Here is a 144179-nt window from a genome sequence, read left to right on the forward strand (position 1 = left end):
CGGTATTATGTAAGCCACATTGAGCCTGCAAATAGGTGGGAAAATGTGGGATACAAATGTAATAAATAAAGCAACAACCCCAATATGGAGGCCCAGAGCATGAAGAAAGGTGCAACACAAGCATTGAAGGAAGACTTGTATCTGCATTCAAAGACACTGATTGCAGAGGATGTAAACTGACAGCATCTTTGATAAGATCAGAATGGTGGATCACATAGGTCAAATATCTCATCATGTGATACACTCTAGTGAATACAGAAGTAAAAGTTTCTATATTACTGGACCAGTTTATTGGAATAAACTTCCATTGCGAATATGGAATATTACAGACTTTAAGGGATTTAAAAGAGAGCTTAAAACACCATTGTTCATAAAAGCCTACAGCTGGGGTAATGTTTGACATGCTACTATTCACTTCAGGGCTTTGATTCGTTAAATATTTCAAGGTGTTTTCTGTTGTCGTTTTATTTGTTTTTAGATTGTGTAAGTAATTATGTAATCCACTGAGAACTATGGGTCAAGCGAAATAAAATGTTTTAAAATAAATATCTCTCTATATAAAAGGCACCACCAATGTTCTTTGAAGCCTCCAGCCGGAAGTGTGAAGGGGGAGAGATATCCGGTTTCCCCATGAGTGTCTGCCCTGCCCTTGCTCTCTCTGTAACACAAACAGTGAAGGAAAACACAGCAAAGCACGAAATCAAATCACTCTCTCTGTAACAGTGAAGGACTCAGAGGGGGGAGGGGAGAGAGGGCAGGGGGCAGGGACAGAGATATGCGGTTTCCCCATGAGTGTTTGCCCCGCCCTCGCTCTCTCTGTAACACAAACAGTGAAGGAAAACACAGCAAAGCACGAAATCAAATCGCTCTCTCTGTAACAGTGAAGGACTCAGAGGGGGGAGGGGAGAGAGGGCAGAGGGCAGGGACACACACACTCCCACATGCACACAGAAGAAAACCTTGCTAGCCCCAGTTTCATTTGCATCAGAAACGGGGCTTTTTTACTAGTAAGCAATATTAGCAAGAGGCAGTGATGTCAAAGAATGTAGAAGGGCACAGTAGAAGCGTTATGCCAAGAACATCCCTAGTAAATTTTTAAATGAGGCAGCATAACATCCTGTTCTCCAAGTAAAAGCCAAAGCATATCTAGAACCATTGGGAGGAGCTAGCTAAACAAAAGGTGAATAAAGTGATGAGGCCGAATGGAATACATCCGAGGGTACTGAAAGAACTTATGGAAGTTCTGACAGATCCACTGGCTGACCTTTTCAATGCTTCTCTAGAGTTTGGAGTGGTCTTGGAGGACTGGAGAAGGGCAGATGTGGTCTATCTCCACAAAAACAGAAGTAAGGAAGAGGTTGGGACCTACAGGCTGGGAAGTCTGACTTCCGTGGTAAGTAAATTAATAGAGATGCTTTTAAAACAGAGAATAGTAAATTATCTGGAATCAAATAGATTACAGGACCTGAGGCAACATGGTTTCACTGGAGGCAGGTGTTGTCAGTCAAATCTGATTAATTTCTTTGATGGACGCATTTACCAGATTCCTAGCAAGGTTTGGATAGAGGGGACACAAAAGTACTATGGACATGGGAGAGCTCCAATCAGAACATTGGGATAGGGTGGGGTGGGTTGGGTTGGAGTTATGGGAGGGGCTGTTATGACTCAGTTAAGCACCACTGGTTGTGTATGAATCTTTATTTTCATGATAACTCAATAAAAACGGTTTCTACATAATTTCTTTGATGGGTGACTAGAGATTTGGATCAAGGGAGATCACTAGATGTCGTGTACTTACATTTTAGCAAAGTCTTTGACACGATTCTGCATAGATGGATAATAATTAAATTGAGCGCCCTCAGTATGAACCCTAAAGTGACTGGTGAGAGTTAGGAACCGGTTGAGTAGAAGGCGACAGAGGGTAGTAGTAAATGGAACTCCCTCTAAGGGAAAGGATGTTACCAGTGATATGCCACAGAGTTTGGTTCTTGCACCTGTTCTCTTTAACAGTTTTGTAAGCGATATTGCTGAAGGGCTGTCTGGTAAAGTTTGCCTCTTTGCAGATGATACCAAATTCATGATAGACACCCCTGATGATGTGGATAACAAGAGGAAGGACCTAGCAAAGCTTGAAGAATGGTCTAGAATTTGGAAGCTAAGATTTAATGCTAAAAAAGCTGGGTCATGCATTTGGGTTGCAAAAGCTCAAGGGAACGGTACAGTTTAGGGGATGAAGAACTTTTGTGCATAAAAGAGTTGCTGGATTTGGATATGATCATATATGATGATTTTAAGGAGGTCAAGCAGGTAGAAAAGGTGATAGCAACAGCTAGAAGGATACTTGGGTGCATATGGAGAGGAATGGCAAGTAGGAAAAAGGAGGTGATGATGCCCCTGTATAAGGTTCTGGTGAGACCTCATTTAGAATATTGTGTACAGTTCTGGAGACTTCACCTTTTGAAGCAGCAGCAGCGACAAGCAGGTCAGCAGCAATTGGTGGGAAAGGGTGAGATTCTTTCCTACCCAGAGGGGTCCAGTACTGGACCACCAGGGTGCATTGAGGTGCATTCGAGGAGGGCCCTCCTACTCAGGGCGGGAGGGGAGATGGATGGATAGATGGAGTCATGTGGGTGGGTGGAGGGAAGGGCTGTAAGAAAAGGTGGATGGAGGGTGGGTGGGTGGAGGAAGGGGGCTATATAAAGGTGGATGGAGTGTGGGTACAGAGAGGGAGGGAGTGGTCTGGAAAAAGATTGTTAAGGGGATATACATGGGGGGAGGGAAAAGGGAGAAATACAGCATATGGATAGAAGGGGATGGAGAGGAGAGGGAGCTATGCTGCTCATGGATGGGTGGGGAAGGAAAGGGGGACATGTTGTTCATGGAGGTTTACTTTTTTGGAAATATACGTCTTTTCTAATTTTATATTTAGCAGTGTATGGAAGAAAATGCATTTCTTTTTCTTTTACCATTATTTTCATGTAAGTGATGCCATTTTGGACAGACCAAAGGTCTATCAAGCCCAGCATCTTATTTCCAACAGTGGCCAATCCAGGTTACAAGTACCTGGCAAGATCCCAAAACAATACAATACATTTTATGCTGCTTATCCTAGAAATAAGCCGTGGATTTTCCCCAAGTTCATCTTAACAATGGCTTATGGATTTTTCTTGTAGGAAGCTGTCCAAACCTTTTTAAAACCCCGCTAATCCAACTGCTTTTATACCACATTCTCTGGCAACGAATTCCAGAGTTTAATTACACATTGAGTGAAGAAATATTTTCTCTGATTTCTTTTAAATTTACTACTTTGTAGCTTCATTGCATGCCCCCTAGTCCTAGTATTTTTGGAAAGAGTAAACAAGCGATTCACGTTCACCTATTCCATTCCACTCATTATTTTATAGACCTCTGTCATATCTCCCCTCAGCCATCTTTTCTCCAAGCTGAAGAGCCCAAGCCACTTTCCTTCCCTCACAGGGAAGTCATCCCCTTTATCATTTTCATCACATTTCTATGTACGTTTTCTAATTCCACTATATCTTTTCTGAGATGTGATGACCAGAATTGCACACAGGATTCGAGATGCGGTTGCACCATGGAGCGATACCAGTGGCATACCAAGGGGGGGCGGGCCGCCCCCGGTGCATGCCGCTGGGGGGGGTGCCGCACCTCTGTCGGCTCTTCGCTTTCATGCTCCTTCTGCCCCGGAACAGGTTACTTCCTGTTCCGGGGCAGAGGGAGCATGGAAACGAAGAGCCGACAGGCGCGCGGGCCCCCCCCCCCCCCAGCGGCGTGCACCCAGGGGGGGGTTCTTTCGCCTGGGGGGTCGCGCTGCACCCGGAGGTTATTTCACTGGGGGGGGGGGGGGGTTGCACATCAGCGATCCGCCCTGGGTGTCAGCGCCCTTAGGAACGCCACTGAGTGATACAAAAGCACTATAACTTCCTCATTTTTGTTTTCCACTCCTTTTCTAATAATATCTGCCATCCTATTTGCTTTCCTAGCCGCCATCGCACACTGAGCAGAGGGTTTCAATCTATCATCAGTGATGACACCTAGATCCCTTTCCTGGGCGGTGACTCCTAAAGTGGAACCTTGCATCATGTAGCTATAGTTCAAGATCCTCTTTCCCACATGTATCACTTTGCACTTGCTCACATTAAACATCATCTGTCATTTGGGTGCCCTGTCGAACAAAGGACTCTCTTTAAGCTTCTGTCACTCACTTTCAAGGCTTTTCGGCTTAGTCTCCCCTGTTACCTGGCAGTGCTCACTATCCCCTACTCTCTGGCTCTCCCCGGTCCTAAACAGGCCAGCATGGAATCCACCCATCGCTCTGCCTTCTTCTTTGCAGCACCCCACCGCTGAAACTCACTCCCAAAGGAGATTCATAGTGAACATACCCAGGATAAATTCAAAATAGCTTTAAAAAGTTGGCTTTTCAAATTGGCCTTTAATTGTAACTAAATCTATTGTCTTGCACCCGCGCTCAATTTCAAGAGCACCTTTTCCTTTTCTTGTTTTCCCTTTCCTGTATCCATGATCCCACTCTGTATCTTGGCCCCCTGTCTATGATTGATGTTTTCTTTCTCTTTCCTGTATTATTATTGTAGTTCTTTTTCCTTTTCTTTGATTTTAATCTGTGTAAACCGCTTTGATCTGCTAAGTTAGCAAAGGCGGTATATCAAGTGCCAATAAACTAAACTAAACTAAGAGGGTGGAGGAAGTTTGGGGGGGGGGGGACAAAAGGAAAGAGCCTGGGAGAGACAGGGTGAGAAAGGGTATGAATAACATCTTGAGAGAGGAAGGAGGGAAGAGCATTAGAAGGGAGACGAAATAAAGAAAGGAAAAGTGATGAGAGTGAGAAGTGGGGTATACCCTGAGGAGCAGTGGTGTACCAAGGGGGGGCGGTCCGCCCCGGGTGCACGCCACTGGGGGGGGTGCTGCGCGCGCCTGTCCGTCGTTCGTTCCATGCTTCCTCTGCCCCGGAGCATGGAACGAACGATGAACAGGCGCGCGCGGCACCCCCCCCCCAGCGGCGTGCACCCAGGAGGGGTTCTTTCGCGGGGGGGGGGTTGTCCTTTCGCGCTTCCTTCCTTCTCGCCCCCCATCTCCGTACAGCAGCAGGTGGACGGTGAGCAGAACCTCTCCCTGCGAGGAGGCCAGTGGTAGCTTCCGGGCTGTGGGGATTGGCCGGTTTCAGCCCTTTCCCGCCCTCCGCCTGCTTTTCATTGAGCACAGCTGCAGCGGCGGGAGCAAGGAGTGCAGAGGTGCTGGGGGGCGGCTCGCCTGCGGCTGCAGAGACTGTTCCGCATGCAGAAGGGGGGCAGATCGCACTGCATCTGGGGGGGGGGGCGCTGCACCCGGGGGGGGGGGCACATCGGCGATCCGCCCCGGGTGTCAGCCCCCCTAGGAACGCCACTGCTGAGGAGGAAGGGCATGAGAAGGGGAAATGAGTGCCTGGAGGGAGAGGGTTAAAAGGCTATGAGGGAGAAAGAGTGGATGGAGGAAGAGTAAAGGAAGGGAGGAAGAAAGGGGTGCAAAGAAGAAAAGAAGGGATAGAAAATGGTATCGGAAGTGGGCAGTTTTGACGGAGAAAGAACCTCTAGAAATGGAGGGAGGGGATGTTGAGATGGTGCAAAGGATCTGGAGGGATTAGAAAGGGTCTGAGAGGGAAAGTACAGAGTCAGGGGTTTGTGGAAGACATGAAAATGTAGAAACAGAATGGAAAGCTTGATAGGGGGGCGACAGAAAGAAAGGGGCTGAAAGGCAGGAAGGACTGAGTGGAAGGGAAGGATATGGGGCTGGTGAGTGCATGAGAATCAGAGAACGGGGCTTTGGGAGAAAGTGAGTACTGAAGATGGAAATAAAGAATTAGGGACTGAATGAAAGACACAGGGGGAATAGGAAACTGGGAAAAGAGAGAGAGAGAGAGATGGGACAGTGGGAGTGCTGAGGAAGGGGTGACAGTCAGAGAAGGGAAGCATGATGGACAAAACCTAACTGAATGTAGAGACAGGAAAGAGAGAAATGGAAAAAAAAGTGAATTGGAAGATCTGTGTCAGCTAGATGTAGAGAAGGAAGGGAGGAAGGTGGGAGGAAAAAGAGGAAATGGGAAGGAGGCCCTGGAAAAGAACTTGGAAGACTGACACAAGGAAAATAGAAAAGAGGGACTGGGACCAATTCTATTAGAAACATAACATACACACACAACAGAAGTAGAAAAGAAAAAGATTAATTTAAGAATTGGAATGTGTCACTTTTGGGAAATTTGCATGTCTTCTATTTTTATATTTTGCTGAGTACAGGAAGAACAGCATTTCTGTTTCTATCGCACACTATTGCACTGCTCACAGGAGCCTTGCAAGCTGCAAACTTGCCCTGTGTGACACCCCTCCAAATGCTTCTGCCCATCCACTAGTAACATGTTGGCAAGGAAGCCAATGGATGAGGCACAAATTTAGCACCCCAGCTTCCCTTGCACCCTGTGTGGCCACACCAGCTGCACATAGGGGCCCTTTTACTAAAGGGTTGATGTGCAGCAATGGGCTTGCTGTGTGCCAATCTAGAACTACCACCAGGCTACCTCCAGTGTGCACCATTTCCAGCGCTACAAAAATATTTTCTATTTTTGTAACGCTGGTACTTACCCGGCAGAAATCAGGCAGCACCGTGCACCACCTGGTTACTGCCGGGTTAGTGTGGAAGTCCTTACCGCCACCTCAATGGCAGTAAGTGCTCCACCCAAAATGGCCGTGCAGTAAGTGCTCCACCCAAAATGGCCGTGCAGTAAGTGGTTCACTTACCGCGTGGCCATTTTTTTTTTAAAGAAAGAGACAGCCTTTTACCTTCTACAGTAAAAGGGGGCCTCAGCATGCATCAAAAACACACACTGACGCCAGTGCAAGCCCCCTTTTACAGCAATTTAGTAAAAGGACCCAATATTTAGCTACAGCCCTGACTACTCATAGAGTCTAGCGTCAGGGGCGTAGCCAGACCTTATGGTGGGAGGGGGCCAGAGCCCAAGGTTGGGGGCACATTTTGACTACCGCCCCACCTCACCGCCTCGCCTCGCTGTTTCCCCTCGCAAACAAATACCTTTGCAGGCGGGGGTCCTCAACCTCCGCCAGCTGAATCCTTCTTCAGCGCCAGTCTCCGGCGCAGCCGCATTCACTGCCCTGCTCTTCTTTCTTCTTGCTTCTCCTGTCCTGTAAACGCTGACACTCCTTCTCAGTTTCACGTAAAGGAGAGTCAGCGTGCACAGGAGGAACAAGAAGAAAGAAGAGCAGGGCAGTGAACGCGGCTGCGCCGGAGACCGGCGCTGAAGAAGGCTTCAGCAGGCGGGGGTTGGGGACCCCCACCAGCCAAACCAGGGGCCCAGACGAAATTTGCGGGGGCCCAGGCCCCCATGGCCCCCCATAGCTACACCTCTGGTCTAGCTTTTGCAGGAGTTTCCATTTCAGTTTTTATTTGTTTTTGATTTGTTGTCCCTTATTCTGGATTAGCTGGGGTTGGGGGGGGGGGGGGATCTCTCTGTGTCCTGCGAGTATGACTGGGGTGAATGTAACTCATCTGGAGCTACTACTGGGCAAAATCCAAATAAATACATCTGTAGTAGGCCTGCTTTAGTAGACAGAGTTGTTGCAGTTTGGGTCCTGGGAGCTATAGGTGTTATTGATCGTAAAATTGGTATATAGGTTGTGAGTGTCTTTTTGCAGGGTTTAGCAGGGGAAGTTATCAACATGGGCTACTAAAATTGGGTTATTTTATCACAGGGTCTCATTGCATAAAATGCGTTCCTGTGCTGAAATAACCCAACTTGTGGTAAAATAACCTGACTTAACAGTAGCTCATGTTGATAACTCCCCCCCTTGGAAGGAGAAACATGCTAGCTCCCTGGTTGAAGAAAATAATGTATGTGCTTAAGAAAAACGGAGGTGTAGCAGGTTTTATATTGAGATTCTGTCCAATCCTGTGTAGAATCCAGCCTTCACATTTATATAGAAGAATTTATTGAATAATGGTACTGGCTTGGGGGTTTCTTGATGCATAAAAGAGGCATAATCGAAAAGGACGCCCAAGTTTTGCTGAGGACGCCCTCGCAAAACATCCCAATGGAGGGGCAGGGAAACCCGTATGATCGAAACAAGATGGACGTCCATCTTTCGTTTCGATAATACGGTCAGGGACGCCCAAATCTTGAAATATAGGTCGTCCTTAGAGATGGTCGTCCCTAGACTTGGTCGTTTCTGATTTTCGGCGATAATGGAAACCAAGGACACCCATCTCAGAAACGACCAAATGCAAGCCCTTTGGTCATGGGAGGAGCCAGCATTCGTAGCGCACTGGTCCCCCTGACATGCCAGGACACCCACTGGGCACCCTAGGGGGCACTGCAGTGGACTTCATAAATTGCTCCCAGGTACATTTCTCCCTTACCTTGTGTGCTGAGCCCCCCAAACCCACTACCCCCAACTGTATACCACTACCATAGCCCTTACGGGTGAAGGGGGGCACCTAGATGTGGGTACAGTGGGTTTCTGGTGGGTTTTGGAGGGCTTACATTTACCACCACAAGTGTAACAGGTAGGGGGGGATGGGCCTGAGTCCGCCTGTCTGAAGTGTACTGCTCCCACTAAAACTGCTCCAGGGACCTGCATACTGCTGTGATGGACCTGAGTATGACATTTGAGGCTGGCATAGAGGCAGGCACAAAATATTTTGAAAGATGTTTTTTGAGGGTGGGAGGGGGTTAGTGACCACTGGGGGAGTAAGAGGAGGTCATTCCTGATTCTCTCCGGTGTTAATCTGGTCAGTTTGGGCAACTTTTTGTGCCTTGATCATAAGAAAAACAGGACCAGGTAAAATCATCCAAGTGCTCGTCAGGGACGCCCTTTTTTTCTATTATGGGTCAAGGACGTCCATGTGTTAGGCATGCCCAAGTCTCATCTTCCTTACGCCTCCAACACGCCCCCATGAACTTTGGTCGTCCCCGCGATGGAAAGCAGGTGGGGACACCCAAAATCGGCTTTCAATTATACCGATTTGGGTGACCCTGTGAGAAGGACGCCCATCTTCCGATTTGTGTCGAAAGATGGGCGTCCTTCTCTTTCGAAAATGAGCCTGATAGTGTCCTTTATAGCTCATTTTAAGGCAGAGGAGAGGGACTGTAATATGATAGTTGGTAAAATGTGCAAAAATGTCACTGTGACATAGTCCCTTCCATACCTTGTTTGCCCCTCCCCTGTTTTCCCACCGCCAGTTTTTTCTTTTTCTTCCTAGAAATGCCACTGGCCTGCTGGCTTGATCTGTCTTAACTGACAGATCATTCTGAGGAGATTCTGAGGAGAGCCAGCACTGCTACTCCACTTACCCACACCAAAACCACCCACCACCACCTGTGAGCTCAAATTTTAAAAAGAATGTGGGGTGGTATAAAAAGCTGGCCCCAGCTCTGAATGCCAGTTTTTTTCTTCTGTCATCCTTTACAAGCATGATAAACTTGTAAAGATTTACTCTGCAATAAAAGAATATTCAGCTTGAGGCTACATGTTTCCTGTAATGGTTATAAAACAAGATAGTCACTCACAGTCACACAGACATAAATATCAAACACTAGTCTATCTTTCACAGTCCATTTGCATAAGAAGTCAGATCCTACTGCCCTTGAAATCCCCTCATACTGGAGGAACTGAGGGGTCAATATTTAAAGCTAGTTATCCAGGTAAATAGAACCTCACATTCAGATAACTAGCATTCACCAGGACCAGACAGTGATATTCAGCAGCATTATCTAGTTAGAGCCACTAAATATCCTGCCTGATCGCCTTGGCGTTATCTGGGTAGTGCTGGGGCAGTTTGGGGGTGGAGCTGGTTAAAAGATAGAAAACAGAGAGTAGGGTTCAATGGTCAGTATTATCAATGGGTTCCCCAGGTGTTCTGTGCTTGGACCGCTGCTTTTTAACATATTTATAAATGATCTAGAGATGAATGGGAGTAACTAGTGAGGTAATTAAATTGGTCGACGACAAAAAGTTATTCAAAGTTGTTAAATCGCAAGAGGATTGTGAAAAATTACAAGAGGACCTTACGAGACTGGGAGACTGGGCGTCTAAATGGAAGATGACATTTAATGTGAGCAAGTGCAAAGCAGGGGCATAGCCAGATAGCCAATTTTGGGTGGGCCTGAGCCCAAAATGGATGGGCACAGAATTCAGCCCATCCTGCCCCCCCCCCCCCCCCCACTGTTCTCGCCACATTCTGCCTCTCTCCCTACCCTCAAACGCAAAATATTAAATACCTGAGCTGGTGGGGATCCGTAAACTGCACCAGCTGATCATTTTCTCCTCCTCGAGAAGCCGGTGCTCTTCCAAACAGCAGCTGGCAGCACTTGACTTGAGCTGACGCCACTGACAGTAGTCCGTACATGCTCAGTGCTTCCGCCTGGTGAAAACTGAGCATGTGCAGAGGGGCCTTTATGTGGTACCAGCTCCCGTTTGGAAAGGCATTGGCTGCCTGAGGAGGAAATCTTTAGCTGGTGGGGTTTGGAGATTCCCACCAACCACAGCAAGAGAGCCACAGTTTTGGGTGGGCCAGAGTACAAATTGGAGGCCCACCTGTAGCTACGCCACTGGTGCAAAGTGATGCATGTGGGAAAGAGGAACCCGAACTATAGCTATGTATTGCAAGGTTGCACATTGGGAGTCACAGACCAGGAAAGGGATCTAGGTGTCATCATTGATGATATATTGAAACCCTCTGGCTCAGTGTGCTGCTGCGGCTAAGAAACCAAATAGAATGTTAGGTATTATTAGGAAAGGAATGGAAAACAAAAACAAGAACATTATAATGTCTTTGTATCACTCCATGGTGCAACCGCACCTCGAATATTGTGTGGAATTCTGGTCACTACATCTCAAAAAAGATACGGTGGAATTAGAAAAGGTACAGAGAAGGGCGACGAAAATGATAAAGGGGATGGGACGACTTCCCTATGAGGAAAAGCTAAAGCGGCAAGGGCTCTTCAGCTTGGAGAAAAGACAACTGAGGGGAGATATGATAGAGGTCTATAAATAATGAGTGGAGTGGAACGGGTAGACATGAATCACTTGTTTATTCTTTCCAAAAGTACTAATTGCTATTGGATGTGCCTTCTTTTACGATTTTTAGACTAAATTCTTATCAGTCCTTAATTCTGTATGTAGGGGGTGCGATATTGTGGAATACACCGAAATATTAGCTGTGCTGTACAGTGTAGAAAGCAATTGACAGTTTTTCTTTTTGTTAAAGCTTTTGTAAATTTGATTTGAAAACCTATTTCTGCTATAGTTTTTGAAACATTGTGATTTTAATGTTTCAGCTAATTTTTGAAATATATATATATTATTACATTTGTACCCCACACTTTCCCACTCACGGCAGGCTCAATGCGGCTTACATGGGGCAATGGAGGATTAAGTGACTTGCCCAGAGTCACAAGGAGCTGCCTGTGCCTGAAGTGGGAATCACACTCAGTTCCTCAGGACCAAAGTCCACCAGCCTAACCACTAGGCCACTCCTCCACAATTGCATGGGTCTTTTTACCAAGCAGCGCTAAAGAGTGACCTGCGGTAGCCCTAATGTGGGTCTTTCCCATGCACTGAGGCCACTTTAATGCTGCTGGTAAAGGCAGATTTTTCTATTGTCCCACAGTAAAACCTTTTTTGCTGCAGCATAGTAAAAGGATCCCTAAGTGAAATGCTAATTGTTTTTGAAAATTGATCTAATATCATTTATATAATATTTTGATTAATTTGCTTTTGCTTTGTTAGTTCAGATGTTTAATATTGCCACATCTCAACTATTAATTCAGTAATCACTTGGAGCTTGCTAAGAGAATACAATTCAAAAAGCTAATAAAGCAAGCTAAACTCTCCTTACTGCAATTCTACTGCATTATAATTACAGAGGAAAAGACTTCAGAGCTCCGCCTTCACTTTTGATGTTATCGCTGTGAAGGTTTCACTGTCCAGAATTCACACCCTGAACATCCGTTTCTATAGTGCGAATTTCTGGGGGGCTTCTTCATAAGTCAAAAAACCTCTGATTTATTCTCATTTTTATTTTCTTAGATTTTCTTTTATATATATATTTCCATCAATTGCGTTGTAAATACTCTTCTATCAAATTCAAGATACATAATCCGGGGTACTTATCTTATTCAGTAGCGTGAGCTGTTGGGCACGCTCTACAGCGAGCTCCTGTTTCACTGTTGCTTCTTCAGGAGCTGTGCCCTTATTTTCCGTAAGTACCCTATAAGAAAGGTTTACAACAGAATGATCTTACTAAGAAGGAAGGAGAGATATAAAAGTCAGTGGAGTAGCTTTAGTTCTTCCACTCTTACCTTATGTTATATCCCATTAGATTTCTCAGAGTAATACTGTTGCCAAAACGGCGCTTTCCCAGTACGTAGACTGGTTCCTCCAACCACTGGTGCAAGAAAGTTCCACGTATCTGAGGGACAGCACTCATCTACTGAATATTTTGGAAACCATTAAATTCAATGAACAACCATTTTTGATGGCCAGGTTAGACATTACAGCGTTGTATACTTTGAGGCATATTTTCAAAGCACTTAGCCTTCCAAAGTTCCATAGAAACCTATGGAACTTTGGAAGGCTAAGTGCTTTGAAAATATGCCTCTTAGCTTCCTCAAAATGACTGTTTGTCAATCCTAGAAACTTGTTTAGTATCCAGATTGCGTCCTCATCAGATCCTTACGTGGTTCCTAATGAAACTAGCAGCAATTGCTCTGACCAAAATTTCTTTTTGTTCAATGATCAATTTTTTTCAGCAAAAAAAGGGAGTTGCGATGGGGGCCACATGTGCTCCGTCTTCAGCTTGCTTGTATATGATTCAACGTGGTTGTCGACTAACCCTTGGTCACAGTTTTTATTTAAATGGTATTGTTACATATACGATATTTGTTTGCAGCAATTTGTAGACTGGCTGAACACAAGAGATGCAAATTTAAATTTTACAATGCAACAATCATCACTACAGATTAACTTTCTGGATGTCTTAATAATACAACAGTATAAAACGTTTTGCACAGAAGTATACATCAAGCCGACAGATAGAAATACATTGTTACATTTTACCAGCAATCATCCAATTGCTACTAAAACAAGTTTGCTATTTTCTCAACTGTTACGGTTTCGAAGGATATGTAGTCATTTCCCTACTTTGAAAAAACAAGCCAGAGATCTGAATCGAAAATTTGAAGACCGAGGATATCCGGAATATGTCATAAAAACAGCGTACACTAGGGCAATGTACAACCATAGAAATCAACTGCTTCAACCAAACCCTTACTCTAATATAGATCCGCAAATGCAGACATGTGTATTGAAATACACACAAGGTATGGGCGATATAATAGCGGTGCTTAAAAAAACACTGAAAGATCATTCAAGCTCATCCCGTTTTTCATAACCATCAGTTAAGGATTGCATATACACAGGGCCACAATCTAAGAGAATTATTAAAATACAAAATACTGAAACTTGAAGAGGCAGTGCCCTTAGGACACAACCAGTGCGGTAATTGCAAATTTTGTCCATTGATGAATACCATTAACTGCTTTATTAATCCATTGGATAACAAAAAATACATGCTAAGATACAATACAGACTGCAATAGCACATCAGTGGTTTATGTTTTGATCTGTCCCTGTAAAAAATTGTATGTAGGAAAAACTACAAGAACATTAAAACAAAGATTGAGTGATCAAAAACTGGAAGCTCCATTGGTTGTACACAGTATTGAAACAGCACACACTTTTTGGGACTATAAATGTTTCATAATTGATCATGTTCCATCAGGCATACGAGGAGGAAATAGGGATTGTAGACTAGTCCAGCGTGAACAACGCTGGATTAATAGGCATGACACATTAATACCTAAAGGTTTAAATAGCCGAATAGAGTGGAAAGCCTTTCTATGAAGGGTAAAGGATTGGGAGTCAGTCCCTTTAAATTTTTGAGGCGGCTTGATTGGAGCAGCTTGAGGGCGTCCGTTTAAAAATGGAGCGCCATTTTGGAAACAGCATTACTCTGAGAAATCTGATGGGGTATAACATAAGGTAAGAGTGGAAGAACTAAAGCTACTCCATTGACTTTTATATCTCTCCTTCCTTCTTAGTAAGATCAAGGTCAGTGTTGGGCAGATTTTCTAGGTCTGTGTCTGTATATGGCAAGTCAGTAGCTGAAACTGAGGACAGTACTGGGCAGACATTTATGGTCTGGGACCCGCAAATGACAAGATAGATTTGGATAGGTTAGAGTGGGCTTTGACGGCAACTCCAGTCGATGGAACATAAGGACAGAGCATGGTGGACTTCTACGGTCTATTTCCCAGAAACACCAAAGAAAGACTCGTGATAAAATATATAGTATCACATTCACTGTTGATTTAATCATGAATTGATAATGAATGTGACTGAGCATACCTTTGTTGTCCAAAAGACAGCAGCAACAGCGATTCCCATAAGCTACCTTGCCACCGCCTCTTTTCTCTACTGTGTTCCGACTCTGAGGAAACAGGAAGTTATGTCAGAAGCGGGCCGCAGTAGAGGGAAGAGGCTAGTGCCGGCAGCAGGGCAGCCAACGAGAATCGCTGCCTCCGCCTTCTTTTAATAAAGAAAGGTAGGCTCAGGGAAGAGGATTGAAGAAGGAAGTGAGGAGATACCAGACGACGGCCTCTGTGGGGGATATGCTGCTTCCAGAAGACTGCCACCTGAGGCCCCCGCCTCAGGTGGCCTAATGGAAGGGCCACCATTGGGCACCAGACTTACCCCTACTGGAGGCCAAGTTATTTATTTATTTGTTGCATTTGTATCCCACATTTTCCCACCTATTTGCAGGCTCAATGTGGCTTACAATTTTCCATCATGACTTATGCCATTTCAGAGTACAGATACAATTGGTAATATATATAGAACATGGATGATATAATGAACAGTCAGGTAAAAAATGGAAAATATACAATTGGTATCACATATTGAACATGAATTACATACAACAAGTTAGGCATGCTGAGGCCATATTCTATAATTCTGTGTGCAACTTTTCAGAACACCCCTGACACGCCCATAGCCATGATACCTTTTGAGTTACACACTAGTACAGTTAGGTGCCCCACCTTATAGAATAGTGCGCAGCCAGATGTGCATGCAAATTTTAATGTGTGCCAATTATCAATAATTGCTTCTTAGTTGCCTAATTATTGATGTTATAATTGGCTCATTATTCATTTAGGGATCCTTTTACAAAGTGGTGGTAAGCCAATATGGAGCTACTGCCAGCCCAATGTGGTTGCCGGCAGTAGTTTATTTATTTATCACATTTATATCCCACATTTTCTCACATGCTTGCAGGCTCAGTGTGGCTTACAATAGACCAAAAAGGCTATCGCCAGTCCAGTAGTTATACAAATACAATAGATTATGGTAGTCAGAGTAGATAGAAAGAACAGGGTATAAAGGAAAGAGGGTAAAGTTAAGAGAGTCCAAAGTAGTCCATTTATATGCTGTTTTGAAGGACTTTGGGTTTTATGTTGGAGCCTGGGGGTAGGCCTTCCGGAATAGGCTGGTCTTGAGTAATTTCCTAAAGTTGAGATGGTTTTGAGTAGTTTTGACAGTTTTTGACAGTGCATTCCATAATTGGATGCTGATAAAGGAAAAGGATGAAGCGTAAGTGGATTTATATTTGAGGCCATTACAGGTAGGGTAATGGAGATTTAGGAATGAACGGGATGTGCTTGATGTATTCCTGGCTGGAAGATTGATTAGGGTGTTCATGTATCCTGGGGCTTCTCCATAAAGAATTTTGTGGACTAGGGTGCAGATTTTGAAGTTAATTCGTTCCTTTATTTATTTATTTAGTTAGTTAGTTAGTTAGTTCCAGCCATAGCATGCACCATTTCCCACACCAGGTGAAATTGGGCACTATTTTTAGTGCGGCAGTTACTCGGTGGTAATTGGAGAGTGCCGCGCTGTACCCAGTTTCCGCCAGGAGCCCAGTTATCATGGGAGCCCTTACCACCACCTCAGTGGGTGGTGGTAAGTGCTTTCCCTCACATGGCCATGTAGTAAGAGCAATCTTACTGCATGGTCATGGCTATTTTCTGCCTTTTTCTTTTACCCATTGCGGTAAAAAGGGCCACAGCGTGTGGCAAAAATGGCCCCCACTGCTTGTAAAAGGACCTCTTAATTCATGCACGCATCTTGAGCACATGCACAAGTTTGGGGATTGCAATTCTGGGCACCATATATAGAATCTGGGAGATTATTCTCTTAGGCAATTTTCAAAATGAAAGAATGCACCTACAACAGTTACAGCAATGCAAGCAATATGAAAAGTACCCTAAAAAAGGTTAGCATGCATGAAGAACGTATGTGGTGTGCAAGTGTGAATCCGTGAGGTACGACTAAAAAAGAGTAATATTGAATGGAAAACTGAGTTTACAGTACGATAAGAGAAGCGGTGGACATGCCTTGTATGATTATGAACATTTTAGGTAAATTAACAGGGTTTAGAATGCTCCATGGTCTCAGGAAAAGTAGCACTAGTTCTTTAAAATTCCCTTTATATAGAAAACTTCAGTCAGTAGTTAAAAATAGTTATGAGGTGTGAAAAAAAATTGTTGTTTTCTGATAGAGTGGAAGAAGCAGTTTTGTTTTTGGTAACATAAAAATATTTAAAATGTCATAATTGCTACCGAAGGAAACAAAGTAACTGTAAAGCAAGTGTCATGCTCCAAGTTAGAGCTACTTCTACCTGAGAGCACAGTAAATATATTAGTCCTTTTGATGTTCCCAAAGGTGAATAAGAATCACATTGGAATGTTAGAAGAATTCATTTTGTTGGCAGAACTGTGTGCACAATAAGGAGCATAATGGAGCATCTGTACTGGTTTCTTCTTTATACCTTGCTTATCCAATTTTTCCAGCTCTGGCAATAATTTCTTTTATATTTATTTTTATGTCTTTTTTTTCTCTTTACTTACAACCAACTCTGCCAATTACTACAATACCAGTTTGCTATGTTCACTTGTTCATTCCATTTTGTATGAGGAAAGGCTAAAGAGGCTAGGTCTCTTCGGCTTTGAGAAAAGACGGCTGAGGGGAGATACGATAGAGGTCTATAAAATAGTGAGTGGACTGGAATGAGTAGATGTAAATTGCATGTTTACTTTTTCAAAAAATGCAAGGACTAGAAGGCATGCAATGAAGCTACTAAGGGCCTGATGAACAAAGCTTACCGTGCTGTGAACGTTTGCTTGAGACTGGTTGTAGCCAGTCTAAAGCAAACGTTATTTAGCAAGTAATGCACAAAGTGGTTTTCTGTGGCTCTAACATGTGCCGTTAGCATCTACCAAAAACTCTATGCAAATGCATTGCAAGGAGCTCATTAGTATTAAAATGAGTATTCCAAGCAATGCACATATCTGTCTGCCTATCTTTACCATGCAAAATTTTATGACGGGTCTGGACCTGTTGTTATGGGGAACAGTCTGCTTTTATTGTATAGTGCAAGACGACTGCCATGGTATGCACTCAGGACCCCCTGACCCCCAGACCTAAAATCTTCCATGGTAGTCAGGTGGTCCAGTGGACCCCAACCCCCCTCCACACCCCCTCCCAGCCCCAACCCCCCCACACCCCCAAGCATCAAATCCCTGGTGGCCCCCGAACCCCTCCCTGCACCAGGCCCCCATGGAAAAATCCCCAGTACAGTGGACCCAGACCCCTCTCCACACCCCCTCCCAACCCTCCCAAGCAAGAATCACCCTAGTGGTCTAATGACCCCCTCCCCTTCTCCCCCCTTTTCCTGTACCTTCAAAGCAATGGAGGCAGGAGGGCAAAAGCAACATCTTCTCAAAATGGCAGTGTCCAGCCCCTTTCTGGTGCATTCTGGGCAGGGCTAAGCACCATATAAGGATGCACCGGGCAGGAGCTGGTCACCATCATTTTGCACCGGGCAGGCCGAAAGGCAGGATGGAGAAAGTGTTGCTCCTGTCCTCCTGCCTCCAATGTTTTTAAGATACGTGGAGGAGGAGGAGGGAATGGGGCCACTAGACCACCAGGGCGATTCTTGCTTGGGGGTGGTCAGGAGGGGGTCGATGATCCACTTGACAACTGGAGATTTTTAGTAGGGGGCATGAGGGGTGGAGGGATTTGGTGTCCACTGGACCACCAGGGATTTGTTGCTTTGGGGTGCGGGGGTTAGCAGGGGCTGGGAGGGGATGAATGAGAGTCTTCACGCTTCTAGAATCTATTGATGACTGAAGGGGATGCCTATCCAGTTCAACTTGAAGCACAAAATTACAGGAATGTGAACTCACCAGCCTGCATCAATAGCTTCTTCTTCCACTATGGGGCAATCTCTGGTAAAATGTTCTGTTTATCCACAATTGAAACAAGTGAGAAAGTCCAGTTCCCACTCTGGAGCTGGTTTTGGACATTAGCGAGGATGGCATTCACAAACACAGGCAACAGCAATGTAAAAGTAACCCAAAATGTTTTATTGGCTTGGTCAATTCAACATGTTCCTTCTCAGTCTTAACTTAATAATAATTTACACTACTATCACAAAAATTGAAGGTAGTGAGGTACTACAACACATCCACAAATCTCAGCTCTATATCTTCATAGCATCAGAGAAACCATTGAAATTCAAATGGAGGAAAATAACATGGTCAATTACGGGCTTAGATGCAATCAGTGGCATAAAAAACCTCTAAGAATCCTTTCAACAGTACTTTAATTTATCTACAATTGTTATTTTTAAGATTTATTATAACAGAAATAAACACTTAGCTTCTCTGGAAGTGCCTATATTCATAGCAGCATTAGTAACACAGGATCCGCTACCAACTGAGGCCAGTGTTTCGAAAAACTGCGTTAGGGATCAGCGGGATAAACATTACTGTTTATCAAGGACTGATTCAGCATTATTTAACCATGTTATTTTAGGTCTGGGTTTGCTGAGGCTTTTTCCTCCATTTGAATTTCAACAGTTTTTCTGATGTTATGAAGAATCGTGTGTTAATAGTAATTTAAACATAAATCGGCTTGCAACTTAACTTCCAGTATGTAAAAATAACTCATAGCGTGCACAGAGAAATAGCTTAAACTCACTAGTAACAAACAAGGCCTGGCTACTTGTTGGCCAACTACAAAGGTCCAGATGCACTAAACCTAACGAGCCCACAACTTGCGTTTTAAACTGGTTCCAGCCAGTTTAAAACGCAAGTAATTTACCGGGGGCATGCACTAAGGGCATTTTCCCTGTCACGGTAGCAGGCAACGAAAACGGAATGCAAATTATTCAAAAGCTATTATAATGAGCTGCACTACCGTTGCAGCCCATTATAATGAGATGCACTACCGTTTTTCCGATTCCCTTACCGTAGGAACCCTAACGGGAGGTCTGCACCTCTCGTTAGGGCTCCTGTGAGGGAATCAGAAAGGAAAAGGGCCCCCCAAAAAAGGTAAAAAAGAAAAAAAAAAGCAATAAGCGCATGTGAGGGGCGTCCTTTATGGACATACTCTCCCTGCGCTTGTGAGAGACGTCCTTTTTTTTCACCATTTTTCGCTCTGCCGGCGCTCGTGACTGAGGTGGTTTTTTTTGCCCCCTTCTATTTTGTCTTCGCCGCGCCACTTACCCCTCCACAGCAAAATTTTCCTATTTTCCTCGGTTGCCGGAGAATCAGGACATCCCTTTCGATTATGCACCTCTTCCTGGTCTCTTCAGCCAATCAGAGCGCGTTTAGCTGACACCAGCCAGCTAAACGCGCTTTGATTGGCTGAAGAGACCAGGAAGCGGTGCATAATCGAAAGGGATGTCCCGATTCTCCGACTGGCAACTGAGGAAAATAGCGAATGCAAGTGAGCTACAACGAGTAGCTCATTTGCATTCCCTATCGTTGATGCATTCCCGTTCCCTACCGATTTGCTATGGAATCGGTAGGGAACGGGAATTACCGACGACTTTAGTGCATCTGGCTCAGAGTTTCTAGTGTTCAAACAATACCCTTTCCCTATCTTGGACAACGTTCTGGTAGCTTTCATACAAGTGGTGACAGCACCCACTGGAGGTGCATTCCTTCCTTTTGTGAGCTTCTCTGGGCCTCCCTGGCTTATTTCTGGCTGGAGGTTTAACTGTCCTAGCTAAACCGTACCCTCCCTGGTGTATACTGTAGGATTGGCTTCTTAAGGTGGCCCTGAGAGGGAGTGTTGATAAGGGAAACTGGCAGCTTCCTACACACTTTCTCACAGATGTATAAATCTCCAAGTCCACAAGTATGAGAGTCGAAGAAAGTAAGACTAGGAAGGAAAAAAAACAAACAAAAAAAGTCTCACAGAGAGGTGTAACTCCATTTACAGACCCTGTTCTATGCGCATCCAAGAATTCATATTAACTGTATTAGTTCAAAGAAGACATACTGTATTGTATATTCTGGTACCTATAAACCATTTACAAGGAAGTTGCAATAAAAATGAAGCACCCGGGACCAAAGCTTCTTGACATATAGCAAAAATATTCTTTCTAGGCTCCTAAGAGGACCTGCAGAGATCAGGAAAAACCATTCAGCTGATATTTAAAACCATTTAACCAGCCAGGAATGGCACCTGTTCGGTTAAATAGTACTTAACCGGCTAGCTGGCGATAGTCAGTGAGAGATAGCTGTCTAACTCCTGCTGGATATCGTCAGTTAGTGCTTAGCGGATAACCGGTTATATTGTTCGATATAACCAGCTATCCGCCGATATTCATTACATTGCCAGCTAACCAAAATAGCAGTCTTATCTTTGACCAGTTTCAACGTAACTGGCCAGCGCTGAATATTGACGTGGCCAGTTAAATTGAATCCGGGCATAAAACAAGAAAGGGAAGGGTATGGGACTTGACATACCACCTTTCTGTGTTTTTTTTTTTTTTTTTTGCAACTACATTCAAAGCGGTTTATATAGTATATACAGGCATTTATTTGTACCTGGGGCAAAGGAGGATTAAGTGACTTGCCCAGAGTCACAAGGAGCTGCAATGGGAATTGAAGCCAGTTCCCCAGGATCAAAGTCTGCTGCATTAACCACTAGGCTACTCTTCCACAGCCAGATATTCAACGCCAGTCACTGGAAACAGCTCAGCATTGAATCTCTGAGCTTAGCGCTGACCGCGGGAGGCAGCCTGGCTACCTCCCGCAGTCTGAATATCGGGCTCGCATCTTTTGTCCAAGAAACAAAATATATTTTCTCCAAAAGTAAAGCCTAAAAATATGATCTCTATCTAATGGATGTATAAAACTCACAATGAGCATTGCTGTATTTAACCTTTCACTACCAGACTCTTCTAAATATTTAGAGAGGTTAGACTGGCCACAAAAACATCTCCCACTGGAATTATAGCCAAAGCAGTGGCGTTTCTAGCGTGGATGGCACCCGGGGCGGATCGCCAATGCGCCCTCCCCCCGGGTGCAGCGCCCCCCCCCCCCCCCCCCCCGCCTGCGAAATGACACCTTCCCCCTCCCCGGCGAAATGACACCCCCCCTTTCCTATTGAACATTGTAGTTCGCCCTCTCTTTCCCCTACAGTCTGTCATTACACTCTCTCACTTCCTCCCCTCTCATTTTAAGAATATACGCTGCCCAGATATTCATTTTGATGGATGGGGTAGAAACTCAAAATAAACTTGGAAAATTGTTTGTTGGCCTTGAAGATTATTAACTTTCCTAAGGTCCCATTGACACAACTATTGGATACTTTCAAAATGTATCTATGTGAGGCTTTGGCTCAGTGGCGTACCAAGGGGGGGGCGGTGGGGGTGGTCTGCCCCGGGTGCACGCCGCTGGGGGGGGTGCCGCGGCGCGTGCCTGTGGGCTCCGACTTCACGAACTTCGCTCGTTTGCTGCAGCTCCCTCTGCCCCGGAACAGGAAGTAACCTGTTCCGGGGCAGAGGGAGCTGCAGCGAACGAGTGAAGTTCGTGAAATCGGAGCCCACAGGCGTGCGCCACGGCACCCCCCAGCGGCGTGCACCCGGGGCAGACCACCCCCACCGCCCCCCCCTTGGTACGCCACTGAGCCAAAGCCTCACATAGATACATTTTGAAAGTATCCAATAGTTGTGTCAATGGGACCTTAGGAAAGTTAATAATCTTCAAGGCCTACAAACAATTTTCCAAGTTTATTTTGAGTTTCTACCCCATCCATCAAAATGAATATCTGGGCAGCGTATATTCTTAAAATGAGAGGGGAGGAAGTGAGAGAGTGTAATGACAGACTGTAGGGGAAAGAGAGGGCGAACTACAATGTTCAATAGGAAAGGGGGGTTGGAAAGCAAATAGAGAAGGATGCATAGCCCAGGCTATTGACCAGTGCCCTCAGGAGTGCAAAACTGGGCAGTCTTAGTTGTTGGAATCAGTGAAGAAGAAGGTCTTGAGATCCATTTTGAATTGTTGAAGAAAAGATGAAAGTCTGAGATGGGCTGGCAATTTATCCCAGTGCTCTGTGCCCTGGACTCAAAAAGTGGAGTGTTATGTGGTTTCATAGGTAATTTCATGAAAAGTAGGAAAGAAGAGCATAAGAACATAGAACTTAAAATATACGAGTAGCCAATGGTCCATCTAGCCCAGTATTCTGGTTTCCAAACAGTGGCTAAGCCAGGTCACAAGTACTTGGCAGAAACCCAAATTGTGGCAACATTCCATACTACAAATCCCAGGGCAAGCACGTGCTTCCCATGTCTGTCTCAATAGCTGACTATGAACTTTTCCTCCAGGAATTTGTCCAAACCTTTTTTAAACCCAGATACGCTAACTGCTGTTACCATATCCTCTGGCAGAGTTCCAGAGCTTAACTATTCATTGAGTGAAAAAATATTTCCTCCTATTTGTTTTAAAAGTATTTCCATGTAACTTCCTCAAGTGCCCCTAGTCTTTGTACTTTTGGAACGAGAAAAAATCGATTTACCTCTTCTCTTTCTATACCACTCAGGATTTTGTAGACCTCAATCATATCTCCCATCATCAATCTCTTTTCCAAGCTGAAGATCCCTAATCTCTTTAGCGTTTCCTTTATCATTTTGGTCGCTCTTCTTTGAACCTTTTCTGATTCTGCTATACCTTCTTTGAGATACGGTGACCAGAACTGAACGCAATACGCAAGGTGAAAATGCACCATGGAGTGATACAAAGCCATTATAGTATTTTTGGTCTTATTCACCATCCCTTTTCCTGTTGAGATGATCTAAATGTGCGAGAGGGACAGTAGGGGTGAAGAAGTGTGGCAAGCATGAAAGCATGGATTTTAAAATCGAGAAGTAGTATTTTATTTTATGAGTCAGTAGTAACTGGTGAGCTGCTTTAAGCGGGGGGAAACAAGATCAAATTTCTTGTGTCCTGTGATCAATTTAATGGCTGTGTTTTGTACCAGTTCTAAGCATCTTAGGTCTTTTGTACGAAGTCCTTTGTATAATGCATACAATAATCAAGTTGGCTAATTACTAATGAGTGTATTAGAATGTTGATGGCTGGAAGAAGTAGAAGGGTTCTTACAGAACAACTGATATGTAGTTTATAGAATGAACATTTAACTACAGCAGAAATCTGTAGTGTAAATGAATGAACAGAGTCGAAGATCACTTCTAGAATCTTAGTGTTGTACACCAGTGTTTTGCAAGTCCAGTCCTGGAATACCCCTTGCCAGTCAGGGTTTCAGGATATCCACAATGAATATTCATGGACTTGATTTGCATACACTGCCTCCATTACATGCAAATCTCTTTTATGCATATTCATTGTGGATATTCTGAAAACCTGACTGGCAAGGGGTACTACAGGACCAGAATTGGGAAACACTGTTGTACACTAAAGGAATGAGAGTAAGGATCGGTGTTGTATGTGTCACATTGGGTTGATATGTAAAGGGAATGATCTTAGATTTTGGGGGGTTTAGTACCAATTTGTTATTGTTTAATCAGTCTGTGATGTTATCTGGAGAGGGTCCATATGGGACTAAATTCTATAAATGGCACTGAAAAAAGCACTTAGTGCTAGTCTATAAACAGTGCTCAAATTTAGGTGCCGTTTGTAAAATAACGCTTATGGCCGGGAATCGAGACTACCTTTAGGCATAGCATTTACACCAACATAACCCGGGTGTAAATCCACATGCCTAAATTAGGCATTGATCCCCCTAGTTTTCTGTGTATATACTGTGGAAACACCCCCAATCTGCCTATGACCCTCCCATGGCTGCTCCTTTTTTTGGAGTCACACGGATAAGAAAGGCTGTGATGAAGAACTATTAAACTGTATGACCTGATAAATAGAATGAGAACCATAAAAGAGCAGTATCCTTTAGTCCAATTTGATAGAGCCTATCAAGTAGGATAGCACGATCAATTAGTTCAAATGCCGCTGGCATGTCAATGGAAAGCAGAGACACTGACTTGGCTTGATCAAGATATAGATGGGATGTCCAAGCACAGATATTTCAGTACTATGATGCTGTTTGAAGCCTGTTTGGTTTGGGTGAAGGCAAAAAGTTTGTCAAGATAGTCGAGTAATTGAGAGAGAACAATGGATTCTGCAATTTTAGCCATGAATGGAAGATTTGCAGTTGGGCAATAATTGTTAGTCATGAACTTATTGGGCATGACTGAACCAGGAATTCTTTAGGTTGGATAGTTGCATGTTTCCAGATCAGCAGAATATAGCTTTATGTAGGCTAGTAATGATCAGAATGTAAGGGTTTAATAGTAAATGACAGCAGATAAAGACCTGAACGGTCCATCCAGTCTGCCCAACAGTCACATTCATGATCAATTCATGATTAAATCAACAATGAATATGATATTATATACTTTATCACAAGTCTTTCTTTGGCATTTCTGGGACATAGACCATAGAAGTCAACTCGGTTCTTTTCTTATGTTCCAGCCACTGGAGTTGCTGTCAAAGCTCACTTCAGCCTATCAAATTTGTCTTGTCATTGTGGGACCCAGACTGTAAAAGTCTACTGAAGCTGCCATTGAAGCCCTTCCTGGATTGCCATATATAGACACAGACCTACAAAATCTGCCTGGCATTGGCCTTAGTTCTTCACGGCCGGAGGAGCCGTCCAAATGTCACTCGCACATCCAGCCCCCTACAGCCATTTAAAGTTTTTTTTTAAGATATATTTTTGTTTTCTACCATCTATTTTCTAAATAGAGCTCCTCTGTGTTCATCCCACACCTTTTTGAATTCTGTCCCTAGGGAGGGCATTCCAGGCATAGCCACCCTCTTTGTGAAAAAGAATTTCCTGACATTACGCCTAAGTCTACCACCCCACAACCTCAGCTCATGTCTAGTTTTACTATTTCCCCTTCTCTGGAAGAGATTTGTTTCTAGATTAATACTTTTCAAGTATTTAAATGTCTGCATCATATCCCCCCTGTCCTTTCTTTCCTCTAGGCTATACATATTCAGGTCTTCCAGTCTCTTCTCATATGCTTTCTGATGCAGGCCCCATATCATTTTTGTTGCCTTCCTCTGGACCACTTCTAGTCTTTTTATATCCTTAGCAAGATACGGCCTCCAAAACTGAACACAATACTCTAGATGGGGCCTCACCAACAACTTGTACACCTCCTTTCTTCTGTTGGTTACTCCTCTCTCAATGCAACCTAGTATCCTTCGAGCTACGGCCACCGCTTTGTCACACTGTTTTTTTGCTTTAAGGTCCTCGGACACTATCACCTCAAGGTCCCTCTTCCCATTCATGCATATCAGCCTCTCACCTCCTAGGACATACAGCTCACATGGGTTTCTACTCCCCAAATTCATCACTTTGCACATTTTTGCATTAAATTTTAATTACCAAACTTTAGACCATTCTTCTAACTTTTGCAGATCCCTTTTCATGTTCTCCACTCTCTCTGGGGTGTCCACTCTGTTACAAATCTTGGTTTCATCCGCAAAAAGGCACACCTTACCTTTTCATCCTTCGGCAATGTCACTCACAAATATAGTAAACAGAACTGGCCCCGGCACCAATCCCTGAGGCACTCCCACTCCCACTACTCACCTTTCCTTCTTCTGAGTGAATTTCATTGACCACCACCCTCTGGCATCTGTCCATCAACCAGTTTCTAATCCAGTTCACCACTCTGGATCCTAACTTCAGCCTTTCAAGTTTATTTAAGAGCCTTCTATGAGGGACTGTGTCAAATGCTTTGCTGAAATCCAAGTCTAGCACACGTCCTTTAACCAGTTCTCTGGTTGCCCAATCAAATTCATTTGGCATGATTTACCTTTGGTAAAACCATGTTGCCTCGTATCTTGTAACTTATTGGATTCCAGGAAATTCACTATCCTTTCCTTCAGCAACACTTCCATTACTTTTCCAATAACTGAAGTAAGGCTTACTGGCCTGTAGTTTCCCACTTCTTCTCTGTTGCCACTTTTGTGAAGAGTAACCACATATGCTGTTCTCCAATCCCTCAGAACCTCTCCCATCTCCAAGGATTTATTAAACAAATCTTTAAGAGGACCTGCCAGAATCTCTCAAAGCTCCCTTAGTAATCATGGTTTTGTCCACCTTCAATTCTTCAAGTTGTTTATAAACACATTCTTCTGTGAACAGTGTGATATCCACTTCATTCTTATATGTACCTTTACTAGCCGATTTTGGTCCTTATCCAGGATTTTCTTCTGGGAACACAGAACAGAAGTATTTGTTTAATACATTCGCTTTTTCATCATCACTCTCCACATAGCAGTGCACAGCATCTTTCAGTCTCACAATTCTAGCCTTCCTTCTTTCACTAATATATCTGAAAAACTTTTTGTCTCCCTTCCTAGCCATTTGCTCTTCCGCCTCTGCTTTCGCTAGACATATCTCCCTCTTGACTTCTTTCAGCTTCTCCCGGTATACTTTCCTGTGTTCCTCTCCTTGAGTTTTCCTGTATTTCATGAACGCCACCTATTTTGCTTTTATTTTCTCAGCCACTTGTTTGGAGAGCCATATTGATTTCCTTTTCTTCTTGCTTTTGTTTACTTTCCTCACGTAGAGGTCAATAGCCATTTAATAGCTCCTTTTCAGTCTTTCCACTTCTCGTATGTCTTCCCATCCCCTCAACTCTTTCTTCAGGTATGTCCCCATTTTGTTAAAGTCAGTATGTTTGAAATCTAGGACTTTGAGTTTTGAGTGGCTGCCCTCTCATCTAGCTGTTGTGTCAAACCAAACTGTTTGATGATCACAATTTCCCCATTTGTGAGCACCAGATCCAGCATTGCTTCTTTGAAAGGCATCCACTATCTCCCTACTTCTTTCCGATTCTGCAGATTGAACTTTCCAGTCCACATCCAGCAAGTTGAAATCACCCAGTAACATCACTTCCCCTTTCTTTCACAACTTTTGGACATCTGCAACCAGATCTTTCTCAAGCTGCTTCGATTGTGTCGGAGGTCTGTAGACAACACCCATGTGGATAGAGGTTCCGTCTTCTCTTTTCAAGGCAATCCATATTGCTTCTTCCTTTCCCCAGATTCCTTCATTTCAGTCACTTTAATATTGTTTGTGACATATAGAGCTACTCCTCCACCTTTTCGACCATCTCTAATGAGTCTTGGAAACTCTTTACCAAGGACAAGGGATAAGATCATGTCAGTTTCTGTTTGGGAGAAACTACTCATAAGTCAATCTCATCTACCCTTAAACCCTCCAAATTCCATTACTGACTCCCAATCTGCACTTCCTCTCTGGCAACCCCCTTTTCTTAGGTACTATTCAAGACAACGTTTCACCTTCCTCAGTGCCTGTTGCTCACTGGTCTTCCTTTTCTCCCGTCTCCTTCTCTCTGTTTCCTAAACTTGTACAGTGAACTAAGCCCAGCAATATTCCTTATACATTACTGAATGGTCACCTTAATTTCCTTTCTCCATTAATGCTATCCTTGATTAATGCTAGTCTTGAGTCAGGCTGTATTCCATCCTCATGAAAAGAGGCTATTGTGAAATACACTTTCAAAAAAGGCTATCACCAGTGGGTTTTATTGCAGTCCCCAGGGACCACCTGGCCAGTCAGGTTTTCAGGATATCCACAATGAATATATATGAGATAAATATGCATGTAGTGCCTTCTTAGTAAGGAAATCTATCTCATGGATATCCTGAAAACCCAGCCAGGTGGTCCGTAAGGAATGGGTTGAAAACCACTGATCTAAACCATTCTCTGGCAAAGAATTTTAGGCCCATTTCTGATCTTCCCTATATCTCTAAACATACGAGTAGGCTGTGTTATTTCAACCCAATAACTTTGTGGAATAAAAAGCTCTCTCACCCTCGTCAATTAGGCTTTAGGTCTCATCACAGCACAGGAGCCAACTTTGTTGCTAGGCATAGAGAGATTTATAGTGCTTTTGCTAGTGCACAAGTTTCATTGTGGTTTCACTCAGTCCCTCCACAGCATTTGATCTTGTTCATCATTGCCTTTTGCTATCCCAGTTGCAAGCTATGGAACTCCAAGGTACTGTCTGGCAGTTGTTCAGTTCCTGTGAATACTCCTTTCAGGTACTGTCTGAAGGAACTCATTCTTGCAGCTTCCCTCTTCCCTGCAAGTAACCCAGGGATCTGTGCTTTTTCCATGTTATTCAATTTGTTTCTTTCTCCTTTACCCCTTTTGAGTCAGTCCTTCAGTACCTACGGTTACTGTTACACTGATGATATTCAGCTTCTTGTTGTCCTTGACTCTTCCTCTCCCCAATTTAGTGGCCTTGAATTCCTGTCTTTCATCAGTTACTGATGGCTGTCTCAAAACCTCCTTAATTTAAATAGTCTAAGGCTATATGGTTTACAGATTATCTACTAGCTACTACTCAACCATGTCCTACCTCTGGACACAGGATCCTAAGGGAGGAGGATCCTAAGAGTTCTCTGGAATACTCATCTCTCTTTTGACCATCAAGCCTCATCAATAGTCCATTCTCATTTTGCTACTCTTCAATTTATTAGCGCCTTCTGTTCCTGTCTGTCAGCACTAACTGTCTTGGTGTTCATCTAAATCAATACTTTAGATTATTGTAATGCCCTTTACAATGGCCTTTTTGGGTTACTGCTTGATCAAATCCAGCTTGTCCAAATTACTACCCGCAACTTCGATCATATAACCCATTGGTTACCCATCACGCCCCCCCCTCGGGCACTCCGTTCTGTAGATAAATCTCTCTTGTCTGTCCCCTTCTCCTCTACTGCTAATTCCAGACTCAGTTCCTTTTATCTCGCTGCACCTCACGCCTGAAATAGACTTCCCGAGCCTGTACGTCTATCCCCATCTTTGGGCATTTTCAAGTCCAGGCTAAAAGCCCACCTCTTTGACGCTGCTTTTGACTCCTAACCACTACTCACTTGCCCTGTACCTTTTATCCCCTCCTCTTTATTCCCTACCTCTTAGTTGTTCTGTCTGTCTACCTGTCTTATTTAGATTGTGAGCTCTTTGAGCAGGGACTTTCTTTTCGTGTATGGTGTACAGCACTGCGTATGCCTTGTAGCGCTATAGAAGTGATAAGTAGTAGTAGTAAGATCCACTTCCACACAGTCTCTTTCTGACAGGAATAATCTTGTACACTAAACCTCCATTCCACCTCCTGAGTGGGGCTTCTCTGCCCTTGCTTCTGTCAGATTGAGGACCAAGCAGCTGCAGAAGGATGAGTAACACTACTAGCCTGTTACATTGACTGCACTATGAACACAAATTGAAAAGGTCAAGAGAGTCTTCACATAGACACTCAGCCACACCACACCAATCTAAGGGTTTCTGATTTATAAAGGACAGCCATCCCAGAAAGGCGGAATATATACACCACCTCTCTACTCTGACTTGGTATGGCCCTGGGGACAGGGACATATGGGACTAGTGAGAGTCCCTCCAGGATCCTCGCCTTACATTATTGTGACTTTCCATATGTAAATTTTCCCCACATCAGAACTTTACAGCCAGATATGTGATGAGTAACCATTTCCAGCTCTTCCTTACAGAATCTACATATGTCTGTTTTTATGAGTTTTTTCTAGGGATGGGCTGTTGTTTGCAATGACATAGAAAATGTCAACAACATATTCCATATTGTTGCATGATGTTAAATGAAAACAAGCAGAACATTTTGTGTTTTTCTTTTTTTGTTTGCTGACAATAGTGCACACTTTTTGCAAGGAGGGCACTGTCTTTCGGAAACAGTGTACACTCTTTCCTGATAGTGCACACATGCACAAACTGTTGCACATGCATGCAGTATCATTGTGCTCTCTTTGCAAGCAGCGCACACATCCGCACTGCCAGGGAACAAAATAAAGACTAATCATAACAAAACAAAATGAACAATGCAGCAAATGCACGGGAAATAACATGAAATGAAAATTTTGGGGCTGCCCATCTCTAGTTTTTTCTACACTTACTGTGAACCATCTTGTCTATAATCCTCTCTCCTAGATTTAAACTGTCAACTTCTCATCCTCACCTTTATCATGAATGCATGCGGGTTCAGTTCACTCTTTGTCCGGGTTTGATCGATATATGATTCATGGAGTGACACTTTGTATGTCCTAATGTATTTATGCATTTGTCGCTTGTTTTCCTTGTTTGCTGATCTAATTCTTTGAAAAGTTCTTGTCTCTTATTTTGCAAATTCTGTTGCTTTCTTCCCTAATGCGTATTACAGGATTCTCACTTATTCATTCCTTCTATTTGACAGAATGTTTGTCTAAGTTTGATTATGGAGTCAGATTCTGGATGTGTGGAGGGGCATTTTTGATATGATGTCTAACTCTGATTTGGGGTGTTTTCCTAAATATGTCCAGAAATCAAATGGTGAACATAGTTTCAAAAATGACCATTTGCTAGCTGTTTTTGTGTTCTCTGCATCTATCTTTTTGACCATATTAAAAAAACATAGCATCCAAGGGAATAAAGCATAAAAACAAGCCATTGGAGAGGCCAGCATTCTTAGTAGACTGGCCACACAGACATCCCTGCAGAGCAGTTGGGGTAACCTAGGGGGCGCTGCAGTGGACTTCACATAAGAGATCCCAGGGACACATCTCGCCATTACTCCCTTATTTTGTATGGGGAGCCCTCCAAAACCCTATGAAGAAAGACTAAGGAGGCTAGGGCTTTTCAGCTTGGAGAAGAGACGACTGAGGGGAGACATGATAGAGGTATATAAAATAATGAGTGGGGTGAACAGGTGGATGTGAAGCGTCTGCTCACGCTTTCCAAAAATACTAGGACTAGGGGGCATGCGATGAAACTACAGTGTAGTAAATTTAAAACAAATCGGAGAAAATGTTTCTTCAACCAACGCATAATTAAACTCTGGAATTCATTGCCGGAGAACATGGTGAAGGTGGTTAGCTTGGTAGAGTTTAAAAAGGGGTTAGACAGTTTCCTAAAGGGCAAGTCCATAAACCACTACTAAATGGACTTGGGAAAAATCCACAATTCCAGGAATAACATGTATAGAATGTTTGTATGTTTGGGAAGCTTGCCAGATGCCCTTGGCCTGGATTGGCCGCTGTCGTGGACAGGATGCTGGGCTCAATGGACCCTTGGTCTTTTCCCAGTGTGGCATTACTTATGTACTTATATTGTACCCAACTGTACATCACTACAATAGCCCTTACGGCTGCAAGTGTCACCTATATGTGGGTACAGTAGATTTTGGTGGGTTCTGAAGGGGTCACACTTTCCACCACAAGTGCAACAGTTGGAGTGGCCATTTCCGGTGACCAGCATTGAATATCTGGGTTTTTTTCTAGCAGTTTGACGATAACCGGCTATGTCAATATTCAGACAGCAGGTAATCTTTAAACCAGCCAAAGATATACCTGGGTTTGACGCGGCCAAATATGACTGGCAAACCTGGTTTAAAAATCATTTGGTAGCTGGTTATATCATGTGATATAACCGGTTATCTTCCAGCTGCTGACTTCGGATATTCAGTGGAAGATAACCAGTTATCCCCCGCTGAATATTGGCGTATAGCTGGTTAAGTGCTATTTAACCTGTCAGCATCCATTCTGACTGGGTAAGTATTTATTTATTTATTTATTGCATTTGTACCCCACATTTCCCCACCTATTTGCAGGCTCAATGTGGCTTACATAGTACCGTCAAAGGCGTTTGCCCAGTCAGTGGATAACAAATACAAAGTTGTATAGTGATCGGATGAAGATTGCGTGTTGTCCTGTGCAATTATAGTCATGCTGTGTTGGTAGGTGAAGAGGGTTACGTGGGGTCGTTGGGGTAGGCCTTTTTGAAGAGGTTGATTTTTAGTGATTTCCTGAAGTTCAAGTGGTCGTGGATTGTTTTCACGGCTTTTGGGAGCCCATTCCATAGTTGTGCGCTTATGTAAGAGAAGCCGGCTGCATAAGTTGTTTTGTATTTCAGTCCTTTGCAATTTGGGTAATGTAGGTTTAGGTAGGATCTTGATGATCCGACTTTGTTTCTTATTGGTAAGTCTATGAGGTCTGTCATGTAAGTAGCACTAAATATCAGGCGGGCAGTCTTTATAATACTAATAATAATTTCTATAGTGCCACTAGATGTATGCAGTGCTGTACATGTTATATGCAGGTACTTTCTCTGTCCCCAAAGGGCTCACAATCTAGGTTTTTGTACCTGGGGCAACAAATGACTTGCTGAAGGTCATGAGCTACAGTGGGAATTGAACCCAGGTTAGTAGGCTCAAAGACCACTTCACTAACAATAAGGCTACTCCTCTGCTGCCCTCATACACTATAGTGCTATGTTACTATGTTAAAAATAGATTACACATATACAAGCTAATTCTATAAAGTAGTGCTATTCTGTATATAGCTATATATTTTTTCATAGTGTGCATTTTTCAGATAGGCGCACAACGGAGCAGAGTCTGAGGAGAGCATATGTATCTCTGCCATTGAAGTGCAAGCACTTATGCCAGTTCTATAGCTGGTGTATGTGCTTGCGCCTATATTAGAGAGGAAAATGCCACCAAGAAGGTGGAGGTACGCTAGGATCCTACGCAAGGAAACTCACACTCCCTGCTCCTTGCGTCTATATTATACATGCATATCTAATTTTCCTTTATAGAATAGATGCCTTATAAGCACCTAAATATAGGTGTACTGTGATAGAATTAGCCCCACAGAGCTACTATTATAGTCCTTCAGCGCTGATTGCGAGAGACAGCCCGGCTATCTCCCTTGGTCTGAATTTCGGGGCCAGTATGATTAGTGTCGCTAGAGTTGTACTGGGCAAACTAGATAGAGCATATTGGTCTTTATTTGCTGTCATTTACTATGTTGCTATGATTCTGTGAGGCTTAGGAATAAGACTACAAACAGAGCTGTTCTTCTGTTATTTTGGATGTTGTCTTATGTATATATTAGTTTTATGTGTACTGTTTGTTTTATTTGTTATGTTCTATAAATTGTAAATGTAATTCTTGTGAACTGTCTAGAATTTTAGATAGTGGGTATAACCCAGAGTTGGTGTTTCACCTAGTCGGTCATCTACCCCTGAACTCTATATAAGTCATCCAAAGCTGGGCACGCAAATTTGGGCATTGGGCATGCAGGGCAAGAAAATTAATAAGTTAACAAGGTGTCAATAATCAATAATTGGAGTTAATTGGCATCAATTTGGATTTGTGCACCTAAACTTCATAGCGCATAACTCAAAAGTGGGCTTAGCCATGGGAGAGGCATGGGTGGGTCAGAGGTGTTCCCAGATAATAAGCACAATGTTATAGAATACTTGGATTTGTGCACCCAACTGCCATCATTTGGGCGTGAGGCTTTACACCAAGCTCCAGCAGTTGTAAGTCCCAGGGGTGTAGCCAGACTTCGGTGGGAGGGGGGTCCAGAGCCCGAGGTAAGGGGGCACATTTTAGCCCCCCCCCCCCCGGCGCCGCTGCCGCCACCACCAACAACAACTTTGACTCCCCCCTTCTGACGACCCTCTCGACCCCCCCTCCCACTGCCAACCCTCTCCCTCCGTCGCCTACCTTTGCTGGGGGAGGGACCCCAACCCCTGCCAGCCAAGGTCCTCTTCTTCCGGTGAAAGGCTTCATTCTGTTTCTGTGAGTCTGACGTCCTGCACGTTGTACATACAGGACATCAGACTCACAGAAACAGAACGAAGCCTTGCGCTGGAAGAAGAGGACCTCAGCTGGCGGGGGTTGGGTTCAACCGCCAGCAAAGGTAGGCGACGGCGGCGGCGGGGGAGGGTTGTCGGCAGGAGGGGGGGTCGACAGGGTTGTCGGCAGGGGGGTCCAGGGCCAAATCTACGGGAGCCCAGGTCCCCGTGGCCCCACATAGCTATGCCACTGGTAAGTCCTCATACCCAAAGTCAGGCACCGGAATCATCTCTGCTATTCTATAAAGGGGGCGCCCTTTATAGAATACTAGTTTAGCATGGATCTTTTCAGTGCCTACCTTTGGGTGCCATTTACAGAATCTGGCCCGTAGTGTGTACCTGGGTTGTGGATAACCCTTGTACATAAACAATATTTTTTTGTCAGGACCAGGTGAGGGACCAAAATCATCCTGGAGGCCGATAAGCAATTCCACTCCTCCACACTGTTCACTCTGTCACTAATACAAACAACTCCAAGGTTGTAATACAAACAACACCAACTGCTTATTCAAATAAAGTCACTTTAGACAAAATACATAGTGACAGTGGCAGGCAATAGGAGAAAGCAACAATAAAGCAATCTGTTGCTAGATACTCCTAACTCCCAGCCAAGAGAAAGTCCAAACTCCTTAATACTCCTTAATCCTACTACTGTGGGTAGCATGGAAGTCAAAACAGTTCCTTTCAGTAATCACTTACAGTTCTGATGTGAGCTGCAATGAGACTTAGGAACTCTAACACTCAACAGCAGTTGTTTTGAACAGCGGCATACCTACCTTTAATGGCACCTGGGGCAGAGCACCCCCCCCCCCCTCCAAGCGAGGTACGCAGAACTGGCTTGCAGCTGTCCGCTCTACCAGTTCCCTGCCTCCTCTGATGTCAACTTCCTGTTCCAGGGCATGGGACCAGCAGAGCCAACAGCTGCATACCTCCATGCTGCAGGCACCTGGGGCGGACTGCCCCGATCCTGGGGGGGGGGGGGGGGGGGGGGGGGAAGCACAAGCTGAAAACAACCTTTGAGAGGACTGTTGAGAGAACTGTGGTTGTGGTCAGCTCAGGCAGGTAAGAAAAACAGGGACATCCTTTTTTTGTTTTGTGAGTGAAGGACGTCCGTGTTAGGCACTTTAGAAGGACGTCCCTGACGAGCACTATTTGTTTTCCCCTTCCGATTCCCTCACAGCAGCCCCAACGAGAGGTGCAGACCTCCCATTAGGTTTTCCACAGTAAGGGGATCGGAAAACTATAGTGCATCTCATTACAATACGATTTCTACACATTATAATACTAATTTGCTCATCTGCATTCCGTTTTCGTTAGCTGCTACCGTGACCGGACAATGCCCTTTTGTGCATGTCCCGGTTTACTACTCGCACGTTAAACTGGCTAGAACCAGTTTAAAACTCACGTTGTTGGCTCGTTAACTTTAGTGCATCTAGCCCCAAATAAAAGTAGCTACCAGGGAGTCTCCCTGAAACATTCCTCATTGGGCCTTGATTATTTATTTTAAATCTTATATCCCACCTAAGCAGCTTACAATAAAAAAAAAACGCACATAAAGTAAAGCAACATAACAGTAATCACAAACATCATGGTGAAAACCACAGATTGTGTTTTTTGTCTATCAAAATATATTTTTTAAGTTCCCAGAAAAGCTTGCAAAAAGAGATGTGTTTTTATAGCTTTTGTAAATCATAAAAGGGAAGCACAAAATCGTAAAGGACTAGGAAGAGCATTCCATTACAATGGACCTGCAATGGAAAAAACATTCTTAAGGGTTTCAAATCTGGGACTACAAACTTATTTGTCAAATCTGATCTCAGTGGTCTAGTATCTTGATAAGGCTGAACCACATTCCTCAAATACACAAGAAAAGGGCTAAATAAACTCTGTGTATTCCAAAACCTTACAGGCGAAACATGTTCAAATCTTGAAATGTGACTGACCAAATGCACAGCAGCATTTTGAATGACTTGTAAGGCCTGAGTTCTAGAAGACTGAGGCAAACCCAGATAAAGAGTGTAACAGGAATCTGATCTCATTAAAACCAAAAACTGAACCACTATCCAAAAATCATATGCTTTTAGCATTGGTTTCAATCTCATAATTAGTTGCAAATAAAAGCACACTTGAACAACTTTACCAACTTGTTTTGTAAAGGGCAAATAAGAATCTAGCTGTACTCCTACATTTCTCATTGATAATTTAACCTTCACCTGTACATCATGTAAAGCCAAGCTAAAATTGGGTACAAGATTCATTTTGTTGCTAATCATCAAAATATCAGTTTTCATCAAATTCAACAATAACATTCTTCATCTTTGTGCTTCAGATGGAATGTGTTTTGCCACAATTTCGTGGTCAGCTGTAAGTATTTAATCCACCCAGTACTTATTTTGCACATTTCAATGCAATTTATTATCCAGGAATGTGTGAATCATATCAAAGACTTTCTTTAGTCAAGCATGCTATACTGAGATTTCTGCTTTTCTTAGCACTGGCCATTGTAACCAGGTACCTCTCTTGTGCAGCCAAGGATAGAACAATCTCCTTTAGCCACAGGCTGCCGGCACAATGAAGAAATAGATGTCCACCAGTAACTTCAATCTTAAGGACTTTTATTCCATGCAGGTTTCTAGTACACAGTTCCAACAGCAGCATAGCACATACCAGGATTCAATACAGGCTCCAGTCTGGGCTCTTTATCCAATGCACAATAAACAGTAATTCAATTCCCAAGACAAACAGTTCTTTCAGTTCATCATCACAGTTCAGTCACCAAGCAGCATTTTCTACCTTCTATCCTCTTTACCTACAGGAGAGTTCAATATTTTAGGGACTCCTTCTACCCAAGGGTTTTCCCCTGCACCAGCTTCACAGTGAATTCAATACTTTTGGGACTTCCTCTCACCCAAGGAATTTCAGCCTGCATATACTTTAGGGACCTCTCTGCCCAAGGGTTTTCAGCCTGCAACTACTTCTCTCCTTCAGCTCCTCTCTCCTGAACTGAACCGCACTCCTGGGACTCCTTCCCACCTGCCTAATCAATCCCTGGCTTCAGCTACCACCACCAATCATTCTCCTTCCATTAGCTTCCTCACACCCAAACCAGCTGAGTTAAGCATTAGACTAATGAGACCAATGATAAGCTCCTGAACACAGGGTTTCCTCTTTCCGCCTAGTGGCAGCCCTTCTACACAACCTGCCAGCTTACACCCAAGTCTTCCATGATTGCAGCTAGGAGTCCAGTCCGGGTTCTTCATCTCACCCTCTGGCTCTTTGCCTGCAATGCCTTCTGGGACTTGTATTTCAGACTGAAACTGCCTTAACCCAACTATCCTGGATGTGACTTTATCACATACATGTGACCTTATCACACCATGAAGACTTTATTCAGCAATAACTGGTCTTTTGTTCCACCTGCTCTCCTCTTTTTGCTTTTTCTGCTCTATTGTCATAATGTTATTGGAATTGCTATGATTATATGTTCTGTCTGCATTTATTGCAGTGAACATGTTATGACTCTGCTAAACAGACAGGGGAATGGCTGGAACCCTCTCTGCTAACAGGCAGGGGAATGGCTGGAACTCGCCTCTCATTGGCCTGTCAGGATTTGAGCTGACATCTGTAGCTGCAGACGGCAGAAGCCAAGATCTATTTAACCTTACCTTTCCCTACAGCCTTTGCTTTAGCGTTGATTGCTCATTTGAAGCCTGCTTGTGCTAGGGTACTTTGTGTATACTTGGAGTTTTGCTTCTCTCCTGGTTGTTTGTTGATTCTGTGTGTGTGTGTGCTGGGTATTCCCAACATGAGCTTGATTGCCTCACTCCACTACACCTGGTCTATTCCCTGCTTCTCTGGGGTTGTGTTTTCTGTGGTAAGCTTGTGCCTTGTATCATTCTTGTTTGTTTGATTTAGTTCCCTTTCTCTCTGTTCCTTTTTGTGCTAAGCTTAGGCTCTGCTCCCTGTGGTTCTGCCTCTGTTTGGTAGCCTCCCTGTCCTTGTATTTCCTCCTGTTTGTTTGTTTAAGTTTCCCTTTGTTTGCTGTGTCTGTCTCCTGATTCCAGTGAGCAGTGCTCCTTATCTGATCTGTGTATGTTAAGGCAAAGTTCTCTGTTTGCTTACTCTTCCCTATACCTTGAGTGCCGTGTGGCACAGCCGTGTATATTTCTATAGCAGTTCCCTTTAGCCTTGTGTGTTGTGGGGTCAGCCTTGTGCATTCTTGTGTGTGGATTCCCTTTACCTTGAGTGCCGTGTGGCACAGCCGTGTATATTCCTATAAGCAGTTCCCTTTATCCTTGTGTGTTGTGGGGCCAGCTTTGTGTATTCTTATAGGTGGTTTCCCTTTACCTTTGTGTGCTGTATGGTACAGCCTAGTGTGTTCCCTTGTGGGGCTTCCTGTATCCTTGTCTGCCCTGTGGCACAGCCTTGTGTGTTCCTTTAGAAGCTTCTGTCTCTTACCCTTTCCCTTGTGTCTCTTGCCAGCGCTGTGTGCACTGCTTGTGCTCCAGTCCCTTGGGGGACCCTCCGTTGTTCTTTTTCCCTTCCCAGTGTATGAGTGGGTTTGCGTTCGGCCATGAGGCCCGCACGCTTGGACTCTGTATGACTGGGTTCCCGATTAGCTGTGAGGCCCGCTTGAATGCTCTATCTCCCATTTTCTGGTGGTGCTAGTTGTTTGTCCTGAGTGTGCGGGGCTTGGTGGCTGGAGTTGTGCGTAGGGCCTGTTTGGTCTACCCTACGCCTTGGCCAAGATTTTATGCTAGGCCTCGGCCTGAGCTCAAGGGCTCATGACCAGACAAACATAAGTACATAAGTATTACCATACTGAGAAAGACCAAAGGTCCATCAAGCCCAGCATCCTGTTTCCAACAGTGGTCAATCCAGGTCACAAATACCCGGCAAGATCCCAAAAATGTACAAAACATTTTATACTGCTTATCCCAGAATTAGTGGATTTTCCCCAAGTCCATTTAATAACAGTCTATGGACTTTTCCTTTAGGAAGCCGTCCAAACCTTTTTTAAACTCCGCTAAGCTAACTGCCTTTACCACATTCTCTGGCAACGAATTCCAGAGTTTAATTACATGTTGAGTGAAGAAATATTTTCTCTGATTTGTTTTAAATTTACTACATTGTAGCTTCATCGCATGCCCCCTAGTCCTAGTATTTTTGGAAAGCGTAAACAGATGCTTCACGTCTACCCGTTCAACTCCACTCATTATTTTATAGACCTCTATCATATCTCCCCTCAGCTGCCGTTTCTCCAAGCTGAAGAGCCCTAGTCGCTTTAGCCTTTCCTCATAGGGAAGTCGTCCCATCCCCTTTCTCATTTTTGTCACCCTTCTTTGCACCTTTTCTAATTCCACTATATCTTTTTGAGATGCAGCGACCAGAATTGAACCCAATATTCGAGGGCCGGTCGCACCATGGAGCAATACAAAGGCATTATAATGTCCTCATTTTTGTTTTCCATTCCTTTCCTAATAATACCTAACATTCTAATACCTAGCAATGGGACCCAGGTATAAATCCCACCTTAATTCCTTTATATTTTATTGTGAGCCCTCCAGGAACAGATAAAACCTACTGTATCTAAATGTACACCACTACAATAGCTATAAATTCAGATACAATAGATATTTCTATGTTCCAGGAGGGCTCACAATAAAAGAGTTAAAGTGGGAGCTACACCTGGGTCCCGTTGCTCAAAGTCCATTGCACTGACCACTAGGCTACTCCTTACACTTGCTGCTAACTCGGAAACTTCCCCTTTGCTGCATTCAGCCCCTACTCAACCAAACTTCCTGTTTTTTTGCCTGGGCACTGGGTGGAACACTGCAGAGAGGAAGCTTCCGGATTAGCCACAGGCAGCGTGTTGCAATCGCTGCCACTGCCGATAACCCTTTGAGACAAACTTGGCATGGGGGTGGAGGGGAGGGAAGGAAAGAGTGATGTACATGGGGAAGGGAAGAGAGAAAGTTGATTGTTGGATATAGAGGGAGGGAGAGATGCTGCATGTGGTGTGGGGTTAAAGAGAGGCAGAATTGCTGGACATAGGGTGGGGTGGGAGGGAGAGATGCTGCACAGGGGGAGAGGGACAAGAGAGGAAGAAATATTGGATATGGGGTGGACGGGAGGAGAGATGCATCAGAAGAGAGAGGAAGAATTGCTGGACATGGGGCTGGTTAGGAGGAAGAGATGCTGCATGGGTTGTTGGATGTAAGATGGGGTGGGAGAGATGCTGCATAGGGGAAGAGGGGAGGGAGAGGGGTGGAGGGGAGGGGAGAGATGCTGCACGGGGGAGAGGGGCAAGAGAGGGACAAATGTTTGACATGGGGGTGAAGGGGAAGGATAGATACATGGGAAGGAAAAGGGAGAAGTGTTGGACTTGGAGGTGGGTGGGAGGGAGGGATGCACTGGGAGGGTGAGGACGAAAGATGTTGGACCCATGGCACAAGGAAGACAGAGAGAGAGATGTGGACAGTGGGAGAAATGAAGGAGGAAAGAGAGGTTGGACATGGGGGTGGAGAAGAGGAAGGGAGAAATATGCATAGAAGGGGGAAGGGAGAAAAAGGGAGATGGATCTAGGGACAGAAAGGAGTTAGGGAAAGATGCTGGACAATTGGAGGGAGAGAAGAGAAATAGGGAAATGCTGGGTCATGGGGGAGGGTAGGAGGGAAAAGAGAAGGGACAGGGAGATAATGGGGAAAGGAATGGAAAGGACAGTGAGATGTCAGGCTATAAGGATGGCGAGGGAAGAAAGAGGGAGCAGATGCTGGGCTAGAGGGGTGGAGTGAGGAAGACACTGGAAATTGTGAAACTATATGGGAGAGGCCCAGTGGCATTCCAAGGGTGGCTGACACCCGGGGCGGATTAACGATGTGCCCCCCCCCAGGTGCAGCATGACCCCCCGGCAAAAGGACCCCCCCCCCCGGGTGCATTTTTACCTGCTGGGGGGTTGCCGCGCGCCTGTCGGCTTCGTTCGTTCCATGCTCCCTCTGCCCCAGAACAGGAAACTGTTCCGGGGCAGAGGGAGCATGGAACGAGTGGAGCTGACAGGCACGCGGCACACCCCCCAGCGGTGTGCACCCGGGGCGGACCGCCCCCACCGCCCCCCCCCCCCTTGGTACGCCACTGGAAAGGCCAAATGGGGGGTGGCAAAGAAATGAATGAGAGGAGGGTAGTGATTATAGGGGGTACAAATATGGTAATGAGGAGTTCATTAAAGATGGAAGGCTAGGGAAAGGAGTGAGATGGGGAATGGGAGAGCTAGTGGGTGAGAGAAGGAGATGGAAGTTGATAGGTAGCTGAAAAGTGAAAAGTAAAAAGAAGGTGAGAAAGCGGGTGAAATTTGAGGGAACAGAGAAGCAGTAAAGAAAACAAGAGGAAAGAGCTGTCTCTGTGTGCTTGCTGCTTCCACCATGGCTCTAATTACATAAGTACTACTACTACTACTACTACTTAACATAAGTAATGCCACACTGGGAAAAGACCAAAGGTCCATCGAGCCCAGCATCCTGTCCACGACAGCGGCCAATCCAGGCCAAGGGCACCTGGCGAACTTCCCAAACGTACAAACATTCTATACATGTTATTCCTGGAATTGTGGATTTTTCCCAAGTCCATTTAGTAGTGGTTTATGGACTTGTCCTTTAGGAAACCGTCTAACCCTTTTTTAAACTCTGCTAAGCTAACCGCCTTCACCACGTTCTTCGGCAACGAATTTCAGAGTTTAATTACGCGTTGGGTGAAGAAAAGGTTTCTCCGATTTGTTTTAAATTTAATACACTGTAGTTTCATCGTATGCCCCTAGTCCTAGTATTTTTGGAAAGCGTGAACAGACACTTCACATCCACCTGTTCCACTCCACTCAATATTTTATATACCTCTATCATGTCTCCCCTCAGCCGTCTCTTCTCCAAGCTGAAAAGCCCTAGCTTCCTTAGTCTTTCTTCATAGGGAAGTCATCCCATCCCCTCTATTATTTTAGTTGCCCTTCGCTGCACCTTTTCCAATTCTACTATATCTTTCTTGAGATGCGGCGACTAGAACTGAACACAGTACTCAAGGTGCGGTCGCACCATGGAGCGATACAATGGCATTATAACATCCTCACACCTGTTTTCCATACCTTTCCTATGAATACCCAACATTCTATTCGCTTTCCGAGCCGCAGCAGCACACTGAGCAGAAGGTTTCAGTGTATTATCGACGACGACACCCAGATCCCTTTCTTGGTCCGTAACTCCTAACGTGGAACCTTGCATGACGTAGCTATAGTTCGGGTTCTTTTTCCCACATGCATCACCTTGCACTTGCTCACATTAAACGTCATCTGCCATTTAGCAGCCCAGTCTCCCAGTCTCGTAAGGTCCTTCTGTAATTTTTCACAATCCTGTCGCGAGTTAACGACTTTGAATAACTTTGTGTCATGAGCAAATTTAATTACCTCGCTAGTTGCTCCCATCTCTAAATCATTTATAAATATGTTAAAAAGCAGCGGTCCTAGCACAGACCCCTGAGGAACCCCACTAACTACCCTTCTCCATTGTGAATACTGTCCATTTAACCCCACTCTCTTCAACCAGTTTTTAATCCACAATAGGACATTTCCTCCTATCCCATGACCCTCCAATTTCCTCTGTAGCCTTTCATGAGGTACCTTGTCAAACGCCTTTTGAAAATCCAGATACACAATATCAACTGGCTCCCCTTTGTCCACATGTTTGTTTACTCCTTCAAAGAATTGAAGTAAATTGGTCAGGCAAGATTTCCCCATACAAAAGCCGTGCTGACTTGGTCTCAGTAATCCATGTCCTTGGATGTGCTCTGTAATTTTGTTTTTGATAATAGTCTCTACCATTTTTCCCGGCACCGACGTCAGACTCACCGGTCTATAATTTCCTGGATCTCCCCTAGAACCTTTTATAAAAATCGGCATTACATTAGCCACCCTCCAATCTTCCGGTACCACACTCAATTTTAAGGATAAATTACATATCACTAACAGTAGCTCCGCAAGCTCATTTTTCAGTTCTATCAGTACTCTAGGATGAATACCATCCGGTCCAGGAGATTTGCTACTCTTCAGTTTGCTGAACTGCCCCATTACGTCCTCCAGGTTTACCGTGAAGTCAGTAAGTTTTTCCGACTCGTCCGCTTGAAATACCATTTCCGACACTGGTATCCCACCCAAATCTTCCTTGGTGAAGACCGAAGCAAAGAATTCATTCAATCTCTCCGCTACGTCTTTATCTTCCTTGATCGCCCCTTTTACCCCTCGGTCATCCAGCGGCCCAACCGATTCTTTTGCCGGCTTCCTGCTTTTAATATACTGAAAAAAATTTTGCTGTGTTTTTTTTGCCTTTAATGCTATCTTTTTTTCGTAATCCCTCTTGGCCTTCTTTATCTGCGCCTTGCATTTGCTTTGACACTCCTTATGCTGCTCCTTGTTATTTTCAGACGGTTCCTTCTTCCATTTTCTGAAGGTGTTTCTTTTAGCCCTAATAGCTTCCTTCACCTCACTTTTCAACCAAGCCGGCTGTCTTTTGGACTTCCGTCTTTCTTTTCTACTTCGCAGAATATGTTTAGCCTGGGCCTCCAGGATGGTATTTTTGAACAGCATCCACGCCTGTTGTACAGTTTTTACCCTCTCAGTTGCCCCCTAAGCTTTTTTTTAACCGTTCTCATTTTATCATAGTCTCATTTTTTAAAGTTAAACGCTAACGTATTTGACTTCCTGTCAATAGTTACTTCAAGGTTGATATCAAAACTGATCATATTATGATCACTGTTATCAAGCGGCCCCAGTACCATAACGTCCCTCACCAGATCATGCGCTCCACTAAGGACCAAGTCTAGAATTTTTCCTTCTCTCGTCGGCTCCTGCACCAGCTGCTCCATAAAGCTGTCCTTGATTTCATCAAGGAATTGTACCTCTCTAGCGTGTCCCGATGTTACATTTACCCAGTCTATATTTGGATAATTGAAGTAACCCATTATTATCACATTGCCCATTTTGTTTGCATCTCTGATTTCTTTTATCATTTCTGCGTCTACCTGCTCATCCTGGCGAGGCGGACGGTAGTACACTCCTATCACCGTCCTTTTCCCTTTTATACATGGAATTTCAACCCACAATGATTCAAAGGTGTGATTTGTATCCTGCTGAATTTGTAATCTATCTGAATCAAGGCTCTCGTTAATATACAATGCTACCCCTCCACCAGTCCAGTCCACCCTATCACTATGATATACTTTGTACCCCGGTATGACAGTGTCCCACTGGTTATCCTCCTTCCACCAGGTCTCAGTAATGCCTATTATATCCAATTTTTCATTTAGTGCAATATATTCCAACTCTCCCATCTTATTTCTTAGACTCCTAGCATTTGCATATAGACATTTCAGAGTATGTTTGTTGTTCCTATTTGCATGATGCTTAGTACTTGCCACTATTGATTTGACATCCTTTGTCTGGTCTTTAGTTGTATTTAAGGGCACCTGGCCTACCACGGTCTGTTGTGCAACCTCACTATCCAGAAACCCTATCTTCCCTGTTTGTGGGGTATCCTTGCAAGATACCTTATCCCGAACCATTCACTTTTGAGCTAAAAAGGAAAGATGTCAAAGATAGGTGTAGAGAGGGAACGGAACAAGACAGGAGAGAGGAGAAAAGACATATGGACAGCAACCGCTTGAAGGAGAATTAGCAGAAGACAGACAGAAAAGCAGAAAAGAGAAACTGGAACCAGCATGATGCAAAAATAAAAAGTCCACACAACAAAGGTAGAAAAAAGCATTTTTATTTTGAATGTATTAAATGGAATATGTTAGCTTTGGGAAATGTGCATAGCAAATGTCTTTGTGTTGAGATTAGTAATAAAGGAAATGCATTTCTGTTTTTATGTCTCTAGGGTTGCAATACATGCCAAGTTTAATTTCCTGGGGTTCCCAGTTCAATTTTTATGACCCCTTGTTCTGTATTTGGTGAGGGTCTGTTGGTATGATAGTAATGGCAGATGGGAGATTGGGGGGAAGGCAAGGAAGAGAGGGGATTAGAAAGGTCCCTTTTTTTATTTTCTGACCTGGGCCCCAGCATGTTTAAGACCAGTCCTGACCCTTGCTGTAGCTGAGGACCTCCTCCAAAATTGGCCAGAATTCCCTTCTGCCAAGTTATGCAGTGTGCAGCACCGTCCTTGAGTCACCGACAACTACACATGCCAACATCGGTGGCCTGGCAAACATGGTAACAGGGAGTTCTGGCCACCTTCCAAGAGCATCTTCAGCTAACAGAGCTTGGGGATCCTCATTAGCTATAGTATTTATATTTTGAGTAGTGAGGTATTGGGGGAGGGGTAAAGAGTAGGGGTAGGGCAGGAGCAGAGAAAATATTCTGCCCACACAATTTGGGCTCAGGCCTCCCAGAATTGACTTTCTGGCTATGCCAATGGTTTGGGTGTGTGTGGTGTCTGCTGTGATGAGACACTTGATGGGTTTGTGTGTTTTCTGCAGATCATATACTTGTGGTGCATTCTATGCTCAAGCTTGATGGGAGTCTACCTGCCAAAGTGTTGGGGTTTTTTGGCTGGTGCCCACTTTCTGTAATGGCTTACTGAGTGCTATTAGGTCTGAATGTTCTCTTTAAAAATGTAAATCTCTATTACAGGCCTTCTATTTTAAGGAAGTGTTTGGTCTGGTGGCCCCAGGAGACTAAAATGGCTTCTTTACAGATACCTATAAAAACGGAAATTAATATTGCAGTACTGTAGATGTATCATTTCATGTTTTCTTTAAAACTTTATTTATGTGTATATATTTTCTGTGGATATGTTAGGCTCTATCTACCTACCAACAGAGTTCCTTTCTTCTGTAATTATTTTAATTATAAACCACTGTAGTACATTTTTTGTCAAGCAGTATAGCAAATTTGAATAAACCATAAACATTTTAATTGGGATTAATAGAGAGATGGCTAAACTGAAGGCAAATTATATATATAGCGGAATAAAATAGGAGAAACTAATGTAAGTTAAAGGGTTTGCAGCTTTGATTGTGTTTTCTTTTCAATATAAGTACATAAGTATTGCCATACTGGGACAGACCGAAGGTCAATCAAGCCCAGCATCATGTTTCCAACAATGGCCAATCCAGGTTACAAGTACCTGGCAAGATCCCAAAACAGTACAATACATTTTATGCTGCTTATCTTAGAAATAAGCAGTGGATTTTCCCCATCTTAATAATGGCTTATGGACTTTTCTTTTAGGAATCTCGCCAAACCTTTTTTAAACCCCGCTAAGCTAACTGCTTTTACCACATTCTTTGGCAATGAATTCCAGAGTTTAATTATACGTTGAGTGAAGAAATATTTTCTCCTATTTGTTTTAAATTTACCACTTTGTAGCTTCATTGCGTGCCCCCTAATCCTAGTATTTTTAGAAAGAGTAAACAAGTGATTCATATCTACCTGTTCCACTCCAATCATTATTTTATAGACCTCTATCATATCTCCCCTCAGCCATCTTTTCTCCAAGCTGAAGAGCCCTAGCCATTTTAGCCATAGGGAAGTCGACCCACCCCTTTTATCATTTTTGTTGCCCCTCTCTGTACCTTTTCTAATTCCACTGTATCTTTTTTGAGATGCAGTGACCAGAATTGCACACAATATTCAAGGTTGCACCATGGGGCGATACAAAGGCATTATAACGTCCTCATTTTTCTTTTTCATTCCTTTCCTAATAATTTCTAATATTCTATTTGCTTTCTTAGCCGCTACCACACACTGAGCCAGGGGGTTTCAAAGTATCGTCAACGATGACTCCTAGATCCTGGTTGGTGACTCCTAATGTAGAACCTTGCATTATGGTGCTATAGGTCAGGTTACTCTTTCCCACATGCATCACTTTGCACTTGCTCACATTAAACATCCTCTGCCATTTGGATGCCCGGTCTCCCAGTCTTGTAAGGTCTTGTTGTAATTTTTCACAATCCTCTTGCGATTTAACAACTTTGAATAACTTTTTGTCGTCGACAAATTTAATTACGTCACTAGTTACTCTCATTCGTCTCTAGATCATGTTAAAAAGCAGCGGTCCCAGCACAGACCCCTGGGGAACCCATTGAGAATACTGACCATTGAACCCTACTCTCTGTTTTCCATCTTTTAACCAGCTCCACCCCCAAACTGCCCCAGCACTACCCAGATAACGCCAAGGCAGTCAGGCAGGATATTTAGTGGCTCTAACTAGATAATGCTGCTGAATATCACTGTCTGGTCCTGGTGAATACTAGTTATCTGAATATGAGGTTCTATTACCCGGATAACTAGCTTTAAATATTGACCCCTCAGTTCTTCCAGTATGAGGGGATTTCAAGGGCAGTAGGATCTGACTTCTTATGCAAATGGACTGTGAAAGATAGACTAGTGTTTGATATTTATGTCTGTGTGACTGTGAGTGACTATCTTGTTTTATTACCATTACAGGAAACATGTAGCCTCAAGCTGAATATACTTTTATTGCAGAGTAAATCTTTACAAGTTTATCATGCTTGTAAAGGATGACAGAAGAAAAAAATGGCTTTCAGAGCTGGGGCCAACTTCTTATACCACCCCACACTCTTTTTAATCCAGAATAGAACACTACCTCCTATCGCATGACTCGCCAATTTCCTCTAGAGTTTTTCATGAGGAACTTTGTCAAATGCCTTTTGAAAATCCAGATGTACAATGTCAACCGGCTCACCTTTATCCACGTTTGTTCACCCCTTCAAAGAAATGTAGTAGATTTGTGAGGCAAGATGTCCCTTCACTAAATCCATGTTGGCTTTGTCTCATTAATCCATGCTTTTGAATATGCTCTGTAATTTTCTTCTTTATAATAGTCTTTACCATTTTGCCTGGCACTGATGTCAGACTCACCAGTCTATAATTTCCCAGATCTCCTCTGGAACTTTTTTAAAAAATTGGCGTTATATTGGCCACCCTCCAATCTTCCGGTACCAAGCTCGATTTTAAGGATAAATTACATATTACTAACAATAGCTCCGCAAGTTCATTTTTCAGTTCTGTCAGTACTCTGGGATGAATACCATCCGGTCCAGGAGATTTATTAGCCTTCAATTTGTAGAACTGCCCCATTACATCCTCAAGGTTTATAGAGAATTCATTCAGTTTCTACAACTTATCAACTTCGAATACCATTTCTGGCACCAGTATCTCTCCCAAATCTTCCTTGGTGAAGACAGAAGAATTCATTTAATCTCTCCGCTATGGTTTTGTCTTCCCTGACCGCCCCTTTTACCCCTCAGTCATTTAGAGGTCCAACCGATTCTTTTGCCAGCTTCCTGCTTTTAATATACCTGAAACATTTTTTACAATGTGTTTTTGCCTCCAACGCAATCTTTTTTTCAAAGTCCTCTTAGCCTTCCATATCCACACTTTGCATTTGACTTGACATTCCTTAAGCTGTTTCTTATTATTTTCAGTCGGTTCCTTCTTCCATTTTCTGAAGGATTTTCTTTTAGCTCTAATAGCTTCCTTCACCTCACTTTTTAACCACGCCGGCTGTCGTTTGGTCTTCCGTCCTCCTTTTTTAATACACGGAATGTATTTGGCCTGGGCTTCCAGGATGGTGTTTTTGAACAGCATCCATACCTGATGTAAATTTTTGACCCTCGAAGACGCTCCTTTAAGTCTTTTTTTCACTGTTCTCATTTTATCATAGTCTCCTTTTTTAAAGTTAAACATTAATGTATTTGATTTCCTATGTATACTTCTGATTATTCTAATTATTGCCAATTAGTGCTCATTATTGCTTGTTAAGTGCTGTTATCAACACTGATTAGCTTGTTAAGCCAATTAAGTTAAGTGTGTTGTTATAGAATACACTTGGATTTCAACACGGATCTCTAGACGTGCTATATAGAATCTGGGGGTTAGCGACTACCCGCTAACCGGCTATGTCATGCGATTTAGCTGGTTAAGCATGAATATTCAGCGGACAAGATAGGCCACATAAATAGGAGGCTTAACTGGTTAGTGCTGAATATTGGCTGTACTAGTTAAGTTGCCTCAGACAAACCTAAAACCAGATATTCAATGCCAGTCAGTATTGCATATCTGGGGTCAGCGCCACCAGCGGCAGCTAACCAAACTGTCTACCGCCAGCTGAATATCGGGGAGATATGTGTCTGCCAGGCTATAGATGTATATGTGCCTTTGCCTGTCACTATTGTTTGCAAGGGTAAATCTCTCTTGTCTGCACCCTTCTCCTCCACTGCTAACTCCAGACTCCGTTCCTTTTATTTTGCTGCACCATATGCCTGGAATAGACTTCCTGAGCCAGTATGTCAAGCTCCATCTCTGGTCATCTTCAAATCTAAGCTAAAAACCCACCTTTTTGATGCTGCTTTTAACTCCTAACCCCTTGTTCACTTGTTTGGAACCCTTATTTATCATCCTTACTTTAATATTCCCTTATCTCTTGTTTGTCTTGTTTTGTCTGTCCTAATTAGATTGTATGCTCTGTCGATCAGGGACTGTCTCTTCATGTTCAAGTGTACAGCACTGCGTATGTCTAGTAGCACTATAGAAATGATAAGTAGTAGTATATGTGTACTTTCCCTTTCTAAAATTGACACCTTTTATACAAGTATAAGGTAATTCTATAAGGAGCTGCCTAAATTGATGTGGTACAAACTTAAGAGTACAAAAGCAAAATGCATCTCTTGTATAAACAGCAAAGTACTTAATGTGATCCTATATTCCTGTGAAGTGCAAAAGAATGAGAAAGGGAAAAAGCCTCTGTGCCCCAACCTCCACCCAATATATGTTTTTTAGGGTATGGAGGAAATAACATGGGTCCAACTTTCTTCATCAGCATAAAAAACCCTTTTCTCTTTTAATCTTGCTAAAAACTCCACAGAAAAATCATATTTTCTCATGGATCCAAAAAAATAAGAAGTGAAAAAGAACACTTAGCTTTAAACTTCTAGGTTGATAGTAGACACAGACATGCAGGAAAGTCAGTCACACCGATTGTGGCCAGAGTTTCGCTACTGTGGGCTATTTCAAGGCGTGTATGACCAATCAGTAACCCTAAGCACAATGCATCTTCAGTACACCTGTTGGGGCACAGAGGCTTTTTCCCTTTCTCGTTTTGTTGCACTTCACAGCATAGACTGTCGGTAGCCAACTGTTTTGGGGAGGCTAAAGGGGGCGGAGCTTACCTCCCTGGCGACGTCAATGACGTCGTGTCGCTGCCAAGGGGGCGGAGGGGCGGAGCTTACCTCCGTAGCGACATCAATGACGTCGCGTCGCTGCCAAGAGGGCGGAGCTGACCTCCGTATTCTCCATGGAAGCGACATCTATGACGTCGCTGCCACGGAACTAAAACAATTAAACCGCATGCGCGAGGGGGGCGGGTAGGGCGGGCGCAACACTCGGAAGTCGACAATTGGGCTGGGGAGGCTTAGCCTCCCCAAGCCTCTTATACGGGGCGCCTATGCTTCACAGGAATATAGTATCATATAAAGTACTTTGCAGTTTATACAAGAGAGGCTTTTTGCTTTTGTGTCCTTATAATCTAAATACTCTCTTATCCTCTTTTTGATTAACGAACATAAGAGTAGCCATCCTGGGTCAGACCAATGGTGCATCTAGCCCAGTATCCTGTTTCCAACAGTGGCCAAGCCAGGTCACAAGTACCTGGCAGAAACCAAAATCATGGCAACATTCCATGCTACCAATCCCAGGGCAAGCAGTAGCTTCCCCATATCTGCCTCAATAGCAGACTATGGACTTTTCCTCCAGGAACTTGTCCAAACCTTTTTTTAAACCCAGATATGCTAACTGCTGTTACTAAGTCATCCGGCAAAGAGTTCCAGAGCTTAAGTATTCTTTGAGTGAAAAAATATTTCCTCTTATTTGTTTTAAAAGTATTTCCATGAAACTTCCTTCAGTGTCCCCTAGTCTTTGTACTTTTGGAACGAGTAAAAAATTGATTCACTTCTACTCATTCTACACTGTTCAGAATTTTATAGATCTCAATCTTATCTCTCCTCATCCGTCTGTTTTCCAAGCTGAAGAGCCCTAACCTCTTTAGCCTTTCCTCATATGAGAGGAGTTTCATCCTGTTTATCATTTTGGTTGCTCTTCTTTTCTAATTCATGCATATGCTGGTATTCTAGTTATGTATGCACAAATGTGGACATATATGCACATATGACCACTGTCTGCCTACATGTAATTGGGCAAGTATGCACCAGTATTTGATAGTGTGTACTTTACAGCTGGGCATTCACATGGTTGGAGTTTTGGCAGAGCATGGGCACTCACTATGCCACTCCTAAGCTATGGAATGCCTTACCCATTGATATCAAACCTGAACCCTCTTATTCAGTTTTCAAAAAACTCAAATTTTGCTTGTTTGTACGCACTTTTAACACGTGATTTTTTTTCTTTCTTTTATACTTTGTAAACTGCTTTGATGCATTTATTGTTGCAATTGGTGGCATAACAAGCCTTTGTATGTAAATATAAATAAATAAATAAATAACCTATGTACATTAAATCAAACATATAAATGGCAAGTGACCGACTCACCTGCAAATGCGCAGTAGAGACTTCCCTCTCTGTCCCGCCCTCGCGTCAAGACGTGATGACGTCAGAGGGCGGAACAGAGAGGGAAACGGAGTTGGACTGTCGGACGCTGCCGCTGGAGCCTGGAAACGAACATCACGCGTACCAACCTCCACCCCCCCATCCCTGCCGCCGCTTCCGCCCCCCTCCGTATCGGGCCCCCTGCACTGACCTGACAGCGCCTCTCACCTCCGTGTGGAAGCGCTGCAGGCGAGGAGGGTAGCTGGAAATCTCTCCCGTTTTAACGGGCTTAACGGCTAGTAAATAAATAAATAACCTATGTAAATTAGCAACCTCGGTACCTACTTTTCTTCACACAATAGGCTCCATAGAGGTACATTCTTCTTACGTAAAATTAGATGCCCCTGTATAGAATTACCCTCATACTAGCTACATCCACTTATGTGGAGCAATAAAAGTGCTGAGGCCACAGATAGAAGAACAAGGCAGAGTCAAATTCCAAAGGAAGCAGTTTTATTCAAAGACCTGACACGGTCTGTGTTTCGGCAAGTGCCTGCATCATGGGTCTATCAGAACAATCATGGCAAAATATGTCTTCCTATGGATGGTCTCTGGTTCACAATATTAAATGAGGATACCTCTATGCTAAGCTTCATAGATACCTCGTGTCAGGCCTCTGAATAAAACCGCTTCCTCTGGAATTTGGCTCTGCCTTGTTGTTCTGTCTGTGGCCTCACCCACTTTTGTTGCTCCACGATTTACTGTGTTGATGTTTTCCCTCTGATCTGCTTGGTTTACATTCACATATATAGCCAATTGGGTTACGCAGCGCTGTACAGTTTAACAAAGAAGGACAGTCCCTGCTCGAAGGAGCTTACAATCCACAGGATGAAATGTCAAGTTGGGGCAGTCAAGATTTCCTGAATAGGTGTAGTGGTTAGGTGCCGAAGGCGACATTGAAGAGATGGGCTTTGAGCAAGGATTTGAAGATGGGCAGGGAGGGGGCCTGGCGTATGGGCTCAGGGAGTTTATTCCAAGCATGGGGTGAGGCGAGGCAGAAAGGGCGGAGCCTGGAGTTGGCTGTGGTGGAGAAGGGTACTGAGAGGAGGGATTTGTCTTGAGAGAGGAGGGTACGGGTAGGAATGTAAGGGGGGATGAGGGTAGAGAGGTAAGGAGGGGCTGCAGATCGAGTGCATTTGGGCATTGAGGTTCCTTGGCTGGTGCTGGGCCAGGTACTTATCTTTGCTCTCATGGCCCCAGAATGGAGTGAGATCAGCTTGCAGTGAGCGAAGGAGAGAGAGAGAAAAGTGGCGATGTTCGGATCGGAGGAGGTGGGGAGATAGAGAGAAGGGATGATAGTGGCCTGTTCCTGGCCTGTTAAATAGCGCTGAATATTGGGCCTATGTATATCTACTTTATATATGTATAAAGCATATGTAGAATCACTCACTGCCTGCATATACTTTTACATGTATATATGGTTGATTATATGTGTGTAGGGTTATGCCATTGTCCTTATGTGCAGAACTGTGTTTTCTTAAATTAAAGAGCATTGAAGGCTTACCTTTTTGAAAAAAAAACCTATGACAATTCCTATAGGCATGGATGGTCTGGATACAGGCATTCCTGGCCACTTCTCTTCTATATGGTGTTCGTTTCCTCTCCTCCTTAGTGTTGATAGTAAATGCATTGCAGGAAAGGCTGTGTATAAAGTCGAATAAACTATAAACCATTTCCACATATCCATGTACAAATAACAGAGCAATCGCAATTCTTTATTTTTTTGCTTTTAATTATATTCTCAAAGAAATAAAAATTTTGAATACGCACGCAAAGCCATAATAAGGAAAATAAAAATTAAGGAACTGTAAAAAAAAGCAGAAACAAAAAATCCCTTAAAGCTTAAATTAGACCACGTTGGGGGGGGAGGGGAGAGACAATTCAGAAATGTCAGAGGAAGTTGAAATAAAGGAAATCAGATTAAGGGGGAAAATGGTGAATAATCCATGAAAATCTTATAGCACAATAGTAACACTAGAGGTTAACCCCAAACACCTATGGAACAGCTAATGAGACCCCTTCTTCCCTCTGGAAAAAATTGCAGCTGAGAAGGTTCATAGAAAAACATATGAATGTTCGTCCAAGAAGACCAAATATTTACATGAATATTTTAATTGAAACCTAGTACCAGTTGAAGCTACTTGTACAATTACATTTCTCTGTCTTTAAAGAGCTAACCCTCAAGTCTATCCCCCTCATTCTGCAACCTGGCATCTAAATTTAGGTGTTAATTGCATGCATAAATTATATAATACTAGCAGTTATGTGTGTACAATAAGCACCTATATGCATAAGTGCTAGGCGCTGTTCTATAACTTGCGCATACAAATTGTTTAGGGCTAGATTCTATATATGGCAAAAAAAAAAATTAGTGCTGAAAAAACCCTATTCTATAAGCCATGCTTAAAGTTAGATGCAATTTATAGAATAGCGCTTATGCCTGAGAATCATAAGTGCAAATGTACGCACCTACATTAGGCATGTCTTTCCATTACTCTACAACAGCGCGCATTAATTTTTTGAATGTACCCCATTCCGCCCCAATTTCCATACCTCCTTTTTAAATTGCCTGTAAAATACAGGCGCAGATCCCACATCTAAATTTGCGCACGTAATGTGCAGTGAAATTTAATTAGTGCTAATAATTGCTTGTTAAGCCAATTATGGGAGCTAATTTTCTTATGATTTAATTAAATTGTGTGCACAAATTGGGCGAATGCCCAGATTTGCATGCACAATTTTTGACAACTTATATAGAATCCGGGGGTAAGCGCATAAATGTGTGGGAGGCATAACCATTGGTGGAGCTGTGTAGGATATTGGCAGATCTTCCAGTTATGAGTTTAATTTACAGAATAGTGCAAGTGATGTGCATCACTTGCACGCTTATTTTCGAAAGAGAAGGGCGCCCATCTTCTGATACAAATCGGGAGATGGGCATCCTTCTCTCAGGGTCGCCCAAATCGGCATAATCGAAAGCCGATTTCCTCAACTGCTTTCCGTTGCGGGGACAACCAAAGTTCACGGGGGCGTGTCGGCAGTGTACCGAAGGCGGGACGGGGCGTGGTTGACAGATGGGCGTCCTCGGCCGATAATGGAAAAAAGAAGGGCGTCCCTCACGAGCATTTGGCGGACTTTACGTGGTCCATATTTTTTCAGGACCAAGTCTCGAAAAGGTGCCCGAACTGACCAGATGACCTCCCCTTCCTCCCCCAGTAGTCACCAACCCCCTCCCACCCCCAAAAAAACATTTTTTCCAGCCTCTATGCCAGACTCAAATGTCATACCCAGCTCGAACACAGCAGTATGCAGGTCCTTGGAGCAGTTTTTAGTGGGTGCAGTGCACTTCAGACAGGCGGACCCAGGCCCATACCTCCCCTACCTGTTACACTTGTGGTGGTAAATGTGAGCCCTCCAAAACCCACCAGAAACCCACTGTACCCACATCTAGGTGCCCCTCTTCACCTGTAAGGGCTATGGTAGTGGTGTACATAAGTACATAAGCACCGCCATACTGGGAAAGACCAAGGGTCCATCAAGCCCAACATCCTGTCTCCGACAGCAGCCAATCCAGGCTTCAAAAACCCGGCAACCCCCCCCCCCCCCCCCCAAAAAAAAAAAAAAAATTAATAATGTTCAATGGACTTTTCCCTCAGGAATCTGTCCAAACCCCCCTTAAACTCCGTAAGGCCAGCTGCTGTCACTACAGTCTCCGGCAACGAGTTCCACAGTCCAACTACACGCTGAGTAAAGGAAAAACTTTCTCCTATTTGTTTTAAATTTACCATATTCTAGCTTCATCTTGTGTCCCCTGGTTTTGTTGTTGTTTGAAAGTGTAAACAATCGCTTCACATCTGTCCGCTCTTCTCTGCTCATTATTTTGTAGACTTCTATCATATCCCCCCTCAGCCGCCTTTTCTCCAAGCTGAAGAGCCCTTTCTCAGCCTTTCCTCATAGGAAAGTCGTTCCATTCCCGTTATCATTTTTGTCGCCCTTCTCTGCACCTTTTCTAATTCCTTTATATCTTTTTTGAGATGCGGCGACCAGAATTGGACACAATACTCGAGGTGCGGCCACACCATGGAGCGATACAACGGCATTATAACATCCTCGTGTTTGTTTTCCATCCCTTTCCTAATAATACTCAACATTCTGTGCGCTTTCTTAGCCGCCGCAGCACACTGGGCAGATGTTTTTAACGTCTTATCGATTACTCCCAGATCCTTTTCTAGGTCCGTAACTCCTAACGCGGAACCTTGCATGACATAGCTGTAATTCGGGTTCCTCTTACCCACGTGCATCACTTTGCACTTGTGAACATTGAACTTCATCTGCCACTTGCACGCCCAATCCCCCAGTCTCGCGAGGTCCTCCTGTAATCTTTCACATTCCTCCTGCGACTTGACGACCCTGAATAATTTTGTGTCATCTGCGAATTTAATTACCTCACTAGTTACTCCCATCTCTAGGTCATTTATAAATATGTTAAAAAGCAGCGGTCCCAACACAGACCCTTGCGGGACCCCACTAACTACCCTTCTCCACTGAGAATACTGACCATTCAACCCTACTCTTTGCTTCCTATCTTTCAACCAGCTCTTAATCCATAGTAATACCCTACCTCCGATCCCATGACTCTCCAGTTTCCTCAGGAGTCTTTCATGAGGCACTTTGTCAAATGCCTTTTGAAAATCTAGATACACAATATCCACTGGCTCCCCATTGTCCACATGTTTGTTCACCCCCTCAAAAAAATGCAGTAGATTGGTGAGGCAAGACTTCCCTTCACTAAATCCGTGCTGACTTTGTCTCATCAGCCCATGTTTTTGTACGTGCTCTGTAATTTTATTCTTGATAATAGCCTCTAGCATTTTGCCCGGTACCGACATCAGACTCACCTGTCTATAATTTCCCGGATCTCCTCTGGAACCTTTTTTAAAAATCGGCGTAACATTGGCTACCCTCCAGTCTTCCGGTACCACACTTGATTTTAGGGGTAGATTGCATATTACTAACAGTAGCTCTATAAGTTCATTTTTCAGTTCTGTCAATACTCTGGGATGAATACCATCAGGTCCCAGTGATTTACTACTCTTCAGTTTGCAGAACTGGCCCATTAAACCAGTTGTGAGTAGTGGGTTTTGGGGGGCTCAGCACCCAAGGTAAGGGAGCTATGTACCTGGGAGCAATTCGTGAAGTCCACTGCAGTGCCCCCTAGGTTGTTGTCCTGGCATGTAAGGGGACCAGTGCACTACGAATGCTGGTTCCTCCCACGACCAAAGGGCTTGCATTTGGTCATTTTTGAGATAGGTGTCCTCGGTTTCCATTATCGCTGAAAACCGGGGATGACCATCTCTTAGGTCGACCTAAATGTTGAGATTTGGGCATCCCCGACCGTATTATCAACACGAAAGATGGGCGTCCATCTTGTTTCGATAATACGGATTGCCCCGCCCCTGAGCGGCGCCAACCTTAGAGATGGGCGCCCTTAGAGATGGTCTTCCCTGTTCGATTATGCCCCTCCATGTGTACTTAGGTGCCAACAGTTACACCTACCATAGACATGGTGTAACTGTTGGTCATTTAGATGTGCCAATGCTGACCTACGCTAGTATTCTATAACAGCATCTTGGTACCCCAGATGCCATTCTAGAATTGGGGTGCCTATAATGAGGTGCCAAGTTTTAGAATTTCCCGCTTTCTGATTGCCTACTTACATTTCTCTTATTATCCTGGCCAGTTGCACAATATCTTAATTTAAAATGCTGGAAGAAAAGTATTCTGTGTTCTATACTTGATTCTGTTTGGTGCACGGAGAGCAAAGCAAACCGGAGGGAGAAATAGCAACACAAACCAAGCAGTGAAACAAAACAGTGAAGTGGGCCGCAGATGGAATAACAAGGCGGAGCCAGTCATAAGAAGAAGCAAGGTTTATTGAAGGACCCGACACAGCCTGTGTTTCGGCAGATGCTTGCATCAGGGGTTAGAATGGCTTTACAAACTTGCCAATCTTCCTTTGAAATTCACACAATCACAGTAGCAAAGTATCAACACACCAGTCAGATCAGAGTCTCATAGTTCTCCTTCATCAGCTTCCTGTAAAGCTCTTTCTGCCCTTCATCTAAATACCCCCACTCCTCCTGGGAGAAAGATACAGCAATGTCCTCAAAGGTCACCCACATCCACAGGACCTGCATTGAGAGGAAAATATTATTATTATTATTATTATTATTATTATTATTATTATTATTATTATTATTATTATTATTATTATTATTAAAAAAAACAGCTAATTTTCCCTATCCCAGTTCATTCAATCCCTTCTGTTTCTGCTAAAACTTGGTGCTGAGAAACAGGAGAATTCCTTCAGTTTACTGTATGGAGCAATGATTCCAATTGTAGCCATCTTTTCCTTTACTGCTTTACATTTAATGATCAGTGGCTTTAAAAAAATGGGTGGTTTTGAAATTTCCTTGGCTGAGAATCATACCCATCTCTGGTTTCTACATTCATGAAGTGACTCAAGGTTTTTTATTTAAGCAAGCTTTTATTGGACAATAGAGTATAATAACTGAAAGCATGTGAGCTTGTTTGTATATTAGGCCATTTAGTGCTGAGCTGTTTAGTAGTTGCAGAGTTTTACTGAGCTTTTAATAAGATGAGATTTTGATGCTGTTTTATTTCTTTCTGGTTTTGTATTCAAAGTAATTTAAGCAGGGCAGGAGAGGCACTAAAGTGGGCAGTGCCCCTGAATATCGCCTTTGAGCAGCCCTAGAAAAAGTGAGCAGGTCAGGAGCAGTACAGGGGGCAGTGTTAGGGACTAATGGATAATCTTATCATCTTGCCACCAAGGAACTTGAGCAAATCTTCCCGATCCTATTTACGTCTCCACTACCCCTCGTGCAATGGCCTCAAGTATAAAACCAGCCACGCATCTACTTTTCCCTACATCAGTGCACGTTTGTGGAATGGTTTGCCCAACTCAGTAAAAGCTACCTCTGAACAACAGGCTTTCAGAATCTCCCTGAAGACCGCTTTATTCAGGACAGCTTACCCTGCAGCTCAGCACTGCCTTAATGTTTTCTGACCCATTATGTTGTGTGACCATACTGCATTCCTTACCTCCTCTCTCACTTCTCTCCCTCTGTCTCTCCCTACCAACTACCGCGCCCTTACTGTGTCTGTTTATTACTAGATTGAAGTGTCCTTTTATACTGCTGTTAGCCTTTTTGAACTAATGTAAGCCACATTGAGCCAGCCCATGGGCGGGAAAGTGTGGGATATAAATGCCTAAATAAATAAATAAATAAATAAATAAATAATAATTAAAAAAGTTATAGGAATGCTAGCAATATTCAATACCAGCACCTGCATAGCTAAGCAGGTGAATTTACGACAGGTCAAAAGCTGTCCTAATTTGACTAGTTTACCTATACAGGTGCCAGCACTGAATATTGGCCAGGACCCGCATAACGTTTTTGTTTGTTTTAGTGCTGCGATCCCCCTTCCCCCCTACCTGTGCCATGTATAAGCTTCTCACCCCCGGTCCAGTGGGGCGTTGGGGGCGGGAGCACAACACTACACAAGTGCCGTCCGTAAGCTGCTGCAAGAGGTCACAGCAGCCATTTACTCAGACCAGCAGCAAGGGACAGGAGCAAGAGGGGTGTGCTCCTGCCCCCAATGCCCCACTGGACCACCAGGGAGCACAGGTAGGCCTGGGGGGGCTTACCTAGACCACCAGGAGGGTTGGGTGGGGGGCTTGTCCATAGAGTGGGCAGGAGGATGAGAGGGAAGGAGGGGGGCCAGGAGGGGGATCACAACACTAAAACAAAAAAAAGTTATGCAGGTCCCAGCTGATATTCAGCTGGGGCCTACATAACTGTCTTAAGCGGGCTCCGGCAGCCAGGGTTCTTTCTGTTAGCCCTGGATATTCAGTTCCAGTGCCCGGCACTGAATATTAGGGGCTAATCTAGCCTGTGACAGTTAGCATTTTTTTAAAAACGCTGATTGTCGCCAGCTGAATATCGGCCGAGATACAGTATTTTTATTGTGTTTTTGAATTTATGTATAATTATATATGAAAGTTTATAACCCACTTAGATTTTTAGATAATGCAGGCAAGACACTTTTTAAATAAATAAAATAAAATAAATGAATACTTCTGCTCAGTGTGTGGTGGCAGCAAAAAAGCAAACAGAATGTTAGGAATTATTAGGAAAAAAAATAGAAAATAAGAGAAAGAATATTGTAATGCCTCTGTACCACTCCATGGTGCAACCTCATCTTGAGTATTGCATGCAATTCTGGTTAAACAGCACACAAACAGCAAATGTGACAGCAAAATCCCAAAACAATGGTGTTTATTAATTGGTATCAATGACTCTACAAGAGCTGTGTTTCAGCCGTATTCCTGCCTCAGGAGTCAAAACCAGATAAATACACAATGGTCTAATCCTGCGTACTGAGAATAAATAACTGCCCCAGTATCGCACATCTAAAGATATCCTGCCTTTGAGTAGCACTGCCCCAACGACTCTGAGTATGGACATCTGTACAGAAGCAACTCGGGTGCCAACTGGTTAATCCAATCTGCTGCTTTTTTGGCATCGTCAAAAATTAACCATCAACTTTCAGAGTGGATTTTTAAACTAGTGGGGTAGAGTAACATGAAGCGAAGATGTCGCTTGCACAGCTTTGCACACAGTGGTGTAAATTCTTTATGCTTCTCCATTAGAGCTATAGAGTAATCCAGAAAGATTTTTACAGGTAGTTTCTCAAATGTAGTCTCTTCTCAGTTGCGTTTATAATGACGCAAAATATCCACCTTCTGAGGGTAAAAATGGAAGTGTGCCACGATCAGGCAAGGTTTGCATTCGCCTTCATACTTGCGGCCTACCCAGTGAGCTCTGTCCAGCCGAATCTTGTTTTCCACCGCTACCTAGGGAAACGTATCGGTCAGTTGTTAAAGTGTCTAGGATTGCTGAGTCAGGAATTGTCTCCGGGAACCCCAATGAATCACAAATTCTCCCTCTTCGTCCAGTTTTCAAGATGTTCAAGTTTCACCAAAGCAAAATGCTGGTGTACCAGACGTGTCAGGGATTCCATCCCCTGTTACTTAGTATGGGCACTATCCTCGAGGTCCGAAACACAAACTTCACGTTCCACAGTATGGGTGGAAACCTCCTGTATTAATTGCTGCATACCCGAAACCAGCTCCGAAAGGTTAGTAAATCTGGAGTCCAGCGCCTGTACTACTACGTCAGTGACCTCAGCTGTTAGTGTTTCTCTCGACAGCCAGGAGAAGTTGGAAAGCTGCTCCGCCATTTTTTCTTCTCCCACCTTCCCGCTGTTGGTACGTTTTCTCTGTGGTTTCCCCGCCATCCGATTGCTGGATTTGGCCAAATATTTGTCTATATAATGTCCACACGCTTAGGCACAACTTGAGATCATTTTGGAGGCTGTAATCAAAGATGACACATTTTAAAAGTTCTCCTGGTCTACATCTCCCACAGAGATATTTTGATTTGCCTCCTTTGTGAAAAGGCACGTTTGTCTTGTCGATAGGCTCAGGTAAAAGCTTACTACTAGACTCATTAAACACCCTTGTCAAAATGGAGATGCAGCTTTTTCCCAAGAGCTTTATAATACTCTGCTGTAAAGCCATCTTCTCCTGCTGCTTTACCAGTCTGCGAGCTCTTAATTGCCTTCTTCACTTCCAAGTCTGCTATGCAGGGCGGCCCCCCCCCCCCCCCGCGAGGGGGGCCCGGCGCCACAGTCCCACCTGCCTCCGCCACTGGGCCGGGCCCCTTCCACCCAAACCCCCGCCAGCAGAAGTACTGTCTTCTGACTCCGGCATGCGCAGCCCACACAGATGCGCTCCTCTCTGCTGATCTTCGCTGTACTCTGCAGGGCTTCTGGAAGGGGCCCGGTGGCGGTGGCGGGTGGGACTGTGGCGCTGGGCCCCGGGAATTTTGTCCCCCCTGTCCCCCCCTCTCGGCGGCCCTGCTGCTATGGGCCTACCTAGGCTCAGCCTTTCAACATCAAATATATTTGGCACTGAAGAACTTGAAATGTATTGCCTATAGCTTTCACTTAATATAAACCCTGGAAACTCTTAATAGTGTAAGCATAAAAATACGCAGGAGGAAAAAGCCTCAAGAAGTTCCTCTTCCGCTTACGATAGCAATAAGAGGGCTAGGACTTCTTCATCACGGGCAAAAAACCTCCTGGTTAAATTCGCTTGCCTTATTCTCGCCAAATTTTAACAGCAACTATTTCAAAAGGTACTTAGCTCAAAAAAGCAAGCCACTCTTCTGTCTCTTCATGTCATCTTGACCGTGGTCAACGTTGGCCCCCATTTCACCACTGCTGCTTCAGAACCACAGGTCAACTCCTCGAACTGCCTGTAGCTTTGGCATCTTTTTGTATCTCAGAGCTATGCAACTTTTTATAGAATTCCCTGAATGCCTTACATATGTCCTTGTTATTCTTACACACTTTACCTCCCACTGCATCTATCTCTTGAACACATCTGTGCTCCCTCCTCTTCTTTTTTTTCTTTTAAGTTCAAACAATTTTTATTAAAGTTTCAAATAAAAATAACAATGACTGAAATATTGTCAAAGTAATAACAGTAATTACCATCCAGGATAAAGTAACACATATATCAATGAAATATCAATATTTTGAGAAACATTTGCACATGCCTAGAGATATAAAACACATAACAAAATATTAAGGAAAGAAAAAAAAAGGAGAGAAACAAAGTGACAACTAATGCTGCCTATCTTTGGCCGCCATTTTCTGAATCCAGTCCTTAATGGGCATTAAGTAGGCACGCTCCCTATAGTTAGTACACATCCTTTGCACATACCACACGTTAATGTTTGGTGAGAAAAACTTCCAAATACTGCTTTATGCCACTTTTTAGGCATTTTTCTCTTTCAAAAATGAGCCCCTAGATCTGTTATTGAATACTAGTGTAACCAGTGGTGTGCTGGAGCGGGCTCTCATGGGCTCGCGAGAGCCGTTTGTTAAGTTTTTAAGAATTTTGGGAGCCGGTTGTTAAAAGTAGGCCTCCCCATGGCTACTTTAACAACTGACTTCCAAAATGTGGGCTTAGGCCCCCTCCTGAATTCTCTTTTACTTTGCTGGCAGTGATGCTGGCCCTACCAGCCAAGTAAATAGACTGCTGCTGCTCCCTGCTCCTTGTTTCTGACTCTGAGCATCAGGCTGGGACTTTTCATGCAAGCGCAAGAAGGTTCCATCATGTTGCTCAGAGCCAGAAACAAGCAGCAGAGAATGGTGGCAGTCCATTTATTGGCTGGTGGGGCTCGGCAAAGGTATGCCTAGCTTGCCTACACAAGGGAGGGGAGAGAGAGGCATGTATTCCCCCCACCCCAGGGGCGTAGCTACGGGTGGGCCTGGGTGGGCCCAGGCCCACCCAATCTTGGCTCAGGCCCGCCCAAGCGAGGACGACTGGAACGGCGACTTTTACCCGAAGTCGCAACGACGAACGGGCAGGCAGCGCTGCGGTAGTAAAAGCAACAAGTAGACTGGTTCAACTCTCCGTCCTTCACTTCCCTCCCTCTGCGTCCCGCCCGAAAGGAAATGACGTCAGAGAAAGGCGGGATGCAGAGGGAGGGAAGTGAAGGACGGAGAGTCGAACCAGTCTCCTTGTTGCTTTTACTACCGCAGCGCTGCATGCCCGTTCGTCGCTGCAACTTCGGGAGTAGACTGGAACGGAAGTTGGCTTGGAGATGCTGTGAAGGGGGAGGGGGGACACGCTGAATAGAAGGGGGAAGGGGATGGACAGAAACAGGATGGGCAGGGGAGAGAGGTGAATTGCTGGACAAAAGGGGTGGAAGGAGGGGAAAGGGGAGAGGAAATTTGCTGGAGATGGATGGCTAGAGGAGAGGAGAGGGCAGGGGAGAATGGAGAGTTGCTGGACATGGAGCGGAGGGCAGGGGAAAGAAGAAAATTGCTGGACATGAATGGATGGAGCGGAAAGGGAAGAGTGGAAATTTGCTGGAGATGCATGGCTGGAGGAGAGGGCAGGGGAAAATGGAGAGTTGCTGGTCATAGAGCGGAGGGCAGGGGAAAGAAGAAAATTGCTGGACATGAATGGATGGAGCAGAAAGGGGAGAGAGGAAATTTGCTGGAGTTGGATGGCTGGAGGAGAGGGCAGGGGAGAATGGAGAGTTGCTGGACATGGAGCGGAGGGCAGGGGAAAGAAGAAAATTGCTGGACATGAATGGATGGAGCGGAAAGGGAAGAGTGGAAATTTGCTGGAGCTGGATGGCTGGAGGAGAGGGCAGGGGAGAATGGAGAGTTGCTGGACATGGAGCGGAGGGCAGGGGAAAGAAGAAAATTGCTGGACATGAATGGATGGAGCGGAAAGGGGAGAGAGGAAATTTGCTGGAGATGGATGGCTGGAGGAGAGGGCAGGGGAGAATGGAGAGTTGCTGGACGAATGGATGGAGGGAGGGGAGAGAAGTCAGGAAGGAGGTGCACATGGATAGAGGGGATGGAAGAGAGGAGAAATGCTGGACATGGATGGAGTGGAGGGCAGGGAAGAGAGGAGAAATGTTGGACAAGGATGGAGGTAAGGAAAGACAAAGGAAGGAGATGCACATGGATGGAGGGGAAGGGAGAGAGGAGAAATGCTGGACATGGATGGAGGGAAGGGAAGACAGTGGAAGTAGATGCACATGGATGGAGGGGAGAAATGCTGGATATGGATGGAGGGAAAACTGCTGAGTTTAAGGGCTGGGTTGGAACACGTTGAGGGCAGATACTGAAACTTGAGGAAGGATAGGGGCAGGGCTACAGATGGTAGACAGGACGCATAAGGACACAGGAGTATGGTGGACATGGTGAGTGAAAAAATATCAAATGGAAAGAAGACACTGCGTAAAACAGAAGACACTGGGACCAAACTGAATAGATCAGACAACAAAGGTAGAAAAAAGTATTTTATTCAGAATTTATTAATTTGAATATGTCATCTTTTGGAAATGTGCATCTGTGATATTTTGCATGTAAGTTTAAATTTTTCTGGTATTGCTGCATGCTGAGTCTGACTTCTTGAGTTAACTTTCCAGTTCAGTATTTTGCCTTCATATTTTTTGATCTTTAGTTCCTTGTGTCATGTCTGTTGTGTCATGTGTTTTTCAAGTGTGATCAAGGTGCAGTATTCTGCTAGCATGTAGTATTCGCAGCCCTTTTTGTTTTGCTTTTTTTCACGAGGTAGTGTATTGGTGTTTTAGAGCCTAGTGTAATTACAGTTCTGCCTTTTCAAGCATAATGTTGTATCTCATCCTGTCCTTGGAATTAGTGCTGTTATGGTTTTAAAGATACGAGTTTGTTTTTGCACAAGTTTGTGTATAGCATTTTGCAGTGGAGAGATTGTGGGATAATGTAATTATATTTAAAAATATCAATTTTTCCATTAAGTAAGTATGTGGTTATACTGATGCAGGGCAGCTGTTGGGCAGACTACTTAGAAATCCATTATCAAGTGAATTCTTAGGCATTATTTTGTAGGATCCCAAGAGACACTACTCATACTTATATAGACAGTGCGTGCCCACCCATATTAGCTCTGGGCCCACCCAAAATCTCAGGTCTGGCTACGCCACTGCCCCACCCACCCCCAAATTTCAGGGCCGGGTATGCCCGGAGAGAGAGCCCGTTGTTAAAAATTTACCAGCACACCCCTGAGTGTAACCCAGTATCGGTGTAAGCATGGGTACCTAAATACAGCAGGAACGCATATAACTTACAGTATTCTGTTAGTTGTGCACGTTTCATGCTCCTTCTATGTGTATACCCCTTTGCAAAGCATTTGTATTTTGCTCACACCTTTTGCAGTAATAGCTCTAGGTGAGTTACATTTAGGTACACCACGTATTTATTTTTTTAGTGTTTATTGAAAAAGCACTTATAGCCCGCATATCTCAAAAATCCTATCCGGATAACAAATTCACATTCATAATAAAATTAACATAACATAAAACACTCAACAAACATACATAAATAATCATTATAACATCTCTTCATAATATCTGTGATAAATATGTCTGATCACTTGCTACCTGCACAGGAAACAGCGAAGATGACTGAAAGAAATCTCTTGACAATGCTTAGTGTCTAAAAGTTTATTGTACAACTTGATAACATCACGCCTTGGGTTTCAATTTGATTCACCTTCGGCTGCCGTTGGTTTTATTTTTTGGATAGGAGACGTTTTCACATCGGTCCAGAGAAGCGCTTTAATTTGACAGTTGGTGTGAGTACACAAGCTTTTAGCAGGATTTGCAATCTTCACGGTATTTTATTGATTTTCTTATGGAATGCTTGAGAAAAGCTGTTGATTATATTTATGTTTTTTTACCGCCAGTTTCTATGCCTTTAGTGACCAGCATAAATGATTTTCATGAACACTATCCTGCTTATAATCGAACGAGAAAAACGCCCAAGTTCCGACCTAAATCGGGAGATGGACGTTTATCTCACAAAAACGAATAAAGCGGTATAATCGAAAGGCGATTTTGGACGTTTTCAACTGCACTCCGTCGCGGATGCGGACAAAGTTGATGGGGGCGTGTCAGAGGTGTGGCGGAGGCGGAACTGGGGCGTGGTTATCTGCCGAACAGAGATGGGCGCATTTCACCGATAATGGGAAAAAAGTATGCGTTTTTAGCTAGAATTTAGGACACTTTTCCTGGACCCTGTTTTTTCACGAATAAGGCCCCAAAAAGTGCCCTAAATGGCCAGATGACCACTGGAGGGAATCGGGGATGACCTCCCCTGACTCCCCCAGTGGTCACTAACCCCCTCCCACCACAAAAAATGAAGTTTCACAACTTTTTATTTTCACCCTCAAATGTCATACCCAGCTCCCTGACAGCAGTATGCAGGTCACTGGAGCAGTTGTTAGGGGGTGCAGTGGACTTCAGGCAGGTGGACCCAGGCCCATCCCCCCTACCTGTTACAATTGTGCTGCTTAATGCTTATTAGTCGTCCAACCCCCCCAAACCCACTGTACCCACATGTAGTGCCCCCCTTCACCCCTTAGGGCTATAGTAATGGTGTAGACTTGTGGGCAGTGGGTTTTGAGGGGGATTTGGGGGGCTCAACACACAAGGGAAGGGTGCTATGCACCTGGGAGCTCTTTTACCTTTTTTTTTGTTTTTGTAAAAGTGCCCCCTAGGGTGCCCGGTTGATGTCCTGGCATGTGAGGGGGACCAGTGCACTACGACTCCTGGCCCCTCCCATGAACAAATGCCTTGGATTTATTCGTTTTTGAGCTGGGCGCTTTCATTTTCCATTATCGCTGAAAAACAAAAACGCCCAGCTCACACATTGTCGAATAAAACATGGACGTCTATTTTTTTCCAAAATACGGTTCGGTCCGCCCCTTCACGGACCCGTTCTCGGAGATAAACGCCCATGGAGATAGACGTTTTCATTCGATTATGCCCCTCCATACCTACTTCATCATATACAAATAAAGTGTAAACATCATTTTTAATTTATTTTCTTACAGTGAGACACATTTTGGCAGTTTTTCTCTATCCCGCCAAAACCAGAGTACTTCACAGAGTGTGAGTGTTGGTTTCACATTATCTTTAAAAAAAAACTCTTTTAGAAAATTCTCTAAGGGCCCTGTTTACTAAGCCACGCTGTAGGCGTGCTAACATTTTTAACATGCGCTAACACTAGAGACACCCATAGGAATATATGAAAAATTACAAGAGGGTCTTACGAGACTGGGAGACTGGGCGTCTAAATGGCAGATGATGTTTAATGTGAGCAAGTGCAAAGTGATGCATGTGGGAAAGAGGAACCTGAATTAAAGCTACGTCATGCAAGGTTCCACGTTAGGAGTCACAGACCAAGAAAGGGATCTAGGTGTCGTCGTTGATGATACGTTGAAACCTTCTGCTCAGTGTGCTGCTGCAGCTAAGAAAGCAAATAGAGTGTTAGGTATTATTAGGAAAGGAATGGAAAACAAAAATGAGGATGTTATAATGCCTTTGTATCATTCCATGGTGCCACCACGCCTCGAATATTGTATCTAGTTTTGGTCATCACATCTTAAAAAAGAAATAGTGGAATTAGAAAAGGTACAGAGAAGGGCGATGAAAATGATAAAGGGGATGGGACGACTTCCCTATGAGGAAAGGCTAAAGTGGCTAGGGCTCTTCAGCTTGGAGAAAAGGCGGTTGAGGGGAGGTATGATAGACGTCTATAAAATAATGAGTGGAGTTGAACGAGTAGATGTGAAGCGTTTGTTCACGCTTTCCAAAAATACTAGGACTAGGGGGTATGCGATGAAGCTACAATGTGGTAAATTTAAAACGAATTGGAGAAACTTTTTCTTCACTCAACATGTAATTAAACTCTGGAATTCGTTGCCAGAGAATGTGGTAAAGGCGGTTAGCTTAGCGGGGTTTTAAAAAGGTTTGGACAGCTTCCTAAAGGAAAAGTCCATAGACAGTTATTAAATGGACTTGGGGAAAAGCCACTATTTCTGGGATAAGCAGTATAAAATGTTTTGTACATTTTTGGGATCTTGCTGAGTATTTGTGACCTGGGTTGGCCACTGTTGGAAACAGGATGCTGGGCTTGATGGACCTTTGGTCTTTCCCAGTATGGCAATACTTATGTACTTATATATGGGTGTCTCTAGCATTAGTGCACGCTAAAAATGCTAGCATGTTTTAGTAAACAGGGCCCTTAGATAATTATCTAAAAGAGTTTTTTTTTAAAGATTATGTGAAACCAGCAGTAGAAAACACTACACTGCATGAGGTACCCAAGATTTGGCAGGATAGAGAAAAACTGCCAAAATGTGCCTCATTGTAATAAAATAAATATAAAGATAATATTAATTGTGTGTTTATTTTTGACACTTCAGATTTATTTTGTATGTCGTTATCCACAGTTACGTTTCTAAGCACACCGTTGCTGTCTGATCCACTTACAGATGCACATTGATTGAGCGAGACACATTTTCTACTCAGGCAGCTTGTTTTGTAAATATTACCACCTGCATTTTCCACTTTTTTAAATCTCATTTCTATCACATATATTGGTCATTTACTTATTTTGCTCACTTCTAAACAAATTCCACAAGGGCACATCTTTAGTTTATCTCTTTCTTTTCTTTCGAAGTATTTCATTAATGGTCAGTTACATTTTCTGCATTTTTGGCACTTATTCACAACAGACCCTGTTTACTAAGCCGCTATGATGCCCAAACTTTTTAACTCGTGCTAAAAATGAGCACGCACTAATGATAAAAACATCCATTATATTCCTATGGGTGTCTATAGCATTAGCGCACACTAAAACGTTTGCACGCCTACAGTGCGGCTTAGTAAACAGGGCCCAACGTTTCACATTCATTGATTAATAGTTTACTTTCACATGGTAACCATTGGTTATATATATGTTTTTTTTTATATAAGGTTCCACTATATATAGTTGTTTTCACAACTTATATTGAAAGCACATTGACCTCATTGCTTAGACGTCTTTGAGAGGTATATGTAGATAGATAGATAGATATTTATACAATCCTTTTTATCGTATGAGTTCACACATATTATTTCATTATCATAATTTCCAGAACATATTATATATGTTGGTATTTTGGGTGTTTTTGTTTGTTATGTGATATGAAGCACTGACATATGATTATTAGGTAAACATCTATTTGTCAAGGTTTGACATGTTGATTTTTATTTGTTTAGAATCAAATATAGTGTTCTTCTGATTATTATGTAAAAATATAGTTTATTTATTTCATCTAAGAGAGATAATCACAGTATAGTAATTCATTGTTTGTGTCATTTTTGCATTTCTTCAGTCAACAATATGATTATATTTTTTATATTCTTATTACTGTAGATTTATTTTTTACATTGTGCTTTTTTAATGTGTTTTAAATTTAGACTCCTAAGGCAGGCCAGTCAACCAAAACATGACTGTGTCAAGTCTATAAAGTTGTACAATAAACTGTTAGACACTAAGCATTGTCAAGATATTTCTTTTGAGTCATCTTCGCTGTTTTCTGCGCGGTCCGTCACTTGATCCACTTGCTAGGCATTGTTCAGTTTACTGGACCAAAGGCTGTTGAAATAGAACTGTTTTTAACACTGTCTTAAATTGAGATATGGATTGTAAAGAACAAACTTGATAAGACATTTCATTCCAAGCCTTTGGCGCAGCTATATAAAAGTTTTCTTTATCTTAAATCAAGTCTAAACACATGGAAAGATGGCACATCATACAAAAAAGCAGTTGATGATCGTTAGGACCATACTGGCTGATACAGGTGCAAAGATGACACAATCGTAGGAGAAATGGTATTAATCAAAACTTTAAAAACCAATAATACAATTTTATACTGAATTCAAAATTCAATAAGCAACCAATGCAAATGCATCAACACAGAAGAAACATGCTCAAATCTATTCAACCCACACCAAACTTGAGCCGCAGAGTTCTGTGCTAATTGAAGAGACTTCAAGCTCTTTTTCAGCAGAACTAACAGCAACTCATTACTATAATCAAAACATGGAATGACTGTGCTCTGTACTACAGTACGGAAATTCTGAACTGATAGATAATCTTTCAACCGTCAAACTACTCTCGTCAAACTACTCTAAGTCTCTAAAAAATAGTCCTAATCATTTTCTTAATATGCTCATGCATATTCAAAGCTGGATCTAAAATCACTCCAAGTGAGTGCATTTTATCTACCAAAGACATCAACGCCTTATCAATCTCAAATGATAAAGGAAAATTAGGAGTTGAAGAACTAATTATAAACATCTCTTGAGTCTTCGCTGTGTTCATTTTCAACCTATTCGCTTACATCCATTGCTTCACCACATTTAAATATAGACTAAGATACATCGGCATATCTTCATGAGCATCACTCATTTTAAAAAAGAACTGAATGTCATCAGCATAAATTCTGTATTCTACTCTTAAACCACCTAACAATAAACAAAGTGGTCTTTAAAAAATATGAAATAAAATAGCAGATAATGCAGAACATTGTGGAACACCACATTTCAACTCAGATGACTTATCCTGCTCTTTCAAAACTCAAAAATAACGGGAAGACAAAAAAGAAATAAACCAAGACAAAACAGTTCAATCTAACCCTAAAGCTTCCAAGCACTTTTGTAACATAAAATGATTCACTGAATCAAAGGCCGCAGATATATCTAGAGAAACCAGCAAGAAAGAGTAACCTTTATCAAAACTGGTTCTAATTTTATCAAACATCGACAATAAAAGAGTTTCAGTATCATTTCCTTGTCCCTGGGAGACTCACAATCTAATTTTGTGCCTGGGGCAATGGAGGGTTATGAGGCCCTTTTACTAAGCTGTGGTAAAAGGAACCCTGAACTAGCGACAGCAGCTGCTTTTGCTGCACGCCAGGGCCCCTTATACTGCAGCGGGTAAAAAGGCTGAATAAAGAAATGGCCGTGTGATATGTTTGCACTTACCGTGCGGCCATTTTGGGGTAAGGACTTATTGCCACTCATTGAGGTGGCAGTAAGGGCTCCCATGCTAGCCCAGTGGTAACCCCCTGCGGAAATACTTTTTAAATATTTCCCATAGCGCCAGAAATGGCAGGTGTACACCCACATTCGGCCAGTGGTAGTTTCGGGTTGCCACACGGCAACCCTTTAGTAAAAGGTCTCCTATGTGACTTGCCCAAGCCCCAAAAAGCAGTGATGAGATTTGAACCAGGCACCCCTGGATATCAAGCCTAGTGCTCAAACCACTGGACTACTCCTCCACTCCATGTAAGTTAAGTGGGTATTTTCAGAATAGCACTTAAGACACCCTGCCTTTTTGCTGTCCTAAGTTATCTGGATAATTGTCTGCACAGCAGTGATAAAAATCACCAGTATACAGATAAATTGTGTCTCCACCCCATTTGTGCCCCTGGAGCGCCCTGACACTATGGTGTCAAGGTGGTCTGTAAAGATATTCAGCGGCACCATCCAGGTAGTGCTGCTGACGGGGCTCATTTTCAAAGCACTTAGGCTTATAAATTTCCACAGGTTACTATGAAACTTTGTAAGACTACGTGCTTTGAAAATATACCTCCACGGGTCCCAGAAGCATTTATCGGGGTAGAAAGTGTTGCTGACAGGACAAATGCTTTATAAATATCGGCCCCTCGGTTTTCCGTGACACTGACTCAGAACCAGCCTGCTTGTCCCCCTTTCATCTTACTTTTTTTTTTTTGTTACATTTGTACCCCACACTTTCCCACTCATGGCAGGCTCAATGTGGCTTACATGGGGCAACGAAGGGTTAAGTGACTTGCCCAGAGTCACAAGGAGCTGCCTGTGCCTGAAGTGGGAATCGAACTCAGTTCCTCAGTTCCCCAGGACTTCACTATGCAACAGTGCTTTCCACATTGTGGATTACATTTGGGGTTGTGACATGAGCACGGAAAATAAAAGTTATCGGTCCACACCTGCTGTCAAGCCCATGCTATAATTAGGCCTCCATATGCTCCATGGCAGGCAGGAGATGAGGGCAGCATGAGCTGCAAACCTGTAGGAGGCCAGGAAGTGTAAGCCACCTAGGGTTGCATGATTTCTGTGACCATTAAAATAGGGTTGTGGCCACAGAAAGCACTCCTCTGCAATATTCACTGCTTAGTAAGTAGCTCTCGATTAGACTTGCACCCAAAAAGATAGCCTAAGTAATATTTTTACAAGTGTTACTTTGTTGTGTCATTGATAGAACATCGACCTGCCTATACATCTTTGACTTGCCCTTTGTATTTCTTTTCTCCCATTCTCACTCTGCAGTGTTCACTGCTTAGTATTTTTAGAAGAGTCACTTTGCTGTGACACTTGGAGAAAAACAATGATTCCACTACTTATCTCTCTTGCTTTCTCTCGCAGGGCTCTGTTTCTGTGAGGCTGGATCTGTTTATTTATTGATTTATTTCAATATTTTTTACTTCAGCAAACTAGTACTATTGTCTCTGACATCTCTGTCTGAATGCAGGACAGAATATGGTGCTCTGTTGCAGCTTTGTTTTTACTTTCCTAACCAGGAATCATGAAATTTGGGTGAAGAGTGGCAGAGATAAGCTTGTTTGGCTGCTTGTCAAAAAGTTTCAGCATGTCTGGTGAAGTGCTTTATACTTCTGCATTCTGCTTCAGATGGTGACTCAATTGTTTGGGGAGGCTGAAGAAAGCTGAAGGAGGAGCGGACAGACAGTCCTCTCCAAGCGTGGGACTAGGGTTTCAAATTTGGAAGGGAAAAGAATCTTGTGACATGCATATGCTTTCTTATTCTCACATCCCCACTTTTCCACTTAATGACTTCATTGCTGCACAAACTTTACATAACAGAAGTAGATCCATTTATACTAATAGGGAATTCAGATATACTACCAAATTATTTTTTATATATATATTTTATTGATCTGTGCAATATATAATCAAAATAATAAACATCTTCACTTCCTCTCCAGTTAATTACAATGTTATCGATGTAACATTTCCATAAAATGATATCTTTGAAAGGGTGTATTATAAGGAAAGAGTCTTCAAATTCTGCGACACATAAATTAGTCACATCTAGGGTCATAGTGGCTCCCATTGCAGTGCCCTTAATTTGTTTAAGAAATGCACCATCAAGAAGTTCTCAGAAAGAGCCATCTTTTACCAACTACATAGTGAATTCCATAGGAATTCTTAATGTGTCCCTTCTCAAATTAAACATCTTGTGAATTACAGTGACAGCTTTTTCTGTGCATTATTAGTATACTAGTAAAAAAGGCCCGTTTCCGAAACCAATGAAACGGGCGCTAGCATGTGGTTTTTTTTGTGTGTGTGTGTGTGTCACAGAGTTATTTTGTGTGTGTGAGTGTGTGAGGGTGCGGTGTGTGTGCAGGTTGTTGATGTGTGTCTTTTTTTGTTTTGTTTTGTTTTTTGCTTGGGGGTTGGGGGATGTGCTGTGCTGTGCTGGCAAAGTGGGTTGGATTGGTGTGTGGCTTTGAGGGTGTGTTTCTGTTGTATTGTGTGTGTGTGGTTTTGTCTGTCAAGGAGGTTTGTGGAGGGGGGTCTTTCTGTTGGTGAAATGTAAATGTGGTTGTAGGGGGGTGTCAGCCTTTGTTGAGTGTTGTTTTTTTTCCATGTTTTTTTTTTGTGTTGTGCTGAAGCAGCAGTGTTGTTTTAGATGGGCGGAAGGTTGAGGAGCACGTTCTTTGTCTGTCGGTATTTTTTGGCCGTTTCAGGGCTGCTGTAGGGGAATGCTGGAAGAGAAATGTGCTGTTGGAAGCAGCGCCATCTTTTTCCATTGGGCTGGGGTTCTGGGCATCCTGGAGGTGGGTGACGGCTTGCCTGAGGACGGGGATGGTTGTTTTAAGTTGGCGGAAGGGAGAAGAGCACGGTCTCGGGCCGTCGTGGGGTGATCCGGTATGTTTGGTCCATTTCAGGCCGGCTGCAGGGGAATGCTGGAACATTTATGCGCTGCAGGAATCAGCGCCATCTTTTTCCGGGTGCTTGGGGAATCCCCGAGGTGGGAGACAGCTTGCCTGATGCTGGGGATGGTTGGGCACGTCCTTGGCTGTTTCGGCAAAAGGGGAAGAGGAAGGGGGTGGGGAGTTACCTGCAGCCGTCTGAGAAACCATGTATTCTTTGTTTGTTTTGTATTATTAGTTTGCATTTCTGTTGAAGAAAGAGTGGATGCCTTTCTAATGATGGAGGTGGTGCGTCAGTGTGCGGTTGTTTCGTTAGTTTGGCAGCCAGTCTCCAGCGATTCCTAGGCAGGGAAGGAGTAGGGAAACACGCGGATACTCCTCCCCCTTCCTTGGTCGCTGTTTGCTACTGGCTGGGTCACGGGTAATCCTTCCAGCTGGGCCGCAGCTTGTCCTGTTCGCCCACGTCCCAGATGGTGACGGGCACATTGTTTTCCGGCTCCTCTGACTCCATGTCAAGCGATCCCAAATATAGTCTGTGCTATAGGCCCTCTGGCACTCTTCAGTACTGGCATTAGGCATTTAAAAATTCCCCCCCCCCCCCCCCTCCCCTGGTCTATTTTTGCACATACCCACAGCAGGAATATTCTTCTCTCGTTCCAGCGGTGATTCTGTGCTCTCCGTGCTACACAGATAATGAGCCATTCTGCTGGGGAATGCTCCTCCCTTATTGTCACGTAGTTTCCTCTGATTGGTCCGTCTTACGTTGCCTAGTGTTGCCTGGGAACGGTGTTGTGATGGTCCTTTGTGTTTCAGAATGTTGAGGGTGTTTTTTCTGATTGGTCCGTCATGCGAGGGCGGGGCAGAGAGACATGGTCAGTGTTCTGGCTTCACCAACATGAATCCATGAACCCTTCAGTGAGTGACTGAGTGACTTCAGAATGTTGTCTTCAGAATGTTGAGGGTGAGTTTTATTATAGTAGACAATGATTATATGTCAAGGGTGAATAATAAAATCTCATCATTTTTGATAATGTACTCCAAATAATGGTCTAATATGTGAAGAGTCCTATACATAGGATGGTAGATTTTTGGCAGCCCTACTTTTTTCAGGTATTCTGTTATTTCCTCACCAGGGGTCACCTCCGTTCACTGGGTAAATCTCTCTTATCTGCACCCTTCTCCTCCACCGCTAACTCCAGACTCCGTTCCTTTTATCTTGCTGCACCATATGCCTGGAATAGACTTCCTGAGCTGGTACGTCAAGCTCCATCTCTGGCCGTCTTCAAATCTAAGCTAAAAGCCCACCTTTTTGATGCTGCTTTTAACTCCTAACCCTTATTCACTTGTTCAGAACCCTTATTTTATCATCCTCACTTTAAGAGTCCCTTATTTCTTGTTTGTCCTTTTGTATGTCCTAATTAGATTGTAAGCTCTGTCGAGCAGGGACTGTCTTTCATGTTCAGGTGTACAGCGCTGCGTACGTCTAGTAGCGCTATAAAAATTATGAGTAGTAGTATCTGATATCCCTAGTACCTTAAGAAGTTTTAATTAAACAAAATACTAAGATGCAGACAGCAGTCCAGCAGCAAGAGGGGTGCTGTCTAGTCTTTTATATTGAGTGTCAAATGTATGATTATCTCCCAGCTGGTGACAGATTTTAAGTGTGTACACTATGCAAAGAGCTCTTAGCTCTCAGAGAATGAGTCCGTTCTCTTGAGGCTAGAGTAGCAGACTTGGAGGAGCTGAGGGAGACAGGTACATAGAAGATGCCTACAGGGACGTTGTAGAGAAGTTCCACCTCCAGTTTGGCAGCCCCTGTGCTGGCTTGGAGGAGGGAGGTCATCTAAAAGGAGAGCATCACCCTGGTGAAGCTTCACCCTGGACCAGCCCACCAGGGGATGCAATATCCTCTCACACCGAGGATGTGTCTCCAGGAGCTTTTGCCCAGTAGGGAAGGGTTAGGATGGCTGTTGTAGTTGGTTATTATTAGGCATGTTGATAGCTGGGTGGCTGGTGGGTGTGAGGATCGCCTGGTCACTTGCCTGCCTCATGCCAAGGTGGCGGACCTCATGCGTCACCTAGATAGGATTTTAGATAGAGCTGAGGAGGAGCTAGCTGTAGGAAAATGTGGGAGAGAAGTTCTGGAAGCCAAATTTAGGCTCTTTGGTAGAAAGCTGAAATCCTGAACCTCTACGGTAGCATTTTCAGAATTGCTTCCCATTCCAAATGGTAGGACCCAAGAGACAGGCAGAACTCTGGAGCTTCAATTCATGGATGAGACGATGGTGCAGGGAGGAGGGTTTTAGATTTCTAAGGAAGTTGGGAAGGGGCTCTACCTTAACCAGGGTGAGACCAGGCTGCTGGCATCAGAATTTAAAAAACAGATAGAGCAGCTTTTAAACTAGAAACTGGGGGAAGGCTGACAATTGTTCAACAGCACATAGTTCGGAACAAGGTATCTGCCTAAGATATCACCAAAACAGGGAAGATAGGGTATCCCAATAGCGAGGTTGCAATAGAGACCATAGTGGACCAGGTTTCTTAAAAAAAAAAAAAAGCAGCAAAAGATTTCAAATTATCACTGTCAACTGCTGAGCATGATATAAATAGGAACCACAAACATAATTTAAAATGTCTATATGTGAATGCCAGAAGTCTAAGATATAATATGGGAGAATATATTGCACTACATGAAAAACTAGATATAATAGGCATCTCTGAGACCTGGTGGAAGGAGGATAATCAATGGGACACTGTCATACCAGGGTACAAATTATATTGTAGTGATAGGGTGGATCGAATTGGTGGAGGGTAGCATTGTATGTTAAGGAGGGCCTTGAATCAAATAAATTGAAAATTCTGCAGAACACAAAACACATCTTGGAATCCCTATGGATTGAAATTCCATGTGTAAAGGGGAAAAGGATAATGATAGGAGTGTACTATTGTCCACCTGGCCAGGATGAACAGACAGATGTAGAAATGTTATCAGAAATTAGGGAGGCTAACAAACTGGGGAGCACAATAATAATGGGTGATTGATTTAAATTACCCCAATATTGACTGGGTAAATATGCTAGGGAGGTAACCAGTGGTGTGCTGGTAAATTTTTAACAACAGGCTCTCTCCCCGGTCCACCTCGGCGCCCCCCCCCCCCCCCCCCCACCATCCACCGCTGCGCCCCCCCAAAATTGCAGAGCTGGCCATAGCCGGAGGGAGGAGGCAATGCATTACCCTCTCCAGGAAAAAAAATTAAATGATCCCAGGTTCCAATCTAATTCATGTTTAATATGGGATAAAATGCCATAAATAAGTAAATAAATATAAACTTTTAACGTTCAGCACCTGATTCTCAAAGTGGACATATTCCAAACACTACAATGAAAATAAATGATTTTTTCTACCTTTGTTGTCTTGTGACTTTGTTTTTCTGATCATGCTAGCCCAGTATCTGATTCTGCTGCTCTCTATCTGTTCCCTTGACTCCGTTTCCAGGGCTTCCTTTCCGTTTATTTCTTTTCTTTCCTCCTTTCTTGTTCATTTCTGGTCCTCCACCGACTTGACTGTCCAGTGGATCTAGCTTCTTCCTATTTTCTCCATCCATGTGCAGTTTCTCTCCTCAATTCCTTTTCCCTCATCTAATCTCCTTCCTCTATCTTCCCTCCATGTCCAGCATTTCTTCTCTCTCCCTTCCCTCCCCTCCATCCATGTCCAGAATTTCTCTTGCTCTCCCCTCCATCCATGTCCTGAAACTCTCCTCTCTCCCCTGCCCCCCTCTCCCCATCCATGCCCAGCAAGTCTCTCCCCTGCCCCCCTTTCCCCATCCATGCCCAGCAAGTCTCTCCCCTGCCTCCCTCTCCCCATCCATGCCCAGCAGGTCTCTCCCCTGCCCCCTCTCCCCATCCATGCCCAGCAAGTCTCTCCGTTGCCCCCTCTTCCCATCCATGCTCAGCAAGTCTCTCCCCTGTCCCCATCTCCCCATCCATGCCAAGCAAATCTCTCCCCTGCCCCCCTCTCCCCATCCATGCCCAGTAAGTCTCTTCCCTGCCCCCATCCATGTCCAGAATTTCTCTTGCTCTCCCCTCCATCCATGTCCTGAAACTCTCCTCTCTCCCCTGCCCCCCTCTCCCCACCCATGCCCAGCAAGTCTCTCCCCTGCCCCCCTCTCCCCATCCATGCCCAGTGATTCTCCTCCCTCCCCTGCCCTTCCCTCCCGCTCCCAAACATGTCCAGCGAACGATGTCCTTCGCCCCCACCCTTCCCTCCCGCTCCCATCTGTCTTTTTTAATTACCTCCGTCGAAGCCCGCGCTATTTAAAGCCCTGCTGCGTGCAGGCCGTCTCTCCAGGCTTCCCCTGCTTGCTTCGGTGATGTTCGTGCTCTTAGTCCCGCCTTCGCGGAAAAAGGAAATGACGTCAGAATGACGTCAGAAGGCGGGACTAAGGGCGCGAACGTCACCGAAGCAAGCAGGGGAAGCCAGGACAGACGGCCTGCACGCAGCAGGGCTTTAAATAGCGCGGGCTTCGACGGAGGTAATTTAAAAAGTCAGATGGGAGCGGGAGGGTGGGGGCGAAGGACATCGTTTGACATGTTTCGGAGCGGCAGGGGAGGTAAGCATGGCCTGTGATGGCGCCTTCCTGCCATGCTTACCTCCCCTAATGGTGCCGGCTCGCCCCCAACAAAAACCGGCTCGCAAGAGCTGTCAAAATTTAACAAGCGGCTCTTGCGAGTCGGACAGAGCTGGCTCCAGCACACCACTGGAGGTAACAGTGATCATAATATGATCAGATTTGATATTTGGCTCCAGAGTAAGTACACACAGGAAATCCAATACGTTAGCATTTAGCTTTCAAAAGGAAACTCTGATAAAATGAGAAGAATGGTGAAAAAAAAACTTAGAGGAGCAGCTGCGAAGATCAAAACTTTACATCAGGCGTGGATGCTGTTCAAAAATACCATCCTGAAAGCCCAGGCCAGTTATATTCCATGTATTGAAAAAGGAGGAAGGAAAGCCAAATGACAGCCAGCATGGTTAAAAGTGAGGTAAAGGAAGCTATTAGAGCTAAAAGAAAATCCTTCAGAAAATGGAAGAATCCGACTAAAAAATAATTAGAAATAGCATAAGGAATGTCAAGTCAAATGCAATGCACTGATAAGGAACTTTCTGAGAAGTTCTGAGAGAAGAGGACATCTCTGTGGGTAAGTGACATTATTTTATTCTGAGCTTGGTAACTTAAAGATTAGGGTTTAAAAGAGAAATTGTAGGATATTGATAAACACAGAATTTTAAAATAAAAAATAAGCAAGCAAACAGTATTAGCTAGTCTCCATACCCTTTTCCCTATAGTTTTAACAGAGAGTCTCTAGAAGGCACAGTTCTTCTCATTTTATCGTGGAGGGGCATAATCGAACTGGGCGCCCATCTCTAAGGACGCCCCAGCGAAGGGGCGGGGCATTCCATATTATCGAAACAAGATGGGTGTCCATCTTTCGTTTCGATAATACGGTCGGGGACACCCAAATCTTGACATTTAGGTCGGCCATAGAGATGGGCGACCTCGGTTTTCACTGATAATGGAAACCGAGGATGCCCATCTCAAAAGTGACCAAATCCAAGGCATTTGGTCGTGGGAAGAGCCAGCATTTGTAGTGCACTGGTCCCCCTGACATGCCAGGGTACCAACCGGGCACCCTAGGGGGCACTGCAGTGGACTTCATAAATTGCTCCCAGGTACATAGCTCCCTTACCTTGTGTGCTGAACCCCCAACCCCCCCCCCCCCAAAACCCACTACCCATAACTGTACACCACTACCATAGCCCTTAGGGATGAAGGGGGGCACCTACATGTGGGTACAGTGGGTTTCGGGTGGGTTTTGGAGGGCTCACATTTACCACCACAAGTGTAACAGATAGGGGGGGATGGGCCTGGGTCCGCCTGTCTGAAGTGCACTGCACCCACTAAAAACTGCTCCAGGGACCTGCATACTGCTGTCATGGAGCTGGGTATGACATTTGAGGCTGGCATAGAGGCTGGCAAAAAAATGTGTTTTAATTTGGGGGGGGGGGAGGAGGGGGTTGGTGACCACTGGGGGAGTAAGGAGAGGTCATCCCCGATTCCCTCTGGTGGTCATCTGGTCAGTTCAGGCACCTTTTCGATGCTTGGATGTGAAAACAAAGGGACCAAGTAAAGTCGGCCAAATGCTCGTCAGGGACGCCCTTCTTTTTTTCATTATCGGCCGAGGACACCCATCTTTTAACCACGCCCCATCCCGCCTTCGGTACACTGCCAACACGCCCCCTTGAACTTTGGTCATCCCTGCGACGGAAAGTAGTTGAGGACGCCCAAAATCGGCTTCGATTTTAATAACGTGCAGTAAGATTTAGTACTTACTGTACTTTAAAGACAAAAATTAATATAGAAATATAAGAAGGAAGATGCCTCCTTTTATGGAAGGCTGACCCCTACTACTGCTAGGGGTCATAGCGACCATTTTTTGCACTCAATCTAGACTGGCAGGAGCAGAGGTGGGGACTCCTCCCACCCCAACCCATGGTACCACCAGTGATCACCCACCTCCAGGTAAGACGTGGGGGTGATGGGGGGTCAGGGAGGATGGGATGAGAGTTCTGAATGGTACATTTTTGTGGGGCTTTGAGTCAGAGGAGTGGCCAGCTGAGTCGTGATGTTAAGTGGTGGGGTTACGAGGGATTCAGAGGGGTGTGCTTTGGGGGAGTGTTGAATATTTTATTCGGTAGGATTGGGGAGGCATGGGTGGTCAGGACCTTGAGTCGGGAGAGTGTCAGGATGAGCACATGGATGCAGAAAGGGTCTCAAGAGACTTTTGCTAAGGGCCATGTGCTAGTAGCGCTGCTGCACTTTGCATGGGGTTCTACTAGTGTCTAGTGCGTGATAAAACCCCATGCTAACAGCTTAATGCTGCTTAGTAAAAGACTCCTTAAACTTTCAAGCAAATACATAGAACCTAAGATCCTGTTTTAAGGATGCTCGTAGTGACACAGGCTTATTTCGACACAAATCGGGAGATGGGCGTCCTTCTCCCAGGGTCGCCTAAATCGGCATAATCGAAAGCTTTCCATCGTGGGGATGACCAAAGTTCACGGGGCCGTGTTGGACGTAGCGAAGGCGGGACTGGGGCGTGCCTAACACATGGGCGTCCTCGACCGATAATGGAAAAAAGAAGGGCGTCCCTGACAAGCATTTGGGCGATTTTACTTGGTCCATTTTTTGTTATGACCAAAAAGGTGCCTGAACTGACCAGATGACCACCAGAGGGAATCGGGGATGACCTCCCCTTACTCCCCCAGTGGTCACCAACCCCCTTCCACCCTAAAAATATTTTTTGCCAGCCTCTATGCCAGCCTCAAATGTAATACCCAGCTTCATGACAGCAGTATGCAGGTCCCTGGAAGTTTTAGTGGGTGCAGGCTTAAGGGACTTTTAAAATGTTGAAAAATTTCTATTCACCCTAAGCTTCAGTGACAGAGAGTTACAGAAAACAGCAGCCTGGTATGACGTAGAGGAAGACAAATTTTATCATACTTTACCTTCTGTACAGAAAGGTAGCATAAAAGAAGTAATTCCCTTTTCCGAACAGATTTACTACCTAATGGCTTGTTAACCATAATCCCAAATTTAAATTTCACTCGTGCTTCAACCAGGAGCCTATGCATTTCTAACATATAAGGGGTTACAGCAGAAAATGTACCCAAAGGAAAAAAAAAATCAATCTTTTTTTGTAGTGTTTTGCACAATCTGCAGTCGTCTGAAGGAAAACTTTGGAGCAACCTGAGAAGATTATATTGCAGTAGTCAAGCCTCAGCAAAATCAAGGACTGAGCCATTAGCCTAAATGTAGAGGTATCAAAGAATTTCTTTACTAATCAGTATTTTTTTTTAACAAAAAGAAAGATTTCTTGATAACCAATACTACTATCCAGTTTAACCCCTAATAATGGAGTAGAGGTCTAAAAAACAAAACTATCCACAACAATGGTAAAACGTTGCTCTTTAAAAGGATGATCCATGGAACCCAGCCACAGAAACTTAAAGGTCCTTTTATTTTTTATTTTATTTTATTGAAGATTTAATATTACAACTCCAAGAACATTCTTGTACAGAAATAAGGAAGAATATAATCAACAGATTTAGCGTGTGCTAAATAAAATGCCCATAGGAATATAATGGGCATTTTATTATTTAAGACCAATCATCTAAAACAGGACAAAGACATAGTGGAATTAGAAAATGATAAAGGGGATGGGACAACTTCCCTATGAGGAAGGGCTAAAGCGGCTAGGGTTCTTCAGCATGGAGAAAAGGCGGCTGAGGGGAGATATAATAGAGGTCTATAAAATAATGAGTGGAGTTGAACGGGTAGATGTGAAGCATCTGCTCACGCTTTCCAAAAATACTAGGACTAGGGGGCATGCGATGAAGCTACAATGTAGTAAATTTAAAATTAATGAAAATACTTCTTCACTCAACGTGTAATTAAACTCTGGAATTCATTGCCAGAGAATGTAGTAAAGGAGGTTAGCTTAGCGGAGTTTTAAAAAGGTTTGGACGGCTTCCTAAAGGAAAAGTCCATAGACCGTTATTAAATGGACTTGGGGAAAATCCACTATTTCTGGGATAAGCAGTATAAAATGTTTTGTACTTTTTGGGGATCTTGCCAGGTATTTGTGACCTGGATTGGCCACTGTTGGAAACAGGATGCTGGGCTTGATGGACCTTTGGTCTTTCTCAGTATGGCAATACTTATGTACTTATGTACAGTGCACTTCAGGAAGGCGGAACTAGGCCCACCCTCCCTACCTGTTACACTTGTGGTGGTAAATGTGAGCCCTTCAAAACTCACCACAAACCCACTGTACCCACATGTAGGTGCCCCCCTTCATCCCTAAGGGCTATGGTAGTGGTGTACAGTTGTGGGGAGTGGGTTTTTGGGGGGGTTGGGGGGCTCAGCACACAAGGTAAGGGAGATATGCACCTAGGAACAATTTATAAAGTCCACTGCAGTGTCCCCTAGGGTGCCCAGTTGGTGTCCTGGCATGTGAGGGGGACCAGTGCACTACTAATGCTGGCTCCTCCCATGACCAAATGCCTTGGATTTGGTCGTTTCTGAGATGGGCGTCCTCGGTTTCCATTATCGCCAAAACTCGGGGACGACCATCTCTAAGGACGACCATCTCTAAGGTTGACCTAAATTTCCCAATTTGGGCGTCCCCAACCGTATTATCGAAATGAAAGATGGACACCTATCTTGTTTTGATAATACGGGTTTCCCCGCCCCTTTGCCAGGACATCCTGTGAGGATGTCCTCAGGAAAACTTGGGCGCCTCTTTCGATTATTCCCATCCATGTGACTCTTCTAGAATAATACACTTTTACTTTACTATGACATCACTGGTTTCTAGAGAGGTAGTTTCCCCTACGACCAGTATTATAATGAAGGAAGAAGATTTGTTTTAGAGGCAACCATCATACGTTCAACCAGGACCAAGCTACCTAAAGCACTGCTTAGGAGCTTCAGAATCCCTGGGTCTCTCAGCACCTCTAAAGACTAAGACTATAAGTGATAATCTTCTTTGAAACATACTTGAACTATTTGCTACATTGTTATTAAGGAAGGCTAAAGTGAGAATATTCAAATATTCTAATTAGGAGGAGGATTGAGAAAGAGAATAAAGACTTTGTATATACTATTTACCTACTGCCATTGCCATAGTTATCAGCTCTGCAACTGTTACTTCCTAAATTATTTATTGAAACATAGAAACACAGAATCATGATGGCAGATAAAGGCCAAATGGCCCATCCAGTCTGCCCATCCTCTGTAACCTTTAACTCCTCCTTTTTCTAAGGGATCCCATATGCTTGTCCCATGCTTTCTTATACTCGGAAATAGTCCTTGTCTCCACAACCTCCACAAAGTGGCCATTCCACACTTCCACCACCCTTTCTGTAAATGAATACTTTCTTAGATTCTTCCTAAGCCTATTTCCTCTTAACTTCATTGTATGCCCCATCATTCCAGAGTTTTCCTTCGTTTGAAAAAGGCTCTCTTCTTGTACATTAATGCCCCTGAGATATTTAAATGTTTCTATCATATCCCCTCTCTCCCTCCTCTCTTCCAGCGTATGCACGTTGAGGTTCATAAGCCTGTCCTTATATGTTTTATGTCCAAGATCGCTTACCAATTTTGTAGCTGCCCTCTGGACGACTCCATCCTATTTATATCTTTCTGTAGGTGCGGTCTCCAGATTTACACACAGTACTCTAAATGGAGCCTCACCAGAGACTTATACAAGGGCACCATCACCTTTCTTCCTGCTGCTCATCCTTCTCCTTATGCACCCAAGCATCCTTCTGGCTTTGACCTTCGCATTTTCTACCTGTTTGGCCACTATAAAGTCATCAGACAAAATCACCCCCAAGTCCCGCTCTTTCTTTGTACACAGAAGAACTTCACCCCCTATATTGTACCATTCCCTCGGATTCTTGTGACCCTGCATTTTTTAGCATTAAATCTTAGTTGCCAAATATTGGACCGTCCATACCCTCCGGGGTTCCTGTTTCAGAGTTTAGTATCATCTGCAAAGAGACAAATCTGACCATCCCTTCCGCAATATCACTCACAAAGATGTTAAAAACAGCTGGCCCTTAGACCAATCCCTGAGGTACTCCACTGATAACATCCTTATTTCAGAGCAAGCTCCATTTACTTCTACCCTCTGTCTCCTTCTGTTCAACCAATTTTTAACCCAGTCAGTTACTGTAGGTCCCTTTCCAAGGGAACTCAGTTTATTTATGAGTTGCCTGTGCGGAACAGTGTCAAAGGCCTTGCTGAAATCCAAATACACCACATCCAGAGCCCCTCCCACGTCCAACTGTTTGGTCACCCAGTCAAAGAAATCAATCAGATTTGTCTGACACGGCCTGCCTCTAGTGAAGCCATGCTGCCTCGGGTCCTGCATTCCATTCAATTCGAGAAACTTCACAATTCTCTACTTTAGAAGCATTTCCATTAGTTTACTCACCACTGAGGTCAGATTGACAGGTCTGTAATCCCCAACCTCCTCCTTACTTCCACACTTGTGCAATGAGACTACTACTACTACTATTTAGCATTTATATAGTGCTACAAAGCATACGCAGCCACATCTGCCCTTCTCCAGTCCTCCGGGACCACACCAAACTCTAAGGAAGCATTGAAGAGGTCAGTCAGCGGAGCACCTTCAGATGTATCCCATCAGGCCCCATTGCTTTGTCTACTTTTAGTTTAGCTAGCTCCTCGCGAACACTGTCCTCTTAGAACAGGTCTTGGTCTATCATACATCCATCCCCTTTTGCATTTGTTTTCTGTGGTCCTACCCCTGGCCTTTCAACCGTGAACACAGAACAGAAATAATTGTTAAGCAGTTCAGCTTTATCCTTATCAGCTTCCATGTATTCCTCCTCTTCTGCTTTGAGCCTCACAGTGCTATTTTGGCATTTCCTCCTGTCGCTTACATATCTGAAAATGTCTTATCCCCCAATTTTACCATATTAGCTATCTTTTCTTCCATTTGCCTCTTTGCTTTCCTGACAGCTTTTCCAGCTTCTCTTAGCTAATGCAGGTATTACTTTAAGTAAATCTGTTGGTTCAGAACACCAGTCGTGGATTGGTCTGCCTTATTGACTGGGTGGAGCAGGGTTTTCAGTCCAGTCCTCAGGGTACAATGGAAGTAGTGCTTGTAAATATATCTCATGCATATTCATTGTGGATATTTTGATAACCAGACTGGCTTGAGGTTCCTCAAGGACTGAGTTGAGAAACCCTGGTGTGGAGCGTGCAGCATGTGTGGAACAACTGCTTATAGTCTCCTGGCATCTGTTCATCCCGGCCCTGGTCTTGAACCAATAAATTTGTTTTGTAAGCTGTCCTCCCATACAGTATCTGGGCATATACAAGGGACTGCCTTTACACAAATTTCATAAAAATTGGACGGATCATCCCAACTGGTGCAGGGGTACTCAATCCAATTCTTGGGACATGCCCAGCCAGTCAAGATTTTAGGATATCCACAATGATTATGCAAGAGATACATTTGCATGCACTACCTCATATGCAAATTTATCTCATGCATATTCATTGTGGGTATCCTGAAAATCTGACTGACTGGGTATGTCCCGAGCACTGGGTCGAGAGCCACTGCAATGGCAGAATCCAAAATTGCTTCAACCATTGACTATTTGGGAACAAATTAAACAAATGAGTTCCAGTGTCTTGAAAACAAGAATGAACAGAATGAAAAAAAAAACGGTTCTGAAAATAAACTGAACCAATGTTTTCAGTGTACATCCCTATCAGATAACTGCCAGTGCAGTTTAATAGTGAGGTAAAACAGACAGTTAAAACCAAAGCTGCATCTTTGGAAAAACAAAAAGCAGACCAAAATAAGGAAAATAGAGGTGAACTTAAGCACTGGCAAGTTAAATATAAAACAGTAATAAGACCGGCCAAGAGAAAATTTTAAAAGAAGCTTGCTGTAGAGGCAAAAACCTATAATAACAAATCACATAGATGCAGACGATATAATCAAATTCACACACTTAAAGAAAAGCACATTTTCAGGATCAGATAATATTCATCTTGGAATTCTGTAAGAACTGAGGCATGAAACTGTTAAATTGCTAACCTGTTACTAGTAATCTATGTCCTATGAATTAAAACCTGTGACGTGATCTGAGGGAGGGGGTGCGTAAAACCAAATTTTAAAACAGGGCTCTCAGGCTGATCTAGAAAACTAAACTGGTAAGCCTGATATTGGTTCTGATCAAAATGGTAGAAGTTATTCTAAAAAAAAAAACAAATTTACGAAGAAACCAGCCTGAACGATCCCAACTGTGAGGAGCTATTGAGGAGAAACAAAGAAGACGACTTTCACGTGAGTCAAGAATCCTACCACTAATTTTGAATCTTCATTTTTCTTTTGCTTTATGCATGTTGTTGTCTGTCTGCGAAGTAGCAGATGCAATTACCCTTTTAACCTCACTCAGTAAATTACATTTTTACTCATACTCCCCCTTTTCTTCCGTGTCCAGATCTGTGTGAAGCATATGCATTCATTCCAATGATAATAGCAGACAATAATGGTCCTTTCCTACGTTGCCAGGAAACCAAACTTCAGAGTACCTTAGCAATGGACCACAACATAGACTGAAATTATCTCAGTACTAAGAGCATTGTGGCCTGCTTTAGGGTGGGTGTCTCTCCTACACACAGAAAAAGATAATCAACTTGCTTCTGTATCGTAAGCATCTCTTAAGCTAACTGAAAGATACTCAGTATATTTTTAAATCTATATATCCATATCTATATTCTCTGTATATATATAGAGAGAGAGAAAGAAAGAGAGAGACTTAAGTACATAAGTAATGCCACACTGGGAAAAGACCAAGGGTCCATTGAGCCCAGTATCCTGTCCACGACAGCGGCCAATCCAGGCCAAGGGCACCTGGCAAGCTTCCCAAACGTACAAATATTCTATACATGTTATTCCTGGTATTGTGGATTTTTCCCAAGTCCATTTAGTACTGGTTTATGGACTTGTCCTTTAGGAAACCGTCTAACCCCTTTTTAAACTCTGCCAAGCTAACCGCCTTCACCACGTTCTCCGGCAACGAATTGCAGAGTTTAATTATGCGTTGGGTGAAGAAAGATTTTCTCCGATTTGTTTTAAATTTACTACACTGTAGTTTCATCGCATGCCCCCTAGTCCTAGTATTTTTGGAAAGTGTGAACAGACGCTACACGTCCACCTGTTCCACTCCACTCATTGTTTTATATACCTCTATAATGTCTCCCCTCAGCCATCTCTTCTCCAAGCTGAAAAGCCCTAGTCACCTTAGTCTTTCTTCATAGGGAAATCGTCCCATCCCCGCTATCATTTTAGTCGCCCTTCGCTGCACCTAGCAGTTTCATCTGGTTGCAAGCTCAATCAGAACTGGACATATGGCATGATTGTATACTAGCTGACAGAAGAAAAGAGCAGGCTCTTTTATCAGGCACTCCTCCAGAGCTGGGACATGGAGAATCAAAAAACAGAGAGTGGGAACTGGATCAGGCTCTTCAGAAACAGACTCGGGATGCCAGGGTCAGAAGAGACATACGCCAGACATCGCAGCACCCATGGGATCATTGAGCGGATGTTTGGACTACTCAAGAACCGTTTTCGCTGTCTGGACCAGTCTGGAGGGGAGTTCCTCTACAGCTCCCAAAAGTCGCAAACATCTTCATGGCCTGCTGCATGTGGAGTTATAGGCGTTTATTTAAGCTGACTCGACATAGTACCATGTTTTGGCACATACGTGCCTGCCTCAGGAGTCAGCTTAAAATAAACACCTATAATTTCACTTCGGGATCCTGAGTCTGTTTCTGAAGAGCTTGATCCAGTTCCCACTCTCTGTTTTTTTTTTATTTTATCCACCCTGTGGAATCTCTATGTTCTTTCCAATTTTTGTGGGGGGTTTTTTGCACATGGAGAATCAAGCCATCATGATGCCATACTCTGAAGTGACTTGTGAGGCCAAATGGAAAATTTTTGATAGTGCTTCTCCTGAGGCCAGTCTAATGCCTGCAAAGACTTGGTGAAAGAAGTGCAACACTTCGATTATTTGGAGGGACATGGACATATGTAGATTGTGGATAGGTGGGGTAGACATGGATTTAGAAGGAAGTGGTAAGAGCTGCAACTGTGGCAAGTGGATGAATGAAGGCTAATGGATCAGTATTCAAAGCGATTTAACTGGCCAGAAATTTTCAATGGTGCTTAACCAGTTAGTGTTGTTAGAAATGTCCGGTTGGCATCTATTTCAAAACTGGCTATTTTGAGGGAGTTCCAGGGGTGAAGTCAGCACTTGGCCAGTTACGTGCCAATATTCAGCATGTAACCGGCCAAGGTAACTGCCTGAATAGGTAAAAATCACTGCCACGTAAAAGTCAGTCCTGTCTTTGTGCAATTCACCATAGCAGGCTACGTGCTGAATATCACACTTAACCTGCTATGTTTTAGCTGGCTCTGCAAACCTAGAAATTCAATGCCAAACCCTGGACATGGCCTGACATTGAATTTCCGGGTATAACACCAGCAGCAATCAGCTGAATATCGACCCCTAAGAGACTAGGAGTGGGAAGAGTAGGAACGGAGGCATGAGTGGATAGAAAGAGCTAGATTAGAGGGGGGCGTAGGACCAGGGAGATTGGGTAGTTGGGGGTGCATTTGGGAGATGTAATTTGGGTCTGGTTGGGTAGGGAGGACTGGGATTGAGAGAAATGTCAACTGGGACATTTGCAACTAGAGCGCCTTTTTTTCAATGAGTGCGCTCTGAAAACAAAACAATGCTGCACACCGCACAGGAAACAAAACAACAATTTTTGGGCTGCCTCTCCATATTTATTTAGGGCCCCTTTTACCAAGCTGCGGCAAAAGGGGGCCTGCGCTGGCATTGGTGCGTGTTTTTGATGCACCCCAAGGTTCCTTTTTACTGCAGTGGGTAAAAGGTAGGTCTTTCTTTAAAGAAATGGCTGTGCGGCAAGTAAAGCACTTGCCGCGTAGCCATTTCAGGGGGTGGAGCCCTTACCGCCACCGGTAAGGGTTCTTGCGCTAACCCGATGGTACCGGGCAGTGCGCGGCACTGCATGCTGGGTACATACCAACACTACAAAAATAAATATAGTTTTGTAACACTGGAGATGAGAGCATGCTGGCGGTGGGAACTACCACTGGGCTGCTGCGGTAGTCCGGCAGTATCCCTTTTTAGCGAGCGGTAAGCCCGCTTACCGCCACGTTGTAAAGGCCCTTATTTATTTTTTTATGACTTGATATACCGCCTTCAACTGACAAGCAGAGCAAAGCGGTTTACATTACTTATAATAATTTTGAACACCAGGACCCTTTGTTTTGACTTTGCCATATTTTGCTCATTTCTGAAGATGAAAGTATTGCCTTTGAAAGCTAATTTAAAAATATATGAAGATAGTCCAATAAAAACGGTTATCATTTTATCTTATTTTCTTTTATTTCTATTTATTAACTTCCAAAGGGAGAAACTCCAATCAGAATAGATCACAATAAGAAACTCTCCAAACAGTTTCCATATATAAAAAGTCATTTGATGCTGTTTAAGGCAAAAAGATTGTACTAGTCAGTGCGTTTTTTTCTAGCGAAAAAGGTGCTGGTACTCAAATGCCAGGCCACCCTTCAGGGGTTGGGTGATCACTGAGAGACCCACCCCACAATAGCCAGGCCCCCTGCAACCAGTCACAGAATCTATAACAAGGCAGAATAGGTGTATAGAGCCTGAGATTTTTCATTAAAACTTGGAGACCATGGGTCAATTTTAGCAGACAATGGAAAAGGTGCCGATACTCAGTACCCCCAAGTACCCCCTCAAAAAAAGCACTGGTACTAGTGACCTCTGGAAATACAGTATTGGCACTTGTTCAGGAATAGAGTGGAATTCTACTAGGCATGTCATTCTGAACTAAACTGGATTATCTGAATGACCGTGGAGTCCTGAAAGCTTGTGCACAGAATCTTCTTAGGCTAATTCATTTGTTGTCCCTTTATCACAGCCTTCAAGAAAGCCAGCCCTCTCATGAGCAATAGGCTTACAAAATTTGTTTGGTGGGCATCCATTAGCCATTTTCTCTCTGTCTGTATATTTTCTTTATATATATATATGGAGAATTAACTCCTCATGTGGCCTTTTGGGTTCACAGCTGCTGTCAAAAGTACCTATGCCATGCCATTGACTGGTGCCTAAAAATACACTTAGAGGCTCATTATCAAAGCACTTAGGGGGTCTTTTACTAAAGCTTAGCTCGAGTTATCTGCAGTGGGGCCCATTTTATTTCTTTGGGCCCTGCTGCAGATTACTCAAGCTAAGCTTTAGTAAAAGATCCCTTTAGACTTACAAACTTCCATAGGTTACTATTAGGCTTATTTTCGAAAGAGAAGGGTGCCCACCTTTCGACACAAATTGGGAGATGGGCATCCTTCTCCCAGGGTTGCCCAAATCGGCATAATCGAAAGCCGATTTTGGGCGTTCTCAACTGCTTTCCGTCGCGGGGACAACCAAAGTTCATGGGGGCGTGTCGGAAGCATAGCGAAGGTGGGACTGGGGCGTGCTTAAAACATGGACGTCCTTGGCCGATAATGGAAAAAAGAAGGGCGTCCCTGACGAACACTTGGCCGACTTTACTTGGTCCTTTTTTTTATGACCAAGTGCACTGGTCCCCCTCACATGCCAGGACACCAACTGGGCACCCAAGGGGGCACTGCAGTGGACTTCAGAAATTGCTCCCAGGTACATAGCTCCCTTACCTTGTGCGCTGAGCCCCCCATCCCCACTCCCCACAACTGTACACTACTACCATAGCCCTTAGGGATGAAGGGGGGCACCTACATGTGGGTACAGTGGGTTTGTGGTGGGTTTTGAAGGGTTCACATTTACCAGCACAAGTGTAACAGGTAGGGGGGGATGGGCCTGGATCCGCCTGCCTGAAGTGCACTGCACCCACTAAAAACTGCTCCAGGGACTTGCATACTGCTGTGATGGAGCTGGGTATGACATTTGAGGCTGGCATAGAGGCTAGCAAAAACTGTTTTTAAATTTTTGGGGGGTGGGTGGGAGGGGGTTGGTGACCACTGGGGGAGTAAGGAGAGGTCATCCCTGATTCCCTCCTGTGGTCATCTGGTCAGTTCGGGCACCTTTTTGAGGCTTGGTCGTGAAAAAAAATGGACCAAGTAAAGTCGGCCAAATGCTCGTAGGGGATGCCCTTCTTTTTTTCCATTATCGGCCGAGGACGCCCATCTCTTAATCACGCCCCAGTCCCGCCTTTGGTACAGTGCCAACATGCCCCCGTGAACTTTGGTCGTCCCTGCGATGGAAAGCAGTTGAGGGTGCCCAAAATCGGCTTTCAATTATGCCGATTTGGGTGACCCTGAGAGGACGCCCATCTCCCAATTTATGTCGGAAGATGGGCACCCTTCTCTTTCGAAAATTCCCCTGATAGGGTTACTGTGTAACTTTTTAAGTCTATGTGCTTTCAAAATGAGCACCTAGTTAGGCTTCTAAGTTTGGATGAATATAGGGCACAAATCTAAGCATCAATATTTCAGAACTATAGTCTTTTCAAGATAGTGGTGGGGCTTTTTTCTTTTGCAGAGTCATGTGCAGAGTCATGTGACTGCTTGCTTATATGTCTCCTGATTAGTTTTGGCGGGTAATGTCACATGGGAAATTCTGAGGGACCAAGAAGTGGATTTTGTTCCCAGGACTTCTACATCAGCTGAACTTTAACTCTCCTTGCCAGAAGCATTCTTACAATGGTAAATGAGGGACCAGAGTTTATACTGGAGGGAGGTTTGCAGTGTTTCTGTTGCGCATTTGGGTTTGTGTGTGGGCTGAGTGAATAGTATGTTTGTGTGAAAAGCTTGCTTGTATGAATATGCATGTAGGATGTAGGTGAATGTGTGAGTGTGGGCTGTGCACATGCCTTGTGTCTTTATTATTGTCTGCTGAAGGGGTTCTTTTTGTGTGTGTGTCCTTTTTAATGTTTGGGTTTCTAAGTGGCCAAAGTTTCTTATCCCTGCTTTAAGACAGCTCTCAAGACTTATTTGTTCACTTCGGCCTTTGGGGGCGGATGATGGGGGTTTGAGGACCAGTTGGCCGGCGCATGAGATGCTCTATCTTTCTTCCTAGTTTTATTTCTGTGATTTTGCTTTCCTATGATTTATTGGTGTTCTTTATCTTGTTTTGTGTTTTTATCATGTTAGTTTGTAAACCGCTTTGGTTCATGTTGTGAAAGGCAGTATACCAAGCATCAGTAAACTAAACTGAACTCTCTGGGAAAAGATACCAGTACTAGAGTTTTGATTGCAATCTCGCACACTTTCCAAAGGGCCCTGAGGCTATACCATACTATTTTCTCCTGTGTCTTCCTTGTTCCTTCTAGCCACACTTTGTGTGGGGACCCCACTTTCTTAGCTGGCTCCTCTGGTGCTCTTACTTCCATGGACACTTCACCAAACCTGGCAACCAGAATCTCCCTCTCTTGCCTTCTGGTTCAAGAACACCAGGGTACTGAAATTTGGTCGGCCTCTAATGCTCACATCTAACTACAGGTAGTCAGGTGCACAACTGCATTAATTCTATAACATGTGTGCGCAAGTCATGGACATGCCCCTGATTCACCCATACCACTCTCTTAAAGGGAAGTGCTGCTGGGCTACCACCCCTAGTGTGCGCTCTATCCAGTGCTACAAAAATATTTTTATTTTTGCAGTGCCGCTATGTACCCAGTGGTAATTGGGCAGTGCCATATGCTGCCTGGTTCCCGCCGGGTTAGCTAAGTGCTCCCCCCTGAAATGGCAGTGTAGCCATTTTCTGAAAAATAGAAAGACCGGCCTTTTACCCACTGTGGTAAAAGGGGGCCTCGGTGCATGTCAAAAACACACGTTGATGCCATTGCAGGCCCCCTTTTGCCACAGCGTCATAAAAGGGGCGCATAACTGCTAATCAGTACAAATTAACACCATCTACTTAGTTCCAAAAATTACTAATTAACATCAATTATCAGTTCATTATCATATTACGTTATGCACTCAACTAACCTTATTGTATAACTTGCATGTTCAACTTTGTGCACTGATCATAAAATTGGGCACACAAGTTTATAGAATTTGGGTGTAAGCGTATGGAGAGAGCAAGCATGCTTCACACTGTGAAAAGAGGATTCCTAGAAGAAAGGAGAAAGCTGTTTAACTAAACAACCTGCATAGCTATAAATTCTGTTGAAATTTATTTTGAAGAAGGTAGTGTATGCAAAATGTTGCAAGTGGTGTTCCTAGTTTGCTCAGTGTGTGTTATGGGTTTGTTTCCAAGAGTATGCTCATTGAGGAGAGGATCGCCTGGGAAAGTGCGTGCACTGAGTGAACAGGGCGTTGGAAACGGATAGGCAGATGCTCAGAAATCCAGCGCTGTTCCGAACAGCATTACAAAAATACATCCGGATCAACACAGCGAAGGAACTCCCTAATGCTCATCACTAATGAGATGCAAATTTAGGCGCACTCAGCATTAGGGAGTTCGGCGAGAGGATGGTGCTTGGAACATGCGCTCAAGTGTTGGGTTTTTAAAAATTATTTTATCAGTGTTTTCAAAATAAATTCCAAGAATACTCTTGACACAGAAAAAATTTGAAGACAATCACATTATACTGGTTTCTGCCAGATACTTGTGACCTGGCTTGGCCACTGTTTGGAAACAGGATACTGGGCTAGATGGACCATTGGTCTGACCCAGTTTGGCTACTCTTATGTTCTTATTATCTATCAATAGACTAAGTACAGTAGGAAAACTTATTATGTAAGATATTATCTTGCCTCAAATTTGAAGTCCACAAAGTTACAATTCCAGGCAATAAAGTGGAAAAGGTAAGGAAGCAAACATCAGGCTTCTAATTATGCTATGGAATAGATGATACTGATCTAGAAGACAAGGGAAGAGGAGACGCAGCACATTTAGAGTCCAAAAAAGTGGTCAAATGACTCGGATCAAAGAAAACATATTTCATCAAGTTCAACTTTATAATACATTTACAAGGAAAGTTTAGCCAAAAAATTGCTCCCAACTGTTGCATTCCAGGTATCAATTTCAGGAATTGCTGGCGTTGCTTCTGTGTCAACCTCACCACATCAGGGAAACCTCTAACTTTAAATTCAAAAATAAGACGTTTCAGCGATGAAAAAATATTTTAAGTAACCAGACCCTGTCTGGATCCAAAACCAAAGTTACTATCAAAGTTGCAGGTTTCATACCATAAGTTTCATTCTCCAGGGTTTGAGTCACTTTCAACTGATCAAAAGTAGAGGAGTGTGGTAGCCGTGTTAGTCCACTCTTAAGGTTATCAATAGAAATCAAACAAAATAAAACATGGAAAAGAAAATAAGATGATACCTTTTTTATTGGACAATAAAAAAGGTATCATCTTATTTTCTTTTCCATGTTTTATTTTGTTTGATTTCTATTGATAATCAACTGATCAAAAGAAACTTCAGACTCAGTGGCAACAGGTTGAGAAGAATCTTTCTTAACAAAAGACAGAACATAATATATCTGCTCTGGAATTTTTAGAACTTGTAACATGTGGAGGGGCATAATCGAACGCGAACGCCTTTGTGTAAGAACGTCCATCTCCGAGAACGGGTCTGTGAAGGGGCGGGCCGAACCGTATTTTGGAAAAAAAATGGACGTCTATCTTTTTTTGCGAAAATACGGTTTGTGCCAGGCAAATGCATTGGATTTGGTCGTTTTTTTGAGCTGGGCGTTTTCATTTTTTAGCGATAATCGAAACCGAAGCGGCCCAGCTCAAAAATGACCAAATCCAAGGCATTTGTTCATGGGAGGGGCCAGGATTCGTAGTGCACTGGTCCCTCTCACATGCCAGGACACCAACCGGGCACCCTAGGGGGCACTTTTACAAAAAAAAAAAAAAAAAGTAAAAGAGCTCCCAGGTGCATAGCATCCTTCCCTTGTGTGTTGAGCCCCCCAAATCCCCCCAAAACCCACTGCCCACAAGTCTACACTATTACCATAGCCCTAAGGGGTGAAGGGGGGTCACCTACATGTGGGTACAGTGGGTTTTTTTGGGGGGGGGGTTGGAGGACTCAGCATTAAGCAGCACAAGTGTAACAGGTAGGGGGGATGGGCCTGGGTCCACCTGCCTGAAGTCCTCTGCACCCCCTAACAACTGCTCCAGTGACCTGCATACTGCTGTCAGGGAGCTGGGTATGACATTTGAGGGTGAAAATAAAACGTTGTGAAACTTCATTTTTTGTGGTGGGAGGGGGTTAGTGACCACTGGGGGAGTCAGGGGAGGTCATCCCTGATTCCCTCCGGTGGTCATCTGGTCATTTAGGGCACTTTTTGGGGCCTTATTCGTGAAAAAACAGGGTCCAGGAAAAGTGTCCTAAATTCTAGCTAAAAACGCATACTTTTTTTCCATTATCGGTGAAATGCGCCCATCTCTGTTCGGCTGATAACCACGCCCCAGTTCCACCTTCGCCACACCTCTGACACGCCCCCATCAACTTTGTCCGCATCCGCGACGGAGTGCAGTTGAAAACGTCCAAAATCGGCTTTCGATTATACCGATTTATTCGTTTTTGGGAGATAAACGTCTATCTCCCGATTTGGGTCGCAATATAGGCGTTTTTCTTTTTCGATTATAAGCAGGATAGCGTTTGAAAGCTATAGGGAAGAAGGATATAGGGTTCTGTTTACAAAGAAGGGCTCTGTTTACAAAGGCGCTAGCATTTTTAGCACACGATAAAAATTAATGTGTTTTAACTGTGTAAGATGCCCATAATATTCCTGTGGGCGTCTACACAATTATCACGCACTAATTTTTAGGTCACGCTAAAAACACTAGCACACCTTTGTAAACAGGACCCAAAGTGGCTACTTCAAAGCAACAATGGGAAGGGAGGGAAAGAAGTAGTTAAGAACCATTGTCAGAATTCAATAAATATTGTTGTAGAGCCATCCAGACTTTATTAGTATGCAGTAGAAATTTAAGCTTACTGGGAAGCAACAGCTCAAACTTGTGTGTTTGTAGTACTGAGCACCACCAGAAATGAACGTTAAGCTCAGTATTATATTTCCAATTAGATTGAACTAATTTGAAAGCAATTGCCATTAGAATGTTACAAAGTTTAGATTTGATTATCGTCTAGGGAATCTTCTAATGATAGAGAACCAAAAATAATTAACTTAGGAGCTAATGGTATGGAAAGACCAATGATTGTAGAAACAACTTGCCAAATGTGATTCCAATATTGATGAGTTAAGTTGCATTCAAAAAGCATATGCATAAGCGTCCCTGGAGGACTGTTGCATAACCAGCATTTACGTTGTTGAGAGAGGCCAGCAACATATAAGCGTTGAGGAGTCCGAAGAGTCTTATGGTGCAGAAATTAGAGATTGAAGAATGCTTGGAGAAGAGACTGGCCTACCAATTTTAGTCCAAAAGGCTAACCACTGGCGAGTAGATAAATTATGTTGTAGGTTCAATTGCCACAAAGAGCGAAGAGATGTTTTTTCCAAGAAGGTGTGGTCAATTAAAAATTTATAAAAACGTTTTTCTTCTAAGTGCATTTTCCAAGTTTTCTTATTATGAATTAAAGTATTATACTTAATAAGACAAAGCTGTTTGTCAGATAAAGTCTGGAAAACATTATCAGCTTTTTCTGCCTTTTTCTCGAGAACAGAAATGCACTGTTCTGTGTTTTTCAGTCGAATACTGATGTATTTGAGGAGATAAAGCTGAAAATATAGAAGAAAATGAGTTGTCCAATCTCACCAAACCATCCCAAATCAAATCCATTGTAATACTTGCAGGTTTGGTAGGTAGATCCAGCTTGGCCAGCATTTCCTGTACTGCAGAGTCCATCTGTGCTGGGTCATGATCTCCCCGAGGTCACCAACTGAAATGCCATCAACACCCTGAACCTCGGATGACACTGAGACTCCTGACTGCAGATTTCCTCTGTGGTCTGCCCCCAAAACCATCAACCTGATGGTTTTTTCCTATTTATTGTGTTACCCTTAACTCTTTGATGCCTAAGTGCCAGGGCAAGCAGTGCACTTACCCCATAGTATCTGCTGCCCTTACAGTTGGCCAAATGGATCACTTCCTGGCATCGGGACAGGAATCGGGAGATATTGTTTCTCTGCAAATTGGGCGACGGGGGGGTGAACCACCCTGCCTGTTTGAAGTGGATGTCACCTTTAGCTCTGAGCTACGCTTACTGCCGTTGATGCCGGCACAGAGAGAAGCGGTCTTTAGCTCCTTGATCTCTCTGGAAGAGTTGTGTGTTAAGCACAGCTCTTGGACACTCCCAGAACACCAGAGGGTGAGGAAGGACGGAGGAGGAAGAAGTGCTGGCTCCGAAGCTTAAAGACAGCAGCTCCCAGTTTACTTTCACCATACCCAAAAATGAGAAGAAATCACGTTTGCACTACACAGGATTTCTGCGGGAATTTCTGCAGCAAGATCAGTCCTGCAGTCTCCAAAGAAGAAAACAGATCCTAAAAACTGACCCAGTGGCCCCGTGCGCATTAAGGATGTATGGCTGCCTTTTTGATCTGACTCTTTAGAGAAGCCAAATATCCAAAAGAATGCCACAAAGGGGGAAAAAACAACAGCAGGTACCTCCACAGTACTGGCAAACCTGGGAAAGCAGTTCAGCTAAGTAGTACAGTGTGAGCAGTGAACAGGAAAATCCCAACTCACCTCTTCCTCGCTGTTGCTATTACTGTGGAGATCTAGTTGGGTTCCCCAGAAACCCTAATGTCAGCTCCAAGCTGGCATAGGGTTTTCAGCAGCAAGAGTGCCCTTGTTTGGCAAGCGGTCCGCTGAGCATCGGGCAGGAATAGCGAGTGTCCTCATCTTCATTGCACAGTGAGCCAGTGAGCTCTTTGATTCATGCATTCGATGGCTGTCAGTATTCTGCGCTAGCAAATTCAGGTACTAGTCCGGCACTAATGGCCTCTAGCGCCCACATTTGCTTCTGAGCATCAGGGTCCTGAGTCTCCTCTGGAACCATTAAATTACAAAACTAATTTATAGCCCATGAATCTTCCTTTGAGTTGGGATTTACTGGGAATCCAACTACTTATTGATAGCAAAGTGTGCACGTCTGAGGGAAAGGGGGAAAAGGAATGGGGCTTGATATACCGCCTTTCTGTGGTTTTTGTAACTACATTCAAAGCGGTTTACATAGTATACAGGTACTTATTTGTACCTGGGGCAATGGAGGTTTAAATGATTTGCCCAGAGTCACAAGGAGCTGCAGTGGGAATCAAACCCAGTTCTGCAGGATCAGAGTCCGCTGCACTAACCACTAGGCTACTCCTCCAGGGATGATGGATGGGTATACTTCTGTGTGTACCTCTGTGTTAGGTATGTGTTTGTGCATTTATCTATGTATGGGGTGTCCCTATCTGTGTGATTTTCTGATATACAATTGTAATGCTTCCTTGCAGATGTAGTCCAGGGCCGGCCTGACTGGAGTCCCCTTCAGGCAGGCTCCATCGGTCCCTGAATGCTTGGTAACTGGTGCCTCTACCTGGGGAATAAGAGTGTTAGAATATGGGATTTTCCTCACTTCCCCTTAGAAAAAATCCAAAATAAGTGTGACAGTGAACAAGGCTGGCTGACAATATTTAAGTTTATTTGACTTATATAACGTACCAACAGGGCAATTAAATAGTGGAGATATTAAACTCTATGAAACAGTCGTGTAGCAAGTCCATCAATCTTGGGGAGACCTGAGCCCAAAGTGTGGGAAGAACATAAAATGTTGCCCCTGTTCCGCACTCTTTCCCTGCTGTGCTCTCCGTGCCCTCTCCCCACAGTGACCCCCACAGGATCCCTAAGCCCTGTCAGCAGAAGAGTTCCTGCAGTGGCGGCTTGGCAGTCGGCAGCACTTGGCCACTGCTGCACCAGCTGCTCCCCCACATATGCTCAGTGAATATGCATGGAGGGGGGAGGGCAGTGCAGCGGTGGTCCATAGAAAGAAACTCAGCTGCGCCCACCTCCCCCCATGCATGCTCAGTTTTCATGTTGTGAGAAAACGGATCATGTGCAGGGGTTCAACGTGGAGGCAGCCCAGTGCCGCAAAGTGCCAAGCTGCCACTGGAGGACCTCTTTTGCTGGCAGGACTTGGGGACCTCTGCCTGCCATTGCAGCAGACAGTGCTGCAATTTGGGGGTGGAGGGTCCAGACCCCCCCAAGCCCTCAATGGCTATGCCACTGCCATGAAACATAACCATTTAAAGGACAGCAAGAATCTTGTATTCAGAATGCTCCTATAAAGCATCAATTAACTATTTAGATAACTTGTGATATCTATCCCAACACAACATTACCCTCTAAATAAGGAATCCTGGTATCACACCCCCATGTCCTCCCCTTTCTCTTTTCTCGCCATAGCCCAAGTCTCACAAATAGGCTACAGTGCAACTGGACTGGTGGCTGCTGAAAGTCCCAGAAGTATCTGCAGTGTTTGGCCTGTTTCTGCAACTCTAATGGCTGGTCCCACTCTACTGCCAGACCTCCCTCCTGCCTGGAGTGGCTGCTGCTCCTACCTCTCACCTGCTGCTCCTCCCTCCCACCTAGATTGGCTGCTGCTTCTACCTCTCACCTGCTGATCCTCCCTTCCACCTAGAAGGAGTACTGCTCTGTCACCTCTCAAACCTACTGGACCTCTCTCCCTCCTGGAAGAGGCACCTCCCTGTTACTTCTTTGCCACAGAATCCTGCAGCTTTACTTTAACCACTTAGGGCTGATCCTCATCTGCCTCACAGACACAGCCTCTCCCCTCCTGGGCAGTCTTCTACTGCTGCCTTTGTTGCAGGACCCCCATACTTCAGCCCCTACTGTATAGGACCGTACATTTTCTGCCTCTCAGCCCCTCCAACTGGGCTATATCCTCTGGGTACCACCTCTATACTGTTGCAGCCCCTCCTCCTGGGTTGTGTCCTCCAGGCACCACCTCTCTGACACTACAACACCACATCCTGGGCTGTTCCTTCTAGGCACCCCGTAGCTGCTGCAGCCCCTCCCCCTGTGTTGTCCACTGTTGCTTAGAATTTAATTTATGGGATTTAGCTCATACCTTTTTAGTAGTGTCCAAGGTGAGTTACACTCAGGTACAGTAGGTATTTTTCGGTCCATAGAGGGCTTACAATCTAAATTTTATATCTGAGGCAATGGAAAGTTAAGTGATGTAGCCAAGATCACAAGATTTGAACCAGGATTCCCTGGCACAGCCTTCCTCGTTGCAAGAGGTTACATTGGCATGGACAGTATCCCTGCTAGAGCCAACATGTAGTACTTTTAGCATTTTGTAAATTAAGTTCTTTTTTATTCCAGCTTACAAAGTCCATGGGCTGCAGTTGAACTTATCCAGCGTGAAGGGATCCCCACCCCATTAATCAAAAGTATAAGATTAAAGTAGAAACTAAAGAAATAAATGTGCAGTGTCCCACCTGCTTGACTTTTCTCTTGTCTTGAACTCTCTAAATAACTCTGAAGCTGGATGTCAGGACAAACTCCCTGCCTTTCTGGTTGGGGTGGAGAGTCTGTCTTCCCTATGAATACATTCCTGTTACCTTCTTACAATGACTATATTCCAATATATATCTATTTATAGATATTTTTTTCTTATTCTTCAGTTTTGAATGATATTATTATTTTTATATGTAAATAATAGTGGTATGTAATTTCTTCCCATCAGTGAAAGGCAACAGTTTGCATGTTCCACCCCTGCAGTCCCCTTTAGTCTGGGTACTACAGTTGCCTAGTTACCCACCAATTACCATTTGTAACTTACTACTACTGCTATTACTACTACTTATCATTTCTATAGCGCTACTAGACGTAGGCAGCGCTGTACACTTGAACATGAAGAGACAGTCCCTGCTTGACAGAGCTTACAATCTAATTAGAACAAACAGGACAAATAAGGGTTAAGGACAAAGGGTAGCAAGATTCCGGAATCCCAAAGAATAGCAAGATTCTGTGCATAATCCTAAAGAGTAGCAACATTCCGGAACCCAAAGAATAGCAAGATTCCAGAATCCTAAAGACTACTACTACTTATCAATTCTATAGCGCTACTAGACGTACGCAACGCTGTAAACATGAAGAGACAGTCCCTGCTCGACAGAGCTTACAATCTAATTAGGACAGACAAACAGGACAAACAAGAGATAAAGGAATATTAAGGTGAGGATGATAAAATAAGGGTTCTGAACAAGTGAATAAGGGTTAGGAGTTAAAGCAGCATCAAAAAGGTGGGCTTTTAGCTTAGATTTGAAGACGGCCAGAGATGGAGCTTGACGCACCGGTTCAGGAAGTCTATTCCAGACATATGGTGCAGCAAGATAAAAGGAACAGAGTCTGGAGTTAGCAGTGGAGGAGAAGGGTGCAGATAAGAGAGATTTATTAAATGAACGGAGGGTTCAGTATTAGTCTTTTATTTCCCCATAGAGTTTACTCCAGCAAAATAATCCTTCATCTCCCAAACCCCTTGTGTATATATATGTGGGGGGGAGAGGGATAGAGGAGGTGGAAGAGGGAGTCACAATGGACAAAGGATGGAGGGGTGGGGGGAGGGAATCACAATGGACAAAGGATGATCAAACTTCCATTTGGAACCCTGATTCTGAACCACACATTCAGCAGAGTTCTCTGGTTTATGAAATGTAACATCCACCAAGTATCATGTTTAAAACTGTATTAAGGCTATTTTGATGGAAACAAACTAGACAAATGTTCTAGACAGGAATAAGTGACTCCTCAGTCTCTCTCAATTGGCATGGATTTCTATGGTTATCCTCTATTAGGCTTTCAGGCAAGATGAATTGTTAGGCATTACAGGTCAGTGCTACAGTGTAGCAGAGTTATATATCAGAAGCACAGGGGTGTTCCTTTAATATTTCCTTTCTATCTCTATTTCAAATCATCCTGCTACGATAAAGGAAATAATTACTCTGCGTCTTTCCCATGAAGCTCATTGACTTACAGGGTGGAGCCCATGAAAGCTTTACCCAGTGAAAGCCTGAGTCTAATGACTTGTGAAACTGTGCTACCATCATGGGGCCTTTCTGTGAATTGCACTTCTTGGCTTTCTAATCTGATTATGTATTTACTCAACAGGATTCTCTATGATGGCAAATCTGTATAGTTAAGTCAATCTCATATCATTTCTGGTGATACAAACCTATGTCTGCAGAACCCTAGATTCTTCCACCGAGTCTGCCACTGTGATACAAACCTGGATCTGCATAGTTCGTCTTCTCCTAAACCTACCACTGTCATATGGAATAGGCTAGTGGTTAGAGCAGTAGACTAACATTCCTTCTTGGGAAACTCACTTTACCCTCTATTGCCTTGGATTGTAAGCCCTCTGTGGACAACGAAATACGTTCTGCACTTGAATATAACATGCCTTAGCTGCTACTGAAAAAACGTGAGCCAAAATCCAAATAAATAAAATGTCACAGCTGATGATCCAGACGTTCAACTGCATGGTCCAAACATTTCCTGCAAGGGCCTATAACTATCATAAAGGTAAAGGCTGACCCTGTACATAAGTATCAAGTCGCAAATGACTTATGGGGTCTGCCACTTGTATGACAGTTTCATGGCAGACCATTAGTCGGGTGGTTTGCCGTTGCCTTCCCCAGTCATCTTTATTCCAAACCCACACCACAGGCTTCCATTGAGCAACCATCACACTGTCACATCACTCTTGGTGATACAAAATCCATGGGGTTGATAATCAAAGGCACTCATCCAGTTAGCAGGTGCAGCTAACCAGGTAAGTGCCAGCAAGCAAGTTATTCAGTGCCACTGAATATTCCCTCTGACCATCTCAGCACTATTTGAACTGTGCTGGGGAGGGGTCTGAGCCCAAAGTGGGTGGGTACAAACTTTTACGACCCCCAGCTACTTTCTATACCCCCCCTAAAAACCCCAGCTCTATCTTTAAATGCCTAAGCTGGTGGGGATCTCCAAGCTCCACCAACTGAAGAGATCCTCCGGTGGTCAGTAACTCCCCAATGCTGGCAGTCAGCAGCTCTTTCCATGGGCTGCCGCTGTGCCAGTCCATCCAGCGCATGCTCAATTTTTGTACATGAGCAAAATCCAAGAGGGCACCGGGGGACGGGGAGTAGCACAGTGGCGGCCTATGAAAATTGCCACCAACTGTGAGTGTTGGGAAGTTTCAAACCTCTGGAAAAGGTCCCTCTTCTGCTGGTGGGGTATGGGAATCCTTGCCAGCCATAGCAACAAGTAAACCAAGGCTCCCCCATGGCAAGGCCACTGGGGCAGGGTGTGGGTTTCATATTCAGACTGCTAACCACATAACAAAACAGATAAAGTCCAGACCAGATGCATTCTACATATTTGCAAAGCTGGAAAGAAGAGAAAACAGCCAGCATGGTTAAAAGGTGAAGTGAAAGAGGCTATTACAGCCAAAAGAATGTCCTTCAAAGAATGGAAAAAAAAGACCCAAATGAAGAAAATAAGCAACATAAGCACTAGCGAGTCAGATGGAAAGCATTAATAAAGAAGGCTAAAAGAGAATATGAAGAGAAACTTGCCGCAGAGGCTAAAACTCTCAGTAATAACTTTTTCAGGTACATCAGAATCAGAAAGCCTGCAAGGGAATCCTTGGGACCGTTAGATCAAGAAGGAGCAAAAGGAGCATTAAGGAAGGACAAGACCATAGTGGAGAAATTGAATGAATTCTTTGCTTCGGTCTTTACGGAAGAAGATGTAAGAGTTCTGCTTGTACCGGAAATGGTTTTCAAGGGTGATGATGCGGAGGAACTTAAAGAAATCTCGGTGAACCTGGAAGATGTACTGAGGCAAACTGACAAATTAAAGAGTAGTCAATCACATAGTCCTGATGCAATACATCCAATGGTACTCAAAGAACTCAAGCATGAAATTACTGATCTGCTGTTAATAATATGTAACCTGTCATTAAAATCATCCATAGTACCTGAAGATTGGAGAGTGGCCAATGTGACGCCGATTTTAAAAAGGGTTCCAGGGGTGATCCAGGAAATTATAGACTGGTAAGCCTGATGTCAGTGCTGGGAAAAATAGTGTAAACTATTATAAAGAATAAAATTATGGAACACATAGACAAACTTGGTTTAATGGGACAGAGTCAGCATGGGTTCAACCAAGGGAAGTCTTGCCTCAACAATTTGCTTCATTTCTTTGAAGGCATGAATAAACTTGAGGATAAAGTTCCTCATGAGAGATTCCTGAGAAAATTAAAGAATCATGGGATAGGATGCAATGTTCTGGTGTGGATTAGGAATTGGAAAGAAAACAGGGTAGGGTTAAACGGTCATATCTCTCAATGGAGGAGGGTGAACAGTGGAGTGCTACAGGGATCCGTACTGGGACCTGAGCTATTTAACATATTTATAAATGGTATGGAAATCAGAATGATGAGTGAGGTGATCAAATTTGCAGATGTGTGGACTGTGAAATATTGTAGGAAGACTTTAGGAAATTGGAAGACTGGGCATGCAAATGGCAGATAAAATTTAATGTGGACAAATGCAAGGTGATGCACATTGGAAAGAATAATCCAAATCATAGTTACCTGATGCTAGGGGCGGCAGCCAAAAAAGCAAACATGATGCTAGGAATTATTAGGAAAGGAATGGTGAATGAGACTGAAAATACTATAATGCCTCTGTGTTGCTCAATGGTGTGACCTCACCTTGAGTACTGCATTCAATTCCTGTCACCATATCTCAAAAAAGATTTAGCGGAATTTGAAAAGGTTCAAAGAAGAGCAACCAAAACAATAAAGGGGATGGAACTCAAGGAAGTTGCATGGAAATACTTTTAAAACAAATAGGAGAAAATATTATTTCACTCAACAAATAGTTAAGCTCTGGAACACTTTGCTGGAGGATGTAGTGACAGCATATCTGGGTTTAAAAAAGGTTTGGACAAGTTCTTGGAAGAAAAGTCCATAGTCTGCTATTGAGACAGGCACGGGAAGCATCTGCTTACCCTGGGATTGGTTGCATGGAGTGTTGCCACGATTTGGGTTTCTGCCAGGTAGTTGTGACCTGGATTGGCCACTGTTGGAAACAGGATACTGGGCTAGTTGGACCATTGGTCTGACCCAGTAGGTATACTCTTATATTTTATGTCTAAGTTAGGGCAGCAATAAGGCTGCCCCAACTTTTTCCAGTCGGTTATCTGCATAGTGATCTGAATTTGGCTGCTAAACAGAAAACATTTCTAGTCAGCATGAAACCAGTACCGGTGCTGAATATCTGGTTTCATTTTAAATACCATGGCTGGCGATTTTCTTATCCACTGACTGTATGGTTGAATATTATGCCCCCTATATATTCAGAGTTTCTCAGTCTTCCATAGAGCCTTTTTCACATCAGTCCTGAAGGTACAGACTTGCATCTACAATTTCAGAGCTGAGTTTGTCACTGACCCTAGTATACTACTACTCCAAGTGATATAGTCCTATATTTGCAGGTGCCACACACGCGATCCTTTATTACTGTTACATCAGTGGTGCTAATACAGAACTATTACAGGTCTGCTACTGATGTTCTGTCACTTTCACATCACTTCTGGTTTTATAGACGTGGAGGGGCATAATCGAAAGGGGCGCCCAAGTTTTCCTGAGGACATCCTCGCAGGACGTCCCGGCGAAGGGGCGGGGAAACCCATATTATCAAGACAAGATGGGCGTCCATCTTTCGTTTCATTAATATGGTCGGGGACACCCAAATCGCAAAATTTAGGTCGTCCCTGATTTTCGACCATAATGGAAACCGAGGACGCCCATCTCAGAAACGAACAAATCCAAGCCGTTTGGTCGTGGGAGGAGCCAGCATTCGTAGTGCACTGGTCCTCCTGGCATGCCAGGACACCAACCGGGCACCCTAGGGGGCACTGTAGTGGACTTCAGAAAAAGCTCCCAGGTGCATAGCTCCCTTACCTTGGAACTTGGAAGTTTTACACCAGCTGGGTAAGCATCTTTTAAACTGCTTCTGTAATGGTATTTACAGTCCCTTCTTTTAAAGTTTGAAGAGTACTTGTTTTTTATTACTGTTTTTGTTATTTAGATGTTTGGTTTTACCACTAAGTTGTATATTTTAAGATGTTTTAGAAGGAGTTCTTTTTAATTATTGGATTCATATTTATATTTTACACTTATGGTCAATGTCTGAGTGTTCTTTGTAATTTTATATTTGCAGTAGCCATGATTGCCCCTGACGCAGCCTGTAATTCCAGCGAAACATGGTCATTTCGGGCACTGTATGTTGAACTCTTGGTAGCTTTTAATTTACCAATAAAGACTGTGCTCTTCCAAAGTCTGCCTTTTGGTTTTATTGCCCAAATTTGGGCATTATTTACTGAATCTAGTCCATAAACTTGTATCTGCAGAGTTCAGTACTCATTTTCATTTCATTATTAGTCGTCTCTATCACAAAATTCAAAGCAATTTACAAGTAAACCTGCTACTGTCGTATCTCTGCTGGTGCTATAGACCTGTATATACAGAAGACTGGAAACTTGTGACTTATTGTTTTCTCTTTATTCCTTAGAGGATCATGTTTTGGTGGATGAAAACTGTAACCCTCCTTTATCTTCTCGCCCAGACTCAATGTAGTACCATCGTACAAAACAGCACTGCAGGTACTTAACTCATGACATATGCACACAAATACAGACAAAATATTACAAAATAGCAATGAGTGGCTATGCCCTACTAATCTATTTACATTCTTTGAAAGTGTGACTAAGCATGTGAAAAAGGTAGCACAATTGATATAAAGACCTATTTTACACAGAATTTTGAGATCAGAATTGAGATGTGCTAAATTCTGGGGTTTTTTTTTCCTAAAGTCCTGCTGAAAGTGGAATCTCTAGTAAAATACATATATGGACATGCAGGAGTGCATGTGTATTTGCTGGCGCATCAGCCCACCATAGCATCACCCCCCCCCCCCCCCCCCCCCCCCCCCCCGCTCATCACCTCCACTCCCCCAAGCACATCGCTTTTACCTCCTGGGGGTGCAGGGAGCAGTCACATGGCTGTTGGCACTGTCGGCTCCGCCTGTTCCCTGCCCCAGAACAGGAAGTAACATCAGAGAGAGCATGGAGCCAGTAGAGCTGACAGCCGTACAACTGGTCCCTCCACACCCTTGCAGCTTGCACATGGGGTGGACCACCCCCACCGCCCCACCCTTGGTATGCCACTGGTTACCATACATCTGGGTTTCCCCAGACATGCCCTTCTTTTCAGAAGAATGACGAGGGTTCGGGCGATTTTTCCAGCCTGCCCATTTGTCCAGGTTTTTTAGTGGGCCTCCCCCCCTCCTGATCCTCAGGGTGCCCTCCCCGAATGTACCTTTAATGCACCCTGGTGCTCTAGTGCTGTCTTCAGGGCAGGACAGAACTCCACTCTTTCCTGTCTGCTGCCGCTGACCTGCTTGCTACAGCTGCTTCAAAATGCCTGCTGAGACTTCGAGCATTGGCCTCAACAGTTTTGCCGATTTAATTGCTCTTAAGTTTCATTAGTGTAGGAAACTGAAGCATGTTCTCTGTCTTTGAGCACCTTTACTTTGGAGCCTAGGGACTCAGTTATGCTGACCCCATTTCATGAGATTTTAATACTCTGTCACTGTCTCTTTTTCTCCAGGCTGCAGGATTATCCACCCTCCTCGGGAAGGTGGTATTAGATACCGAGGTCTCACCCCAGAGCAGGTCCGTGATGTGGAGTTCCTGCCACTTGATTATGAGATTGAATATGTATGCCGTGGTGACCGGGAGATCGTGGGACCCAAAGTGAGGAAATGTCTTGCTAATGGCACCTGGACAGAAACTCACCTTCCCAGCCGCTGCTGTGAGTACTCAAACCCAGAAAGTATCATTTCCAGCCAGAGAAGGATGTCACGCACATCTAGCACTCTTACAACATTATCTGGTCTTGAAACAAAGCACATGGACATAAACCCCCAAATTCTATGGAAGTTGCAAAAAATTGTGCATGCAAATTTGGGTTGCATGCCCAATTTGCATGTGCAATTTAACTGAATAACATACTAAATGGTGTCAATAACTGGCTTGCTAACAAGCAATTATTGGCACTAATTATACTTAATTGGAATATATGCATGTAAATATAGGTGTGGCATCTGAGCCTAAATTTTGCACACGAATTCAAAAAGGGCATGAAAACGAGAGGGTCATGAGTGGAAGGGGGGCGTTCATAAAATTCACATTCATAGTTATAGAATAAAGGAGTAGAGAGTAGAGTGAGGGTTAATGGAAGAAATTCGGGGTCTTTTCCAATACTGAGGGGAACTAGGCAGGGTTGTCCCTTGTCGCCACTGCTATTCGTGTTAACACTGGACCCTCTGATACGAGAGATAATGGGCAATCCGGACATCCGTGGTATTCAGGTGGGGGAACATTGTTTTAAGGTGCCGGCTTTTGCGGATGACCTGTTAGTGCATCTGGAGACACCGAGGGAGTCATTGGAGACACTCCTAGAGACGCTTCAGGAGTATGGGGACTATGCCGGGTTGAGGATCAATTTGGAAAAATCGGTGGCGTTGCCTTCCTCTCCGCAGGTTAAGGGGCAGTGGATTGGTGATTTCCCACTATGGTGGGCAGAGGATTCCTTTAAATATTTGGGTATCCGACTGACAATGGAAGTAGACACATTATATAGAAGGAATATTATGAGCCTTATGGAGGATACTAGAGGCAAGCTAGAAAGCTGGAAGGCTCTGCCGTTATCGTTGCTAGGGAGGATAAACCTGGTACAGATGGTTCAGTTTCCTCGCTGGTTATATGTTCTTCAGAGCCTTCCGCTGTATGTGTTAAAAAAAGACTTAAAGATACTAAATAGAATGTGGAGTAAATTTTGTTGGTCAGGAAAAAAGCCCCAAATTCGAATGGTGGATATGCTGGGATTTTGGAAACAGGGAGGTCTAGACCTGCCAGACCTAAAAACATATAATCAAGCATGCCTACTGAGATATTTGAGTGATTGGTTTGGCAATATACAGTAGTGCACGCCGGTAGATTTGGAAAAAGCACTATCCTGCTTATAATCGAAAGAGAAAAATGCCTATATTGCGACCCAAATTGGGAGATGGGTGTCTTTCTCCCGTGGGCGCCCAAATCGGTATAATCGAAAGCCGATTTTAGGCGTTTCCAACTGCAATCCGTCGCGGAAACAGGTAAAGTTGATGGGGGCGTGTCGGAGGCGTGGTGAAGGCGGAACTGGGGCGTGGTTATCGGCCGAGGAGAGATGGGCGTCTTTAGCTGATAATCGAAAAAAAGGCGTTTTTACCACGATTTTGGGTCACTTTTTGTGGACCCTTTTTTTTCACGAACAAGTACCAAAAAAGTGCCCCAACTGACCAGATGACCACTGGAGGGAATCGGGGATGACCTTCCCGGACTCCCCCAGTGGTCACTAACCCCCTCCCACCAAAAAAACCCCACTTTAAAAACTTTTTTTCCAGCCTCTATGCCAGCCTCAAATGCCGTACCCACCTCCATGACAGCAGAATGTGTTCTATCCTGTGACAGCCTTTCCCTGGTTCTGATGTGGCTCTTGGGTGAGTATGACACCTTTTCTGTTATGCGCACTGCAGAGTCACATCAGCAATGCATTGTGGTGGGTGTAGGGTATTGGGCTCCGTGATTCCACTAGCTTGTGGCAAATGCTCACGAGGTTGGTAGTTGGTAGGCTCTACTCCCATGGTGCTTTTCCCCCTGCTTACTGGGTCAGAGTGTGCCCTGTTTTGTTTCCGGTAGTCCATGAGGTAGTGGCCATTTTTTAAAGCCAGTGTTAGATCCCTTTCACGTGTTAGCCACGTTACAGAACTTAGTTCTTCCCTTGAATGTGGCTGAAAGAGGGCATTGTACAGCATTCTGCCAGCTCTGACCTACTGCTAATCTCAGTACCAGGGAGACTCGTTGCCAGTGGGGCACAACCTCTGATCTGCAGTTAACTGTGAGTAAGCGTGCTTATTCCAATAAAGGACGTTTTCGGAGAGATTAGTCTTCAGGTGTCAACTGGTGTGCCAATGTTATATAGCAGCAACAAGTCCTAGAGGCCTGCGTGTATGCAGGTCCCTGGAGCACTTTTAGTGGGTACCGCAGTGCACTTCAGCCAGGTGGACTCAGGCCCATCCCCCCTACCCGTAACACTTGTGCTGGTAAATGGGAGGCCTCCAAAACCCACTGTACCCACATGTAGGTGCCCCCTTCACCCCTAAGAGCTATGGTAGTGTTGTACATTTGTGGGTAGTGGGTTTTGGGGGAGGGGGTTGGGTGCTTAGCACCCGTGGTAAGAGAGCTATGCATGTGGGAGCATTGTCTGAAGTCCACCGCACTGACCTCTAGGGTGCCCAGTTGGTGTCCTGGCATGTCAGGGGGGCGAGTGTACTACGAATCGTGGCCCCTCCCATGACCAAATGGCTCGGATTAGGACGTTTTTGAGCTGGGCGTTTTTAGTTTCCATTATCACTAAAAAAAACAAACACCCAGCTGAAAAACGTCAATTTTTTCGAAAATACGGTCTGTCCCGCCTCTTCATGTACCCGTTTTCGGACATAGACGCCCATGGAGATAGGCGTTCGCGTTCAATTATGCCCCTCTATGTGAACCATATAATTTTTACACTGCAAGAAGAAGCAAATACCAACCCCTTTGAAGGGAAGTGTTTTGCTGGGCCCTCTGTGGGAAGCATGGCAGGGGTTAGTGAGCAAAGTGGGAGGAAATGCACGGGTCTCAGACCAGATACCAATCAGGGGTAATGGGGACTTCGAGCCGGGCATGGAGAATCCTGTATTTAGGACATGGGAACAGAAGGGAATAGTCTTGCTGGAAGACCTGTTAACAGAAGGAGGAAAGCTGATGCCATTTGAAACAATACAAGGGAAAGTAGGCCTCACATGGGGTAACCGATATGCATATATACCAGGGGCGTAGCCAGACTTCGGGAGGAGGGGGATCCAGAGCCCGAGGTGAAGGGGCACATTTTACCCCCCCTCCCCCCCCGGCGGGGTAACTTTAAAACAATACGGGAACGTAAGACCTTTGAAGTCAGAATGATTAAATATTTTGACACCCACCAGACATGACTTAACAAAGATCTGCGTTTTCTAGCCCATTATAAGCCATAAAAGTGTATTGTTTGTCACCCTCCTGTCTCCATGCATATCTCCCTGTCTCTCACCTATCCACCCCCATCCTGTTAGACTGTCACTGAAATGCTTTGATGTTTCATCATATATACTGTCATCTACCAACATTTGCTTATTTCCGATCTGACGAAGAAGGGCAACCTTAGAAAGCTAATCAAGAAATGTATTAAGTTATGTCCAATAAAAAAGGTATCATCTTATTTTCTTTTCCATGTTTTATTTTGTTTTATTTCTATTGATTACCTTTAAGAATAAAGGAGAAAATTGCCTAATTTAGGACGAAAATTTGCACCATGTTTCAGTTTGTGCAAAAGGCCCCTAAAGTTAAACGCAATTCCTGGACATAAACACTATTCTATAAACTGTGTCTAACTTTAACCCCGGCTTATAGAATGGCGCTTTTTTCAGCGCCATGTATAGAATTCATCCCAAAGTTCAATAAAGGACGCTATAAAACTTTGGCACCCAAAATTTGGGCGCTCATCTAGTATTCTATAATGGCACATTTGCGCATCACATGTATTATAGTTTCTAGTGTATGTACTCAGTTCTGCGCTGAACTTTAGGTTCGACCATTTATGCCATGTCTATGGCTGGTGTAAATGGTTGCAGATAAATGTAGTAGTTGCCTGTGTAAATGTGGATATTCTGTAAAGGCATGTGCAAGAATAGTGGGAACGGCCATGCCCCACTCATTTTCCTCCTCGCTGTAAGTTATGTGCATCCCTGCCACATTTACATGACTGCAAATAATTTAATGGAATCTGGATGCCCAGATGCCATTGAAAAATAGACTGTCACCGAGTGAGAAGAGGGCAAATCTATAACAGGGTACCTAGGATAAGAGGGTAAGCAGGCACCTATTTCAAGCCTATTCTATAAAGAAAAGTAAGGACCTATTTTTCTTCATAGAATACTAGCACTAGCAGCAGAAAACACATCCACATTTAAGGCTGGTGTAAATGCTCATGCCTAGGTGTTAGCCAGAACGCAAGTAAATTATAAAACACTATTATTTATGTGCATATTTGTGTTGCTCCATCCACACTCGGGTAAATTCTATATATGGTGCACAAGAAATCAGCACCGAAAAAAAGCGCTAGTGTACCAAATGCACTTAAAGTTAGGTTCGGTTTGCAGAATAGCACTTGGGCCCAGGAATCACGCCTAACTTTATTCATTGCTATTTGCACCAACTACCCACGAGTAAATATAGGCACGGATGCCCTTATTCTCTAACTATGCACGTAACTTAACGGAATGCCCCCAATCCGCCCATGACCCTCTCATTTCCACACCCCCTTTTTTTGTCTCACATGTAAAATTTACGTACGGATCCCATGCCTAAATTTATGTGCATGCGTTTCAACTGAATCTATTTAGTGCCAATAATTGCTTGTTAGAAAGCCAATTATTGCCGCTAATTAACTCATTATTCAATTAAATTGAGCGTGCACATTGGGCATCTGCCCAAATTTGCACGTGCAATTTATAGCAACTCTTAGTCCCCCTAATTCTATGTGTCCATACTTCGCCTACCCAGTTTTGGTTCAGGCCTACCCAGCGGCAGCACACATGGGCAGCATAGCTGGCAGAGATCCCAAAGCCTCGCCAGCTGAAAAATCCTCTCTGGAGTCCCCCCCCCCCCAAAAAAAAATTATTTTTTCAAACCCAGGGCAGTTGGTGGCATGCTTCCAGCTGCTGACACTGACGCCCCTGTGCATGCTGAGTTCATGTGCTATCAAAACATGGTGCATACCTTCCCCTAATCGATATTCTATGAGAGGTCATTTATGTGTGTAAGTGGCCACTTAAGCACGTAAATGACTAGAATACTGTTATCTACATGTGTTGCTGCCACCTAAAAATAAGTGGCTTCTTACAGACTTGTCAACAAAGTGACTCATTCCAAAGTCACACCAAGCATATCTGTAACAGAGCTGGAGATTAGATCCAAGGTATAGGGATATAAAGTGACTCAATGATTACTGGTCGTTCTGTTCTGTTACTGACTTTGTAGTTAGTTTTTAAGTTGATTTTACATCTGTTATAATGTAATTTTGTTAATCTCTGGCAATTTCCATAATGTAATATTGTTAATCTTTCGTAATTTCTAGACCTAGTTGTTGTAATCTGCATAGAACCGAAAGGTAGATAGCGGACTATAAAATATTCTGTTATGTTATGTTATGTTATGTTATGTTATGTTATGTTATGTCATCCTTCCTAAGGATATGCATAGGGAATGAGTGACAGAGATAGAACTATACCTGAGAAATATGGAAATAATCTGATTTGTCTTGAGGTCATACATCAGTGACAGAACTGTGGATTTGATCTAAAGTACAAGGAAGTACAGGGTATTTAGGCTCTCCATGGTGTGAGTATTCACATTTTGTTCAGTATGGTAGAATGGAAAATCCCTAACATTTGGATATCATGTGTTGTGTGTCTCACAGTGCGCACCTGCTCTCGCATGTACCTGAAGCTGGAGAATGGACATGCACAGGCACACGAGATGGGCCGCAGCCCAGTAGAAGGCACCTGGATTGAGTTCCATTGTGATCCTGGCTTCCGGCTTGTGGGAAGCAGCCGTAGTTTCTGTACCAAGGTTGGCAAGTGGGACTTCCCCAAGCCCACCTGTGAAGGTGAGGGAGCATTTCAGGGGTCATAGAGGGCTCAAAGATCTCTGAGAGGGTACATCAAAGTCACATAGGTCCCGATATTCAGCTGCTGATGGGCAGCGCGTTTGCTGTCCGCTGTTGGTGTCAAACCAGATATTCAATATCGGGCCATTTCCAGCAATTGGTATTGAATATCTGGGTTTATTTTGGCTGCTAAAAAATTAACCGACTATGCCAGTATTCAGTGCTAACCGGTTAACTTTTTTATTTAAGCGGCCTAGTTTGATTGCTCAACATGGCCAATTTGGCACTGAATATCCTTGCCTAACCAGCTATGTCATGTGATATATCTGTAGTGAGGTGCTTAAATGCTATTTAACTGGCCAGGAGCCATTCCTGGCCGGTTACATAGATTTTGGAAGTAAAAATGCGAGCAATTGATTTATTTAAAATTCAAATTGTAAATGATAGCTTGATTTATGCCAGAAAGATATAAATCCTTTACAATTATATTCAGCAAAGAACACTGTGGTGGCTAAATTTTACACATGAAATGTCATCAAGGGAATGGGACTTTTTAGAAAATATCTAGTGGACTGTTCATAGTTTACTCGGGAGCAATTACCTCCCTTACCAAAGCATTCTACATTTCGACAGAAAATGCTTCTGCCCAGCAAGTGGTGTCTGTGACACAGAAATTGTAATTGTCAGCAGAGGGCATCCTTTGTTTTGGAACCAGATAAGAACTTGGTCATGCATCTTTTTTTTTTTTCTAAGAGCATCACTAAAGTCTTTAGGGGATGCTATGTTAGAATTTTTCCTAATCTTTCTCATATAATCTAAGTCAAAAGGAAAATCTTTTTAGCTATGTTTTAAGGTTTCTTAGAAGTGTGTCTTGTATATTTTGATGTATCCTACTAAGGAGGGAAGTTATCAGTGTGGGCTACCATTAAGATGGCAATAAATGATATCCACATGCACTCCTGATGTATTCACATAATTTGAAATGGAGGAAAAGCCTCAAATGTTAAGGGAACACTCCGTTGTTGATTAGACCAACATAAGGGAGGTCCCTTAAATCATCACGGGCAAAAACCTCCTTTATCCAAAAGTATGGCTATTCTGCTCTAATACTCTTGAACGGACAATGACCATATATATTTTACTTGACGGTTCTACTTGCACTTATCTTTAACCTTGCAGTCAATTAGACATCTTTCACGGCCCGACTTCGGCCCAAGTTTCGAATTCTGCCTCAGGGTCCGTGGTGTCTGACTGAAAAGATAATATGCAGGTTATCTGTCCACATCCGTATCCATTAAGATGGGTCATTTTACTGTTAACCTGGGTTATTAGTAACTAGATCTTATTTTTTTTTAAATGAGACCTGTGCTAAAATAACACAAGTCATGGTAAAATAGCCTGTCTTAACTGTAGCCCACGTTGATAATTTCCCCCTTAACATGTGTGCTTCCCATGCGCTAAAAAATACTTTTTAGTATTTAGTGCTAGGGGCGTTTGTGGGGGCTGAGAATAGATGTGCTGCATCACCCTACACTAACCGATTAGCGTTGGTTAGCACGGGAGCCCCTAACACCTAGAGAATAGTAAGGGCTCCTGCGCTAATTGGGAAATTAGCGCATGGCCATTAACGGGGGAAATAGGAAATGCGGCTATCTTACAGCTGCGCTAAAAGTGGCCTGAGTCTGCGGGAAAACCATGCGCTTTGTAGCATAGCTCAGTAAAAAGGCCCCTAAGTGTCACATTAAAAATGTTAATTCTATTTTCTGTGAACCATTTCAACTATCTGATTTTCTGTAAAAGAGAATGTGTTTTCTTTCTGATTCACATTTCTTAATTCAAGAATCCTCAAGAACCGCTCCAATTGGGTTTTCAGGATATCCCTAATGAGTATTCAAGAGAGGAACTGAGAGTTGCGTACAATGGAGCCAGCAGGCCAAAATAAAGTTAAACTTAGATCTACAGCAGTGGCATAACTAGGACTGAATGGGTCCCAGGTGGAAAAATTATAACAATATCGTTCCCATGGGAGTGGGGATGGGAGGGGAGGGGAAGATGCACATTTCCCAAAACTGATTTGTTGTCTGAGCGTTGCTTTAGTCCTAGTGTCTCTTTTTGCTTTTCTGTTTGTTTGTTTTTTAGCTCTCTCCAGGCTCTTTTGTCCATTTGACATTTCTTTTTTATGTCTACCTTCCATCTTTCTTGTGCGCCTCTCTCTGTCCTGCCAGTGTCTCCTCTCTGTGTCCCTGTCCCTATGCTCCCTCCAGAGCCAGCATCTCTCTTGTATACCTATCCATTCCCATAATCCAGCTTCTCTCCCCCCCCTCTCTCTCTTTCTCTCTCTCTTTCTTCCCTTTCTCCTGCGCCCCCTCCCTCCCCATGGTCTAGTATCTCTCTCCCTTCTTTCCTCTCCGGTTCAGTCTCTCTCTCTCTCTCTCTATTTCCCTCTTCCCTCTGCTCCCCTACCCCTTACTTCAGCATCTGCCCCCTCTCTTCCCCCCTCCCCTTTGGTTTAGGTCTCTGTCTCTCTTCCCTTTGTTGCAGGTTTCTTTGGCTCTCTGTCTCTCTATTGCCTCTGCTCTCCCCTAAGTCCAGTGTTTCTCTCCCTCTTCCCCTGCGCCCAGTTCTGAGATCTGGCATGTCTAGCTTCCTCCCTTTCCCCGGTCCAGTCTCTCCCTCTCTCTTCCCTCCCCCCCCCCTTAGTCCAGCATCTGCCCCTCTCTCTCTTCCCCCTCCATTTTGGTCTCTCTCTCTCTCTCTCTCTCTCTCTCTCTCTCTCTCTCTCTCTCTCTTCCCTTTGCTCCAGGTCTCTCTGGCTCTCTCTATTGCCTCTGCTGTCCCCCAAGTTCAGCTTCTCTCCCCTGCGCCTGAGTCCAACATCTGTCTAGCTTCCTCCCCCCACCCCACCTGGTGCCCAGGTCTGGGGTCTATCTACCTTGACATCTGTCTATCTTCTCTCGCTACTCCTGAAAACCTGCAGCAGGTTGCAAGGTCTTTCCTCTGCTGCATCCTGCCCACAGGAAGTTTCATCAGAGAGTTGAGAAGTGGCAAAGGAAAGGCACCACGGGACAGAGAGAAGCCTTCAGCACTGCCTCTGCGAAGACCTCCGCAGGTTTGCAGGAGCAGTGGGGGAAGGTAGACAGATGCAAAAGTGGAGAGACCTGGACCCAGATGCGGAAGTAGAGAGGGGAAGAAGAGGCAAGGAAGGGAGGTGGCAATTTCAGGTGGCCCCTCCCATTGGGTGGCCCATGACATTTTATTGGACTTTCTCAATGGTAGCCATTCTCCTGATCTACAGAATTAGGTACATTCAGTTGTATGGATCCTAAGTTATGGAATTTAATTCTATGGGCTCCTTTTGCAAAGCTGTTCTACCAATTAGCGGTGCGCTAAATGCGAAGAAGCCCATTCTATTCCCATGGGCTTCTTCGCATTCAGCACACTGCTAATGGTAGCACAGCTTTGTAAAAGGAGCCTTATGTGAATTACATTCTTTAAGTTGCTATAATTCATTTAAGAAACAGTGAAAAACTTGGGTTTTTTTAAGGAGGCTTTTAAGGGGGTCTTAGATTAATACTGGGGCTTTGATAAGGGGTGGACAATGTTAAGATGTAGGAATGTCAAATTAGTTTTCTTGTAACTTGACTCAAGCATTTTGGGTGATGTAGTGTAATGTAATGTACAATCGTTAGAGATAACCTGAAAACAAAATGAGTTTGTGCAGTAACATAGAATGATAGGTTAAGAAATTTGATGTTATCATGTGACTCAAAAACATGCCCCCTTATATTCAAAACGATTTAACCGACCAGGAATGGCTCCTGGCTAGTTAAATAGGGTTTAAACACCTAACTGCAGATATTCAATGGGAGATAACCGGTTATCTCCCGCTGAATATCCTGGTTAGCGGCTAGCTGCTAACTGGCTATATTGCGCATCATAGACGGTAAGACATTCAGTGCCGAGGCTACTATGTTGAGCAGTGGCCTAGTGGTTAGGGTGGTGGACTTTGGTCCTGAGGAACTGAGTTCAATTCCCACTTCAAGCACAGGCAGCTCCTTGTGACTCTGGGCAAGTCACTTAACCCTCCATTGCCCCAGGTACAAATAAGTACCTGTAGACAATATGTAAGCTGCATTGAGCCCGCCACGAGTGGGAAAGTGCGGGGTACAAATGTGACAAAAAAAAAATAGGCTGCTTAAAAAGCAGGCTTATTTTTGACCACTAAAAAGTTATCCGGTTAACTTTTTAGCGGCCAAAATAAAACCAGGATATTCAATGCTGATCACTGGATACAGCTCAGCACTGAATATCCAGATTTAATGCCAGCAGGGAAAGCAAGCATGCTTCCTGCCACTGATTGAATATTGGGCCCAAGAATTTTAAGATATTCTAGTGGAATTATATCTGATTATCTGCTTTACAATCTCAGGCACCTGTTTACAAAGATGCGCTAGCGTTTTTAGCATGCACTAACCGTGTAGATCAGTGGCGTAGCTACGTGGGGCCATGTGGGCCTGGGCCCCCATAGATTTAGCCCTGGACCCCCCTGCCGACGACCCTCTCAACCCCCCTCCCGCCACCAACCCTCCCCCCCCCCCCCCCCGCCATTGCTGTGGGCTACCTTTGCTGGCGGGGGACTCCAACCCCCGCCAACTGAGGTCCTCTTCTTCCGGCACAAGGCTTCGTTCTGTTTCTGAGTCTGACGTCCTGCACGTACAGGCTCACAGAAACAGAACGAAGCCTTGCGCTGGAAGAAGAAGACCTTGGCTAGCAGGGATTGGGGTCCCCCGCCAGCAAAGGTAGGAGGCGGCGGTGGAGGGTTGGCAGCGGGAGGGGGGGTCGAGAGGGTCGTCGGCAGGGGGGATCAAAGTTGGTGGTGGTGGTGGCGGTGGCGGCGGCGGGGGTCGGCAATGGCGGGTGGGTCGGGAGTGCCGGGGGGGCTAAAATGTGCCCCCTCACCTCGGGCTCTGGACCCCCCTCCCGCCGAAGTCTGACTTCGCCCCTGGTGTAGATGCCCATAATATTCCTATGAGCATCTGCACGGTTAGCACTCGCTAATGCTTAGCGTGTGCTAAAAACACAGCTTAGTAAACAGGGCCGCCCTCAGTGTGCCACTATTTATGTATACCATACTATAAAATGTTAAATTCCTTTTTATGTTTTACACAGTTCTTTCATAAAAGTTAGTGTTAAATTAAAATGCTTTCAAAATGAGAATAAATCAAGAACTAACCAGCAGGCTCCCTCTCCAACCCACAATATTCCTCATTACTGGCACCCCAGTATGTTAAAAAAAAAACCCACACATTTCAGCTCTATAAAACAAAAGTATTGTCCTACATGGAACCTACAGGCTTTCAGAATGCCTCAGTCACATATGCAGAATATGGGCAGACCCACACTAAAAACAGAAGAGTGACCACACATCAGAAACAGAAATGTACAGACAAAATTTAAACTGGACACCCTAAAATATCATGCAGTACAACATTGTGGAAATACAAACAGAAAGTTAGTGAAGTGCAACAGTATATGAGATGTACATTCCTAAAGTTGACTTATTCTGATTTATGCAGAGTCTGGCTTCTTGGGGGTTCAGATTAATTTTTGTCTACATATTTCTATTTTTAGGTTATGGTTACTTATTCTGTATTTGATGAGAGTCTGTGTGTTCTTTGTGTATGAAAGAGGCCAGGTATTCTGTTAAGCACTGAATTTCTATGTACGATCAATCTGTACTAATCCAGCTTGCTTAGTTTTCCCAATAGGTGTATTGATGTTCTAGTGCCCACTACAATATTTACAGTGCTGCCTTTCCCTAGATAGACCCTTGTTGTGTGATTCCTGGAAGTTAGTGTTTTTATGGTGTGCTAGAGTTGCTATAGGTACTGAGAGGTTTTTGTAGGGTTTTGTATTGCTTCACAATATATCTGGTATTGGATTTTGGATTTGTATTTAGCTCATATCTCTCATAGTAGTGGCTGAAGATGATGAGTTACATTCAGATGCAACAGGTATTTTCCTGACCCTGGAGGCTTACAGTCTAACAGACAGATGATCAAAACCCCGCTCTGTTCCAAACAGTGCTCCAAAAATAGCCCTGGAACAGCACGGGGCGTTATTAGACCTATGATCAGATATAATTGCATGCAAATTTAAGCACGCAATTATCTCTGATCATGGGGTGGAAGTGCAGGAGAATTGTGCCTGAGCATGCGCTCAGCACAATCCTCCCGCACTTGTTTTACAGGTCTGGGCTGTCAAAAGCCAGAGAGGGCTGGAGATCTGGTGGGTCTCCAGCCCCCCCCTAACTCCCCCAGCAAAGTGTCCCTGGTGGCCTAGTGGGCGACCAACCAACCCCCCCCCCCCCCTGATGATTCCCCCCCCCCCCAGGGTCAGAGAGGGCTGGAGATCCGGTGGGTCTCCAAACCACCCTATTCCCCCCTACCCCGATATGTATATAGCCCCGCCCAGCGCATCCCAGGATACACTGGGCAGGGCTGGGCGCCGTCATTTTGTGGCATCGCAGGAAGAGGAGGGAGGCAGGCTACCCTCCCTCCTCCAACCCACAAGGTAGGGGGTTGGGGGGCTGGAGACCCACCGGATCTCCAGCCCTTCCTGAAACTGGGGGGGGGACGTCGGGGGGGGGGGACCGGAGTTCCAGCGGACCTCCAGCCCCCCTGTCGCTGGGGGGAGGGTTGGTTGGTCGCCCACTAGGCCACCAGGGACACTTTGCTGGGGGAGTTAGGGGGGCTGGAGACCCACCGGATCTCCAGCTCTCCCTGAACCTGGGGGGGGGACCGGAGGTCCGCCGGACCTCCAGCCCCCTGTCGCTGGCAGGTTTGCTGTTGGGGGGAATGGGGGCCTGCCAGCATGCAAATGCATGCTGGACAGGGCTCACCATTCCTCCCCAATGATCTGCAAACCCTAACGCCAGCTCGGAGCTGGCGTAGGGTTTGCCGCGGCCAGCGACCCAATCTTTGGTGCGCTAGCTGCTGATCATTGGGGATGAATATGATTAGCCCTGTTTAGCATGCATTTGCATGCTAGTTGTGTTCAGAGCCCTCGAGCGCCTTCTTGCTCCTTCTGCCCCAGCAACTCTTGTCAAGACCTCCATCATATCATTAAAGCTGTTGGCCTCTGTGACCCCTGGAGGATCTTTCACCCATCTTCTAAAGACTTTACATTTTACTCAGCTAAAAACCTTTGTCTTGCTGGAGAATGAATGCAGCTCTATTATCTGACTCTATGTTTATTGAAAAGATAAACATTTTTACAACAAACCTTTTGTACGGAGAACTCCTTGTCAATCTCCTCACATACTTCTCTATGGGAAGCTTTCAAATCTTGTCTTACAGGTGAAATTATCAGCTATGCCTCCTGGAGTCGGAAACAGGAATTATCTGATATTCAACAATTGGAATCAGAAGTTATGGCTACAAAGTAGTAAATTTAAAATGAATCAGAGAAAATGTTTCTTCACTCAACATATAATTAAACTCTGGAATTCGTTGCCAGAGACCCTAGTAAAAGCAGTTAGCTTAGCGGGTTTTAAAAAGGTTTGTACGGCTTCCTAAAGGAAAAGTCCATAGACCATTATTAAAATGGACTTGGGGAAAATCCACTGCTTATTTCTAGAATAAGCAGCATAAAATGTATTGTACTTTTTTTGGGTTCTTGCTAGGTACTTGTGACCTGGATTGGCCACTGTTGGAAACAGGATGCTGGGCTTGATGGACCTTCGGTCCGTCCCAGTATGGCAATACTTATGTACTTATGGAAAGATTGAACATCCTTTCTGGTCAGAGAAACTTCCCTGCAGACTTATTGAAACTCAAATATGAGCTAAATAATTTATATAGTCATAGAGCTCAACAACACATCTTTATTCAGTAGTCTGGTAGATATGCTTCGGTCAACAAATCTGGTAGACTCTTAGCCCGATATCTGACTATCTGAAAGGAAAGATCTAGGATTGCATCTATAACGTCCTCTAAAGGGCAAATTCTTCAGGATAATACTTTAATAGCCAAAGAATTTGAACTTTTTACAACAACCTATATAATCTTCATTGCTCACTGATTCTTCAGCCTCTATCTAGTCAATCCTTTTTACAGGATCTTCCACGCTCTAACCTATCTGACTTTAATTGGAAAACCTTGGGAGCCCCTATTTCCATTGCTGAAGTTTCTGATGCCATTAAATCTCTAATGTCTCATAGAGCCAAATTTTCCAAATCATTCAACACTATTCTAGCTCCTAAATTATATGATCTATTTCAATACCTATATTCAAACCCTCAGGACCAGAGCAGATTTGCTGAAGCACACCTTACTGTTATTCCTAAACCTGGGAGAGATTCTACTGACGTCTCCAATTACAGACCCATTTCCCTCCTAAATCTGGATTGCAAAATTCTAGCAAAAGTTTAGGCCTCTCGTTTGGAAAAGGTTCTTGCTTCTATTATGCACCCAGATCAGGTCGGTTTTATGAGAGGTCACTTCATTGGGAATAATGCTTGAACCTTTCGTGCTTCAATTGATTTAGCCCATTTATACAACCAGCCTGCTATTGTCCTTTCTTTGGATGCCAAAAAGGCATTTGATATGGTTGAATGGTCTCACCTTTTTGATACAGTGATCTGGTTCGGTTGTGGAGAATCATTTGTCCAATGAGTAAAAGTCCTATACACTATGCCTGCTTCTCGAATTAAAGTCAATGATTGTCCTTTACACAGAAGTACTAGACAGGCGTGTCCCCTCTGTTCCCTTGGAGCCTTTGCTCATTGCTATAAGATCAGATCCCTATATTCAGGGTATTTCACTTAACTTGAATCAGTTTAAATCTCTTTCTTATGCTGATGACCTGCTTATTTTTCTCACTCACCCTATTACTTTAAAACCTGCTTTATTGAATTTGGTTTCACGATTTTCTGCCTCAGCTGGATAGGCATTAATTGGGATAAATCTGAGGTAATTCTTTTAAACGACCATACTACCATATCTGATGTTGGTTCTTCCAATTTTACATGGTCTCCTCTTCAACTAAAATATTTGGGAATCTTGTTTTATAAGGACAGGGATCGACTTATGTTGCTTAATATGAATCTTATCAGAACCAAACTTGATAAGTTGCTCACTCGCTGGTCTCCTCTTTCATTATCATGGTGGGGTTGTATGGATGGTTTCTAAGCTGGCCCCGCCCTCTTTTTACAAATTTATTGAATCTAAACTTTCGAAATATCTCTGGAATAATAAACCACCACGTATTGCTATAAAGATTCTGAAAGCTTCCAAAGTCAGTGATGGTGTTGGTTTTCCGTATTTCTATCTCTGTCATGTAGCTGCTGAATTAAGATATCGTACCAGTTGGATGTCCACGCTTTCTACTTCCCTGGAAACTCCTGCATGTCTTAAATTGAAACTGATCTATTATGTCCCATTCCCCTACCTTGTACTCCCTATACTCCAAAAAATAAATTTACCTCTCAATCAGAATTTATACATTCTACCATTCACTCCTTCCATGTTCTTATTTCTTCATCCTTGAAACACGATCATCTTTTTGCAGATACCCTTCTTTGGTTTAATTTAAAAATCTTAACAGATAATCAAACCATTTTGTTCATCTTGGTTCATAGAGGTATCATTTGTTTGTCTTATTTTTTCAGGAAAGCAGCTTAGTGTCCTTTTCTCACCTTTGTGAGAAATTCTCCTTGCCCCCCTCAGAATTTTTTCACTGACATCAACATTCTTTACACACCCTTTTCAAAACCATCACATATACCAATGTGACCTCTGATTTTTCCAAACTTTGCAGTTTAGCATCAATTCAGGGTCTTATTACTTCCTTGTTCTACAAAACTTTAAGATCCAAAACTTACCCTCTCACCTCTTATACCAATACCCTATGGTCATTGGTTTCATCATGGTCTGGTACTGATGAGGATTGGGCAACTTGGTTTTACCTATACCATTTGTCCCACTGCCTCCCAATCTTTATATTTTTTAAGTCACAAAGCATTTTGGACCCCTAGTAGGCTTTATCGGGCCAAGCTCATCAAAACTGCCTTATGCTGGCATTGTAATTCTCTTCTTGGAGACCTAATACACATGATTTACTCTTGTCCCAATCTTCAACACTTCTGGTGTTCCTTTTGGAGTGTTATTGGAAAGATCCTACCCATCCACTCCTCATTATCTGTGTATATTATACTATTTCGATCTTTAGTTATTTCTGAACCCTTGGGTAAATGGCAAAAAAGGCTCTTAGATTATTGATTGCCATCACAATTCAGATGGCTCTCCACAACTGGAAATTGGCTGATTTATTAAATATTACTTTTTGGTGAATGTTTATTTATTTATTTATTTATTCAATTATTCAAATTATTACAAGAAACATCTTGTTTAGAAAGTGTCATACATATACATAAATCTTTCTCAGAGAAAACTTAATCACAAAAAGTAAAATAATTTCACTCTTCATAAGAAATTGACACTCAAGTCCATAAATGAGGAATCCAAGATATAGGAAAATACTGGAAACTAACAACAGAAAAAGAAATTCTAACTGGATATCGCACTACATTAAGAGGTAATGCCTAAATTACTTTGACGTTTATCCAATTTTGCCGAGGCTATAAGTGCAGAGACATGAGCAGGTTCCATAAAAACATATTTTTTGCCCCCAAGCCTTATTATGCACTTGCAAGGGTATCTTAAAAAAAAGGTACCCCCCCAAGTGCAACACTTCAGGCTTTAGAAGCAAGAATTGTTTCCTCCGCCGTCTAGTCTCCTTAGAGACATCTGGAAACAAAAGGATTTTAAACCCTAAAAAAGGCTTTTCTTTATTACGGAAAAACATGCGGAATATCCAATTCTTGTCCGGCAATAATGCCACAGTCGCCACCAAAGTGGCGGCTGAAGCAAGTTCAGAGTCAGTAGTTTCAAGCAAAAGAGAAATGTCTATTGGTTTATCAGGTATCTGATTCGGGTCTTTCCCGGGAATATAGTAAACCAAGGTAAAAGTGGAAGATTTGGTGAATGTTTTATTGATCCTTAGATTTGAATGCAAAGCAGCTGCATATTCTAACAAAATGAATACCATTGATAAAATTTGGTCTTCCAAATCCTCATCACATTCCTAGAGTAATGGTTTTGCATTCTCTTAAATTTATTTTTGTTTCTTATACTTAAGACTCTTATTGGCCTGGGCTTTGCGTACTTCTCTTATCTTAGCTGTATACAATTATATTGTCTTTATTTCTTTGTAGATTGATTAATGTGTTTATACTTCCCCACATTGTTGGAATATTTTTCCCTATGGTTACTGTCTGCTCTAATGTCGTAACAATTTCTGTTGTTATTTTATAAACTGTAAAATCAATAAACATTTATGGAACTCAGATAATACCTATTCCAAACATGTTTTATAACTCTACAGTAAATTAAATACCATCAGATCTAAATCCTGGTAACCATTTGGCAACATACCAAAAATTTTGATAGGCAAATCATTTTATGTTTGCTATTAGCCACAGGATTTCTGTTACAGTGCAGCTGAACAGGGATGACCCTATTATGAGGCCAACTGAGACAGAAGCCTCAGGCAGCATGTGGAGACAAACCACGAATAAAGGGGAGTCCTCACAATTTCCACAAAACGTCAAGCAGAACCAACAAGGGTGAAATTAAGGAGAGTTCCAAATGACCAAGGCAAATAAGGAGTAAGCGCATCCAAGAGTTTATTTGCCAAAATATGCTGACACAAAGGCCCTACACAGGCTGTGTTCCCGCACAAAGCTTTCCTCAGGGGTCTAAAAACATAGACATAATAGAAATAAAAAATATATTAAAAGCACAGCATAAATTATTAAATAATGACGCATAATCTAATATAATAAAACACACCGTGAACGTTCTGAAGACAACGTTCTGTGAAGCCGGAAGCTTGAAGCCGGAAGCTTCAAACCCTGAAGCCTTGAAGCCTTGAAGCCATCTGACGTCACTCCCAGGCTGAGGCTGAAGGGTTCGGGGATTCGTGGTGTGAAGCCTTCAAGCCAGCCAGCCGTCTCTGCCCCGCCCTCGCGACAAAACAAACAAATCCGGAAGCGAAGCGTCAGGGAAGGAGGCGGCGCTCCCGACGTCTAGCCTTCCCTTCGCTGAACACAGCGAAGGGAAAGCTAGACGTCGGGAGCGCCGCCTCCTTCCCTGACGCTTCGCTACACGAACCGCCACGGAGGTAAAGTTAAAAAGAATTAAAAAAAAAAAAAAGGGATGCATGGATGCGAGGCATGGATGCGAAGGGGGGGGCATGGATGCGAAGAGGGGGGGGGGGAGAAGAGGGCGGGCCAGGCTGGGACATGGGAGAGAGCGTAGCATGGATGCGGGGGGGGGGGGGCATGGAAGGGCGAGAGGGGACTTGCTGGAAAAGGATGAATGGAGGCGGCAGGGGACAGAGGAGCATGGATGGGTATGGATTAGGAGGGCAGGGCACAGGGAGAGAGGGGAATTACTGGAAATGGATGAATGGAGGGGGCAGGGGACAGAGGAGCATGGATTACAGAGCAGGCCTCAGGCAGAGAGGGGAAATGCTGGATAGGGAAAAATGGAGGGGCCAGGTGACAGATGAGCATGGATGGGCATGGATTGGAAGGGCAGGACTCAGGGAGAGGGGAATTGCTGGATAGGGATGAATGGAGGGGACAGATGGGCATGGATGGATATGGATTACAGAGCAGGCCTCAGGCAGAGAGGGGAAATGCTGGATAGGGAAAAATGGAGGGGCCAGGTGACAGAGGAGCATGGATGGGCATGGATTGGAAGGGCAGGACTCAGGGAGAGGGGAATTGCTGGATAGGGATGAATGGAGGGGACAGATGGGCATGGATGGATATGGATTGCAGAGCAGGCCTCAGGCAGAGAGGGGAAATGCTGGATAGGGAAAAATGGAGGGGCCAGTTGACAGAGGAGCATGGATGGGCATGGATTGGAAGGGCAGGACTCAGGGAGAGGGGAATTGCTGCATAGGGATGAATGGAGGGGACAGATGGGCATGGATGGATATGGATTGCAGGGCAGGCCTCAGGCAGAGAGGGGAAATGCTGGATAGGGAAAAATGGAGGGGCCAGGTGACAGAGGAGCATGGATGGGCATGGATTGGAAGGGCAGGACTCAGGGAGAGGGGAATTGCTGCATAGGGATGAATGGAGGGGACAGATGGGCATGGATGGATATGGATTGCAGGGCAGGCCTCAAGCAGAGAGGGGAAATGCTGGATAGGGATGAATGGAGGGGGCAGGTGACAGACAAACATGGATGGCCATGGATTGGGAGGGCAGGGCTTACGGACAGAGGGGAATTGCTGGAAAAGGATGAATGGAGGGGGCAGGGGACAGATGGCCATGGATTGGGAGGGCACGGCTCACACTCTCTCTCTCATATACAATGTCTTTCTCACTCTCACACACTCTGTCTCACATTCACTCTCTATGTGCCACACAGTCACTCACACACTCGCTTGGTCTCATACACTCACTCAAACAGAGAATCTGTGTCTCACACACACTCTCTCTCTCGCCCACACACACACACTCACACTGTGTCTCACATACACACTTGCACACACTCTCATTCTCACACACACACTCTCTCACAAACACACTCACACCCAGACTCACGCTCTCTCTCACACAATCACACTTTCACTCCGACTCTCAAACAGTCACTCTCACATACACTCTCCCAAACATACACACTCCGAGGAAAACCTTGCTAGCGCCCGTTTCATTTGTGTCAGAAACGGGCCTTTTTTACTAGTGAATAATAAGTGGCACAGATGAAACAAAACCAGCATAAGATAGTAAATGAATAAGAAATACAAAGGAAGCAACATGAAATATACGAGTTGGACTTCTCACTCGCAATCCAGTTCATAACAATCCTACATTATAACTAGTGAGTAAATACTGAGAATAACAGGCACAAGGCTCAGATGTTATTACAGAAATAATAAAAGCTGTTTATTAGAGAAAATTGGCAGCAAATAGTAAATATAATTGGAGACTCTGAATTATGCCAAATCACTCAGATGATGATACAGTATGTTAAGTCAATCCAAAAGGCAGGTGAGTGCTTCCACAGCAATCAAATAAGGAAGCAAAAAGTGGAAGAGAAGTTTTCAAGAACTGCCAGAAGTCCAATGTCTTCCAATAAAAATTTATTCTCCAATAAAATTCACATAGATACTGTGAAGGATCCCTACACTCCTCTCAGGAAAATTCAGGCCTCCGGCCCAAGTTTTATATATGATATTCCCCTGAGGTACGTCAGTAGTACTATTCCAGCTCAGCTCCCAAAATATCCGCCAGGGAAATAATCCCAGCGGTTTCAAGAATGCAATCCCCAAAACGAACAGTTTAGAAAAAGTAGTTTTTAATAATGCAGTTCCAAAAGCAAAGCAGTTCAGGAATCTCCACAGCTTCAAAAAAATGCAGTTCATAAACCAACAGGACATGAATCTCAGCAGTCAAAATGATGCAATTTAAAATGAGTAATTCCAAAAGCAAAAACATTCCACAAAACTGAACAAGCAGTTTTCTTTGAAGCAGTTCAAAGAAAACAAGCACTTCCAAACAGGCAGTTCAAAACAAGCAGTTTAGAAATCCCACCAGCAGTTCAGAGAGAGAGAGCCTCTAGGGGTCCCACCCTTTTCTGGCCAGCTCTATCTCCTGGCTTCCTCCCACTTGACCCCGTCGCTTCCTGGCTCCTCCATGATAGCCACCACCTTCCCTTGTTTACCAAGGCCCCGCGCCAAGCTGTCTGAGCCTTTTACCTTTGGATCTTGCCAGAGCTACAATCTCCATCGGCTCCTCTTGTCTCACTTCCTCCTCCTTTTCTTCCCCCTTCCATTCGATGGGCTCCTCGCCCCACCCATTCTCCAGCTGATCCTCCTCCCCATGATTAGTTCTGCTTAGAGGCTCCCCCTCCATTCCTGACCTCCCGACCATGTCTTGGGTTTCACCTTTACCTGCCTTTCCCTTGGGTTCCACTGGGGCTGCTGGAATAGGAAGTCTTTGATTCTGTTGTAAGACCTCCTCAAGGGCTGCTGGGAATCGTAGTTTTTACCCTGCCCCCAGCCCTCTGGGGAAAATAATCTATGCCTCCTCCTGACATGTGGAACTCCCTGAGCTAAGAATTGGGTTGTCCCCTCCTCTGGGCCTCATCTTCTCCTCTGCCGGTACCCCCCCCCCCCTCTCTCTGTTCCCTTATCCCCTTCTTCACAATACGTAGGTACGTGGAATGCCCCCCCCCCCTTCCCCCTGCAGGAGGTGGTGGAGAAGAAAACAGTAATGGAATTCAAACATGCATGGGATAAACACTAAGGAATCGTGTTTAGAAGGAATGGATCTTCGGAATCTTAGCAGAGATTGGGTGGTAACACTGGTAATTGGGAAGCAAAACCAGTGCTGGGCAGACTTCTATGATCTACGCCCGAAACGTAACTGAATAGATATGGATGAGCTGGACTGTAAATTTTAAGGGGCTTCAATGTTAACTTCAGAACTTTTAGTACAACAGTGCTGGGCAGACTTCTACGGTCTGTGCCCTGAGGACAAATCAAACTCGGTTATACATATAAAGTATCACATACCATGTAAAATGAGTTTATCTTGTTGGGCAGACTGGATGGACCGTTCAGGTCTTTATCTGCCGTTATTTACTATGTTACTATCCAGCTCATTTTCAAAAGTGATCGCCAGCCATCTTCCGACACAAATCGGGAGATGGCCGGCGATCTCGCAAAAGCGGCCAAATCGGTATAATCGAAAGCCGCTATTTTGACACAATCGCCGCTTTCCCGTCGCAGAGCTGGCAAAAGTTCAAGGGGGCGTATTGGCAGTGACGCAAAGGCGGGACATGGGCGGGCATGGGCGGGGTTACGAAATGACCGGCTTTAGCCCATAATGGAAACAAAAAAAAAACGGCGATGAAGAGCATTTGGCTGCCTTTACTTGGTCCCTTTTTTTTCAGGTCCAAGCTTCAAAAAGGTGGCCGAACTGACCACATGACCACCTGAAGGAATCGGGGATGACCTCCCCATACTCCCCCAGTGATCACCAACCCCCTCCCAGCATAAAAAACAGGTTACAAATACTTTTTTGCCAGCCTCAAATGCCGTACCCACCTCCATGACAGCAGAATGTGTTCTGTCCTCCGACAGCCTTTGCCTTCTTGTGATGTGGCTCTGGGGTGAGTGTGGCACCTTTTCTGTTATTTGCACTGCAGAGTCACATCAGCAATGCATTGTGGTGGGTATAGGTATTGGTAGTTGGTAGGCTCTGCTTTTCCCCCTGCTTACTGGGTCAGAGTGTGCCCTGTTTTGTTTCCTGTTGTAGTCCATGCGGTAGTGGCCATTTTTGTAAGACAGTTTTAGATCCCTTTCCTGTGTTACCCACGTCAGAGAACGTAGTTCTTACCTTGAATGGTGCTGAAAGAGGGCATTGTACACCATTGTGCCAGCTCTAACCGACTGCTAATCTTAGTACCAGGGGACTCTTTGCCAGTGGGGCACAACCTCTGATCTGCAGTTAACTGTGAGTAAACATGGTTATTTCAAGAAAGGACTTTTTCAGAGAGATTAGTCTTCAGGTGTGAACTGGTGTGCCAAAGTTATACAGCAGCGATAAGTCCTAGAGGCTGTATGCAGGAGCAGTTTTAGTGGATGCAGTACATTTGTGGGTAGTGGGTTTGGGGGGGGGGGTTGGAGGGCTCAGCTCCCAAAGTAAGGGAGCTATGCACGTGGGAGCTTTTCTGAAGTCCACTGCAGTGACCCCTAGGGAGCCCGGTTGGTGTCCTGGCATGTCAGGGGCGCCAGTGCACTAAAAATGCTGGCTCCTCCCACGGCCAAATGCCTTGAATATGGCCGGGGTTTGAGATGGCCGACATAATTTTCCATTATCGCTAAAAAACGAAGGTGGCCATCTCAAACCCCTGCCAAATCCAATGCATTTGGCTGGCCGGAACCGTATTATCGAAACAAAAGATGGCCGGCCATCTTTTTCGAAAATACAGGTCTGGCCAGCTGTTTGCGGCGCCGCCAAAATACATCACCAGCCATGTATTTCGGCGGCGCCGTTCAATTATTCCCCTCCACGTTACATACAACATCTGGACCCAACACAGACCTGTTTTGGCAGTGTGCCTTCCTCACGGGTCACAGCTCATCAAGAGTTGTAGAAAATGTAATATGGAGAATAACCACAATGGTGTCAAATAATGTATAGCTATGTTAAATACCTGTCAAGGGAACTAAGATAGCACACACTAGCCTACTATTAGAAATTAATAGGACACCTATCACCCCAAGCACTACCAGGCACCAAGGAGAGAGCAGTTCAACCTGACTGATAACTCATGAACACTGGATCCGCAGCAGTCAGGGACTGATGATGGTTGATCAGAAACTCAGGCAGTAGGATCTCTTCCCATCCGGGCAAGAGTAGGCAGGAAAGTGATGCCACAGATTAACGATCATCATGTGGCAGGATAGGAGCCAGCTGAGGGCAGTTATATCAGTCCCATCAGACAACAGCTCACCAGCCAACTAGCAGATAACAGCTTCAAGGAAAGGGTTCTTATACCCTCTCCTCGGGTCTTGGTGCCAGGTTGACAGGAACATGACATCATGGTGTTTCCCATTGTGCCCTGTATGTTCTTGTTCTGTCCCAAATATAGTTTTAAAAAAAAAAGTGGTTGTTGCAAGTAGTTGTTTTGCCTTTGTCAGACTGGATGTCTTCGCATTGTCCTAGAGGCCTTTCATAGTACCAAGCCTCTTCATGAGAGCTGGCAATGTCCAAATCTATAAAAGTCAGGTTCACAATGTAGAATAGTGCTTTATGCAGTGTTTTGTCCCTACATACCCCTCCCCCCTCTTTCAAGGACCTTTGGCTTGAAAAGAAGCCAAAGGGGCTTGAAACAACTAGCTAAAGTACAAACAATGTGCGTACTCTTGTTCACCAAGAAATACATGAATATTAATACAACATATCCAAGTTCAGAAATGCAATGATGTAAATGTGATGACCTCAACAAAATACATGAACATAAAAGCATGTGACGTGACATCACGTGTTAATGTAAGATTGCAAGCAATATAAATGACCTCGGTAAATGTTCATAAATAAATCAAGTCATGCAAAAGTTTCAATGACTGTCCGTAGAAGTCAAAAGACTATGGCTGGTGGTAAGGTCTCAGACCCAAAATGGACGTGCGGCAATTTTGATTTTGCCGTACGTCCATTTTCGGCAAAAAAAGAGGCCTTTTTGACAGACGCGCTAAAAAATGGATCGGTGCTTGACCAAAACCCATGCCTACACTACCGCAAAATGTCAAAATCCAAGGCAGTGATGATGCAATGATATTAACCACATGGAGGGTAAAAGTTAAGCAACCAAAAACATAATACTTCAAGTAGGTAATGTTCTAGTCCTGTAAGCAGTCCACCAGGGTGACTAGATACTGGATGTGTTCTTCTTGCAGGCTTTCAATGATTACTACCAAGATACAGGAATGAAAATGATAAAAATGCTAAACGTCCATGCACTATAAAAGTAATGTTCATTGTGAACTGGGCTGTAATCAGTCTTCCAGTTATTCAAAGCTGGTAACCATGGCAAAACTCCAAACCAGGCTGATCAGTCCTCTGATTGCTCAAAATGGGTAGCCATGGTAAACCCAAGTCCAGATAATACAGGTTAATGATGGAACATAAAACATGTATGGCATACAAAGACATGGTATACATCATACATATGATAAGTATCAACAAAACTGAAAGCATTACATATCCTGTGATGACCTCATGACGCAGGGAAAAAACCACACAGTGTGTAGAAAACCCAAAACCACACAGTGTGTAGAAAACCCTAGAATTTCTTCGACACTTGGATGTATAGGTGGCATATAATAAGGCAGTTTATTTTAGGTAACAGCTTTATTTTTTTTTTAAAGTATTTTTGGAAGGAAAAACCAGATATTGTGGACAAAAACCCTCCAATTTATTTGCACTAAAGATAGGAATGTAAATGTTCAAAACAACAAGCTACCAAGTGGAGTACCCTAAACACATGTGTAACACTTGGAAATACTTGACAGGCATGTTAGTGTAATCACTCTAAAAAAGTGAGCGTGAAAAATAATAGGTACCTTAAAATTAGTTTTGCGTATGCATATTTAGGCCAAAAGAAAACAGGTTTCAAATGTATGTGTGTGTAGGCCAAAGAAGATAATGTACAATGTATAGGTCAGGATTACAACAGAAACCTGATAGAAGCATTTCAAGGCAGAGCACAGGTAACATTGACATGGACCCCTGTCCTGAGAAAGTTCAGGCCTAGCTGTGAAATCACTTTTATACATGTAGCTACATAAACTTTATATACAATTCAAGCTTGAAATTATTTACAAATTCCTCTCATACTGTTCCATGTATGTGCACTAGTGTTCTGTGCCAGCTGATGCTACACTAAGCTACCCTTCCTTAGGGCAGACAGGGAAGTCCACAAATGTCCTGACAGTAAAATCAAGCAAAACCTGAACAGTCATCCGTATAGGATTTCCTCTGTGTCCCCCCTACAAGATAATGCTAAAAGGGCAAACTAGAGAAAGTACCAATACTGTTGCCCATTCATGGACAACAATGAGGTGGCAAACAGGTTCCGTACAGATGGGATTCTCTAGAGCATGGCAACAGAGGGGTCAGCCGAGCTACCCGACCATGCTACAGAGAGATTTTTATTTCAATCTGAGTGCCACATGCATGCACTATTAGATTGTAAGCTCTTTGAGCAGGGACTGTCTTTCTTCTATGTTTGTGCAGCGCTGCGTATGCCTTGTAGCGCTATAGAAATGCTAAATAGTAGTAGTAGCACTGTACAACAATGACTAGCAAATGGCAAGGTGACTTGTGTGAGAGCTACCAGAAGTCACCAGACCCTAAGCCTAGCCGGTGCAACACTGCTATAACTCATCAGTAGACCGGCCTGTCAGCAAAATCATATATGCTAAAAGGAAGATGTTTGAAATCAAAATGTTGAAACCCTTTGGTGTGACATGATAGTAAATTACCTTTCCACTATTTAATACTAAACTTTTGTCTAGGAAAAACTAAGTGTAGGTATTATAGGTAAATACACATATATACAATAAAAAGTCTGTATGGTACCTAAGAAAGACAGGTGTAAAGGGTCTGTGTACCTAACTACCTGTGATAGTAACAGGTACATAAATACATGAATACTGCAGAAAGGAAACCAGTATCTTATTTATATCCTCCTTTACTAGGAAGTCTGTACGTACAGAAATTGTTATTATAGTTATGAAATGCATGAGTGGGGGCAAGATGGCGTCCGGAGCAGACGCTTGAAGTGCTGCTCTCTCTGGTGCGTGTGCCTGCTAGATGCACCAGACCTCAGACTGCTTTCTGTGGTCACTGAGAAAAGGAAAGGTGCCCAAAAGACTCACCCTCCAACCTTTGGGGCTCTGAGGTGCATGGTACCATTGGAGGAGCGTGGACGCTTCAAGCTGTAACTACACAGCCCACTTTGGGAGGACTGCCGACGGCACTGGTGGACCTTAGCACTGACCGGGTATTTCTAAGCCTGGATTCAAGGCCATCTCCCTCGCAGCCCGGAAGAGGTTTGGCGATAGAGGCTGGTATGGCGTCTCAATCCCATGAGGTAAGAGAGAGCCTCATTAGTGGAGGGGCAGTCGAGCAGGAACCTTCTAGATTACTAGACTAAAGGAAAATCTGTACTGCAAACTGATAGAGTGGAGGAGGAACCTTCTGGAGGTTTAAAAAAAACTCTGTTTGTAGATATTGATCAACCAGTCAGAGTAACTTTGGACTCCCTGTGGCAAGCTATCAGGACCATGGACTCCAATTTTAAACTGGCATTTACAGAGTTTAAAACTGATTTTGGGATTGTTGTATTCAAGGTGGAAGAACATAGAGAATTGTTAATTTCTCAAGGGGAGCAGTTGGTGAAATAAGCTGAACAGATAAGTGAGTTAAAACAGGTTGAACTGACTTTAATGAAAGAAAGATCTTTAATTACCCGGAATTTGGAGAGAACCATTCGAGAAAGAACAACCTGAGATTTTTAAACTTTCCCAGGTCCCCAATTGTTTCTCCAGTTGAGATGGTGCGTAGATACTTCACACACAGATGATGAAAACCCTGCGCTGTGCCAAACAGCGCTCCAAAAATAGCGCTGGAACAGCACGGGGCGTTATTAGACCTATGATCAGAGATAATTGCATGCAAGTTTAAGCATGCAATTATCTCTCATCATGGGGTAGAAGTGTAGGAGAATTGTGCCTGAGCATGCGCTCAGCACAATCCTCCCGCACTTGTTTGACAGGTCTGGGCTGTCAAAAGCCCAAACCTGTCAAACACAGGGGCTGGAGGTACATGGGACCAACTACCCCTGCCCCGAGCAACGGGGGCTGGAGGTCCGGCAGACCTCCGGTCCCCTTGACGATCCCCCCCCCCAAGGTTCAGGGAGGGGGTCTCCAGGCCCCTAACTCTCCCAGCAAAGTGTCCCTGGTGGCCTAGTGGGCGACCAAACAACCCCCCCCCCTCAGCGACAGGGGGGATGGAGGTCCACTGGACCTCAGGTGTCCCGTCCCCCCCCCCCAAGTTCAGGGAGGGCTGGAGATCAACTTTCTACAAACTTCACAAGGTTGAGAGGGGGTTATGGACTTTCACACATGAAAAAATTGTGGAGAAAAAAGACCTCAGTGTAACCGGCAACTCCTCCCTCCAAAGGACATGCCTTATAATAAGAATGAGTACCTCTTTAATCATAAGTCTCAAAAAAAACTCCACATACAGTCTATAAAATGCTGTCCATCCACCTTCAACAACCTCATAGGTGGAGACACCACTAAATATGCAAATTGTAACAATCAAAATGTTACTTATCTTGGATGGCTAATCCACCATGAAAAATCTTCCTCAATGAACTCAATGTCCTAGGATGCAGGACTTAGAGAGATGATTACAGAAATCTGAACCTGCTGGACATTATGCTGTGGTAGTATCTTTGCATTCCCATCAAAGGATGAGCTTTGAAAAATGCCATCATATTCTATGTTGTCATTTATTTCAGCATTGCTGTAATTATCTATTAACCCTGTTATTATTGACAACAGCTTCTAAATATTGGAATGGAGGAGTGGCCTAGTGGTTAGGGTGGTGGACTTTGGTCCTGAGGAACTGAGTTCAATTCCCAGTACAGGCAGCTCCTTGTGACTCTGGGCAAGTCACTTAACCCTCCATTGCCCACCGCATTGAGCCTGCCATGAGTAGGAAAGCACGGGGTACAAATGTAACAAAAATAAATAATGAAATATAGCAAATTTCAAATACAGCACACATTCTTTTAGTATCACTTGCATTTATTCTACAGAATAATTCAGTTGTTAATACTTTTAATTAGGGCTGCATGTTAATCATGATTAACGCTACGATTAACGTGTTAATCACTAATTGCGATTAAAAAATTAAATCACGATTAATGACTACCCGCCCGCCCAGTCTGGCATCTCTTGTTCCCCTCCAGGACCACTGGTGGCTCTTCCCTCCCCTCCCTCCCTCCCTTCCCGGTTTACCTCATCAGTTGTCTTGCAGTAAATCTTCACCCTGCAGCAGCCGGCAGTGTATTAAAATGCTGCCTCAGGAGGCACTGGGCCTTTCCTTCTGACTCTTCCTGCCCCCTTCTGATGCAACTTCCTAGGTCAGAAAAAAAGGCTCTGATGTAACTTACTGTTTTCCTCACGGGTGGGTCGCAGTATGGAGAAGACGCCAAGGCCGGTGGCAGGGCGGCCTATATGAATTGCTGCTGTTGCCGGTGACCTGTAGAAGGTGAATAAGGGTATATGAGAAGTTGGGGAGGAGATGAGCGAGAGAGGCAGAGATCAGTGGCGTAGCCACAGCTGGGCCTGGGTGGGCCAGGGCCCACCCACTTAGAGCTCAGGCCCACCCAACAGTAGCACAGGTTTAGCGGTAGCTGGTGGGGATCCCAAGCTCCGCCAGTTGAAAACATCCCCCTGATGGTGATGAAAACACTACTCTCCATGATACCGGCATCTGCGCATGCTCAGTTTTTAATGCATGCCTGCTGCAGACTGCCAAGGTGGAAAGAAGCGTTTTCCCACCAGCTGACATATTTGTTATGGGGGGGGGGGGAGAGAACACTTGGTGCCCACCCACTTCTTGTCTAGGCCCACCCAAAATCTGTTGTCTAGCTACGCCCCTAGCAGAGATGCCTGAAACTTGGGGCGAGGGAATGCCTCATGGGAAGGGGAGGAGGAATATAACTGGAAAGATGAAAAAAGTGGAGATGTTGAATGAGGAAATGGTATGTGGGGGGAAATGGCCTTATTAAACAGCAGATCAATGTATTAGGGTGGCAAGGTAGTGGAAGAAGGAAGAGAGCCATACAAAAGGAAAGAGAATGCAGTGTTGGGAGATAAAAAGGAGGGCTGTAAAGAAATAAAGAGAAGACTCTCATGCAGTCTCTTTCACATATATATGCAGCCACATCCACATGCTGTCACAATAAATAGATTAAAAAGAATGTGTGGGGGGGGGGGGGGTGGAGAATAAGCAACAGGTTTTGATTGATTATTTGCAAACAACATACACAGACCAGCCTAAACTACAACAAATGGGGGGGGGGGGAGGAGGAGGGCGGGGAAGGATGAGATGTCAGATCATGAGGAAGGTGGAGACAGAGTGTCCTGTTGGACAGCAGGAGGAAGAAGACATATTGTGAACAGCAGGCAGGGAAGGATAGATGTTGGACTCGTAGAAGGGAAGGAGGGAGAGATGTTGGATGGGGTGGAATGGAGAGATGCTGGACAATGGGTCTCAGGGGGAGGGCAGAGAGTGTCATGATGGACAACAGGCAGGAGAAGAGATGTTGCCACCAGGAGGCAGGGAAGGAGGAAATGGTCTGATGTGCAGATGCTTGCTTCTTATTATGCCAGATAAATGATCCATGAGAAAGACACAGTAAGGTAGGAGGCCAAGGACAGAGAGAATGTATAAAGAGGTAGAGGTTGGGGGCTAAGAGGAGAGAAAAAAATAGGGGAAAGAGAAAGCTGGGGGAAAGGAAGGGGTTCAAGCTAAGTTGGGGTGGGAAAGAGCCAGAGAGGGTAGAACATGGAGAGTGATTATTAGTGGGGAAGAAGAAGCTGAAGGAGTGCTCAGGCCTTATGATTAGGAAAATTCTAAACAAAAAATTACAAATACTATAGAATTCTTAAATATGCACAGAATTTCTCCAGTTTTTACACACAAACTTTCATTTTGTGCTGAATTCCCCCAGGAGTACAAGGTAGAGGTCTTGCTGTTTCAATCATAGCATTAGTGCTACTTGTTGTATGACATGTTTGTTAAATGTACGTTGAGTTTGGATTTTATTCAGGTTTTGTATTTCGCAGTGTCCCTGGTAGTAAAGAGATTTATGCTGCTGTTGCTCAGGTAACATGAGAGTCAGAATTCTGCTGTTGTTGGGGAGAGGTTGGACTTCTGTGGATGCAGACCATGTTTACATTTAACTGTTATACTGTGTCATATCAAAGGTCCCTGAGGATCATATGTACAGCGTGTCACATATATGAGCATTATCCATCTGACGTGTCCCAGCTACAGAAAGGCTGAGAATCATTGTCCTAGAGCAGAAGTTTTCAACTAGGCAGTTGGGGGTTTCAGGATATCCCCTTTGAATTCAGTGTGGATATCCTGAAAGCCCTGACTGGCTAGTGTGCCCTGAGGACTGGGTTGAAAACCTCTGTACTAGAGCAAGGGTTCTCAACCTAGTCCTACAGACACACGTAGATAGGTTTTCAAGATACCTAAAACAAATATGCATGAGATAAATTTGCATCTTAAAACCCTGACTGGCTAGGTGTGTCCTGAGGACTGGGTTGAGAAGCCCTGCTCTACAGCCTCAGCAGCATTTAGAAAGCAAAAAAACATGAAGATCTTTCCAAATGTATACCCCGGATGCACTGCTAGAAAACATTACTCGTTGACCTTCAATCTCAGTCATGGTGGTAGTAAAGCTCACTCTTTGGTATAGGCCACCCTTGGTGTTTCTGAACTGGGTAGATGGACACAAGGGCCCTGGCCTGGTTCTGGTCCGGCAGCTCCTGCTCCATCAAAATTTGTGGCAGCTGCTCACTTCTAGTTATTTCATTGGACCTGTCTGCAGCATTTGATTTAATTAATCATCATTTACTCCTTGATAGTCTGAGTGAAATCGGTATTCACCCACCAGAAGTTTGTTTCCTCCCTCCCAGTTCCAGGGTCGTTGTCCCTCCCTCCCTCCCTCCCTTCCAATTCCAGCCCCCTCCCTCCGAATTTTAAAAGTCATCCTGACTTACCTCACGCGATAAAAAGCATGCAGGCTCGGCACTTACTTCTGTCTCTCAGCTCTGGTCCTGCCCTTGCGGAAACAGGAAATGAGGGCAGGACCAAAGCTGAGAGACAGAGAAGGGAAAACTGAAGTGCCGAGCCTGCATGCTTTTTACTGTTGCTGCCGGCCGCAGTAACCCCGACAAGGTAAGTCAGGATGACTTTTAAAATTCGGAGGGAGGGGGCCTGGAACTGGAAGGGAGGGAGGGAGGGACGATGACCCTGGAACTGTGAGGGAGGGGGGAACGTTGGAACTTCCCTTAAAAACATTAATGGCAGAAGGTGATTACCTTGCTAGAGCCCGTTTCATTTCAATGAGAAATGGGCTTTTTTTTTACTAGTAAATAAATAAATCATCCAGGCATTATGGCCACGAGCCAAATCTAAAATTACCACCAGGGGGTGTGGTAGCCTGGCAGTAGTCTCATTTAGGCGTGTGCTGCATGCACATGGTGCCTATCATGCCTTTGTAAAAGGGCCCCTAAGTGATTTGCCCAAGGTCACAAGGAGTTGCAGTGGGAAGTGAACCCAGGTAACCATCAGGCCACTCCTCCTTTCCACCCCTGGGCACGAGGTTTTACTTTATTAGATATCAATTAAAGTCCAGCATTTTTGTTTCTCATAATCAATATAAACAAAATTTTAATTAGAGTTTGAACATGCGCTAATAGTTTACAGTTATAGTTTATTGTTACTTATTCTACTGCTCTAACTGGGCAGAGCAGAGCGGTGTACATGTAAAAAAAAGTATGTTTGGGGACTTGCATTAACCTGCAATGTATAATGTTTAAGGAAATGTGCTCAGAACATAAGGGCTAGATTCTTATTTTCAGGTACAGTTAAAGCTTATTTACAATACAAGTAATACAATAATTTTAGAAGGCAGTTTAGGGATGTTACACAAGGGAAATGTACCACAAGATAAATATTGTTAACAAGGCAGAATTATTAACTATGCTGGATTAATGACATAGGAAAATGTGGGAGAGAGGTTCTGGAAGCAAAATTTAGGCTCTTAGGTAGAAAGCTGAAATCCAGATCCTCCAGGGTAGCATTTTCTGAAATGCTACCTGTGCCACGCGCAGGGCCCAAGAGACAGGCAGAGCTCCAGAGTCTCAATGCGTGGATGAGACGATGGTGCAGGGAGGAGGGCTTTAGATTTGTTAGGAACTGGGCAACATTCTGGGGAAGGGGGAGCCTATTCCGAAAGGATGGGCTCCATCTTAACCAGAGTGGGACCAGGCTGCTGGCATCGGCGTTTAAGAAGGAGATAGAGCAGCTTTTAAACTAGAAATGGGGGGAAGGCCGACAGTCGCTCAAAAGAGCATGGTTCGGGATAAGGTATCTTTCAAAGATATCACCATAACAGGGAAGATAGAGTATCCTGATAGTGAGGTTGCAAAAGAGATTGTAGTAGATCGGGTATCTTTAAATAACAATAAAAATCAGACAAAAGATTGCCAATTAATACTGTCAAGTACTAAGCATGATGTACTTAGGAACAACAAACATAGTTTGAAATGTCTATATGCGAATGCCAGGAGCCTAAGAAATAAGATGGGGGAGTTGGAATATATTGCACTAAATGAAAAATTAGATATAATAGGCATCTCTGAGACCTGGTGGAAGGAGGATAACCAGTGGGACACTGTCATAGCGGGGTACAAATTATATCGTAGTGATAGGGTGAATCGGATTGGTGGAGGGGTAGCATTGTATATTAACGAGAGCCTTGAATCAAATAGATTGAAAATTCTGCAGGAAACAAAACACTCCTTGGAATCACTGTGGATTGAAATTCCATGTGCAAAGGGGAAAAGGATAGTGATAGGAGTGTACTACCGTCCGCCTGGCCAGGACGAACAGACGGATGCAGAAATGTTAAAGGAAATCAGGGACGCAAACAAACTGGGCAACACAATAATAATGGGGGATTTCAATTACCCGCATATAGACTGGGTTAATGTAACATCTGTACACGCAAGGGACATAAGATTTCTTGATGAAATCAAGGACAGCTTCATGGAACAGCTAGTTCAGGAGCCGACAAGAGAAGGAAAAATACTAGACTTAGTCCTTAGTGGTGCTCATGATCTAGTGCAGGGGGTAACGATACGAGGGCCGCTTGATAACAGTGATCATAATATGATCGGTTTTGATATTGGCATTGAAGGAAGTGAAACTAGGAAATCAAGTACGCTAGCGTTTAACTATAGAAAAGGTGATTACGACAAAATGAGAAAAATGGTGAAAAAAAGACTGAAAGGAGCAGCTCGCAGAGTAAAAACTTGCATCAGGCGTGGATGCTGTTTAAAAACACCATCCTGGAGGTTCAGGACAAATATATTCCACGTATTAGAAAAAAGGGAAAAAAGACTAAACGTCAGCCGGCGTGGCTAAACAGTAAGATAAAGGAAATCATTAGAGCCAAAAAACAATCCTTCAGAAAGTGGAGAAGAGAACCAACTGAAAGTAACAGGATAGATCATAAGGAATGCCAAGCCAAATGCAAAGCGGAGATAAGGAGGGCAAAAAGGACTTTGAGAAGAAATTAGCGTTGGAAGCAAAAATACATAGTAAACATTTTTTTAGATACATTAAAAGCAGGAAACCGGCCAAAGAGTCGGTTGGGCCGCTGGACGAAAATGGTGTTAAAGGGGCGATCAAGGAGGACAAAGCCGTAGCGGAGAAATTAAATTAATTCTTTGCTTCGGTCTTCACCGAGGAGGATTTGGGGGGGGACACCGGTGCCGGAAAGAATATTTGAAGCGGGGGAGTCGGAGAAACTAAACAAATTGGAGGATGTAATGGGTCAGTTCAGCAAGCTGAAGAGTAGTAAATCACCGGGACCTGATGGTATTCATCCCAGAGTATTAATAGAACTAAAAAATGAACTTGCGGAGCTACTGTTAGAAATATGCAATCTGTCCCTAAAATCGAGTGTAGTACCGGAAGACTGGAGGGTAGCCAATGTTACTCCGATTTTTAAGAAGGGTTCCAGAGGAGATCCGGGAAATTATAGACCGGTGAGTCTGACGTCGGTGCCGGGCAAGATGGTGGAGGCTATTATTAAGAATAAAATTGCAGAGCATACACAAAAACATGGACTGATGAGACAAAGTCAGCACGGATTTAGTGAAGGGAAGTCTTGCCTCACCAATCTAATGCATTTTTTTGAGGGGGTAAGCAAACATGTGGACAATGGGGAGCCGGTTGATATTGTATATCTGGATTTTCAGAAGGCGTTTGACAAAGTGCCGCACGAAAGACTCCTGAAGAAATTGCAGAGTCATGGAATCGGAGGTAGGGTATTATTATGGATTAAGAACTGGTTGAAAGATAGGAAGCAGAGAGTAGGATTGCGTGGCCAGTATTCTCAGTGGAGGAGGGTAGTTAGTGGGGTCCCGCAGGGGTCTGTGCTGGGTCCGTTGCTTTTTAATGTATTTATAAATGACCTAGAGATGGGAATAACTAGTGAGGTAATTAAATTCGCCGATGACACAAAATTATTCAGGGTCGTCAAGTCGCAGGAGGAATGTGAACGATTACAGGAGGACCTTGCGAGACTGGGAGAATGGGCGTGCAAGTGGCAGATGAAGTTCAATGTTGACAAGTGCAAAGTGATGCATGTGGGTAAGAGGAACCCAAATTATAGCTACGTCTTGCAAGGTTCCGCGTTAGGAGTTACGGATCAAGAAAGGGATCTGGGTGTCGTCGTCGATGATACGCTGAAACCTTCTGCTCAGTGTGCTGCTGCGGCTAGGAAAGCGAATAGAATGTTGGGTGTTATTAGGAAGGGTATGGAGTCCAGGTGTGCGGATGTTATAATG

The 144179-nt window shown here is 44.0% G+C and overlaps 1 protein-coding gene across 1 annotated transcript; it reads left to right on the plus strand.

Moving 5' to 3' along the window:
- The first annotated feature begins 38004 nt into the window (after positions 1 to 38004).
- Positions 38005 to 115015, plus strand: LOC115466361 (gamma-aminobutyric acid type B receptor subunit 1-like). Its single transcript, XM_030197551.1, has 4 exons — positions 38005 to 38072; positions 107590 to 107680; positions 108687 to 108890; positions 114672 to 115015. The coding sequence occupies exons 2-4, from the start codon at positions 107596 to 107598 to the stop codon at positions 114884 to 114886; spliced, it is 504 nt and encodes a 167-aa protein (XP_030053411.1). The 5' UTR covers positions 38005 to 38072; positions 107590 to 107595; the 3' UTR covers positions 114887 to 115015.
- Positions 115016 to 144179: the final 29164 nt, after the last annotated feature.

This window comes from Microcaecilia unicolor, chromosome 3 (assembly GCF_901765095.1).
Source record: "Microcaecilia unicolor chromosome 3, aMicUni1.1, whole genome shotgun sequence".
Taxonomy (NCBI): Eukaryota; Metazoa; Chordata; class Amphibia; order Gymnophiona; family Siphonopidae; genus Microcaecilia; species Microcaecilia unicolor.

Excerpts from the sequence above, each read along its gene's own strand:
- LOC115466361 (XM_030197551.1), top strand. The coding sequence starts at position 107,596 with ATGTTTTGGTGGATGAAAACTGTAACCCTCCTTTATCTTCTCGCCCAG. Across the intron at positions 107,681-108,686 it reads CGTACAAAACAGCACTGCAG|GCTGCAGGATTATCCACCCT; the intron begins GTACTTAACTCA and ends CTTTTTCTCCAG. Across the intron at positions 108,891-114,671 it reads TCACCTTCCCAGCCGCTGCT|TGCGCACCTGCTCTCGCATG; the intron begins GTGAGTACTCAA and ends TGTGTCTCACAG.